Source organism: Sorghum bicolor, chromosome 9 (genome assembly GCF_000003195.3).
Source record: "Sorghum bicolor cultivar BTx623 chromosome 9, Sorghum_bicolor_NCBIv3, whole genome shotgun sequence".
NCBI lineage: Eukaryota > Viridiplantae > Streptophyta > Magnoliopsida > Poales > Poaceae > Sorghum > Sorghum bicolor.
In genome coordinates this window covers 53,471,922-53,576,838 of record NC_012878.2, presented here as the reverse complement: position 1 = coordinate 53,576,838, position 104,917 = coordinate 53,471,922, and the positions used below count along the sequence as shown (strand labels likewise).

The 104,917-nt window shown below is 45.0% G+C and overlaps 12 protein-coding genes, 1 long non-coding RNA gene and 1 pseudogene across 15 annotated transcripts; 6 read left to right on the top strand and 8 right to left on the bottom strand.

Annotated features, from left to right (window-relative positions):
- LOC8077042 (cytochrome P450 98A1) lies at positions 5,746 to 10,021 on the bottom strand. Its single transcript, XM_002439956.2, has 3 exons — positions 9,465 to 10,021; positions 7,153 to 7,547; positions 5,746 to 6,713 (listed from the first exon to the last, which is right to left on the bottom strand). Exons 1-3 carry the CDS (start codon positions 9,958 to 9,960, stop codon positions 6,066 to 6,068), a joined length of 1,539 nt encoding a protein of 512 aa, XP_002440001.1. The 5' UTR covers positions 9,961 to 10,021; the 3' UTR covers positions 5,746 to 6,065.
- LOC8064180 (WAT1-related protein At5g07050) lies at positions 16,795 to 18,995 on the bottom strand. Its single transcript, XM_021447947.1, has 4 exons — positions 18,656 to 18,995; positions 18,474 to 18,536; positions 17,760 to 18,300; positions 16,795 to 17,682 (listed from the first exon to the last, which is right to left on the bottom strand). Exons 1-4 carry the CDS (start codon positions 18,850 to 18,852, stop codon positions 17,296 to 17,298), a joined length of 1,188 nt encoding a protein of 395 aa, XP_021303622.1. The 5' UTR covers positions 18,853 to 18,995; the 3' UTR covers positions 16,795 to 17,295.
- LOC8077041 (UDP-glycosyltransferase 87A2) lies at positions 24,760 to 27,188 on the top strand. Of its 2 annotated transcripts, none has more exons than XM_021447096.1 (2): positions 24,760 to 25,343; positions 25,429 to 27,188. In XM_021447096.1, the coding sequence occupies exons 1-2, from the start codon at positions 24,833 to 24,835 to the stop codon at positions 26,313 to 26,315; spliced, it is 1,398 nt and encodes a 465-aa protein (XP_021302771.1). In that variant the 5' UTR covers positions 24,760 to 24,832; the 3' UTR covers positions 26,316 to 27,188. The 2 variants fall into 2 exon arrangements, with proteins under 2 accessions (XP_021302771.1, XP_002441308.1); XM_002441263.2 differs by having other exon boundaries at positions 24,760 to 25,328; positions 25,429 to 27,181.
- On the bottom strand, positions 27,591 to 30,477 carry LOC8077040 (cyclin-B1-5). The gene is made up of 9 exons (XM_002439954.2): positions 30,198 to 30,477; positions 29,726 to 29,840; positions 29,548 to 29,632; positions 29,199 to 29,462; positions 28,915 to 29,040; positions 28,572 to 28,820; positions 28,330 to 28,491; positions 28,041 to 28,219; positions 27,591 to 27,937 (listed from the first exon to the last, which is right to left on the bottom strand). Exons 1-9 carry the CDS (start codon positions 30,259 to 30,261, stop codon positions 27,799 to 27,801), a joined length of 1,383 nt encoding a protein of 460 aa, XP_002439999.1. The 5' UTR covers positions 30,262 to 30,477; the 3' UTR covers positions 27,591 to 27,798.
- Positions 33,663 to 41,145, bottom strand: LOC8064179 (homeobox protein cut-like 1). Its single transcript, XM_002439953.2, has 2 exons — positions 40,437 to 41,145; positions 33,663 to 33,897 (listed from the first exon to the last, which is right to left on the bottom strand). Exons 1-2 carry the CDS (start codon positions 40,907 to 40,909, stop codon positions 33,819 to 33,821), a joined length of 552 nt encoding a protein of 183 aa, XP_002439998.2. The 5' UTR covers positions 40,910 to 41,145; the 3' UTR covers positions 33,663 to 33,818.
- On the bottom strand, positions 34,208 to 40,430 carry LOC110430049. The gene is made up of 2 exons (XR_002447242.1): positions 40,101 to 40,430; positions 34,208 to 34,421 (listed from the first exon to the last, which is right to left on the bottom strand). It is a non-coding gene; the product is annotated as an uncharacterized LOC110430049 (long non-coding RNA).
- LOC8077039 (cysteine-rich receptor-like protein kinase 25) lies at positions 48,631 to 54,838 on the top strand. Its single transcript, XM_021447173.1, has 7 exons — positions 48,631 to 49,517; positions 52,817 to 52,960; positions 53,045 to 53,178; positions 53,273 to 53,483; positions 53,584 to 53,821; positions 53,929 to 54,079; positions 54,226 to 54,838. Exons 1-7 carry the CDS (start codon positions 48,659 to 48,661, stop codon positions 54,580 to 54,582), a joined length of 2,094 nt encoding a protein of 697 aa, XP_021302848.1. The 5' UTR covers positions 48,631 to 48,658; the 3' UTR covers positions 54,583 to 54,838.
- On the bottom strand, positions 55,765 to 59,216 carry LOC8064177 (putative receptor-like protein kinase At4g00960). The gene is made up of 7 exons (XM_002439952.2): positions 58,305 to 59,216; positions 57,567 to 57,704; positions 57,338 to 57,468; positions 57,010 to 57,220; positions 56,722 to 56,959; positions 56,466 to 56,616; positions 55,765 to 56,327 (listed from the first exon to the last, which is right to left on the bottom strand). Exons 1-7 carry the CDS (start codon positions 59,131 to 59,133, stop codon positions 55,968 to 55,970), a joined length of 2,058 nt encoding a protein of 685 aa, XP_002439997.1. The 5' UTR covers positions 59,134 to 59,216; the 3' UTR covers positions 55,765 to 55,967.
- Positions 69,416 to 71,004, top strand: LOC8077038. The gene is made up of 2 exons (XM_002441260.2): positions 69,416 to 69,959; positions 70,099 to 71,004. Exons 1-2 carry the CDS (start codon positions 69,800 to 69,802, stop codon positions 70,788 to 70,790), a joined length of 852 nt encoding a protein of 283 aa, XP_002441305.1. The 5' UTR covers positions 69,416 to 69,799; the 3' UTR covers positions 70,791 to 71,004.
- Positions 74,068 to 77,484, bottom strand: LOC8077037 (putative disease resistance protein RGA3). The gene has a single exon (XM_002439951.2). It carries the CDS (start codon positions 77,395 to 77,397, stop codon positions 74,068 to 74,070), a length of 3,330 nt encoding a protein of 1,109 aa, XP_002439996.2. The 5' UTR covers positions 77,398 to 77,484.
- LOC110430175 (glutamate-1-semialdehyde 2,1-aminomutase, chloroplastic) lies at positions 79,399 to 82,288 on the top strand. Its single transcript, XM_021447313.1, has 3 exons — positions 79,399 to 79,664; positions 80,378 to 80,551; positions 81,002 to 82,288. Exons 1-3 carry the CDS (start codon positions 79,485 to 79,487, stop codon positions 82,067 to 82,069), a joined length of 1,422 nt encoding a protein of 473 aa, XP_021302988.1. The 5' UTR covers positions 79,399 to 79,484; the 3' UTR covers positions 82,070 to 82,288.
- Positions 82,536 to 85,104, bottom strand: LOC8064176 (transcription factor TGAL1). 2 transcript variants are annotated; one of them, XM_021447314.1, is made up of 9 exons: positions 85,012 to 85,104; positions 84,479 to 84,668; positions 84,105 to 84,179; positions 83,962 to 84,021; positions 83,793 to 83,870; positions 83,641 to 83,692; positions 83,289 to 83,560; positions 82,955 to 83,203; positions 82,536 to 82,826 (listed from the first exon to the last, which is right to left on the bottom strand). In XM_021447314.1, the coding sequence occupies exons 2-9, from the start codon at positions 84,542 to 84,544 to the stop codon at positions 82,680 to 82,682; spliced, it is 999 nt and encodes a 332-aa protein (XP_021302989.1). In that variant the 5' UTR covers positions 84,545 to 84,668; positions 85,012 to 85,104; the 3' UTR covers positions 82,536 to 82,679. The 2 variants fall into 2 exon arrangements, with proteins under 2 accessions (XP_021302989.1, XP_021302990.1); XM_021447315.1 differs by having other exon boundaries at positions 84,479 to 84,660.
- Positions 85,787 to 88,383, top strand: LOC8064175 (calcium-dependent protein kinase 14). The gene is made up of 5 exons (XM_002441259.2): positions 85,787 to 87,015; positions 87,113 to 87,396; positions 87,502 to 87,629; positions 87,729 to 87,828; positions 87,938 to 88,383. The coding sequence occupies exons 1-5, from the start codon at positions 86,040 to 86,042 to the stop codon at positions 88,031 to 88,033; spliced, it is 1,584 nt and encodes a 527-aa protein (XP_002441304.1). The 5' UTR covers positions 85,787 to 86,039; the 3' UTR covers positions 88,034 to 88,383.
- On the top strand, positions 99,180 to 103,502 carry LOC110430476 (annotated as a pseudogene).

Here is a 104,917-nt window from a genome sequence, read left to right as displayed (position 1 = left end):
ACAATTAGCTATTAGCTAGTTTTTTTCTAGCTAAAACATTTAATAGTTAGTTGGATGGATGCAGAGAGAGTCTTCATACTATAAATGTTAGTATTTTTAGGTTTGACCAATTTTAATTTGTTTCTCTTAAAAAAGAGAATTGTTCTTTTCTTTAGAACAGATTAGCAGCTAAAAATTAGACAAACTCATGTTTGAATCCCGACTAATAAGTTAGCTAATGCCTTACCTACCACCTAGCTAGCTATTTTTTCCAACTAACACATGTAATAATTAGTTAGGTAGATGCAAACATAGCCTCGATACCATAATGATACTATTTAAAAGAAAAGTTGACTAATCTCTAAATTATTTGACTCTTTAGAAGTAAGAATTGTTCTATTAGAATCGATGGGATATCTTTGTATATCTTAGTCTCTTTACCTCAAACTTCTATCACACCCTTGACATTCTTTATTTCCTATTCTGCTGCACTACTTTAGCACAATGTTTTCTTCTCATAGCATTTCAGCATAAACATCATCATAAGCCAAAATTCAGTGAAACGGGACTACTCGTGTTCCTCGTCAACAAAAGATGTGTATAGAAAGTTGTTGATAAAATCTCTACTTGTCCAAATATGTTAGACTAAATTATTAAGTTAACTAGTTTTATGTACTTCTAAATTATAAGTCGTTTTAATTTTTAGATACATATATAGTAGAAAGTACATATCTATACATTGCATATATCTAGATAGGTAGTAAAAGATATGTACCTATAAAAGCAAAACAATTTATAATTTAAAATAGAGAATTACCTAATGACAACGAATCTAGTGCAAACTCATCTCCCGTGCAAACTATGCAAACTCTAATATGGACCGCAGGATGTTGATCCAAGGGAGCGCATGAGAGAGGTGGAAGGAGGGATTTGTAAAAGTGTGATTAAGAGCGTGCGGTTAAGTGCAAAATTACCCAATCTCTCCGCGCCCCTTGGATCAACATCCTGTGATCCAGATTAGAGTTTGCACAGTTTGTACGGGAGATAAGTTTGCACTAGATCCGTTGCCTTAGCTAATAGACACATATAACTAGTACTATTATTTGAAAAGGACCTTGGCCTAGCTTTCACCTACGATATTATTACTAGTCCCAACCTATGATCTCCATAGAACTGGAAGCATGAGAGAGCAATAAATGTAGATATAAACTAACCTTCCTAACTCATGGTAGTTTGTTGTAGAAAAATAATAACTAAACCTTACGCATCATGCATCAAAAAGGGAGTTGATCAAGTATGGTAAGTAACAAAGTAGCTCGCGTGTGACATATCTTCTCAAATATACATCTCAGCTTCAAATAATTCTTACTTCTTATTCAAGTATATAGTAGTTCTTACGTTAAGATAATTCAACAACAATGCCATGAGAATATATAGTAAAATATTAACTCAAGTACAAAATAGTTTATACTCAAGTAGCGTACTTGATAACAAAATTAAACAACCCAAATTCATACACAATATAATAAAGCTTGAATTAGATGGCTAGAGATATGGAATACATAGTAAAATGTAACGGTCATCGTCATTCCATCATCTTGATGGGCATCAACTTCAGGAACAATAACATCTTCGTAGGTACAAAAAAAATCTAAGGGAGTCTAAACACATCACCTACACTGCAAAAATGATGAATAGTGAGTTTTCAAATAAATAATAATAGAACATTTCTATATAACAATACTCTAAATATATAACATGGATGGGCATATGTCACAATGAAAACATTGGCACTAGTTTCTCATAAAATTGATATATTTACTTAATTAATTTAAGTTCATAGACTTATGCTAAATATTCTCAATCAAGTCTAACTGAAGTTGCTTATAAGCAGCATGAATTCATGACCATGAATTTGTGCATTTCTTGCTATTACTTTTGTCATCTTTAAGTTATCTCTAAGAGTAATTGTAGTTGCTTTGAATTGTTGAGGTGCTGACTTCCTCATTCAGACCATTAGGACTCGGCTCTCTGTCTTTATTATCCTCAATTATCATATTGTGAAGGATGCTGCAAGCTTTCACGTCATTCTCAAGATCTTCTTGTTCATATAGACGTGTTGGTCGACGCGAAATATAAAAATGAGACTACAAAAATCTGAAGGGTCGAGATGGCGGACTAGAGGGGAGGTGAATAGTCCTTTCTAAAACTTAATACGCCGGCTAACCGAAATAAGTGCGGAATTAAAACTATCGGTCTAGCTAAGACTATACCCCTCTATCTAAGTTCTCTAGCACCTTGTAAAAGATCCTAAACAAGCAAACAAGGTGCTACCTTAACAAGAGCTCACCTAACCAATTCTAGAAGCAAGGTCACACAAACCTATGTCACTAGTACTTTGCAAACCCGGGAGCTCCTACACAACTAGTAAGCAAAAGCACAAAGCTCTTAAGCTCACTAGCAAAGCTCAATAAAAAGACAACCAATGCCAAATTAGAGAGCGTAAAATACTTAGCTACACAAACTAAGCAATGTGACTAACAAGGTTACACAAACCAAATTAGCCACGCAAGGGAATCTACTTCTAGCTACACAAGCAAGAGGATAACTAGCAAGCTACACAAGGTAACTAATTACAAGAGCAACTACACAAGCACAAGTATATGAAGTAAATATAAGCTTGGGTTAGGGACTTGCAAACCAAGGGGAAGAACAATGTTGACACGATGATTTTCTCCCGAGGTTCACTTGGTTGCCACCAAGCTACGTCCCCGTTGTGTCGACCAACACTTGGTGGTTCGGCGGCTAAGAGGTGTTACACGAACCTCGTCCTCACTAGGACACCGCAAGAACCTACCCACAAGTGAGGTAGCTCAATGACACGCACAATCCAATAGAGTTGCTCTTCGCGATCCCCGCGGGGTGAGCACCGTACCCCTCACAAATCCTCCTCCGAAGCACCACACAATCTTCTTGCGTGCTTCAAACGGAGTCACAATCCACCAAACCGTCTAGGTGATGGCAATCACCAAGAGTAACAAGAAATCCCCAATCACAAAGATTTCCTAGTGCCACCAAATGCAAATCACGAATGCACACACTAGGCTCTCACTCCCTCACTCAAAATAGCACCAAGCATGAGAGGAAGAGGAAGGGGGAAAGGTGGATCTTCAACCTCTCATCCACACCCACAAAGGGCTCTCAATCTCTCTAAGAAATTTCAGCTAAAATCCATGGGAGAGAGAGAGGAGAGGAGGAACCCTAACTTGCTTGCTCTCCTAAAGTGAGAAAATAGGGAGAGAAGTGAGGAGGAAGAGGGCAGCAGCAGCCCCAAATACCTCAGCTCGCGCTCCCAACGGTCAGATTCAGCCTCGCAGGAAATTCCAGTGCGGGTAGGAAATAATTCCAGACAAACACACTTTTGACCGTTGGCGTGGGTTAGATCTGAGCTCAACCGGAATTTCCAGGTAGGGCCATGAAAATATCCGGGTAGAGCAAGAAAAATTCCGATCGACCCCTCTCTGTCGCAAGCACATATATTAGAATATCCAGGTAGGGCAGTGAATAATTCCGATCGACCCCTTGCTGTTTGGGCATGCCTACTAGCTCGGTTTTCCAACTCAAAACCCCTTTTTAAGGTGCTAACTTTCCCACGAAGTACCAAAAACAATTGAGCACTTAAGTTAGCATTTTAACAAATAATTTTTAGGGCTTTCTCAAGTATTCTCACCACGTCACTAAGCGCTAGTTATATACAAATGAGACTCACACTTAGTGGCACTAGATAACCTTTGCAATTAAAGATTTCCCCTCTTTATAGTACGGCTATCTATCCTAAATCCGGTCAAGCACTTCTCTACTCAACTTAGACCGGTGAAATGAAATGCCCTATAGGTTATACCTTTGCCTTGCGTATTTCATTCCATCTCCTTCGATGTTGATGCAACACATGCACCAACCAATCACAAATGATATGATCCACTTCATATCATCACATGACCGTATTGGTTCATCGATCTTGACCTCACTTGCTCTTCACCATTGCCTTGGTCCATCGGTGCCAAGTCTTACTCAAGCTTCACCGTCACACGCGGTCCCTCGCTTCAAAGCCTCTGACTTGCCCTTCACACTTGCAACTAGTCCATCGAGCCAAGCCTCATCTTGATCTTCTCCACCTTGGTCACATGACTCCATGTCATGTCTCATATGCAATGAGTTCCTTTATCATCACATATCCACATGTGGACTAATCTCCTGTATATCTCAAATAAATACTATTAGTCCACCTAAGTTGTCACTCAATTACCAAAACCAAACAATGACCTTTCAAAATCCTAAATGCACATTCAACTTCCTTGTCCTTCTTGATGTTTGCAAACAATTTATGCTTATCAAATTATGGACTATGTATTAAATTTACAAAAATACCCACTCTAGGTATATATCGTTGTTAGGCAATAATTTTAGCTACATTTTCTTCCATTGATATAATATTGTACCACCAATTATGTATCTCATTCCCACTCAAATAAGCAATTCCCTAACTTTTCTCCGTCTCTAATTAAAACCCGAGCGGGGACACCAGCCAGCTACACATATCACAACTACCTCAAGGTAAACGGGAACAACAACCGCATCGACTCAATGCAAAGGCAATTCACAAGTCTTATTTACTTTTAGATATCGTGTTTAACCATCCATCTTATTCAAAAATTTTATATAATTTATAAAATATAAATCATTAGTAATGTATCTTTAATAATAAAATAAGTCTTAATAAAATATATAATATTTACGTAAAAAATTTGAATAATACAAATGATCAGATAAGGTGTCTGAATTCTAAATTGACATTCTTTTTTGAGACGGAGCGAGTACGTCATACGTGCGCCGTTGCCAAACTGATGCCCAGGAAATAAAAATATTCTCTTACCCCTTGAACTCACAAAACAGTTCAAATTACCTCCCTAACTTTGTTTGGAGTGGTTTTGCCCTCCTTGTTTTGTTTAATGTTGAACACGAGAAAATATTCATGCCTCTGTGTTTTTGTGTGAAATTGAATTCATTCTTGTGAAATTCTAGTGTTTTAAATAGGTCTTTTAAAAATGATAAATACTTGACAAGGTTTTAAACCATACAAAATATTCGTATTCTTTTAATTCTATGGATAGACATAAAAATGACAAATTAAGATAAAATTTTAGAGCTCATAAAAAATAGGTTTAGATTTAGAAAAGTGGAAATAGTATCCACAAATATCTAGAAAAGTCTCAAAATATTCTGATTGATTCGTAAACGTGTTTTGAAAGCTTTGTGCAATAAAAACATAATAAACAACACAAATGTATAACATGAATGCATTCAACATTAATATTTGTTGCATTCATGCTAATCACATATCATATTTTCGGCATAAAAAGTTTAAAAATTGTTTTGCTAATTTTCTAGATTTTTATGGATAGTTTTCCCATTTTCATAGAGCTAAACCTTTTTTAAAAAGTTTCTAAAGGTGTTTTATTGAGCTCTGAATTTTTTATTTGAATTTTTTTGTATCTCTAGATTTTTTCTTTAGAATTTTAAAACTTATTAGAGACATTTTCTATTTAAAACCACTCCAAATTAGGGAAGGAGCTAATTTGAGTGGTTTTAAGAGTTCGGGAGATAATCATATCCTACAACAATAGTCAGGGAGGTATGGACTTTTCCTTCAATAGTCACAGCTTTACCGGATTTTATGGTCTGCCGAATAAGGCCCACAATGCAGAATTTTGCTTTTGGGCCTTTTGCTTCCTTTATTTATATAAGCTCTGACCAGTGTGTGTAAACACAGTCCGAATTTCAGTTCAAAGCAGAATTGTTCTACCGTGTTATACTGTTATACAAATTACAAAATTACAAAGACACATTGTGTAAGACTATGACGAACTGTATGTGGCAATTTTATGAGATTCGAAATGCATCTAGCACCCCACATTTTACAACGCGAACAAATCTGTCCAACAGCTTAGCTGAAAGCAGCAGCAGCGAGAAAAGCCCAAATCCAGCAGTGAATTCAACGCGGCAGCAGGCAGTCACAGTCAGGCACCTCACATCTCAACGGGGACCCTATTGTACAGCTCCTCCTTCTCCAGGCGCGGCTTGGCGACAGCTTGTAGTGGTGTGCCCATGAACGTGACGAGCCCGGGGGACTCCATCATGTTGACGTCCTCCGGTCTGGTGCCTTCCGGCAGGGACCACTCGAAGTGGTGCAGAAGGTGCCCGATCATGGAGGCCACGAGGTTGATGCCGAGCTGCGCACCAGGGCAGACACGCCGGCCGGCACCAAACGGCAACACCCTGAAGTCGCTGCCCTTGATGTCGATGTTCTCCTCCAGGAAGCGCTCCGGCCTGTACTCCAGCGGGTTGCTCCAGACCTTGGGATCGCGTGCCACTGCCCACACGTTCACCATCACGTTGGCGCCCTTGGGGATGTCGTAGCCACCGATCTTGACATTCGTGCTGGCCTTGTGGGGGAGCATGAGTGGCGTCGGCGGGTGCAGCCGGAGCGACTCCTTGACGACGGCCTGTAGGTACGGGAGGTTCTGGAAGTCGGTCTCTAACATGACGCGGTCACGGCCAACCACACGGTCGAGCTCCTCTTGCAGCTTCTTCTGCACCCTGGGGTTCCTGACCAGCTCTGCCATTGCCCACTCAACGGAGATGACTGTTGTGTCCATTCCAGCAGTGATCATGTCCTGAACATGAACAAATCAAGGAAGATTAGTACTCACAGAACCAACAAGGATTACCAGGATCGATTGTTTTACAAATCAAATGGCAGTCACCTAGTGGAATAGTAGCTAACTGGCCTAACCCTTGCACATTCTTCGTGCCGGTAGTAGGTAAAATGAAAAGTACACACGTTTCCAACTACAAAGTAAACATAGACAGTTTCCAAACCCCACCACCTTGCACCTACCTTAAGACAGTGATGTCTCGCTCTGACCCACACTACAAATTGATACTGAGCCTTTATCCAGTAACCTCTATAAATCAGCCACCGTATTCAAAGGGTATGCAGGCATGCAGCATGTGTGCATTATAGAAAAAAAAAGATCTGCATTGGGATCCTGTCTAGTAAAAAGAACATCCAACTACCAATGAGTAATCTGTGAGAAAAGCGGTCCAACATACCCATAGAAGTCCAATAACTGTGTCTTCACTAAGGTCGTACTGTTGTTTGAGGGTGAAGAGTGCATCCACAAAGTGCTGCTTGGCACCACTCTCCTTGAGAGACTTTGCGTGCTCCTCAATGATCTTCATTGTCAAGCGGTCCCTTCTCTCATTGTGAGTTTTGTAAAGCTCCTCATTAAGTGGACACAACCATCTCAAATACCAAATAAACTCAGCAACAGAGAGAGATGCACCAATCTTGATCCCGTTGTTCACAATAGTCTTAAACTCACGCCCTTGTTCGTCAATGTCACCGTTTGCATTCATGAACCGCTTCCCAAATGCCAGTCTTGTTATGTTGTTGAAGGCCACCATAGAAAGGTGGTTCCTCACTACCATTGGCTTTCCTTCATTACCTGAATACAACATAAGATTAAGTAATAGTTTTAAGCTATATACTATGATGAAGTGCCTGACTAGTTTTAAGCTGACTGTTTCACTAATGTCATCCATACAAATATGTCGCAATTCCATTTCTGTAGACCATTCGATGAAATACATTAATGTAACAATGAATGTTTGCTATATAAAATGCTATCGTGGGTGATGTGTTTTGCAAACTAATATTACAAAACAGGAAGGAAAATTAAGATAGTGGGTGCCTAATCAATTACATCAATAGCCACTAGAACAATCAATATTGTACTAAATAAAGTCAAATATCAGCAAGTGGTTTGTTTTGCAGCTACCATATCAACAGAGAATATGACTACTAATACTTTCTCGTGAATACCAGAAAAGAAAACCTAACACTAGTGCCGATCATCCATTTGGAATAATACCATGGCCAGAAACATGGTTCCCATGCAATTTGCTACCTGAACTCCCCCTTTTTGGATAATGCTGCAGCAATCAGTTTAAATCCACTCACTGATTGCTCTGAAACAACAATATATATTGGTTGTTCAATAATTAAATAACAATATTGTATTGAAGTCTGATTAAGGATTAAAAGAAGTATGCATTCAAGTCCAAAAAAAACTAGTCCGCATTCAAGTCCAAAAAAAAAAAAGACTGCATTTTGACGGAGCTCAAAGTCACATTTGAACCTATTAACAATCTGGTCAGCAAGTTTCCTTCGTTTAGAACTCTATTGGTATTAACATAGTCTGAACTTCAGAATCTCAGATAAGTCCAAGTAACATTTTTGCAAAATGCCACAAGGCAAGCTGCTCACACATCCAGATCATAAAAATTGCTCTCAGATTGCACAAGAGAACTACATACTTCCACATTAATGCACACCTGAATTTTGTACATTTGCAAGTTGTCACCACATTTATACTCTCCCATGTGTTGATCCCTAATATGATTTATATGGGATACAACCGATGACAAATCAAATTAAGGTTGCAGGTTTTGGGTCAAGCTGGTATAATATCCAACAGAGAATGCATGGCACACCAATAAGTTGGGCTCATTACCACAAAGAATGGTTGTCATACAATTAATAAGATGCTAAATTTGCATGCCATTCTCACAGTTACATGATAGACTGTTTACCAGCATTCAGCTACAGTAAGTTTCTAATCTCTGACTATTAGCTGTATGAAAAGTTCTTTAACAGGGCATAATGTGGAAACCACCAAATTAGATGAAACGCAACCAAACACTTACACGACACCTAGATCAAGAAGAACAGGTCCATGTTGCCATGAATACTATTATACTAAAGCTCATGGAAATCCCATCCTAATTGTTTAACTTCGTGATCTGGTTATGGCTAATAAAATAAACTCCAAAGCTTGTCAGCTCAATGCAGCTGAACAGTTATCAGTACTGCTGGTGCCTTTGTGCAGACTAATCTCTATTCGTTTACTTCACTAAAACGTGCTTACCATGTGGCCACCTTCACAGTACGAGGCAGTTCTATTCGTTTACTTCACTGGATTGTGATAAGCTGTTGCTGTGTTTGACATTTCCCCTTCGGTCTTATGACAAAATTGTCACAAGATCTACGAAACTACCGACCGAGGTTTGGCATTTTGCTCAAAGATAGGCGCCGCGCAAGCTTGCCACCAAGCGGCCCAGAAAGCAATTAGACACAGTAAACCTCAGCGTCGTTTGAAGTCAACACGAGACAGCAGCTGGTCACCAATCCACCAGCACAGCGACACCGGCAAAATTGGGTGGGGTCGCCCAACCAACGAATCTTCGCACCAAAGAATCCTCCGTCTTTTTACCAAACACCCCCAATTTCGTACAAATTGCGCATACCTAACATTGTCCGAGATCGAGAGAGAGGAGCAGTAATGAGATCTCAGCTTACTCACCGGGGGCAGTGGCGGCGCGGTAAACGGACTCGACCATGGCGGTGACCTCGTCCTCGCGGATGGGGCGCAGCGCCTCGAGCCTCTTGGGCGTGAAGAGCTCGAGGTTGCAGAGCTTGCGCACCTTGATGTAGTGCGGGCCGTAGTCGGCCCAGATCAGGTCCTGCCCGTTGCGGCTGAACCGCTGGGTGGAGCGGTTCCGCGGCCGGTCCGCGAGCTGCTGGTCATTCTCCTTGAGCACCTCCTTGGCGAGCTCGGAGGTGGAGACGACCACGGTGAGCCCCGACCCGAACCAGACGGAGATGACGGGCCCGTACCGCTCCGCCCACTCCTGGAAGCAGCGGCACCGGATCGGCTTGATCTGGCGCAGGTTGCCCAGGACGGGCCACGGCCGCGGGCCCGGCGGCAGGCGGCCGAGGCGGAGCCGGTTGAGGAGCGCGAGCGAGAGCGGGATCAGCACCACCGCGAGCGCGACGGAGAGGAGGAGGGAGGCGTCCATGGCTGGGCTACTCGGCGGGCGCCGGGGTTGGTGGAAAATGGTGGTGCGGTGTTCGCCGAATTTATACGGCGGGAAACGGGAGTGGAGAAGAAGAGGGAGATCTCGGGGGCGGTTGGCGGTAGGTGAGTGGGGCTGGGGCCCGCTGACTTGCCCCTTTACTCGTCTTTCCACTTTCTTTCAGCTCAGTGTATTTTATTTTTATAAATAATTGTTAGATATAAAAATTGAGTGTTTTTCACGCCGCTAAAAAGGTTTTTTCCTTTAATATAATTCAGGCATTATTTAGTTTCCAAATTTTTGATTTTGGATACCGTAACATTTTTGTTTTTATTTATCAATTATTGTCAAATCATGAACTAACTAGACTCAAAAGATTTATCCCACGATTTACAGTCAAACTGTGTAATTAGTTTTTATTTTCGACTATATATAATGTTTCATGCATGTGCCGTAAGATTCGATGTGACGAAAAATCTTAAAAAGTTTTTTGTTTTTAGATTAAACTAAACAAGGCCTCTGGAATAAGATGCCTAGGCATCTTTCAGTAAGAAAAAAAAAAGTTAATGGTGATTGGTTTGAGCTTACTTGTGTGCTCTTCGGGAGCACAGGCACTTGCCCAAAAATTTGAGGGTCAGTGTTCACCACACCAACCCCCTGGAGGGAGGATACCAGGTGCTCCTGCTGATTTAAAGGCTTGTTGACAACTTTGGAGTGGATCATATTGTTGACCGATCCCTTGTATTTTCCAAGCCTTGTCACTAGTACACAAGAGCACATGACTAGCTAGAATGTGATCCAACACAAGCCCCATTCGGCATTCAAAACGATGGAAACTTGTGGGACAGAGAGAGAGAGAGAGAGCAGATAAGACTTTCTTTTGTTTTTGGTTGTCGTCGGATAGAAATGACCCCGAGAGATACTACTACTACTACTACTATTTTTTATATAGATTTTGTTTTGTAACTTGAAGTCTTGAAATCTCCACTGCTTCAATTGTCTGCTGGTGCCGGTGGCTGCCTCATCGATGTTTGGTGAGATGGAGAAGAAACATGGTCGTTGGGTTCCTGTGGGCCTGATTCCTGTGGGACGATCGGCCTTCGGGCGGTTTCGTATAGTGAAGCCAGCTCGAAGTCTTTTCGGGTCCACCTGGAAACAAATGACACCCGCTCGCCCACGTGCAACATCGCTTCGACTCAACGACAAGTCGACAATCGAACGAAGTCAGGGCAGCAGAGTCGTGGTAGAGAGTTTGCGGGTAGAGAGGCCCAAGTGCCAAGTCCAAGAAGTGTGGTTCTGCTCTGCTACAATTTGGCCCGGCCACGCGGTGGTGCTTCTTGCGCTGTTCGGTGGCCTCTCCAACGGGCCAGTGTCCTAGCAGCCCATGCCTGGGAATTACTGGCCTAATTCTGTATCCTTGATCGAATCCACGGCCCATTAGTATCTATAGAGAGTCCGTACTTTCAGCCATGACTTTAAATAGAAGTCTGTGGCTCAATTTTAATGAAAATATAAAATATAAACTATGCACCACGAATAAAATCTTCTGAATGATAGTAGAACAATCAAAATATAACATGGAACATCTAATGAACATTATTTGAGTAGTAAAAATACAACATGGAAAATCCAATGGCTAATGAAAACAGTGAGATGTACACCATGAAGCATCTCATGAATAATATGATAATGATAAAAAGGACACCATCGAACATCTAAGAAATATTATAGGAACCATGGGATGTGCCATACATAATACATGAGTCGTAGATAAACACCACAAAATATCTCATGAGTACTATCAAAACAATAATACACCATGAAGTAAACAGAAATAATAAAATTAGGATATTAATTCACCATGAGTTGTCATAATTTGTTGTCTTATCTCATGTACTATAGATAGCAAATTGTGCCCACTCACTTTGTATGAGTACCAATATTATGGAGAACTATGGATCATATACAATCTATGTCTCCCACACAAACATTTAAAAAATCCCAAGGTATCGATAAGAAGGAATTTATATCCTTTATATTATGACATGGGAATTTTAGCCTTTGAACCATTCTTGTTAGTTGAAGGAGGCTTTGTTTGAGCCCTAATACAAATACTCAATCAACCGTTTGTAATCAAAGTTAGAAATATGTCCTAAAACAAATTTAGATAACCTTACATTTATGATAAGAGGAAGTAGTAGAATAATTGCAAGTTATACCAATGTCCTTATGGGTGGCTATATAAATTGAAGTATTAGTTGATTGTAAGAGCATCTCCGAAGAGTCTTTCTAAAATTTACTCTTTGAGCTATTATTTGGAGAGTCATTTGAGTTACAATTGTTTTTATATATTGTTGTACCCTCCAACTGTTTTTTTGTATCTTGTGCGCACTCTAGAGAGTCATCCTCGCTCTCTATCTTTAACTAGGGAGAATTTTGGAATAGAGCATGTCTATATTGGGGGATCCAATTAAAGATGATATTGGGAAGTACTTTTGTCACCAAAATCTCTATTCCTATAAACTAGAAAGAATATGAAGAGTCTCTTGGAGTTGCTCTAACATTGCTTATTAAGTCTCCATGTTAAATCTCAAGGCCTAAAATAAAATTTTAAAACATCTACATACTAATAACTAACCACCATTGTCATTGCAAAAATTTAACCTAGAAATACCCTTGTATCTATTCCTGCCTATGGTACTATAAAATAGCTTCTTCACGTTAGTTATAAGTGCTTGAATATTTGTCTTATATTAAAAGGAGTTTTAAAATTTGTAATTGTATTAAATATTATAGAAAAATTACAGCTCAAGTCGAGAGGTCAAATAATAAGCATATAGAAAAAGGTACGAAAGAAAAGACCATATGACAATGAAAAAGAACAATGATAGAACTATAAGAACACATAAACTACTAGAATCGAGAGCCATGGAGTTATTCGCATTGCATGGATGATCCTTCATTTGCTGTTTTGAACTTTAGTTCTAAACCTGTAACAAATTTTAATTATGAGTGTGCTACTGTAATAAGTTTGGACCGATGCTGCTTCTTATTATTATTAGAAGAAGGCTGAAGCTAACAATTTTCCATTATCTGAAAAAAAAACATAAATGGCTGTACAATATGAAGCAAGCTAGCTTGCCTATATATAGATCAAGGTCGTTACATTACCAACTAATAAAGAAAGATATAGCGTACATATAGAGTTTAATTAGACAAGGTGATGGGAGTCAAACGGGTGAGAAAAGTACAATAGAAATTGCACAAAAATAGTAGAACACTACACTAGCACGCAAAACTAGATAGGTGTGTGGTTCTGATAAAAAGCTATAGCAAATTAAAGATTACCGAACTCCCCGACCAACTCGGTAGCCCCTTCACCACAAACGGAGCCGCCAAACTGATTTTTCGAGTTTTGGTGATGTGCAAAAACAAAATTCTCTCTCAAGTTTACGATCGACGCGCACTTGATATATTCACTGCGTCGAATCAACGATCAAGAGATGCAACTAAGGCCTGTTTGGTACTCATTTCCAAAACAGCTTCATGGGTGAAGCTATTTTTCCCTCCCTCTCACAAAGACATAAGTTGGATGAAGCTGGAAAAAATAGCTTATTGCAGCTTCTCCCTCATTTCTCTCTCTCAACTATGCATGAAGTAGTTGGTGAAGCTATTTTGTCAAACACTTTCTTCAAAACAGCTCAGCTTCATCTAGAAAGTCACTCATGAAGCTATTTTCTTAAAAAACAGCTTTACTAGTGAAGTTAAGCTATGCCAAACAAGCCCTGGCCGCACACATGGCGGACCGATAAGGACGACTTGGGAGTAAGACGTGTGTGTGGAGATGCAACCACGCAGGAAGACAACAGTAACAGCAAGAGCTTAGTTCCCAAATCAACACTTCATATCTTCACCTTTGCCTTTTCGAAGGCTGCATGCATGAGCATGACACTAGCTACTAGAATCACCGAGACACCAACCTTTTCGAAGGCTGCATGCATGAGCATGACACTAGCTACTAGAATCACCAAGCTCCATCTCGGTCATCTCCACGATCCCTAGCCGCCATTGGCCAGCCTCCATCCCTATCATGCCCTAGCTTAGCCTTTTCCCCATTGCTTCATCGCGAGATTCCAAGACGTCAATGCCACCATTGCCAAACTGCATCTCTGTCACTCACTCATATGCCAAAGCTTGCAGGGGCTGGCCGGCGAATCAATCTGGCGCCTTGTTGTGCCGGCATCTCATTCCCATCCCACGAACTCAGCTTACTTTAGGCAAAAAGGCGTGCAGGTAGTAGAGGTAGTGACGAACTGACGACCATCAGTGCTGTCTGAGTAGTGAGACCTGAATAAGCAGCAACTTGCCGCCGTCGTACGTACGTCGGCGTCGACGTCGAGCAATGGTGCCCCTGGGCGAAAGCTCTTCTTTTCCAGGACACAATTGCTCGGTAATGGAGTTCATTATTCGCGTGCATGCTGCGCCTGGGCCTGGCTGGCCGCTGGCATATACGAAAGCGACCTTCTTGTTCTAATCTTGACACACACACCTAGACCACCTCCCATAGTCCCATCCGGTTTGAGCTCCATCATCTATCGATTCAGGGACCCCTCCATCTGATCTGCTGGGTTGTTGTTGTTGCAGATAGTAACTGGAGAGTCGTACTGGTAGTTAGGCTGCCAATGTAAAGCACTGTTGCAAAGTTGCTGCAACTGCAAGTGCCGTGTGAGAGTGGATTCGACGTGTAAAGGAGTTTGAGCCCTGCTGCGAACGAACGAAAAGAAGATCGATCGGCAGACGACGGATCGATGTGGGATCTGCACTTGGACGGTTTATGCGGAGAAATGCTCGCGCACGCCGCACGAATCTAGCAGGGTGAAGGTTTCTCCCCTCTTGATTCAGCATCCAGCAATGGCAATGATGAGTGGACAAGTGGATTTCTTTGCCATGCGAGTCCATTCCTGATTGGGTTTTGTTTATCATATCAGCAGCAGGCCGTGATAATTTATCAGCTAGATAGGCCTAGAGCTTCTGATCTATCCTCCACAAGATCGCGCTGATCAACTTCCTGATGATCTCTTCTCATCATGCGAGTAGTTGCGTATTTTGTTTCTCCACTTTTGAAAGTTTAAACGAACATGAGTTACTAATAACGGGTTTTTCAGGGAAATTTCAGAGCAACGTAAAATTCTCATGTGGATTAGGATATCCCCCACACCTACAAATAAAGTGGATCATCAGAAAGCTAAGTGGACTTCTGATGATACATCATGTAACCAATGAAGATCTGATAGATGCGTGCTGTAGAGAAGTAGCCAAGGGATAATGGCATGAAAAGGTCGTATTCTAGGCCTTGTTTAGTTCATCTCAAAAACCAAAAACTTTTCAAGATTCTCCGTCACATCGAATCTTACGGCACATGCATAGAGTATTAAATATAGACGAAAACAAAAACTAATTGCACAATTTATCTGTCACAAGAAGAATCTTTTGAGCCTAGTTAGTACCTCCAACCAAATAAAAATAAAAATGTTACAGTACCCCCAACCAAAAAATTTTGGGAACTAAACAAGGCCTAAAGGTACTGAAACCTGGCATAGCAGAGGTGAAGACTATATGTTGATTTTTACCATTTTTAGTTGCTAATATAAGAACAAAACTAATTAAGCTTGTATGCTCTCTTACAAATTTATTTGTCCAAACTCACCCATCTTTGGGATTACTAGTGAGGAACTTAAACTGATTGATCGATCACTTAATGCTACAACAAACTATTGTTTAAAGAAACATTGTTCATGTTTATCAGTCTAGTTGCAAACAAATAAATGTTATCACCTATATCATGTCAATAGGCATCTTATTCGTAGTTCACCCTTTCAAAGGTCGATTGATTATATCTTCACGTATTTTAGATTGGACCATACAAATGGAAACTATTAAGAGTCTGTTCGCTGAGTTTATATGTCGAATTTGTTAGCCATTTAACAGTATTTTTCTCTTATAATAAATCACAAACAGTACTTTCACTTTTCAGCCAAACGAACAGGTCTTAACTTCCATAAAATTACAATCTACTATATGTTTCAGGAATGTCCTATACATAAGTCCATATTCTATTATAAAGATTTTTGTTGATGTTCTGAGCAAAACTCATTTATGACGCGACTCTAATAACCATTTTCTATTTATTGCTTAAGCTTTGCAATCTGCAAAATGATCCCTAGACTAAATATTGGAAAAATACAGAAGGCAAAAAAGTGGTGGCATTTCTAATTATCAGTGGAGCATGTATCTATGTCCACCAAGAGGTTAAAGAAAAATTCAGGGTTACGTCATACATGCATCTGAACTAGCTATGCACTGTATTAATGCTAGTTGCGAGAAAGTAATAGTGTAGTTATATTTGGTTCTCACGAGAGACACTTTCTACTCGGTCCGTTCCAAATTCTGAGTCATTTTGATATTGCTATGCACCTAAATAAAAAAAATCTAAGATATATAATAAAAAAATGTCTAGAAAAGTCAAAACTGTTTATAATTTTAAAATAAGGAAGTTTTATCTAGAAATAATATATCTAGAAAAGTCAAATTGGTTTATACTAAAAACAATATATCTAGCTCGGGTGAATGATTTTTTTTATTTTTTTATTTTTTTTTATTTTTTGCCAATGTACTTGTAAAGCGCAGCACTCGAGTTCGCCACACCATGACATTCCCATGTATCCAGTTGGTTGCAACAAGGATTCCACCAAGGCACCAGCTGATGTATGCACGCATTTCAGACGCGACAAAAGTTTGGACCAGTGAAACACCTGGAAAAAGTTACTCCGTATTTTGTAACTTTTTTTTTGAGGAAAAAGTATTTTATAACTTGATAGTGTGATACACACAACCTCTCATTTATCATACAAGCGAATAAGCGATTACAACTTGGGATGCTAAGATATGTAGAAATACTAATTCAGAATCACAAATCAAATATGACAATTAAAAGCAAAACTGCCACGCTTTCAGTTTCAGTTGTAGAGTTCGGTTTTGCGTGCGCCCTTTTGGTGATGAAACCGGCGTGTTTGGAATTGGAACGCATATGCAGGAGAGCTTTGCTAGCGATCGAACTGCAGAATTCTTCCCAAAGTTCGTGCCAAATTCTCCATTCCAATTTCCAAACAGCTGCTGCTGCACTATCTCTACTAGTAGAATTACCACCATTTTCCCTAATGAATACTGTGCTCGTCGTAGCTAGACGAACAGAGAGTTCAGCACTCGATGAGACGACGACGACGTCGACATCGCCGTCGATCCTCCGGAGGCAAATTATTGGGAGTCTGATGAGGCCAATCAAACTGCACCACCAGCAGCAGCAGCTCCACGTACACCGGAGGATGATGACGACCTCACGCCATTGTTCCCGATGTTGCACCCGGCGGCGGCGTCTTGCATGGAGGATGCCGCCGGCAGTACTGCCATCATCGGCAGCGCCGTCTTGGCGTCGGCCTCCTTCTCCTGCGTCTCCTTGTGCTTGCCCCAGAGGACGGAGTAGAGGCCGGCCACGATGAGCACGGCGCCGAGGACGCCCCCGAGGTAGATCTTCTCGGAGAGGATGAAGGATCCCATGACGGCGACGATGATCATCATGAGCGGGCTGAACGCCGACGCGAACACCGGCCCGGTCTTCTGGATCACCAGACCTTGCACGTAGTACGCGATGCTCGACGTCACGATGCCCTGCAAGGAGGTCGGTCGTCAGAATCATGGCTAATCAATCAGCTCGTACATCGTTGGATGATCGTCGTCGTCCTTACGGCGTAGGCGGCGGCGAGAAGGTTCATGTCGAAGCCGATGGTCCAGACGGAGGTGCGGCGCTCCATGACGAAGGTGACGACGATGGCCTGCAGGGTGCCGATGAAGCAGACGAGCGTGGTGAGCGACAGCTGCGCCGAGTACTGCTTGATGGTGTGCGTCTGCAGGACGAAGAGGGAGGCCCAGGCGAGGGTGGCCACGATGACGAACACCGAGCCGAGGAACCAGTCCCTGCCGCTGATCTCCGCGCCGGCGGCGGGGGCCTCGGCGGCCGACGACGACGCGTGCACGTGCCTGGTGGTGGTCCACGGCAGCTGCATCAGCGGGCCCTTGTAGAGCGTCATCAGCATCGCGCCGGCCACGGTCACCACCGTCCCGAGCACCTTGGCCTGGCACCTCACCTTCTTCATCTGCAGCTTCTCCATCCTGAAGATCACTGCCAGGACGAAGGTCATGGCCGGCAGGATGTTGCTCATGGCGCAGGCGAACGTTGGGCCGGTGAACTTGAGCCCTGCGTAGTAGAAGTTCTGGTCGATCACCGGCCTGCACCAAAAACGACAACACGCCGGTCATTCTCACTCGAATATACACATGCCATCACTATCTGTCAGGTTACTACTGTTATCAACCCACACGAGATGCATGCATGCATATCAGCAAATATATGCATCAACAAAATTAAACAAGCATGAAGATCGAGCAGAGCAGATACTAACCCAAGCATAGCCAGGACGAAGATTTGCCAGAAGATTGGCCAAGTCATCTTGGGCCTCACTTTCCTGCAGCCATTAATTTTCCATAGTCGCATCGTGATCAGTGTTAACTACTCGTCAGAGAGAATGCTGATGAGCTGCTAGGTAGCATGCAAACCGGCGGACTGAACTGAAGGGTATGGTACCTCTCGAGGACGAGGGCGAAGGGGGCGATGGAGAGCGTGGCGAAGGCATGGCGGTAGACGACGAGCACGTAGTGGCTCATGCCATTGTTCAGCGACACCTTGGTGAGCACGTTCATGCCGGCGTACCCGAACTGCAGCGAGATCATGGCGATGTAGGGCTTCGCCTTCTCCACGAACCCGCCGCACCCCGCCGCCATGGCGATCCTCCTAATTAAGCCTCTTCTCGATCGCTTCTCAACAGAGTCCGGCCGGGCTCGATCACGTACTCCCTCACAGGAGCTGAGGAGGATGGCAATGGCGATGGCAGGTGATGGTATGGTGTAGAGCTCAGAGACCAGGTGACCTTCTTGGAGCTGGGACGGGCAGCGGCAATGGCTGGGTTTTATAGAGCACGGATCGATCTGAGGAAGGTGGATGGTGTCGTCTGTGAGTGACATGTGAGTAAGGTGGGGCCCGCGCGCCAGGGCGGGCAGTGCTTTGCTGGATTCTTGTAGCCGTGTATTCCGAAAACGTAGGCGTGTCCGGGTAGTGGCTCGTGAGTAGAATTCCGGCACGGCCGGGTTTTTAGCCGAAGGCATGGGGTCAGTTAGCTGCTAAATGGGTTTCTGCGTGGAGCATCAGAGGCTCTGAGCGATGGAATGGAATCGGAACGTGATGGCAAACCTGCCACCTACCCACTCGCTGAAGCAAAGCTGACGGGTATGTTTTTTTTTTCGAATGACAATTTTCAAGAAAAAAAAAAGAAATTTTGTCGATTTTTTTCTTGTTGAATAGTGCCAAGTCAAATAAAAAATATCTAAGAAGTCAAAAGTAAAAAGGAAATAAATTGGTTAACAGAGAAAAATGAAAGGGGGTTCACACTTGATTTCGTCGCGCAAGTGAATCACTTACAGAATGACTCCGTTAGGAAGTTTAATCATTTTTTTTTCGAAATTGACGGTACCATCAACTTTGGACTATACAAGGATCATTATATGTTGGTAGGACCATAACGCCCGATTAGGGAAATAAGCAGTGTGAATGAATGAACTCATCTTCTGATGCAAACATAAAAACTTGTTCAAGATGTGTATTTTGGTCACTCGGAAAAAAGATTAAAATGATGCACACACACATATAGTGCAACTGTAAATGAGTGTAATTACAAACTCATCTAATACAAATTTAAATGAAAATGACAAATTTTCTAAGCTTTGTTGAAGACCTTTATGGCAAGCTCAACACTGTTATTGGGGGAAAGCTCGGTGACCATAAGCTTATCTTCATGGAGCTATAACATGGAATAAGGATTTTGTTTTGGCAACCATTTTATTATGGGATATATCCTCATCTCCAGGAGTTTTTCATCTCTTGAATTGTTTTTTTATTTACCGCATTTAAGCTCATGCATTGTGCTTGTTTGTACGGTATTTAATTTTTCTAAATTAGTATAGGGTAGTTCTTATGATTAGGTTGCAAAACTCTTTATGGGTTTGTATATGTAGAGCACACTAGAAAACATAAGGTGGACCTCATGCTAGATTAGTTTATTGTTTTCTAGTGTAGATCAAGAAAAGCCTAAAGCTAAGCTTTTACATACCCAATTTACCCCTTAGTCCCTCCCCCTATCGGCTCTCGGCCTAGCTAGGACTAGAGGTTTCCTGTACAAGGCACTCACCAAGCTCCAACTCTGGCCCTTCTCATCTCCTTTTGTGCTAGCAAATAAAACATCATTGCCTAGGTCCTTGTCATCAATAGAGTCTAGCTCACTGCATTGAAGCACTAATTTTGCTTTCAGTGATTAATGAACAAGGTTTTGTGGTTAACGTGTATTTTGCAGGAATTAGTCATGTTGGTTAGTTGCATTCTTGGCCACATGGTACTGTTGGCATTAGATTTTGGATTCCATGCGTGAATGCAAAGGATATTCGTGAAGGCAAAGGATTTTACAGATTCTAAGTGCGACCTGGTGTCGATATGCATTTAGAAGCAGAACAAATATTTGTTTTCCTTTGGTTGTACTATTAACGGAGGCGGAGATTAGTATATTGACCTAGTTTTGAGGCTAGAGTGATAAAGAGACGCACATATGAAAGATCTACCTAGGTAGCTTATGAGTGGCCTTGGAAGGATACAAAAGTTGTTGAGGAACTCAAAGAAGTTGGATTGGATCAGAGTTCAAATAGTTGTTTTTTTGAAAAATCAAGTTTAGGGATCTCCAGATCATTTGATCAAGACCGGTGGATCATTCGTTGACACTATACAAGATTGTGCTTTTGGTACTTGCACATATGATTTGGTTATGGGGAGTTGGAGCTCGTGTATGGTCGATCTCGTGACACTGTTGAAGACTTCAACTTGAAGATAGACAAGGTACCGGTGTGTCAATTTATGATTTGGTAATGCATATATATTTTGAAAATGACAGACTGTCTAGTAAATCTTGCTAAATACATGTTGCTAGTGTGATCTTGTTTTGACTAGTGTGCTGGTCTTAGGATTGTTTACTTTTTACTTGAGAAGTCCCCAAACAATGTTATGGGTTTAGTTATGTAAGAGGTGGTGAAAATTGAGTTGTATGAGGTTAAGGTTTGTTTAATATTTTAGAGCCCAATTTACCCTTCGCGGTTGGACCATTTGATCACCTGATCCCACATGACCCATGCCTCCTTTTTGTTAAGTATAGGATGGGTTGGGTTGATTTTGGAAATAAAATACCACATTTACATGTGTGTTTAGGTCTATAACGAGAGAGAGAGAGAGAGAGACCTTAAGGTATCCGGATCAAAATAACATCAAGGCAAAATCAACTTCTGCTTGGCAAAATTGTGCTCCAAAAAAGGGACCCCCAGATTATCTCTGTGTCTTTGAGTGTAACGCGGCAAAGGACAACAAAAGGGAGGGAAACAACAAAAAAGAACCTAAATTAACAACTGTACACTATTGTTCTTGAACTCTCCATATGAAATGTAATAAACTAGTACTATGCAAAGGCCTTGTAATTGAAGTGTATAGAATGTAGACAAGACTTTCGGCTCAGAATCCCAAACATTTTCCAAAACCGCTCTGCTATCTGCGTCAGTCACGCACTCACGCCAGCATGCATCTTCCTTGCTCCCAAGTGAAACTACACTTATTGGCTAGCTTGATCATCCATGAATATAATAGACCGTTTCCCGGATCATTCTACTTTTTCTTTCTGCCGATCTCCTCCAGTATTGAGTACGTACGTATCAACAACTTCTCCAAGTCAAGTCAAGCCATCCTATGCTATGCCTCTGAAGGAGATAGCTAGTACGTATCGCGTTGCGCTGGTGCAGAAAGCTGTATCGGAATCGCCATGTTAATTAGGCAGCAAACAAGCTACACGAGAAAGAGGAGAGCATTTCGCGTGCGTCACGCGAGTCGGGGATCCAGCAAATGGGGGCTTTGATTTCATTTCAGCTAGTGATGATTCGCCGGCGACGACGACGACGCCAGCGCGAGCGCGGCCGGCGCCGGCCGGGTGGCTGATTAAAAAACACGGCTCTGCGATCTGCATGCGTTCGGTTTGCTGCTGCAGCAGATAGGCACGCACAACGGGGAGTGCACGGTGACTGGCTCTCTGATTCGGATTTTAGGTGGGGGAGAATGATATGATGCGCAACACGGCGACGGCGAGCTAGTTCGGCAACTTTTTTCTGGCCATATACTACGTACGTACGCTGCCTTTTTCACAAGTGCCCAGTGGTGCATGCCGTGCGTGAGACATTAGGGCCTGAATTATTATTTGCGTCATATAAATATCGTGCTGGAGATGCATGCGTCGTCATATATCGGTACGATAAAAACAAACCATCCTATTACTTACACGAACTTTGTTCTTGCTTCCGTTGCTGAATTCGAGATCGACTATTTCCATTCTTTCAAAACTGTCAAACGCTAACACAACTGAATTACGCATGCTGAAAGCATTTTGGAAGAACCAATTAACTCAAAGGTGACACCGCTTCCTGTGCCAATTTTCTATACCACAGGTGAAAGAATTTTAAGGGATAGATACTATTTGCTATTCACAGAAGAGAACGGCGTCCCGAATGCCATATCACCTTGATAGAGATTCAGCCTCCTTTTAAAACATGGAGGTTTTCTTAAATCTTGTGTTTTTTCCTCAAAATTTAAACTGGTTCTTATAAAATTTCTCTTGTTTTTCATGAAAATCTGGCGTTTCGAAGAGGCCCAAAGTGACCCACATGTCTAACCACATGAGATATTTACCGCTCATAAGCCGCCACCAACCAAGCAACTACCACCACATCCACAGTGATCCACCACACAAAGGTTTGCAAAGCGGCTTCACATGTCACCTATACAACTGTTTTTTCCCCACTTGACCATTTACGTGCCAATGTTTTTTTGGGTTGTCATTACCATCACAACTCACAACATCACTCCATTTTGGATCAGGAATAGCCAGAGGCGGACTTAGCGATTTTGATTAAGGGAGACCGGACCAATATGATCATAATTTTTAGTTTTATAAAATATATGAAGAACTTTTCAAAAAAAGCTACACTATTTCTTACCAAAATCATCATATTTTAACAATAAATGAGTGAAATTGATCCCATGAAATCGAAGAGTCACGAGGGAGGTAAATTGGACTTTTATGATAGTTCATGGAGGTTGATCAGACTATAAAAAATATTTAATATAAAAATATAGATTTTTTTCCAAAAAAAATATCAAAATATTTCTTTGAGAATAAATATGCATTTTAAAATATAAAATCTGATTTGATATTAGAAAATTTGTAACTAAAAAATGTGAAACCGGTTCCATATCTATAACTCTTATAAAGTTAAACCCTAATAGATGAATTCTCTCTTCATGCAAGCTGTCCATATCATTCCCCACTAAGTGATCCACTAAATATTTTATCTCTTCATGCAAGATGTCCACATCATTCCCCACTAAGTCCATATCATTCCGTATTAATTATAAAAATAACCATGTCATCTATATCATATGAAATACTTTAAATCTTTAATATATTCACATACAAGTCATGTACATACATTATTTGTTTCATCACCAATTAATTCCTCTATAATGTAACCAAATATTAGTTTTTGTTTTATTAATTTAGCAATTTTTTACTAGATCTAATACAATAAAATATATGCAAGTCAAATTTATATTGGTACAAACATAATAGACTAAATATATATAGTAATATTATGCATATAAAAAATTATTTTAAAAAAAATTCCGCAGCAACGCGCGGGGAATTCACCTAGTTTTCTATAAAGTCATGCTCTATGTATTTTTGAGCTAAACACCACAAATACAGACCATGATTTTAGGAAATGCATGAAGTCTAGTATCCCAACCATGTCTAAATTTCCATGCTGCTCGATCATGTGCCCCTGGTGCGTACACATACCTTCGACGACAGTGATAAATGAGGAAGTCGTCGCGTCAGTTTGGGTGTTGTCGACCAAGTCAGAAACATCTGTTCTGAGAAATCATAGGCCGCTGCCACTAATGGTCCAATGCTTCATCGACATGATACCCCCTGAAGAAGATGATAACACTGATACAAAATCAAACCATGTGATAGATGTTCTTAATGTGCAATCAGAGCTTATATATATATATATATATATATATATATATATATATATATATATATATATAAGTTGACAGAGTCTAAAATTGTGGTTTTTTATTTGACAGAGACAAATGGTACACATAAAAATTTTGTTTTTTTATTTTATTTGAGTGACACAAATCGAACTCATAATAATGTAGTTGAGAGAAAGGTCAGATGGACTTATTTTCCAGGGTCCAAGGATATCAGGCCTCAACGAGCCCAAATTGAGCTGCTGGCCCATGGCCTTCTTCAGGCAGGCGCAGGCCCTCTCTCTTCTTGCGCCAATCTTGGAGACTCGATTGCAAAGCCTGCGCCAATAGGATTCTGAACTGAGTTCATCAGAAAACTAATGGAAGGTGTCAGAAATGGCGTGCAGCCATCATCGCCATTCGCCAGAGCCCGGAGGATATCGAGGCACCACCAACCCCGCAGCTTGACTCAGCTATAATACTGCGTCCCCAATGGCGGATCTCATCACGGTTCACAAGGCCACCTCAAGGTTTTTCGTGTGAGTGCGTGCGTGCAACTTGCAAGCGTACCCAGGTAGTAGAGCAGGTGGAGCAATGGGCTCCACGGCGGCGCCGCCGTGCCACCTCGTGGCCGTGCCGTACCCTGGCCGCGGCCACGTCAACGCGATGCTGAACCTGTGCCGCCTCCTGGCAGCTCGAGACGGCGTCACCATCACGGTCGTCGTCACCGAGGAGTGGCTCGGCCTCCTGGGCGCCCCGGCGGCGCTGCCGGACCTGGGCCCGCGCGTCCGCTTCGAGGCCATCCCAAACGTGATCCCCTCGGAGCACGGCCGCGCCAACGACATGGTCGGCTTCCTGGAGGCCGTGTACACCAAGATGGCGGCGCCGTTCGAGCAGCTTCTCGACAGGCTTCCGCCGCCGGCGCCCGTCGCCATCGTGGCCGACGTGTTCGTGCCGTGGACCGTGGGCGTCGGGGCACGGAGGGGCATGCCTGTTTGCCTCATGTGCCCGATTAGCGCCACCATGTTCGCGGTGCAGTACAGCTTCCACCTGCTGCCACCCGCGGCGGCCGGCGGCGGCGCGTCTCCGGGTACTACAAACAGTTGTGCGACTCGTATACTAACATTGTTCTTCGTTGGCATCTCAACATTTCTGCAAATCAATCTCGTGGTCTTATCTTATATATGCAGATGCCACTGATCATTGTCTGATTGAAAACTACATTCCCGGCACGAAATCAATCAGGTTCGCTGATCTTGCACCCACACACACCAACGCGATACTCCTGGACAGAATCTTTGAAGCCCACTCCTATGTAAAGAAAGCACAATGCATCATCTTCACCACCTTCCAAGAGCTCGAGAGCGACGCCATGGACGCACTGAGGCAAAACCTTCCATGCCCAGTGTACGCGGTCGGCCCCTGCATCCCCTTCATGGCACTGCAAGAGCACAACGATGCCAGTCCAGACGGTGACGGCTACATGGCGTGGCTGGACGCACAGCGCGCGGGCTCGGTGCTGTACGTCTCGCTCGGCAGCTTCCTCTCGGTGTCCGCCGCCCAGTTCGACGAGATCGCCGCTGGCCTGGCCGAGAGCAAGGCCAGGTTCCTGTGGGTGCTCCGCGACGCCGGCGCGTGCTCCCGCGCGCGAGCCCTGATCCGCGATCCCGACGCCGGACGCATCGTGCCGTGGACGGACCAGCTGAGGGTGCTGTGCCACCCTTCGGTCGGGGGGTTCTTCACCCACTGCGGCATGAACTCGACGCTCGAGGCGGTGTACGCCGGCGTGCCCATGCTCACCCTGCCCATCGCGTTCGACCAGCCAGCCAACAGCCGGCTCGTCGCCGAGGTGTGGAAGACCGGGGTTGGCCTCAGGGACATGGCCCGGGCCGACGGCGTCGTCGGTAGAGAGGAGATCGCCGCGGCCGTGGAGAGGCTGATGCGTCCTGACACGGCCGAGGCCGAGGACATGAGGAAGCGAGCGGCGCTGTTGAAGGACGCGGCTCGGGCTGCATCTGAAGAGGGTGGATCCTCGTGGAAAGATCTGACGTCTTTCGTCAACTTCGTTTCACATTGAGATCTCCGAATGTCAAACGGAGTCACTTCAGCAGTAGAAAGACACAAACTGCAGGTGCTGACTGCTGTGAATTGTGATTGATTCTCAGGGAGTCAATGTGATCTCTAAGTGTTAGCAGAATCTTCAGTTAGGTGCAACAATAAACATGCTGCATTGCTGCTGCATCCAGTTGACAGCAGCTCTTTTAATTGTTCAGATCAAAGTTCAGAAGATTTGAAAACCTCACAAGTAGCATTTTTAAAACTCAATTCGGGAAATCATTTGAAAGAAAGAAATGTTCAGTCAATCACAAATTAACCAAGCATTTTGTGAAGTGTATAATTGGTTTCAGTGAGTCGCTGGGATCATTGAACAATTGTTGCCCTTTCCTTTCAAACAAGTGTGGAAGTGTTTCAGGAATCATTTCAATCTGTAATTCTGAATGTCTTACAAAACTCTGAATTTTTTTTGGAGACAAAATTCCAGGAGGGAGTCAGTGTGATCTCTGAATGTTTGCAGAATCTTCAGTTAGGCGCAACAATAAACATGTTGCTTCATGCAGTTGACCTCAGAAGTAGCATTTTTAAAATTCACTTGGTGAAATGTCAGTTAATCACAAATTAACAAAGCATTTTCAATTAATCAGAAATCTCAAAGTGATTAACAAAGCATTTTGTTAATTTAATCAGAAATCGTATGTTTGAATAATCACTGCTGCTTCAATGCTCTTTCAGACAGGTGCGCAATCACAAAGTGTTTCAGGAGTCATTTACAAAACTGAAAAAAAAACTTGAGATAAAATTCCCAGAGTTAGTGTGATCTTGGCAGAGTTTAAAATTTATTTTGTGAAATCATTTGAAAGAAAGAAATATTCAGTCAATCACAAATTAACCAAGTATTTTGTGAACTGTTGCCAAGTGTTTCAGGAATCATTTCAATCTGCTGAATTTTTTTTGAAGGAGACAAAATTCCAGGAGGGAGTCAGTGTGAATGTGTGATCTCTGAATGTCAGAAGTATCATTTTTAAAATTCACTTCGTGAAATGTCACAGTTAATCAGAAATTTTCAAAGCATTTTTCAATTAATCAGAAATCTTTAAACAGGCGTGCTCAATCTCGAAGTGTTTCAGGTGTCATTTACAGAAATGTGAAAAAATCTTGAGATAAAATTCCCAGAGTTAGCGTGATCTTGGCAGAATTTTCAGTTAGGCGCAACAGTAAACATGCTGCTTCATGCAGTCGATAACAGCTTGTTCAGATCAACCAGAGTTCACAACTACCATTTGAAACAAGTTCAGAATCAGAAAATAACAAATCATTCTGTATAATCAATCACAAATTTTCAATGTGATTATTCATATAATTATGAATAGTTATGACCAAACAGACCCTATAATATACTCCTGAGAATAGAGTATGAGATGAAAAAATAACTCTCAAACTTTTATCATCCAAAGCAAACTGAACCAAATCCCCCTTCCATTGTCTGTGACCTAGTAAAAATTCTAGACAAGGTCGGGAAGAGCAGCCGGTGGGTGCAGAGCAACACGCCCAAACTGCTCCGCGGAGTACTTCTCGTAGACGGCATTCAGGTTCGCATCAGGAGCAGCAGCATGGGACCTGAGCAACATCCTTGTGCCTTCCCTGATGATCAAATGTACAGAAAGAACTTTATGAGCACAAGAAAGTTTCAAAATCTTAAGGATTCATGATCAAATGTGCGGCAGGGGAGGAGGAGAGCACTTACCTGAGCTGCTGCTCGTGGAGGCCAGTGTGGTGCTTCAAGGTTTCTGTCCAGAGAGGACTCTTCCTCAACGTGAGGCGAGCAGCATACACAGCGCAAGCAGCAACCGTGGAAGGATATGTCGTCACCATACCGTAGGCCATCAAAGCGAGCTCTCCGAAGAAATAAATCATATTCTGAAGCTGCACCCGTACGAGCAGAAGTGTCAGCACTCAGCAGTTAAGCACAAAACAGGAACAGAACACACATGATGTGACGCAACAGAGGGCAACCGGAGCAGCTCTTTCTTTACCTGTTCATCAGCACTACCGGCAGCCTTGGCGAATCGCAGCAGGAAGTGGTACGGAGTGGGGACAGTAAGGTTCCACTGCATGCTGTTCAGAATAGCCTTCTCCGCGACAAGAATCTGCTGCCGGCTGAATGCGCAATCTGCTATTTGGATGAAGTCATTTACCTGCAACAGAAAAGAAATTCAGGTTTCGAGCATCCAGATCCATAACAAATGGCAAGATACGAATGGAGCTTTGGCCTTACCTGCGGTGCCCAAATCTCCTCGTATTTGCAGGCGATCAGCATCGCTGCCATGCCAACGAGCTGGAGCTCCGCCCTCGGCACGGGCTGCAGCGACAGGTACCGGTCTACAATGTATATTGTGAGGTAGAGCGTTTCTGGCATGAGGTGGAATCTTTGGTGAGACTCGATGAGCCATTCCGTGAGCATGGCGCGCATTTTGTAGGTGATCGCGGGCTGATTGCCCATGTAGTCAATGGGACGGCTCTCATGCTGCAAAACACAAACATGGTGTGTATGGTGAAGACAGATTCAGAACAAGCAGCTTGCTTGAGAACAGATTTGCTAAAGATGAACCCACAGTTACCTGGGCAGTCTTGTAGAATGTGTAGATGTCCTCAACGTAATCCACCAGAGCAAACTGGTTGTCGCCATCCGACTTGTCAATATCCTCAATGAGCGGCTTTGGCTTCTCGGTAAGGCCACAGGCAGCCTGACATCGACGAGAACAAAGCAACAGGTTTATACACAATGCTGAACCAATCAACAACGATGCAAGAGCAGCACAAGTGTTGGATGCAAGAGCAGCACAAGTGTTGGATGCAAGAGCAGCACAAGTGTTGGATGCAAGAGCAGTACAAAGTGCTGAACCTTAGAACGCGCAGAAAGGACGGTTGAAAGCGTGCACACGAGCTTCTTCCTCCCATTCTTGGCACCCTCAGATGGCTTCCTGTTCCCCTCGGGATTTTTGGCGGCACCCTCCAATGGCTTCCTGTTCCCCTCGGGATTTTTGGCGGCACCCTCCGATGGCTTCCTGTTCTCCTGCTCAGGACGAGGGATGTTCTTCGCAGGCACTTTCCTGGCTGGCTTCGTAACGGCGCGCGCCGCTACAGGCTGAGCAGGAGCTACGGCGTTCTGCAGAACCAACCAAATCAGATGCTTGGGATGCAAGAATCTGCAGGATCAAATCCAATGCAGTGCTAGTGGCTCATCCGCTTACCTTGTTCGCCAAAGCGGCCTTTAAGAGCTGGGCGCCGAAGCTCCTGGTGATGGGGCGATGGATCCCCTCCGGCAGCTTGATCCCCCTGTAACGGCGAGGCAAGCAAGTTTCAGAGACAACAATATGAAAGAAAGAGAACGGATGCATCAGAAGACCGTGACGATTTCTAGTGTCTTACCCGTCGAGGACATCGGAGAGAGCGACGTTGCCAATGTCACCGAGGGCTGGGCGTGTGGCGTTAGGTCTGCCGGCGGCCGCCGCGTCTTTCTGTTTCCCCGCGATCCTCGCGGCACCTGACCATCATCGCCGAAGAGGAACGGCAATTCCATCAGAATTTGCACGGAATGAAATTCGTGTGAAATCAAAGCAAAGCTCGCCCAATCGTAAAGAAATAGTAACAAAGGTTGGACTGTTTGAAACTGAAACGTTGCTTCACGTGAGAGATTCAGGACAAGATCGATAAAGAAATCAAATCAAACAAGCCCATCGCGACCAAATCTTGACGCACGAGTCCAATAACCGAGCTAGGAAAGATCAAGACCCAGTATCCAAGAAGCCGGGACACATTGAAATCAAATCGTGGCAGGCGAACAACAGATCAAGAACTGGAACTAAGCGCAGCGAAAGGGCCCAAGATTGCGACCGCTCACCTCGGTTCGCCGGCTGCGGAGCGGCAGCGGCAGCGGCAGCAGCGCGGTGGTTCCTCGTCGCCATTGCTGAGTCTCCCACCCCGAGAACGCCGACGCCAACAAATGGGGCGACCGCTTAAAAGACGTGAAGCAAAGAGAAGCTCGAATGCCTCCTCCTCCTCCTCCTCGTTGCTCTCGTCTACGGCTTTCTGGGTTCTGTGGATCGGAAAGGTAGGGAGGGAGGGGGAAGGCTTGTGCCTTTGGGTGTTGGCGGAGGAAGGAAGAAGACGGCGGTGGGGCTGCAGCTTTATTCGGATCGGGGGTGGCTCCAACGGTCGGGACTCGGGAGAGGGCGAGCGGTGAGGAAGGCCGCAGCGTCTAGGCGGGCGGGATCGGACGGCTGAGATCGACCGGCCTGGAGTGGTTCGGGGGAACTAGCCGTTAAGGGGCTAGGCTTTGGGTTGCCTCGCCAGTGCGGCTACCGCCGCCGCCGCGGCGCCGACTCGTGTTTCTGACCAGTTCAACCGTGATACGGACAGGTAATTCACTCGTATAAAAGGCGATTGTATACGAATACGAGACGGTAAAAAAGGGAAATGACTGGATGGACAAGCCCACCACCACGGGCCTTTTTTATAAAAAAAAAACGAAAAGAAAAGAAGTGATGGAAAACGTCTCTTTGCATTACGAAGATGGTTGTAGTGGTGCATTTTGTTTTTTCCTTCTGTTTTCTTCTATGCTACATTTTGATTTCTCCCTCCTGCCCCTCCAGCTTTAGAAACTTGTTTCCTCTTGAGATTCCTAATTGTTTTCAGGGTAGGAAATTTACATGGAAATAATTTAAATAATCATTAAGTTCTTTACGGAGGGTTTTTCATTGTGTCTTCCCCTTGAGAATTCTGGAGAACTAGCCGCTAAGGGTCTAAGCTTTGGGTTCCGTTAAGAATTCGCCAATGCGGCGAGCACCGCCTACTTGTGTGTTTTGACCAGTTCAACCGTGATATGGACAGGTAATTCGCTCATGTAGTCATATATCCTATAAAAAAACACTCCTCCCATATAAATGTGATCGAAGGCGGCTTGCAGTAGGAAAATGGTGGAACAGTGTATTGCGGTATTGGCGTTGCTCATCTTTTATGCATGTCGCCATGGCCATGTAACTTGCCTTATACTAGGTTTTTTTGTTCCTATTTTCATGTAGAAGGTCTTACATCAACCATTAACACATTTTATCGTGCCTCCAGAGGCTACGAGCATAAATATTTAGTGATTCACCTATATTCCTTGGTACGCCTCATGTGAGAATAAAGTTTGAATTCTAAAAGGAGAGAAACATTGAGAGAGAGAAAATAGGATGCTCGAATCGAATATAAGAATTGCTAAAGGAGATGATTTGCATACCATACGATAATTATAACTACTAAATGGTTAATATGCTTGTGAGCGTGACACTAAGACTTCTACTTTCTTCATATTGAGTAGACCATCAATACATGTTTAGTCCAACAACCTTGATTTGGACACAGGGACAGAGCCACACCATTTTGTTAGGGTCAGCTAACCCTGGTGATTTTCTGAAAACTTAGTGGAAAATCACTATTACTGGTTGTGTAGCTTTACCCAACATATTTTGCTGGATTTGCTCCTATTAGGTATAATTGAAGGGAAAGAAGAAAAGACTTGCATAGTTGTGGCTGGGGCACGGTATTAGGAGTGGTGCATTGCCGATAGCTATAGTATTGGCTTCTGAAATTGAACCCCTAATTTGAGATTCACTCTCGGCCACTACTGGCTATGCTTTAACAAGTGCACGGCCATGCTGAATATACGACGCAAGAATCGGAACTAGAACCAGTGTACGACCGTGCCGTTCGTGCCAGCCGTGTACTGGAAACTGGTTCCTGAGCAGAAGATCTAGAGGACGCCTAGTGGGCTGTTGGGCTTCGTCATGACTGGGCTCATAGCCTTCCACGAAACCTGTGGCCCAGAAAGAATGACATCATATCCGTGTTATTTTTTTTAAAAAAAAGGAAAAGAAACGAATTTCCCAAGCACTTTTCTTTCTTTTCTTTGATAAAAGACATTCAGTTATTTAGCGACAAGTTGCCGCTAACAGCCAGCACTTTTCTGTTATCGATAGGGAAAAAAAAAAACTCGCGTCGGGCGCGCGTTCGTCAGTACTCTAGTCTAGTGCCTTGGTCAGAAGCGGTGCCGTACTGCCGTGGCTCTCAAACAAATTCAGGCCTTCAGTTTGGCAAAATTTTAGAATTTTGGGTACCGTAGCATTTTTGTTTATATTTGATAAATACTATCTAATTATGAACTAACTAGGTTTAAAAGATCCGTCTCACAAATTACAGATAAACCGTGTAATTAGTTTTTGTTTTAATATTTCATACATATGCCGCAAGATTTGATGTGATAGGAAATTTAAATTTTTTGGCAATTTTTTTTTGGAAACTAAATAAGGCCTCAATGGTTGCTCATGCTTCATCTTTAGGCCTTGTTTAGATTAAAAAGTTTTTGGATTTTAACACTGTAGCGCTTTCATTTTTATTTGACAAACATTGTCCAATTATGGAGTAACCAGACTTAAAAGATTCATCTCGCGATTTACAGATAAACTGTGCAGTTAGTTTTGTTTTTATCTATATTTAATGCTCCATGCATATGCCGCAAGATTCGATGTGATGGGAAATGTTGAAAAGTTTTTGTTTTGAGGATGAACTAAAACAATGCCTTAGTTCGTGTTGGTGAAGCGCCATTGGCAGCCAGATTTTCAATCTTTCCAAGCATCGGACTGGACGTGACGTGACACTGGTAGAGTCAAGACTCAAATAAACCCCAGAGTACGTACGGGACACGGTAATCTCTCTGGTGAGACTGCCGATCTCAGGTCGCCACCAGAACGGACGCGCCTCTCCCCGGAAACCGGCCACATCTCGGGGGCTAGTAGAAGCCAGTAGCGTACGCCACGGTACAGCGATGGCGTTGGCGCGCTCGCTCGTCATCTCGTAGTCCCCCATCGCTGGCATACAGATCAATCGTTTCACGATGCTCGATCAGCCACGCTCAGCTGGTCAGCTCCCGACTCCGAGCGCAGATGCGTCGTGTGCGGTGAGGCGTCGCCAACACTCTCCACAGCTGGGAAACACACAGTACAGTTACAGTAACAAGTAGGAAGGCGACTGACAGGCACGAGTCTCGCACGAACAAAAGCAAAGACTTGGTTTTTTTCCCCCGATGCCTTCATTGCACCTCCTTTGATTTGCCAGCAGCAGCGGGTGCACGGCACGGCACCCGTCCCGTTAGCTACCCACTGGCCACTGGCCACTCGTTCAGATTCAGGTTCAGGTTGTTCTGTTTGCTTTCTGAACTCTCGTGCAATGCGGCAGCTGAAACGTGAGGCCCGCCGGGCTCAAAGCGAGGCGGCGATGGTTCAGACGTCAAGAATTGCGACAGAGATCGCTGTGACACACCAGAAAGGGAGAGGGCAAGGACGGCAACGGACGGCATTTTTTACAGGTGCAAGAAGCATGGTCACATCTCGCTTGTTAGTTGCAGAGCAAAAACGAAGGCACATGAAAGAAGCTAGCTACTCTACTCCGGTTGGTGGCCGGCGCCGGTGATCGTCTCTCAGCTTCAGCTGCAGACCTTGGCCGGGCCGCGGCCGCGTCCCCACAGCGCCGGAAAGCAGCCGATGCCCAGTGCCCTCTGTGTCCTGAAAGATTGGGTGTCGGTTTTGTTAGCTTGGTGCAGATAATATATCCCAAACGAATCTGAAGCAAGCAGGAGCTGTAATCTGAAAGTCTGAAAAACAATCGAACTGTTTCTGAAAAGGTGTACTGTATCAAAGAAGAAGCTTCTCAAGAGTAAAGGTACACTGATCCTGTGTACTTTGGTCAGATTACGATCCTTGTTTTTTTTTTTATTTTCATGGTCATAAGTTGTTCCATTGTTGACTCCACAAAGGCACAAAGCTAAGGTCAAAAGGATGTAAGAACCGTTTGGTCCAAAAGATACCAGTCCCAGGAAAAAAAAGGAAGCGTCCATCGATTATAACTTTCAGCGGCGTGTGGTTGAAAACAAGACTAAAAGAGTGTTTTTTTTCCAGATACAGACCAAGCCTTCATGATGACCAAACCAAACAATGGGGTTGTGCAGTGACTAACGAGGACATCTAATGATATCATGCAGTTGCACTAGTACAGACTACAGTTGCAGTAGTATAACGCAATAATTGTACTACCCTGTCACTGGTAACACTCCAGCGACTGAAGCTGAAGACGTACTTCCGCAAGACGTCTCCCATCCAGAGGAAACGGAAGGCAAGAGGAAGGCGCGGGCGAAGAAGGCAAACTCACGCGTCTCCGGCCCACAGTGGATCAATTAGGCCCAGAACGAACGGCACTGCGTGGCCCATATCGGAGGCGGCTCCCTGCCCCTTCTTGTAACCGTTGGGAGAGGAGAACAGGAGTGGGTGAGATCGAACCGAGCCTAGTTGGCTGCGGCGGCGGCGGGCATCGGCATCTCGCCGGTGTTCCGAATTTGTATCAAGCACTTAGCCACTCGTTCGTTATTAAGTTTATCCAGTATCCAATTACATCGTTCGGTTACATCTGGTATCGGATTCGGTTCGATCCTGTTTCGTCGATCTCTGTATTCCATCGATCGGTTCGCAAACGCTTCAGGTTGGATCGAGATTCTCGATCGGTAGTGAGCTGCTACCGCCGAGGATTTCTCTGTAATTCCTAAGCACGCAAATCGATTTGTGGTGTAGATCGCGATTCTGGCATCCCACCAATACTTCACTCGTCGTCAGATGGCCATGACGACCCCGGAAGAACAACTCGGCAAGATCCTCGCTCTCCTGGGCGAGAACTCCAAGGGAATCAAAGAGCTGAAGGCCTCCATGACGGAGATGCGGGATCTCAAGACGGAGCTCTACAATTGGAAGCCGGTGGTTGACCAACGCGTCCACGATCTCGAGCACACCGTTCTGGATCTCAGCGAGCGCATCGACCAAGTGCTGGACGTCATCAACCCCTCATCCCCACGGCAAGAGTACACAGCGCCGATCACAACTTCAATCCGGGAGGACCACTTCGCCTCGCCGTCCAAGCAGGTGCTGAACTCCGCTCGTCTGGAGTTTTCCCCATCAAGGGCGGCACCAGGGTCGTTAGACCACAGCAAGCTGGGTTACGGGGTGGTGTTGACCACTGCCCCAACCCAACCCTCTGGTACAGGTGCGAAATCTCTCCATACTAAAGTTTCCCCACTTCATACTGAGTATCCTGAGCAGCCTGATCCATATTATTACCACTATCCCATGTATTCCACTGCCACACCCTTTCCTGAAGTAGAGTTCCATAAGTTTGATGGCACAAATCCTAAACTCTGGATCAAACGTTGTGAAACTTACTTCGATGTGTACCAGACCGATCCTAGTTTATGGGTTCGCTTAGCTTCTATGAGAATGACTGGTTCTGCTGCTCTTTGGTTTCAAACCCTGCCAAACCCAACTACCACCATGACATGGGAAACTTTTGTTCTAGCTATTTGCAATCGTTTTGATAAGGATGAACACAACCATCTTCTTAGACATTTTTTCCACTCCAAGCAAACAACCACTGTCACAGAATATGTAGAAGAATTCAGTGACATTGTTCATCATTTACTAGCGCATGATCCATCTTTCTCACCTGCTATCATTACCAACCGTTTTATTGATGGTTTAAAGAAAGATATTAGAGCAGTTGTGGTTATGCATAGGCCACAAGACCTCGATACTGCTAGTTCTTTGGCCCTTTTGCAGGAGGACGCCACCCAAGAGGTTCCTGTCAAGCGGTTTGAACCCAGTTCCACTTCTCGGAAATCCTCCGGTGATGGGATGAAGCATATTTCTGACACTGGAAAACCAAGCTTCAAACACAGTGATGAGAAGAAGCCAACTTCCACACCACAATCTAAGTCCACTGATGACAATGTCACTGCTCTGAAGAACTACCGAAGAGCCAAGGGCCTCTGTTTCAAGTGTGGTGAAAAATGGTCTCCTCAGCACAAGTGTCCTGCTACTGTGTCCCTGCATGCTATGGAACAGTTATGGAAATGTATCACTACTGGTGAGGACTTGGAGTTTCTTCCACAGTCTAATTCTGATTCAGAAGAAGACTTGATGGCTATATCTATACAAGCACTCAGTGGTACTGAAGGACCTAAAACCATTCGTTTGAGAGGCCATTTGAATGGTAGAGAGGTGTACATGCTAGTGGATTCTGGTAGTACTCACAGTTTCATCAGTGCTCACCTCCTTCAGAATTTAGATTCTGGACAAAAGTTGAATCAATCTGTCACAGTCAAGGTAGCCAATGGAGAACTGCTTCACTGCACTCATCAGCTGCCAAATCAGTTGTGGGCCATTCAAGGACACTCATTCTATACAACTTTTAAGATCATACCATTGTCCAGTTATGATGTAGTTCTGGGTATGGACTGGTTGGAATTAAACAGTCCAATGGAAATACACTGGGGTGAGAAGTGGTTGAAATTCAAACACCACCACCAACAGATTCAGTTGTTGGGTATCTCTACTTCCACTCAAATGGGCACACCAATCTCACAGTCTCAGTTGCAAGCACTGGAGAGGACAGATTCTATTCTGTACATGGTACAGTTACAGTCTAAAGAGGAGTCCAGCTCACAATCTTCACACATACCTCCTGACTTGCAACAATTACTGCAGCAGTTTGAACCAGTTTTTGCTCCTCCCACAACCTTACCACCTGAACGTTCTGGGGACCACCAGATTCCTCTACTGGAAGGGACTTCTCCTTTCTGTTTGAGACCCTACAGATACAATCCTGCCCAGAAAACAGAGATTGAAAACCAAATTGCAGATATGCTCCAAAAAGGGTGGATACAAGTCAGTTCCAGTCCTTTCTCTTCTCCTGCCTTACTAGTCAAGAAGAAAACAGGTGACTGGAGGTTGTGTGTTGATTATCGAAGGTTAAATGCTATTACTACCAAAAACAAGTACCCCCTACCGCTTATCGAAGATCTCCTTGATGAATTACATGGAGCTCACTGGTTCTCTTCCTTGGATTTATGCTCCGGATTTCACCAAATCAGGATGGCCAAAGGAGAAGAATACAAAACTGCATTCCAGACACATCATGGGCATTTTGAATACTGTGTGATGCCTTATGGAGTCACAGGAGGACCAGCTACCTTCCAGGCTGTTATGAACATCATTTTAGCTTCTCTCTTAAGGAAATGTGTTGTGGTCTTCATAGATGATATACTTATATACAGCAAAACTTGGGAGGAACATCTCCAACATTTGTCATCAGTTCTGGAAATCTTACAGAAGCACCAGTTTCATGTCAAGCTCACTAAATGTTCCTTTGCCAAACAACAACTCACTTACCTTGGACATGTTGTCAGCCCCCAAGGTGTGGCTACTGATCCTAACAAAATTGACACCATAAGGAAATGGCCACAACCTCAAAATGTTAAAGATCTGAGAAGTTTCCTTGGTATGGTGGGTTACTACAGGAAATTTGTTGCTCAATTTGGCCTCATTAGTAAACCCTTGACAGAACTTCTTAAGAAAGGTACTATATTCATGTGGACACCTACTGCAGAAGCATCTTTTCAGGCCCTTAAACAGGCTCTTATCACTGCTCCAGTTCTAGCTATGCCGAACTTCTCCTTACCATTCACTATTGAGACAGATGCTTCAGCTCGAGGTATTGGAGCAGTACTTCAGCAGCAAGGTCATCCCATAGCCTTTGTCAGCAAGGCACTAGGACCCAAAGCACAAGGGTTATCTACTTATGAAAAAGAATATCTAGCTATCATTATGGCTGTAGATCATTGGCGCCATTACCTTCAGTCATCTCCATTTGTCATTCTCACTGACCAGAAGAGCTTAACACACCTAGAGGATCAAAGGCTTTCCACACCCTGGCAACACAAGGCTCTGACCAAACTCATGGGTCTCTCCTACAAGATTATCTACAAGAAAGGCACAGAGAACAAAGTGGCTGATGCTCTGTCCAGAACCAATCACTCTGACACTTTTGACATTCATTCCATGTCAGTGGTTAAACCTGTATGGTTACAAGATATTCAAGATGGCTATCAACAGGATCCTCATGCCTTACAGCTTCTCACTGAATTGTCTGTACAACCCACTGTTGGACATTATAATCTGCAGGATGGTCTCATCAGATACAAAGGCAGGGTATGGATTGGCTCTAACTCTTCTCTGCAAACTAAAATACTACATTCCTTACATACTAGTGCCATAGGTGGTCATTCTGGAGTTGAAGCCACTTACCACCGAGTCAAAACAATTTTTGCCTGGCCCAAACTTCAACTTTCTGTCAAAAACTATGTAGCCCAATGTTCTATTTGCCAGCAAGCCAAAACAGAAAGAGTTGCCTACCCTGGCCTTCTGGCCCCCCTGCCTATTCCAGAGGGAGCTTGGCAAGTAGTAACTATAGATTTCATTGAGGGACTACCTAAATCTGCAGGCTACAATTGCATTCTAGTGGTTGTTGATAAATTTTCCAAATACTCCCACTTTTTGGCCTTGTCCCATCCTTTCACTGCAATTCAAGTTGCTCAACTGTTTTTGAACAATATCTTCAAACTTCATGGCTTACCCAATGCTATAGTTTCTGACAGAGATAAAATCTTTACTAGTCAGCTTTGGCAAGAGCTGTTTAAGCTTCTACACATTGACCTTCGCATGAGCAGTGCCTACCACCCACAAACAGATGGCCAAACTGAACGTGTTAATCAATGTCTAGAAACCTACCTTCGCTGTTTTGTCAGTACATGCCCTACCAAATGGTTTCATTGGTTAGCACTTGCTGAATATTGGTACAATACCTCATTTCATTCCTCATTGGGCAAAACACCTTTTGTTGTATTATACGGCCATGAACCCAAACATTTTGGAATTGACATCTCCCAATCCTGCCAAGTTGCCGATCTGAACAATTGGCTTCATGAACGCGAGTTGATGCAACATATTGTCAGGCAACACCTTGTCAGAGCTCAGAACAAGATGAAAGCACAGGCTGACAAACATCGATCTGACAGAAACTTTGAGCTTGGTGATCTGGTTTATCTCAAGGCTCAACCTTATATACAAACTTCTTTGGCCACTCGATCATCTAACAAGCTGTCTTTCAGATTCTTTGGTCCTTACAAAATACTGGAGAAGATTGGATCCTCAGCTTACAAGCTCTTGCTACCTGATGGTTGTCTTATACATCCGGTTTTTCACGTATCTCAACTGAAAAAGGCAGTAACACCGCCAACTGTGGTGAGCTCTGCACTTCCTGATCACACTAACCAGTTGCAGGTACCTCAGTTGATTCTGGACCGTCGTCTACGCCGCCAAAACGACGTCACAATCCCACAAGTTCTGGTTCAGTGGTCCTTTCTGCCACCGGAATTGTCTACCTGGGAAGATGAAGATGACCTGCGCCAGCAGTTCCCCCGTGCACCAGCTTGGGGACAAGCTGGAACTCAAGGACGGGGGGGTGTCACTGGTAACACTCCAGCGACTGAAGCTGAAGACGTACTTCCGCAAGACGTCTCCCATCCAGAGGAAACGGAAGGCAAGAGGAAGGCGCGGGCGAAGAAGGCAAACTCACGCGTCTCCGGCCCACAGTGGATCAATTAGGCCCAGAACGAACGGCACTGCGTGGCCCATATCGGAGGCGGCTCCCTGCCCCTTCTTGTAACCGTTGGGAGAGGAGAACAGGAGTGGGTGAGATCGAACCGAGCCTAGTTGGCTGCGGCGGCGGCGGGCATCGGCATCTCGCCGGTGTTCCGAATTTGTATCAAGCACTTAGCCACTCGTTCGTTATTAAGTTTATCCAGTATCCAATTACATCGTTCGGTTACATACCCTGTGTGGAAATCTTTCAAAATAAACTATGGGATCCATGGGTTTCAAACTTAATCCATATCGTTACCAGTATTTTTTTCCAATCCTATATAGAATATCAGTAATACTTGTCATCTAAGTCTGCAACTAGTCAAATGCCAGTGTCAATTGCAGTGACAAACAGCCTCTTAATTGCAGATGTTGATATTTTTTTAAGAAAATGAATTCACATGTATGCATGATTAGTTGAGTTCTGCTGATACTGAGAGGCAGGAAATGCAACAGCGATTAACCATGGAAATTTTAGCTGTAGTAAAACAGCATGATCGTTGGTGTGGCACCGACGGACTGACCTGCTGGCTTTTCCGGCGGCAGGTTTCGCCGGCGCGCCCTGGACGGCCCCGGGCGACAGCGGCCCGCGGCTGTGCCTTGGCGTGGTCATGCTCCTGGTGAGAAGCCCCGGCACGTAGAAGTTGAGCAGCACGCCGTCGCCGCCTCCGCCGTAGCTCCCCCTACTGCCGCCGCTCCGCCGCGCCTTCAACCTCGCCGCCTGCTGCCGCTGCTGCTTCGACGCCGCAGCTGCCGCCGCCTCGTGCCCCGCAGTCGCGCGATCCTCCCGCGGCGCTGCCGCCGGGGCGCCAAGGTCCGCGTCCGCGCTCGGCGGCCTGGCGCCGGCCTCGACGAGGTCGGAGAAGGAGAGCTCACGGTCGGAGCCGCCGCCGCCGCCGCCGCCGTCGGGGAAGACCGCGAGGAGGGCCAGTATCTCCTCCTCCCGCGCAGACAGCCGCTTTCCGCCGCCCGCGAGCGCAACGAGTGCCTCCTTCATGGATCGCCTCTCTGATTCTCCACCTCGATCGCGCCGCGACGACGGCAGGAAGCGGGCAGCGCGTATGGTTTTCGGTGGCTGCGCGCGCTTGCTCGTGAGGTTCTGGGATAGGTCCCTCGACTCGACTGGAGGCTGATGGTGTGCCCGCCGTCGCTTTTGTAGATAGATAGGGGAGGAAGAAGAAGAAGAAGACGACGTGTTGGCGGGTGGGTAACTTGGCTGGCGTTCGCTTGGCCGGGTTAAGGAAAGCAAAGACACGGACGTCTAGAAGGACGGCACGGGAACGGGAGTGGCAACTGGATTGTGAAGATACGCAGCCGCGGAGCCGCAGGCCGCAGCCCTTGCCCGGTCTCCCTTTTCAGTTTCAGAAGCTTCTTCTTTTTTGGCTTTTAAAAAGGTTTGCTGTGTGCTGATAATCGAATCTGTTTTGTTCGTTTGGCTGTCATGATAGAAAGTACTATTAGCTGATAAATTATGATAAAAAATATTGTTGGTTGATTTGTTGTGAGAAAAAAATACTGCTGAATGTCTGACAAATTCGGCTGATAAACTCAAAGCAGATTCGGCTGATCGATGCGGCTGTATCATAACTTTGATTGTGCGTACGGTTACTGATTATGCATCTTTTGTACAGTTTTTGTCATTTTTTGTTATACTATTGTATTGTATACCTGTGGGCTGTGGCTTGTATTCACATTCGCATTCCGTTTAATATTGCCACTGAAAAAAAATCTAGATGAGCTCTTTAATTAATCGTTGCTTTTTACGTGGGTGTGGTCCAGGGCCGGCGGCGTTCGAGAGGAGCGTTCGCACCACAGCCACAGACAGCAGAGGGCCCCAAATCATATACGGACTAACGATTATCATGAACTGCTAGGTACTAGATAGTTAAGCACGCTTCGCTGCGCCGTTTTTAGCCTCAGTTGTTCTCGTTGCTGTTTTTGTTGGAGAACAAAATAATAGGCTGAGAAAGCTTATTGATTACTGTTGGTTCTTAGAGGACGTAGTTGTTAGTGACACCGTAAGAGCAAGTTTAATAATACAGTCCACTTGCTGGCTGTAAGGTTCTTTACAGTCTTCTTGCAGCCCACCCATACAATAGTTAACTATTCACTATTAATACATGGCTCACTTATCTCTCTCACAAAGATTCTTGGTTTTTGTGCTGGCTGTAAGCTTACAGCCTGCTTCTCTTCTCTTTCATCCCTTCTCTCCTCCACATCAGCATTTAGCCAGCTTAGCCCACCATAATTGCTCTTAGAGCAGCAGCCAGAACGCGCGCGGTTGGCTGCCTGCCAGCACAGACGGAAGCCACATCCCGCTGCAAATGCGCTGCGACGACGCCGCCAATCTTTGCTTCTGTCATTGTTTGGAGGAAAGCATGTAGGGAAATTGCTCATATTGCTTCTGTCATTACTTGCGCATTTCAACTTGCAGTGATCGGCCTGTTCCCCTGTCTGAAATTTCAGTTCGTGCACAATGCAGTCATCAGGATGCTACCTATAAATGTTTCTGAATATCGTGCAATGAGCAATTGATGAACTAGTATGAGCGGGGTTTTTTTTGTTGACAAGCGTGAGTTAATAAATACTGGTCTACTCACTCGATACCTAGGCCTTGTTTAGTTCCGAAAAGTGAAAAGTTTTCGGTACCGTAGCACTTTCGTTTGTTTGTGACAAATATTATCCAATCATGGAATAACTAGGATCAAAAGATTCGTCTTGTGATTTACAGCTAAACTGTGTAATTAGTTTTTATTTTCGTCTATATTTAATGTTTCATGCATGTGCCACAAGATTTGATGTGACGCAGAATCTTGAAAACTTTTTGGTTTTCAGGGTGAACTAAACAAGGCCCTATAAAGGAGCAAGAACAATAACATCACCCGCTAGCCGGCGAAATAAAGTCTGACATGGCTTTCAATTAATACGGAAGTAGCAGGCATAACAATGCATGAGCATATGCAACTAATGAGGACCAAGCAAGGCAGGAGATCAGCGAATGGGGGTGAGCATCACGTATATCGCCCGCTTTATACCGACGTTTGGTGAGACGTCCGCTAGGCACTCTCTTCCCTTTTCTCTCTCTGCCAACAGGGATCCAGCCCGCTCCTAGCCACCCATAATACTTGCTCTTAGGATAACGACACGGTCTTCAAAATCTTACTTTGACTCTTTGTTTTTATAAAAATATTATCAAAAAGTGGTATATGTATATTTTTATGAAAGTATTTTTCAAGACAAATCTATTCATATGGTTTTTACATTTTCAAATTCAACAACTTAAAAGTTATTCATGATTTATATTCTCAATGTTTGACCCAAATCTTGTCCAAAACGATTTTCTTTATAGGTATGGAGGGAGTATGTGATTAGGTAGCCATAAAATGGTAATATATATGAATCATATTTATATACTTGATCATAGATGTATAGAAGTATTAAATAGCTTGTTAAACAGACAACCCATTAATTGTATGATCTGTTTAACTGTCTGTGTGTCGGATTTCAAGAACTTGCACACAATCCTCTGTCTGTGGGCTCTATATCCTCTTAATTTAAGGCCATAAATTGGACTAGATCACGGGATCAATGAGTCCCAACAGCTTATATCGTCCATATCGTCCGACGTGGCGGTGGTGATCGATGTACACTTTGCCGGCAACTAGTCCAAGCAGGTTCTTTTTCATCAAACTTAGAATAGTTTGATTTGAAGCAATACACGCAATACGTACTTAGAATAGTTTGTCCTATACTAGCTTTTTGACGACGATGTACGGATGAGAAAGACAGAGCTCTGATGCTAACATGCCAACTAACCGTGCACTGCTGTCGTCTCTCGTCTGTGCATGTCAGATGGGACCTATGTTACACGGATACTCAAGGAGAGTGACGTATCCGTATCCGATACTCGTCGGATACGCGGATACGGATACTCGGATACACCATTTTAGTGGATTTTCTTTTGAGAAAGTGTGTATCCGCGTATCCGATACTCGTACCCGTACTCGTGTAATGTAGGATGGGACTTGGCACGGTGGCGCATCAGAGTTCCAGTCCAGAGACGACAAGGTACACGGTTTCTAGACAAAGGTGACCAAACTCATCGGAATCAACCGAACGCTGAACGTCGTCCAGCCGATGTGGCCAACGGATGTGCTTGGAGAGGGACGTCTCTGAATAACTGAACGCTGAACGCCAGGAGTCGTTGGATTCTTGACGTGTTTGCGTATACCGGGATCGCTAACAGCCGACTGCATCAACAAAGTATTTCTTAATGCTGAGGCGGCACGAGACGAGAATACAGTAGAAAACAACAAGCTTTCTAGAAGGCCCTGCATGTATATTTTTTTGTGGTCACCGGGGATGCCCAGCTGAATTTTTGTATTGATTGAATGGTGCCTTTGGCCGGCACTAAGTTACAGAAATGTTAACATCATTTGATACTCAAGTGATCATTTTTCTTACATTGCAGCTGTCCTTCCTAGGTAGTCTAAGCTTCCATAGATTGGCGTCAGGATACAGGCTGAAAACGTCTGTTGGAGACTAGTTGTTTCAGACCTGAAGACAACTCCATTTCGAAGCTTCCAAAGCTGCCAACAGCATAGGGCAACAAATGTGTTTAAATGTTTCCGAGGAAGGTTAGCTATAGGCAACAAATGTTGTGGATATCGCCCAACCTGCTAGCAGAGGAGAGAATGGGAGTAGAAAAGCCGATTGCTCGGCAAGGTGACCCTTTGTCTCCATACCTTTTCATTCTAGCAATTGATACTCTGCAGCGGCTCTTAGATGTAGCAACTTTAAATGGGACTCTCTCCCCACTCAGAGGAAGAACTGCAAGACTGCGCCTCTCCCTTTATGCTGATGATGCAGTAATTTTTGTCAATCCTATACAAGCTGAAGTCCACGCCCTTTTTTCAATTCTGGAAGATTTTGGAGCAGCCACGGGTTTAAGGCTAAACTTGGAAAAATGCACAGTAGCTCCTATAAGATGTTCAGAGTTAAATTTGGACATTATCCTGAGTTCCTTTGTGGGCAAGAGAGTGGGCTTCCCAGTGACCTACCTGGGGTTACCATTGACCCTTGGAAGACTAAAGGTGGTACATGTCCAAGGATATGTGGACAAAGCTAGATCAAAATTAGCTGAATGGCAAGGAAAATTGCTCAACCAGGCCGGTAGAAGACAACTTGTCAGATCAGTGATCAGTGCAATACCTGTTTACTTGATGACAGCAATGAAACCTCCAAAACAGCTTTATGAAGACCTGGACAAGATGCGGCGACGGTTTCTCTAGACGGGGGATAAAGAGATTAGTGGGGGAAAATTCAAGGTTGCTTGAGTCTTGGTGACTAGGCCTATTGAATTTGGCGGCCTCGGAATCCTGGACCTGGAAAAATTCAGCAGGGCACTACGCTTACGGTGGCTATGGTTTTCATGGACCAACCCTGAACGTCCATGTAATGGCACGAAACTACCGATCGATGTAGTGGATGCAACACTTTTTGCAGCTGCGACAAGAGTCACTGTCTGCAATGGGAGAAAGGCTTCCTTCTGGCTCTCTAGTTGGTTAGATGGGCAGGCTCCACCTATCATGTGCCCCCTGTTTTACAATCATAGCAAGCGAAAAAATCGATCAGTAAGAGAAGCATTGGTTGATGGAGCCTGGGTTTCTGACATAGCTTTTGACCTAACACCAGAACTGCTGCATGAATACTTCAAGCTTTGGAGAGCAATTGAAGCAGAGGACATTTACCTTGCAGACTCAGATGAAGAAGACGACAAGATTATCTGGACCTTAGAAAGCTCTGGTGAATACACTGCTCGGACAGCCTACCTGATCCAGTTTGAAGGGCAAACAAGGTCAAACTTCCCAAACCTGATTTGGAAGGCCTGGGCAAATTTTTCATCTGCCTGCTTCTGCAAGACAGACTTTGGACATCGCAACGTTTACAGCTAAGAGGTTGGATCAACAACTATTTTTGTGCGTTGTGTGAGAGAAACCTAGAGACTGCGCACCATCTTTTCTTTGAATGCCCAGTAGCAAGAAAGGTCTGGTCTCTGGTTGCTGCATGGAGTGGATGTCAGATGCTGCACCCACAATCTTGGCATGAAAATAATGATTTGAAAGGTTGCTTCTCGCAACTAGTAGAGAATGGTAACAAAATGGGTCACTCCTTGGCAATTCTAACTCTTTGGACCTTATGGAATTAAAGAAATACAATTATTTTCAGAAATAGCAGGAGGAATGAGCGGGGCATTTTCTTCAAGATAAAAGAGGATTGTTACCTCTGGTCGATTTAAGGCGGGCATGCCCTTAAACCTTTGTCAGTTGCTACTGTTCCTTTTATGTAATAGTCCATTGTTGGGTACCAAATGAAACCTCCATGGCCTAGGCCATGGCTGGTCGCGCCCCTCGCACATGTAATCTACTGTTGTGCTGACTCTTTCTTATGATAATACAAAGCCGGATTTCTGGATCATTAAAAAAAAAGCCGATTGCAGACTAGAAATCATTTGCAAAAGGGCACCCCATGACCATACTTTCTGCCGTACTATGTTTTCTCTGCAAGGTTAACGTTGTCTACACAATTGTCATTTTGTCAAAGCTGCATAGCCGTCGACGACCCGCACGCGGAATTCCAGCAGAACGCTAACGCCGAGAAGAGAATTCCGGCACAACGCGGACGCTGGGAACATGGAGCCGGGACAGGGGCCAACGATGAGCAACTGACCACAGCGACGAAATTCTTGTCAATTGTTAGAGCAACTTTAGGATGAAGCTAACTTTTTATAAAGATAAATATAGCTAACATCTCCAACAGATTATGCAAATATCTCTCCAAATTTACTAGCTCTCCAACTCGGAAACTTTCGTTGTGCTACTTAATTGGTAAAGTTGGATATACCCAGGATTGGATTATATTCCTGCTGGTTGTATTTCCAACCCGGAACTGTTGGTTTGGTATACAGAATGATGATGTGAATATCTTTGCTGGTTGTATTTCGAAGACTGAAGCATTGGATTATCTTTTGGCAAAAAGGAAAGAAGCGGTGCAGATGAGTTGAAGAAACACGAGAGGTGCAAGAAAGGCTTTGCATTGCAGGGGGGCTAGTAGTTAGACCTGTTTTTTAAAAGGAGTTAATTAGCCCTGATTTTTTAATGTAAAAAAATACAATGCTTAAATGTGGGTTATCAAGAGCTATTGAGCTAATGTGGTTTGAGTCTATTAGCCCATATTTAACTCATTTTTATAACGTACTAAGTTTTACTCTGTGACGCGCCTGAGTTGTTGATTTGCTGCTCGCGCGAGGTGGTCCAAGCGGTATGCACGCCTGCTGATATCCATGACGCGTCTTCTAGAATTGCAGCGGATATATGACGCCGGAGTACGCCCAGCACGGCATTTTCTCGGCCAAATCGGACATTTCCAACCACGGATGGGTACTGGATGAGGAGTCGGACAGGTAGGAGATGCTGAGGTGCATCCACAGCCTCTGCGTCTCTAGGATCTGCAGCTCCTGCCCCGCATGGCATCCGTCCTCCTCATGTTCAGAAAACGCCTCGTCGCAATGTCATCACCAAGGCGCCAACCAAGCCGGCCGTCGTAGTCCCCGTAGAGAGGCTGGTGGAGCCAGAAGGAGAGGAGCAGTCGATCAACAAAGTTTGAGTCTCTGACTTGGAGTCGCGTTAATGATTACAGGATTATCGTAGAAGAGGATGACGTGGACCATTCAGTTGTGCTCTTTCCATAGAAATTTCAGGACTTTTATTCTTTTTTCCCCCTCAAATTCAAAAGCAAACACGTAGAGATGTGTTACAGTGTTTGAGAGGAATATTTTTTTTCAGCTGTTGATCTTGAAAAGGATTACTTAATTGTAATTGTGGATAGATTAGAAATTTTGGTCCAGTCAATTTTTTTTGAGTGAAGCACTGTCTTATTCATTCAATGAAACATACTTATAAATGCCATTGGGGGGCTCCTAAAACCAAACATGGCGTGATTTAGTTTCCAATGAGTCTAGTTAGTCCATGAATGAACAATAATTATCAAATAAAGATGAATGTGCTACAGTAGGCAAAGCTAAAAATTTTCGCGAACTAAATAAGACCAATGTCTATCTAGTGATAAGTATATAGAACTTCGAGCTATAAAATGAGCATCAATATTTAAACTTTGCCCTTCGAATACGAGGTCAATCCTTGCAAATTCTCCATTCTAGACTTTATTTCTAGAACGTACAATAACGTCATACCTGCCCATCTCACCTTTGTGTCAATGTTTCCTTCCACTACTAGGGAAATTGTCTCTCGTCACGCGCCATGACACTCGATGCCAAATATCCCGAATTCACGTTAATCTTGGCTAAACCAGCCGGTGGTCTGGTCTAGCGAGGAGACCGCGCTCCCTACGCCAACCAGGCGAATGCTCATAGTCATAGGCCCCAAATTCGAACTCGACTCCTGGGCTACGCCATTTCGTGTAAGCCCATCAAAAGGAATTGGTGAGCTGTCGAGCCCAACGGGCTGAACGTGCCCAGCTACTACTCCTATGGCCTACGGAAGTCTATCGGGCCATACCATGCTTAACTTGAAGGAATTGTATCACTGCAATTTTTTTTCTCTTGGGGTTTTTGCAAAAAAAAAAACTTGGGGAATTTCGTTAAACTTGATACAAGAACTGGCCAGCGATAGACTGTCAGTCAGACCACGCAGAAGCGAAGCGAGCCAGCAACCTGCAGTGTACTAGCATGCAGTCACCATCCTCCGGATCGGGAGCCATGTGGAACCTCCTCCCCCTCCTCTTCATCAGCTCGTCCCTGCTCGTCGCCACGGCCAACGCCGACGACCCATGGTACACCGACTGCCCGAGCAACACCAACTACACGCGCGGCAGCGCGTTCCAGGCCAACCTCGACGCACTCCTCTCCTCCCTCCCCGCCGCCGCGGCCGCGTCGTCCGGGTTCGCCGACAACGTCACCGGCGGGGCGCCCGGCCAGCAGCAGGCGTACGGCCTCGCGCAGTGCCGCGGCGACGTCAACGCGTCGGCGTGCCTCGCCTGCCTCGACGGCTCGGCGCGCCACATGGCCGGCACCTGCCCTGGCCAGAAGGAACGCATGCTCATCTACGACGAGTGCCTGCTGCGGCACTCCAACGAGAGCTTCTTCGGCGTCGCCGACTCGTCGGTGAGGCTCTGGGCGTGGAACGCGCAGAACGCGACGCGGCCGGAGGAGTTCACGTCGCGGCTCGGCGCGCTGATGGGCAACCTCACGGCGACGGCGGCGTTCGCGTCCCCGCGGATGTTCGCGGCCGGGGAGACCGCCGTCACGCCGTTCGTGAACATCTTCGGCATGGCGCAGTGCACGCGGGACCTCGCCGCCGATGACTGCAACCGCTGCCTCGTCAACGCCGTCGCGTTCATCCCGAACTGCTGCGACGGAAAGCAGGGCGGCCGGGTCATCGGGCGGAGCTGCTCCATCCGGTTCGAGGTGTACCCGTTCTACAACGTCCAGGCTGCCCAGGAGGCCATGGCCATGTCGCCGGCCGCCGCCCCGGTTCCCGGAGGTGGGCCGATCAACGGCAGCAACCACTCCGTGCCCGGAAACACCGGTGAGTCAACGGCCAACGTCTTCGGTCTCTTGTCCTGTCATGTGTGCCGTAGTCCATAAGATTAAAATATTTACTATCAGATAAAATTGGAACACTGTGAGACCAGTCCATAGAGGAGTCCATAGCAAAAGATACCCATAAGCTTATGGACTACCCATGGAATAAAAAAAAATTACTTTTTCTCACTCCAGAGCATCTCCAAGAGATTAGCCAAATTATTTTCTAAAGCTACATTTTGCTATTGTTGAAGAAAAAACATCTCCAACAGACTCTGTAAATGACTCTTCAAATTTAGAAACTCTCCATCCCACCTTATTCGCTCTCTACTTTTGGATAGCCTACCTCACTAGTCATCTTTTATAGAGTCTGTTGGAGTACTCTAATATCTTTTTGTCAAATCTAGTTTAGAGAGTAGCTAAATCAGTAAATTTGACTAGTCTTTTTGGCTAATCTCTTGGAGATGCTCTTACTCTCTTTCTTAGCTTTGCACAGGATTGTAAAGAGAAATAATTTTTTATCTTATATGAGACCCACTTTATGGACTAGTTGTTGACTGAAACATTGTGGAGACAGTAATAGCTATTGTCCACTGACACAAAAGCTGCTCATAAGTAGTCCATATGCTACTATTGCCGCGTTAACGTGTCCACTATCCGTAGCACACACTCCACTAGTGTCGAGGGACCACCGGACCACTTACTAGTTTATTGTTTTTGGACATTTTTTACTTTTCGTTTCAATCTTTGCGTCTTGACTGGACAGAAATGGCAACCTAGTTGAAAGTTGACTCCACCGGCCACTTCTTTTCCAAAACATGGGATCTGTTTCTCATTACGCTGTATAGAAAAACAAAAAATGTATGTCTCCTATGGTGCACTTAAATTTGAGTAGTGTGGGAATTTCTAGAAACGTAGCCTTATGTCCTGTTTGATTCTCATAAATTAATAAGATTGAAAAGTGCTCTAATACTAAAATAAAAAAAATATATTGTAGATATCAGTTTTGATTTATGGGATCTAAACAAGTCCTACTCACCTGTCCCAAAATAAGCGATATTTTTGTTTCTCAGTTTTTTTTCTTTAACTATATATATATATAAGAAAATATTAATATGTATAGTATATAGTTAGTTTCATTAGATAGGAAATTGTTCAATCTATAAATTTATTAAGAGATACAGATATTGTTAATATTTTAATAAATCTAGTCAAACTAGCTATACTTATTTTGGGGCGGGCAGTAGACACAAATGACTGCTCCCGGTAGGATTTCCACGGTGACAAACGTTGAATGGTTCTAGCCCGAAGCCCCGAAGTAATCGCATCGCAGTCCGTAGTCCTGTCACTTTCCTTGTGGTCTTACTGGCTTTACGCGTTTGATGTTATGATAGTTGACGCTGTGGTTATAAACTCGGCTGCTGCCGCGGCGCACTAACGTGTCCATCACCCATGTTCCATGCCGCGAGACGGTGCTGCTGTGTCTTTTGGACTTGCTGGTGTCTTGACTAGGCTAAATAAGCAAAGAGTCTTTTTTTTACAACAGCAAATTATATATATATTAAGCAACCGTTTTACAACTAGGTCCTCTGCAGAGATCGAATTACAACAAGGTCCTATGACCGGATAAGAATAGCAACAACAACGGTGACGTTGACGCCGATGAGTTTGACGACGAGGGGCCGCAGGGGCGCCGATGGCGCATACACCCAGATGGAGAGACCACGCGTTGCGACGGTTGAAGTTGGGCCGACGGAGCCGCGATGAAGAAGTACTTTCCAAACGACCGAAGAGTAATTTTGTTGTCGTCGCCAGAGGTTGAGGATGAAGCTCGGTGTCAAATCCCAGGGGATGACGAAGATGTCGGCCCAACATCGGTTGAAGAGCTGCCAAGGAGTTTGGATCGACCGGATTGATGGCTGCAAGATAAAGGTGGGGGCGGAGGCGAGCTGCAGTGGATGCGAGTCGGAGCTCGGATCTGGCGAAGTGGAGGTAGAGGATGGAGGATCTGAGCCACGGTGGGGGAAGGCGACGGGATGATGGAGCGATTTTATTTTATTTTCGCTTACCTGGGTTGCGATTTCGACGACGACGACGACGACGAAGCCGATGAACACGGCAACAACGACGGCGGCGCTTCGGGGACAGCGGTTTCCACAAGGGGCTAACGCCATGAAGGCACTCTGAAGAAGCTACATAAGCTAACACTACTACAACTAGCTACGGAAGGTTGAGGCCCCGCTCCCGACGCTCTCTGGCGAGCCTGCCGGAGGCGGACGGGAGAGGGCCTGGTGTGGGCGTCGGAGAGACCTAGAAGAAGGAAGTCAAGTTGGCTTTCCCTTCGTACTAAAGAAAGTCCCCCCTAGAGTCTGTTGGATTGTTTCTTTCTAAGGGGTAGAATGAAAAATAGGCTCGACCTTTTAGTTTTAGGCCTTGTTTAGGCATTGTTTACTTCCAAATTTTTTTGCAAAATATGAATAGTGACATGTTCGTTTGTATTTGACAAATATTGTCCAATCATAGACTAACTAGGGTCAAAAGATTCGTCTCGTCAATTTCGACCAAACTGTGCAATTAGTTTTTATTTTCGTCTATATTTAATACTCCATGCATGCGTCTAAAGATTCGATGTGACGGAGAATCTGAAAAATTTTGCAAAATTTTCTGGGAAGTAAACAAGGCCTTACTTCCACCCTTAAAACCTGAAATTTTTTAAGATTCTCCGTCACATCGAATCTTTAAACGCATGCATGGAGTATTAAATATAGACAAAAATAAAAACTAATTGCACAGTTTAGTTGAAATGTACGAGACAAATCTTTTTAGTCTAGTTAGTCTATGGTTGAACAATAATTATCACAAACAAACGAAAATGCTATAATGTCACGGAATTTTTTCTCCTCAAAAATTTTTCATCCATCCCATCGAATCTTTGGACAAATGCATGGAACATTAAATGTAGATAAAAAAATAAACTAATTACACAGTTTGGTTGAAAATCACGGGACGAATTTTTTAAGCCTAAGTACTTCATGATTAGCCTTAAGTGCTACAGTAACCCACATATGCTAATGATAGATTAATTATACTTAATAAATTTGTCTTGCAGTTTCCTGACGAGCTATGTAATTTGTTTTTTTATTAGTTTCTAAAAACCTTTCCCGATATTGTTCCGACACATCCGATGTGACACCCAAAATTTTTTTCCTCCACCATCTAAACAGGACCTAAACACGGCCTTATAGGACTTGAACAAAAACTTTGAAATAGCTTATGCTGTGAAATTTGTACGGGTCTGCGCAGGGGGCAATCACACGGTCAGGAACAGGACAGCTCTTCTTGTGTCAATTCCTGCTGCTGTCACGCTGCTGGTGCTGTTGCTAGTCGCTCTCTATCTCTGCAAGAGGAACAGAAAGCCACGCAGGGATGTGCAGGTTGCAAGCGTCAGTAAGTGCCAGAACAAGACTACCTTCTCTGACGAAGATCGTGCTACAATCTACATGAATGACCGGCTTTGCTGCTTTCTCACAGGAAATGAAGAAGAAGCAGATGGCATGGCAAGTTCAGAATCTCTCCTATATAATTTGAGCACCCTACGAGCTGCCACCGACAACTTTTCAGTGGAAAACAAGCTTGGGGAAGGCGGGTTTGGACCAGTTTACAAAGTAACTCTAAACATGCAGGAACATTGAAATTGATCTGACTAACCAGCTCTAAAGTGCCTGATTTTGATCTGATTTCACTGCTCTGCTTGTCTAGGGCACACTGCAAGACGGCCAGGAGATTGCAGTGAAGAGGCTGTCAGCAACTTCGCAGCAGGGACAGGTGGAGATGAAGAACGAGGTGGTCCTTTTGGCGAAGCTCCAGCATAGGAACTTGGTGCGCCTGCTCGGGTGCTGCATCGAGGAACACGAGAGGCTCCTCGTCTACGAGTTCCTCACCAACAACAGCCTCGACAAAATCCTCTTTGGTGCTGCATTTTCAGACAACCATGATCCTAACTGTATCATTTCACTCCAGATCACTATGACACTCCGTTCGCTAATAATTTGAGTAAATTCAACACGCAGATCCTGTACGGCAGGAGGAGCTAGGCTGGGGACTGAGGCATAAGATCATCGAGGGGATTAGCCGAGGTCTCCTTTACCTCCATGAGGACTCGAGGCTTACCATCATCCACCGCGATCTCAAGGCCAGCAACATCTTGCTGGACGCGAACATGAACCCCAAGATCTCCGACTTCGGCCTGGCCAAGCTATTCAGCATCGACTCCAGTGTAGGAAACACCAGCCGCATTGCTGGAACATAGTAAGTGAACAGTGCTTTGGTATCTCCAATCTCCAAAATGCATCTCGGGTTGAATTCAAGTCGAACGCCTGAACTTTTCTGATGTGTCGTGTGTTTCCGAGATACAGCGGGTACATGTCGCCGGAGTACGCCCTGCATGGCATCTTCTCGGCCAAATCGGACGTATTCAGCTACGGTGTCCTTATCCTCGAGATCGTCACCGGACGACGCAACGCGTACACGCATGCTTCCGGACCCTCTGAAGATCTTCTTACCTATGTACGGATCCCTGATCTTGTTAATGTCATGATCGAAGCATCAACTAGAACCTTTATTTATTTTTAATTTTTGTTTTTTTGGGTATCCTAACTCCGTGTAAAGGCTAATATACTTGTTATGCATGCATGACATGGCCGCATGGGCAGGTTTGGAAGCAGTGGAGCCGCGGGAGCGTGCAGCCGCTGCTGGAGGGGTGCCCCGACGAGGGGCGCCGGCCGCAGGAGATGCTGAGGTGCATCCACATCGGTTTGCTCTGCGTCCAGGAGGACCCGCACCTCCGCCCCAGCATGGCATCAGTCGTCGTCATGCTCAATAGCCGATCCATCACGCTGCCGGCGCCCGCCGCGCCAGCCTTCGTGGTGCCAGGCCATGGTCTCACGGTGACCGCGGACGGGGTGCCTGTGACGGGGACGGATCTCAACGGTGCGAGGGCGGTGCCAGCAGCTCGGGGACCATCCATGTCTATCAATGAAGCCTCCTATACTCACTTGGAGCCACGTTGAGGGCATGTGAAACCCATAGACATGTATCGTCGTCTGTAAGAGTCTCAAATCTAGCATGCAGATAGCTATAAAGATAGGTCATACACTTGAGAGATTATTTCACTGTTTGTAAACTGTTCAATGTTTTCTACGTAGCCAGGGTCAATCATGAATACTATTTTGTATATCATTGTATTGCTATTTGATATAAAACAAATCAAGCATACATGATTACAATGTTTGTTTTAAACCATCAAATTAAATCATATAGTTTATAAGTGTTACATTTTTTGTCTAATTGGAAAGGGAACAGTCTGTAACTGGCACACGACCATACAGGGTAGACATGCAGAGTTTTTTTTTATATTTTAATCTTTTTTAATAAATATTTTAATATTAATCCTTTCAACATAGTCTCTTTGATCACGTTAATTCCGCTGGCACGACCAAATAACATAATCGTGCCACATGCGTGCCAAGATACAACATATTTGACGACGTTTTTTACGTAGAAAAGTTTGTTGCCACATTGGGAATGACGTGACAAGATCAAATTTTCGAAAAATTAGAACTCTTAGATACGACGTCGGATGAATATGGTTTTTATATGAAAATTGTAGATCTCGACCAGATCTACAACTTTCTAGTTTTGATTTTTTTTTCATTTATTGAAGTTAAAATGCTCCAAAAATATATAAAATTTCAGCATTATAATAATCATGTACTTTCGCTTGTTGCATTAGAAATTAATATCTTTTTTATATGTTGTCAAATAAATGCATCCTTTATACTAAAATTATAGTACTCAAACAGATCTACATGTTTGTAGTTGAGTTTTTACATTTAAAGTTGTTACCATATTTGAAAAAATATATAAAGTATCAACAACTTAATATGTTGCTGATACTTTATACTATTCTCCTTGACATCGTAACAACTAAGTAGGTTGATTCTTTATACTATTCAAATTTTTGAAAACTAAGCATCATTGTTGTCCATTGACTTGATCTGTGTGCCGGCATCCATGTTGATTCTTGCTGACTCGGTATAGCATCAACGGGATTGCAACTTAGACGCGGAACAATCTGTTCGTTTGAGCTTATCAACCGATTTCTCAGAACAAATCAGCCAATAGTACTTTCTGGCTCATTCACGCGGTGGGTTCACTGCACATATGAGACAAAATTTGTTGCTCAAATCCTCCTTACTTTTGAATTTTGATACGGAATAAAGACATCCAAATCAGACATATTTAAAAAGTTAATATTCATGTATTTCAGAACCAAACTCCCCACCACCACCACCAAAAAAAAAAGCAATGAAAGAAACCCAAAAAAACATTAAACAGAAACATACAAGATCATTGATCAATCGACGTCGTTCATAATAATGTTGCTGATGATCCATCAACGCGGCTCCAGGTCAGTAAAGGAGGCTCCATTGATGGACATGGACTGTCCCCGAGCTGCTGCTGGCACCGCCCGCGCACCCTGGCGATCCGTTCCCGTCACAGGCACCCCGTCCGCGGTCACCGTGAGACCATGGCCTGGCATCACGAAGGCTGGCGCGGCGGGCGCCGGCAGCGTGATGGATCGGCTATTGAGCATGACGACGACTGATGCCATGCTGGGGCGGAGGTGCGGGTCCTCCTGGACACAGAGCAAACCGATGTGGATGCACCTCAGCATCTCCTGCGGCCGGCGCCCCTCGTCGGGGCACCCCTCCACCAGCGGCTGCACGCTCCCGCGGCTCCACTGCTTCCAAACCTGCCCATGCGGCCATGCCATGCATAACAAGTATATTAGCCTTTACACGGAGTTAGGATACCCAAAAAAACAAAAATTAAAAATAAATAAAGGGTCTAGTTGATGCTTCATGACATTAACAAGATCAGGGATCCATACATAGGTAAGAAGATCTTCAGAGGGTCCGGAAGCATGCGTGTACGTGTTGCGTCGTCCGGTGACGATCTCGAGGATAAGGACACCGTAGCTAAAGACGTCCGATTTGGCCGAGAAGATGCCGTGCAGGGCGTACTCCGGCGACATGTACCCGCTGTATCTCGGAAACACACGACACATCAGAAAAGTTCAGGCGTTCGACTTGAATTCGACCCGATGCATTTTGGTGATTGGAGATGCCAAAGCACTGTTCACTTACTATGTTCCAGCAATGCGGCTGGTGTTTCCTACACTGGAGTCGATGCTGAATAGCTTGGCCAGGCCGAAGTCGGAGATCTTGGGGTTCATGTTCGCGTCCAGCAAGATGTTGCTGGCCTTGAGATCCCGGTGGATGATGGTAAGCCTCGAGTCCTCATGGAGGTAGAGGAGACCTCGGCTGATCCCCTCGATGATCTTGTGCCTCAGTCCCCAGCCTAGCTCCTCCTGCCGTGCAGGATCTGGAGTGAAATGATTCTGTTAGGATCATGGTTGTCTGAAAATGCAGCACCAAAGAGGATCTTGTCGAGGCTGTTGTTGGTGAGGAACTCGTAGACGAGGAGCCTCTCGTGTTCCTCGATGCAGCACCCGAGAAGGCGCACCAAGTTCTTGTGCTGGAGCTTCGCCAGCAGAAAGACCTCGTTCTTCATCTCCACCTGTCCTTGCTGCGATGTTGCAGACAACCTCTTCACTGCAATCTCCTGTCCATTTTGTAGCGTGCCCTGAAGAACAATGGACCACAGACCAACAATTAATCTGTCGTGCGAAAGCAGATCAGCTGCGTAGATCAGGGTTTGTTGATTAGGTTTCAGGTTGCAGGTTTAAAGTTAGTTTCGTACTTTGTATACTGGCCCAAACCCGCCTTCGCCGAGCTTGTTTTCTTCTGAGAAGTTGTCAGTGGCAGCTCGTAGGGTGCTCAAATCATACAGGAGAGACTCTGAGCTTCTCATTTCTTCTTCATCTTCATGTCCTGTTTATAACAGAGCACGAAAAACGTCAGGCCTAAACATAGCACCACACTACTCGTCAAATATAATGTACTGTGGCCGGCATTGTTTCACCACTTACTGATGCTTGCAATCTGAACATGCTTGTGTGGTTTTCTGTTCCTGTTGCAGAGATAGGCAACAACTAGCAGCAGCACGAGCAGCGCAACAGCGACAGGGATGGACACGAGAAGAGCTGTCCTGACCGTGTGATTACTCCCTGCACAGAGTTCACACGGGTGCACGGTAATTCAGAATAGAAGACATTTCAGACTTTGCCAAGATTAGTCACCGTCCAAACTCTGGAATTCAACTCTGCTACTAAAAAGCAAAACGTTTTTCAAAGCCTTTATAAAGACGTCACGACTCTCTCAAAATGGTATAGCATCTCATGTGGTCATGTTTGGAGAAGATGGAGAAATCCCATCGTCAAATTTGGCCTTGTTTAGTTCCGAAAACTTTTTGATTTTTAGTATTATAGCATTTTTGTTTTTATTTGACAAACATTGTCTAATTATAGAGTAACTAGCTAGGCTTATAAGATTTATCGTGTGATTTACAAGCAAACTGTGTAATTAGTTTTTATTTTTATCTATATTTAATACTCTATACATATGCCACAAGATTCGATATGACGAGGAATCTTGAAAAGGTTTTGATTTTGGTTTTTGTTTGAACTAAACAAGGCCTTTGCCGAGTCAAGATGTGAGCTAAGTGTCAACTACGACGGCGACAACATATGGAAAGTGACGGGACGACAGAAGATCCTAACTTCCTAAGTGTCAACTATCAAACGCGTCAGGAAAGTGACGGGACTCACCGTCGTTGCTTCCTGTGCCGGAGTGGTCGCTTCCGTTGACGAGCCCGCCTCCCGGGGCCGGCGCCGGCGACATCGCCGCCTCAGCGGCCTGGATGCTGTAGAACGGCTCCACCTCGAACCGGATGGAGCAGCTGGTGTAGATGAGCTGGCCACCCTTCTTCCCGCTGCAGCAGCTCGGGATCGACGAGACGGCGTTCACGAGACAGCGGTTGCAGTCGTCGGCGGTGAGGTCGCGGGTGCACTGCGCCATCCCGTAGATGTTCACGAAGGGCGTCACCGCGGCTGAGCCGACGGCGAACATCCGCGGGGACTCGAGCGCCGCCTTCCTCGTGATGTTGTTCATCAGCGCGCCGAGCTGCGTCGCGAACTGCTCCGGCTGCGTCGCGTTCTGCGTGTTCAACAGGTAATTCACCACTGACATGTCGACGGCGCCGAAGAACCTCTCGTCGGAGAGCCGCAGCAGGCAGTTGTCGTAGACGAGCACGGCCTTCTTCTGGCCTGCGCACTTGCCGGCGGCCACGTCCTGCGCCGTGCCATTGAGGCACGTGCTGCAGCTCGACGTGCCGATGACGTCGGCGCGGCACTGCGCGAGGCCGTACGCCGCCTGGTCGTCGGTCGAGGTTCCGGTGCTGTTCGTGGCAAACCCTGTGGACGCGGCGGCGGCGGTCGCGGGGAGTGATGAGAGGAGGGCGTCGAGGTTGGCCTGGAACGCGCTGCCGCGCGTGTAGTTCGTGTCGCTCGGGCAGGATTCCGCGGTTGGACTGCCGGCGGTGGGTGTGGTTGCGAGGAGAGACGAGCAGAGGAGGAGGATGGGGAGAAGGCCGTGCATGGCTGATGGCTCCTGGCGAAGGCGCTACGCTGCTGGGTGCTGGCCCTGCTGCTGCTTTCTGGGCCTTCGCTATTTTGACAAGGCTGATGGCGAATGCAGCAGTGTGCATGGCACGCGGGGCAGATTTTGACAAGTACTCCTTATACTGCAGAAAATTTTGACGAAATCAAGTCTGATTAGAGAATCCCTTCTAGCAAAATCAAGACTGGACACAAATCAGTAGCGCAAGCTATTCCAACATTCTCTGTGTCTTGCTTCAAGCTGCCCCGCGGATTGTGCCAACATTTAGAGCAACTCCAGCCCAGCATATAAATGGGTCTCTACTTTTTTCCATTTACATGTTGGACTGCAAAAAATAGAGACCTAAAGATCCATTGCAACTCCAGCCCAACACCTAAAATCCGCGCAGCCTGCTCCAGCGCCCCGCCCGCCGCGCCGTCTGCTCCGGAGCGCCTCACGCGTGCCGCCGGCCGCCCTGGCTGCATGCAGGTGCTGCTGGAGACGCGAAACCTCCGGGTGAAACGCGGAGCCTCTAGACGAGGTCTACACTCCTATGGGCACAACGATGTGTAGTGGCAGGCGTGGCTGCGCGTGATGTAGTGCACCCACCAATGCGCGCGCAGGGCGACCTCAGCGGTGGCGCAGTCGGCGACGGTGTAGTCGACGCGGAGCTCGACCTCACGCATCTAGAGCGGGATGAGCGCGGGCGGGTCGAGGCGGCGTACACATGCGGCTGGTAGCTGGGCATGTTGGGGCTGTCGACGACGCCCGGGTCGACGACGACCGCGTAGGCCATGGGCGCCGCGGGCATGAGCTGCAGCAGCACCACGGCGGGGTCCAGGTGCGGGCGCGGCAGCGGCAGCCAACCCCCGTTGGGCAGGACTAGGCACTTGGTGAGCTTGAGGCCATCCTCTACCACGCGCGCGAAGGCCTCGTCCATGGCTGTCCGCCCGGAAGAGGAGCAACGGCTGGGGAGCGAAGGCAGGAGGGTGAGGAAGCGGTGGGAATGGCGGCCAGCAGGGGCGGATCAGTGGGAGGAGCACTGCATCACGCGGAGCCTCCGTGCGGTGGCGGGGTTTGGAAAGGATAGGGTCCTCTTGTTGCTGGGACCTAAAACTAAAATTTAGGAGTAGGACCCTAAATAAGAGTCCTATGAGAGTGATTTTTTTTTCAAGTCTTTAAATTTAGAATAGAAACCTAGTAGAGACTTAGGGCTGGAGTTGCTCCTAGACGGCCAGATTTGACGATCTGGTCCTTCGTCATTTTAGACTACCGTATGACAATACAGGAGTTATCAGGAGCATCCGGGAAGAGAGCATGGGCTCTTATGGACATATAGTTCAGGAAATTAGAGGTAGATTACGCGAGTTCAACTTTTTTGATTTTGTTCATGAAGGGACGCATCAACATGTGTCCATCACACGCAGTGGCGTAGCCACAGGGTATGCCACGTATGCACTGGCATACCCTGCAGCACCGGCAACTAGAGTGTTATATATACGTATAACAGTATAAACATCTGTATTGTAAAGTGTAAAAAGAAAAAAACATATGTAGAATTCTGGTCATCACGCCACCACGAAAGGCCCATGTGGTAGCCCACGCGGCAAGTTAGGAAGATAGTATAATCTAAGACATTTATATCCCTTCAAAAGCATCAAATAAAATAGTCAGAAAATAGCAACTAAGTCTCTGATTCTCTTCTATGGTTATATTTCAATTATGGATGGTTTAGTTTAAACCATGAATTTAAGTTTTATCATGTTACTTAGTGCATATATACCAAATCACATTGTTAATTTTAACGAATTGCTAAAATAAATTTAGCAAATTGTATATGAAATTTTTTGGATGGCATACCCTATACTGAAATCCTAGATTCGCCACTGATCACACGGATGGCGTTTGATGACCATGTCTTAGCTAGAAGTGGTGTGTCCGATGGACTTGGTAGGCATGTTGACGATGTTTGTATACGCTCAAATGCTCAATAAGATTCAAAACCTTTTGGATTTAGATATTGTAGCACTTTCGTTTATGTTTGACAATTGTTATTCAATTATAGACTAATTAGATTTAAAAAATTCGTATCGTAGATTATAGGTAAATTGTTCAATTAGTTATTATTTTATGTATATTTAATATTTTATGCATGTGTCTTAAGATTCAATATAATAAGAAATTTTAAAATGTTTTTGGATTAAACAAGGGCTAAAGGTTTCGCTTCTCATAAAAGAAAAAGCAAAGAAGCAGTGCATGCGGGGCGGATTGTTAAAGTAGCCCATCAATCTGCCTTGCAAAATCAACGTTCGCGGTCCAGCGGCAAGTCCGCCAAGTCCAGTGGACAACACAAGAAAGAAGCCTGTTAAGAACCCGCAAGAACTGTCACGGACGTTCTTGATTCCCCTGGGTGGCGAACCCCTTGTTGCAGTAGAAATGTAATAGGAACGGTAGAATGTAAAGTGAACAGTTGTCTTTATTGATGAACAGTGAATATATATATATACAAGCCCCCGATGGGGCAGTTCCCAGAGTGGAGACCCGCTCCCACGATCCCCATATCCGTGCCAGGAAGAGTAGGAGCGTGAGAGAGGAAACCGTCATTAGCAGTTGCTAATTGTCCACTAATTGATCACTTAGAATATTAAGAATATTCTTAACACTCCCCCTGATCAATTATCTTCTTTATTTGTTCATCATAATTGTCACCATCATTTATCCTTCGAAAAACCCTGTGGGAAAAAACTTAGGAATGCTTTGATATATCAGGATAAAACTCCTCAAAACCCAATGGGAAAATAAAGGAGAAACACCGTGATAATCATTATAACAATGTCTTAAAATATCATCTCCAAAAAAAACCTTTAATGGGAAAAACTGGATGATATGACATATATATAATGCTGATATTGCCTCGTTAAAAACTTTATATGAGAAAACTTTAAAGTAAAACTCATACAAAGAAAAGAGCGCAATATAATACAAATGAATCATTTATCAAGAGATACTCCCCCTGATTTCTGCAAGTCCCTAAGCCTTTTCATACCAATTCCTTCAACATATTTGTGAAACATAGAATATGGTAGAGACTTGGTGAACAAATCTGCTAGATTATCACATGACTTAGTCTGCAGAATCTCAATTTCCCCATTCTTTTGTAACTCATGGGGATAAAATAATTTTGGAGTAATATGCTTTGTTATGTTGCTCTTGATATACCCTGATTCCATTTGTACAACACAAGCAGCATTATCCTCAAAGATAATTGTTGGTGTATCAAGTGCACCAATTCCACATGATTTTAATATGTGGTCTACCATTCTGCGAAGCCATACACACTCTCGTGATGCTTCATATAATGCTATAATTTCAGAATGGTTGGTGGAAGTAGACACTAATGTCTGCTTGGATGATTTCCAAGAAATTGCTGTTCCACCATTTAAAAATACAAAACCAGTTTGGGATTTACCATTATGGGGATCTGATAAATATCCAGCATCTGTATAACCCAATAAATTTTGATCTTGATTTTTGCTGTAAAATAATCCAAGATCCCTTGTACCATTGAGATACCTAAATATGGTCTTAACTCCAACCCAGTGACGCTTGGTAGGAGTTGCACTGTGTCTTGCTAATAGGTTAACTGCAAAAGCAATATCCGGCCGGGTACTATTAGCAAGATACATAAGTGCTCCGATAGCACTTAGATATGGGACTTCTGGTCCCAAAATCTTTTCACCTTCCTCCCTAGGTCTGAAAGGATCTTTCTCTATGTCTAAAGACCTTACAACCATGGGGGTTTTACATGGGTATGCTTTATCCATATTGAATTTCTCCAACATTTTCTGGATATAGGCAGCTTGGTAAATAAAAATCCCAGATGAAAAATGCTCAAGTTGTAAACCTAAGCAAAATTTGGTTTGACCCAAATCTTTCATTTCGAACTCCGCTTTCAAATGATGACGTGCTTCATTAATATCATGCTCATTGCCAATGATGTTTATATCATCAACATATACAGATATAATGCAAAAACCCTTTTGGGATTTCTTAATGAAGACACATGGACAGTCATCATTATTTGTGTATCCTTTATGTGTAAGGAATTCACTTAACCGATTGTACCACATTCGGCCTGATTGTTTTAAGCCATATAATGACTTCTGCAATTTGACACAAAACATGTTGCGATTTGCCTCAGAATTTGGTATACTAATTCCATCAGGAACTTTCATGTATATCTCAGAATCCAATGACCCATATAAATATGCGGTCACTACGTCCATCAACTGCATAGATAGACGATTTTGCACTGCCAAGGATATTAAATATCGAAATGTTATGCCACTCATAACTGGAGAATATGTTTCATTGAAATCAACACCAGGTCTTTGCGTAAAACCTTGTGCTACAAGCCTTGCTTTGTATCTCACCACTTCATTGTTCTCATTCCGTTTCCGGACAAAAACCCATTTATATCCAACAGGATGGATACCAGGAGGTGTTGGCAATACAGCCGAAAACACTTCCCTTTTTGAAAGCGAGGCTATCTCTGTTTCTATTGCATCCTTCCACTTGTTCCAGTCCGAGCGTTTCTTACACTCTACCATGGATTTTGGATCTGGATCATTTTGAAGGATTTCAGCAATTTGTTCAGAGAAATAAATGTCGACAATTGTAGCTTTACGATCATAGGACTCTCCAGTCTCTATATAATTAATGGCAATTTCATCTACCCTTGATGGATCATCATTATTTCCCAAAATGATTGATCTAGGATTTCTTGATGTCCCAACTTTAGTGTTTACACACATAAGTGGATCAGGTAACATATCAAATCTTTCCAAAAGATATTGATTAGTCACTAGGTGTATATCAACAGAAAGTTGATCTTCGTTTACTACTTTCTTTTGTTTCTTATCTTGCACCTTGGAATTGCCTCTCCCCCTCTTGTTTCCAAGAGGGATTACATGAGTGGTTTTATTTGGTACCTCCACTCTTTCTGGCACATTCCTTGCAGGATAGAAAGATTTAACAACACCTTTATAGTTAGTAAACGCATCTGGCAGATTATTTGCAATATTTTGCAAATCAATAAGTCTTTGAACCTGAAGTTCAGTTTCCATAGTACGTGGATCAGATGATGAAATGCCTTCCGCATTCCAATTAATTTCTCGGCATTCATTTTGGTACATTTCTCCCCCTAATGCCGGGAAATGATCCTCATTAAAAATACAATCAGCGAACCGGGCCGTAAATAGATCCCCTGTGAGAGGTTCTAAATACTTAATGATTGACAGAGATTTAAATCCCACATAGATCCCCAATTTTCTATGTGGTCCCATGGCTGTTCGCTGAGGTGGTGAGATGGGCACATAAACTGCGCACCCAAATTTACGCAAATGGGAAATATTTGGAGGATCACCACGTACTAATTGTAAAGGGGAATTATCATGATATGCAGTTGGTCGTAGTTGGATTAATTCAGCAGCATGCAGTACTGCGTGACCCCAACATGAAGTAGGCAACTTGCAATTCATCAACATTGGTCTTGCAATGAGTTTAATTCTCTTTATTAAAGATTCAGCCAAACCATTTTGAGTGTGGACATAGGGTACAGAATGCTGAACCTGAATTCCCATTGCCATACAATAATCATTGAAAGCATGAGATGAAAATTCAGCAGCATTGTCCATTCGAATTGTTTGAATTCGATGTTCAGGATAATGTGACTTCAACTGTATTAGTTGAGACATTATTTTAGCAAAAGCATGGTTTCGTGTCGATAAAAGACACACATGAGACCATCTTGTAGATGCATCTATTAATACCATGAAATACCTGAACGGTCCACATACAGGTTGAATCGGTCCACAAATATCCCCTTGAATTCGTTCAAGGAATTTTAGTGGTTCAGTTTTGATTTTAAGAGTTGATGGTCTTAAAATCAATTTCCCTGTAGCACATGCAGTGCATACAAAATCCGAAGATTGTGGGAATTTTGCTTTATGCAAATTGTGACCAAATGAATTGCCTATAATTTTTCTCATCATTCCAATTCCTGGATGACCAAGTCTATCATGCCATGTTTGGAATAAATCAACATTTTGAAAAATTATCTTGTATGCAACATGAGATATTGGTTTTATGTATGTATAGTACAATCCAGATTGGAGGGATGGAATTTTCTCACAAACTTGTTTGCCAAATCCAGTAAGTTTAGTAAAGAGAATAAATTCTTCTTTATTATCTACATGTGTTTCCACATGGAGACCATTCTTACGGATATCTCTATAGCTTAAAAGGGTACGGGTTGATTCAGGAAACAATAATGCATCCTCTATCATTAATTGTGTACCCATAGGGAGAACAATAGTGGCTCTACCTGAACCAACTATCAGAGCATCACTTCCAGCGATGGTCATAACATTTCCTTCTCTTTTCTTAAGAGTCTGGAAATATTTCATCTCCCTAAGGATAGTGTTTGTGGTTCCACTATCTACAAGACATAATTCCTCCATTGGATTGACATCAGATGACATCTATAGTGAAATAAGAATGCAATTAAAATTCTTATAAAACATATAGAAATACATACACAACTTAATTTATTACAATACCAACATAAGAGTATGACATTACAATACATATAGTTCCACAATTCTCATCTCACAAACAAGTTTGTACAACTCAAGGCACATAGAGTTTGTACAACTTAATTTATTACAACACACTTGCATCTCTAATAAAATAATTAGATAGATATCAATTCTGGATCGAGACTTTAATTGAAATCTCCAAACATGTCATTGGAAGTGAACTCCATGATCATGTCATCCCTTCATGGAAGGTTCTCAATTTGGTGAGCATTGTTGTTCTTTGCTTCCACAATAGCCTTGCTTGAACAACCCACTTCCTTTGTGGCCTCAGAAGCAAGATTGAAGTGTGCTTCAATTCCTGGTTCTTTTGCTTTGCCTTGCTTTGCTTCCTTTAAGGACTTTTGGTAAAGTGCAACCAAGTGCTTAGGAGTACGACAATCCTTAGCAAAATGAGAGTAAGTCCCACACCTATGACATTTATTGTCATTCTTGGACTTGCCCTCACTTTTTTGCTTATTTTTACCATTTGGCTTTTGCTTTTTGTTGAATTTTCGCTTCTCGGGCTTGTTCTTAGGACCTCCAGAAGTAGATCCTTTGAACTTTTTATTCTTAACATTATTCTGAACATTATGGACCTCAGGCAGAGGTGTTGCCCCAACTGGACGCTTATGGTGATTCTTCATAAGAAGCTCATCATGTTTCTCAGCCTGGGTTAATGTATGAATAAGTTGAGAATAAATAGTGTAGTTACTAGCCCGATACTGCTGTTGTAAGACTCGGTCAGCGGGTAGCATGGTAGATAGAGTTTTCTCTATCTTATCAGCATCCGTTGGCTCTTTCTCACAAAATTTCAACTTAGAGCAAATTTTATGAACAGCATGATTGTAATCAGCAACGGACTTAAAGTCCTGCAGACGTAAATGATTCCACTCATGATTGGCCTCAGGCCATATGAGTTCCTTTTGCTGATCATAACGCTCTTTAAGAGCAAGCCATAATGTGCGAGGATTTTCCTCCATAAGGTACTCTTGTTTGAGATCCTTATGAATATAGAACCTTAATAACATTAAGGCCCCGTACTTCTTTTGTTCATCTAGCACTACCCCTTCAATAGGTTCATTTATGTGTGCCAAAAGTCCACGGGATGCAAAGTTAATTTTGATATCCGATGCCCAAGTAGGATAATTGTGACCATCTAAAGCAAGTTCATCGAACTCTTTAGCCATGGCCATAGCCTACAAAGTAATACCATTTGATTTAATAAATTTACTCAAAGTAAATTACAATCATGATGGTAAGCAAAATGTTGTAATAAAATGCAAATTAATTTAACTAGCATAGCTCATCCTGATTTAAGATATCAATAGGTAGACAAAGATCATATAATATTCAGGGCAACTCTCAAAAATTTGTATATATATATGGTTAGATAATCTCAAATGTCATAAGACATAGAGTAGATCTTAATAGTAGGCAAATAATTTGCTGTCTTAGCACGGTCTCTGGGCCGAATAATCCAATTATTGAATTAAACGCAGCCAATGCTAAGAACTCTACTACACCATATATAAACAAATTAATGATTAAAACATGGTAATCACTGCAATAGTGTAAGCCATAAATGATCTTGGTCTAATCTTTTATTTTGGGGTATATATTCAGTAGGTAATCATCTAGTCAAAAGGACTTGATTTAGACCTTTGAAAATGTGTGAATAAACTCACTATCTTAGGCACTGTTTTTAGATTAAATAATCAACAGAAAATTTGAATCATAGCCAATGCCTTGAATATTTCAAAAAATTCTCCCCAAAATAAATAATTAAGCTATGCATAAATTAATAGCTGTAATTCATCAGTAATAAACTAATGAATAAACTAACAGAGAGATAGAATATGTGATATAATTATTGTAATGACACAACAAGTATGAGAGTGATCATGAAATAACACAAACATACTAGCATTCTTATATTAGAATCCGAATTTGCATAAGTACAAATAAACAAACACATTTGTACCAGTCCACAATCACATCAGTGTTCTAAACTTTCAAGAATAAAACACTAATACTGATAACTTTGCAGAAATTAGCATAGTCTAATTAAAGATTAAGAACTAATACTGCTGGAATTCACAAATTCGAAATAAAACAGAAAATTAAGATAAACGGCTTCTGGCCCAGAGCACACCGGCCGGCCCGCGAGCAGCCAGCAGGGGGGAGCAGGCCGCAACCTGGGCCTGGGCTGCCAATTCGGCCCAGGCGCGCGCCCCCCCCCACTACCTCCCCTGGCCCGTATAAAAGGGCGGCGGTTAGGGTTGAAACCCTAACCGCCACCACTTCCACCACGGCCAGGCAGGCCGCCGCCGCCGCCTGGGCGCCGCCGTCGCCGGGCGCCGCCGCCTCCGGGTCATGCCGCCGCGTAGGGCGCCGCCGTGCGCTGCCGTAGGCGCCTGCTGCCGACGCCGACGCCGTTGCCCACCAGCTGCCGCGAGCGCCCGAAGCCGCAGGCCGCCACCACCCGTCGCCTTGCCGTCCGCCGTCGCGCCCATGCGTCCAGTGGCTAGCACTGGCGCGGACTGGGAAGGGCGCAACCTCCAGCCCCGGGACCCGGCCGCAATGGACCAGGCCGGTGGCCAGGGGCTCCCCTTCCCTCTCGGGGGCGACTTCAAGCAGAAGGAGGAGCGCGCCCCTCCGGAGAGGAAGAGGCGCCACCACCGACGTGCATTCCCGGGCTGGCGTGCCCGTTCTCGAGTGCCCGGACACGGCCGTTCGCGCGAGGGCTTGCCTGCGCGCGCGCGGACGGGCCGTGCGGCACCGAGATCCACGTACGACGGATGGTTGGGCTCCCGGCCGCGTCAGCGATGTTGACGGCCGGAGGGGTGGTTGGTTGCGGTGGTGGCGGGGCCTGCAGTGCCGGATCGACGACGTCGCCGGCATCCCTGGAGAAGAGGCAGAGCGGAGGTGCGGCCCGGCGCGCTGCGATGGTCGCGAGCGGCCGAGGAGTCGCCGATCCGTTCGGCAGCGGGGTCGACGGGGAACCGGCTGCAGTAGCCGCCTCGTTCGCGGAAGGCGCCGCAGCCGAAGTCGATGGTCCTGCCCTGGTGTCGGTGAAGCCAGGCGGTACGGCCGAAGACGATGGACCGGCCTCCGGGTTCATGGCGGCGAGTGCCACGGGCACCCAGGAGGACGGTCCCGGCGCCCAGGAGGACGGTCCCGGCGCCGTTCCCTGGAACGGGCACCAGGGGAGGTGCTGGACGGAGGCCTCCCCCTGTCGAGGACTCCAGTTCGCCGGTAAACCCATCACTGGGTTAACCGGTGCCACTGGAGCGGAAGCACGGCGACCGCGTCGACGACGACGACGTACGCCCTCCACCGGAGCACCAGCGCCGCGGCTCTCTCCGAGGAGATTCCGCAGTGCGTTGAGGAGGGAGTCCCGGATGTGCTCGTTGTCAAACGGCACTCCGGTGCGGCAGGCGCGGTAGTAGATCATGAAGACGAGGCGAAGAACGAGTTGTGCAGATGGTACGTACGGCCGTGGAGGCATTGTACCTTGGTTTCGCTTTCCAACTCCGGTGATCGCCGGAATCACGAACGGCTCCGGCGCCTGCGCCTGAGGAACTGCTCCCGGCCTTCTCTTCTCAGTGTAGAGCGCTGATAACGTGTTGCAGTAGAAATGTAATAGGAACAGTAGAATGTAAAGTGAACAGTTGTCTTTATTGATGAACAGTGAATATATATATATACAAGCCCCCGATGGGGCAGTTCCCAGAGTGGAGACCCGCTCCCACGATCCCCATATCCGTGCCAGGAAGAGTAGGAGCGTGAGAGAGGAAACCGTCATTAGCAGTTGCTAATTGTCCACTAATTGATCACTTAGAATATTAAGAATATTCTTAACACCCCTACTGCCATCGCACTCGCATCTCTCGTTCTCGTCCCGTCACGCGCATCGGAAGAGTCACGGGCACGGCTGGCCGCCGTTAAACATCTTGCATCCACCGATCCAGCACATCTCTCTCACCCTGCGCGCGAGAAGAGCAGGGCTGGGCGCATCCACCGCCGCAATGCCGTTCTTGAGCCCCCTGGGTGGCGAAGACGCGGACGACTTCTACTTCGGCTACGACGCCGGGTACCACCGCAGCGGCGGCGCAGGCAAGAGCGCCAAGAAGGAGGAGAAGAAGGAGAAGGGCTTCCTCTCCTGCCTCCCCTGCTTCATCCCCTGCTGTACGTAATCCTTCTTATTGCTTGGCTTCAACCACTGCGTTCTTGGTGTTCTTAATTTCCCACCGATTCTTGGCCTCAAACCAATCCCCGTGGTCTTGTTGTTTGATTCTCTACCATCTTGCTTTCCCATGGTTGTCAGCCCCCGGCGCTTCCGACCCCATGGCGCACCGCCGCCTCCTGTCGTCGGACTCAAGCGACAGCGACAACGCGGCCGCCATGGACATCACCGCCGACCTCTCCCGCCTCCGCGAGCGCTACTCCCGCCTGGCCGCCGGCCCGCCCGTCCGCCCCCGCGACGTCCCCGGCCTGGTGGCGCGCCCCGACGACCCGCCGCTCGCCGTGTCCGCGCTCTCCTGGCTCGGCGGGGACCTCCGCCCGTCCTGCATGCTCCTGGCCCTGCTGCCCGCGCTGTTCCCGTCCCTCCCCGCGCACGCTCGCCACGCGCTCTCCGCCGCGGCCCGCCGCCTGAGCGCCCGCGAGGCCGCGCTGGACGGCGAGGTGGCCGAGTACCAGTCCACCTACGCCATGAAGCTGGCGTGCGAGAAGACCAAGGACCGCGTCGCCGAGACGGCCGCCGAGGAGATGTGCAAGATGGCGCGCGCCGCGCGCAGGGCCGACAAGCTGCGGTGGCGCGCCGTGGAGGCCGCCGCCAGGGAGGTGCTCGCGCCGGCGCAGGCGAAGGAGTTCCTCAAGGCCGTCGAGGACGTGTCGGGCAAGGTGGCGCGGCACGGCGCCCGGTGGCACGCGCGCGCCGGGACGCTCACGGTGCCCGTCGAGGCGTTCGAGCGCTTGCGCACCAACGCCAGAGCGGCTGCGGACGATGCCTGGTGAGGTGAGCTCTCTTCTGGCGATGCCAGATTGAGCCATCTTCTTCTGCAGAATTCACCCTGTTCTGGTCATGGCTTGGTACGGCTTACTATGACTTGGATTGCGTCAGAATTAGATGGAACGATCGAATGTACCTTGGTATGGTAACTGCGAGGTTAATTGGATATACTCTAACCTGAAATATGCAATGAAATACTATCGAAATTCACTTTGCCAATATGGTTGATATATATTGTGCGCAGGATGGTTGCGATGAGATGCTTTAGTTGCTCAAGATATGTTCAGCCATTTGCTTCTGTAAACTGGGTTTGTGTTTTTCCATTTACTAGATGATACATCGTGTGGTGCTGTGGAAATTTGTGGAGAAATTGAGGGTAAATTTCAGATAAACAAATGTGAAATAAACTAACAGGGGGAGAGTTTGAGGGAAATTTCAGGTGAACAATAGAGGGAATAGCAATCTGAAATAAAAATGATAGAATAAATTATGTTAGGCCTTGTTTAGATCAAAGTTTTTTTGGATTTTGATACTTTGTTTGTATTTGATAATTATTGTCAAATCATAAAATAATTAGGCTTAAAAGATTTGTTTCACAGATTAGTAAACTGTCCAATTAGTTATTTTTTCAGACATTTTTGTGTTTGTTTTCTGAACATTTACGGACACAGGTGTCGCAAATGACCCATTAAAATAAACTATTTGGCAGTATCGGTAAATAAAAATAGTAGTCCCTAGAAATGCCCTTTTATTTGTCTAACTTGTGGTCTTTATTAAATAATCTATAGCTACTGTTAAAACAGAAAGAATTCTATCATCTGTTAAATTTTACTTCCTACAATACTCTCACGCCACCTCTCCTCTCTACTATCTATGACCAAAGGCGACGATTAAAATGAGAAAGAGTTTGGCGACGATCAAAACCAAATGCATTTTTTTTTTTCTTTAGCTCTACTTTGTGCCGCATTATGAGCATATAAACACTAGAAAATGATACCATTCCCAAGTGATTAGAGTTTAGATAAAATAGGAAATAAAAACTAAACACCTTTATTTTTTTTGGAACAATTATACACCTTTAATTTAATAGAGTTTATTAGAGAATGTGATGTCTGATTTTGAAGTTCAAACTACAACGAAGGAGGCCACGGCCCACTAGCCAGCCCATTCTGTATGTCCTGGATTCCTAATGGGCACACGTATCTTGAGCAGACGGAGAACGAGGGGGCTCAATCAAATGGGATTCGGCCCTATTTCTGCAATCTGGAGATTGCGTGTCAACTGTCACCCGAATCACCCCGAGGGCCGAGGCTCACCGGCGGGGGGCGGCGGCGCTGCGCTGCCTGAGCACCAGCCACCAAACCACCACCTTTCCTAGAGAAGACCAACCACAACCCCGCGGTGCGGCGATGCCCAGCGCAACTACGCCATACCATAGTCGCCGCCGCCATAAATTGGAGCCCGGGGAGGATGAGAAAGGAAGAAGTGCGGGCGAGTCTGCAATGCTCCATTTGCTTCGGAGACGGTGAGCTTGTTGGCTTTTTTTCGCTTATTATCGCGGATTCGCCGCATGTGGATTCGTAAGGAGACCAGCAATCTCCATGGCATTCCTCCACCCATGATGCATTACATTTTGTCGCTATTGAGTGCTCTCTGTCGTTCTCGAAGGCTGCGTGCTTACTAGCATTTGTTGCATCAGGGATGATGACGATTAGTCGACCATCTTTGTTTTCTCTCTCTCTCCGGATTCTAGGTGAAATTTTACAATCCCATGGGAGTTAATTAGAATAGTTATTAAAAAAAAAATCTTTGTACTACAAATTTTACAATTAGATGTGTCCATTCCCATCACGGGAGGTAAAATGGATTTGTATCCGAAAAAAATGTCTGTTTAGCTCCTGAAAGTTGCAATGACACATTTGAGTACCAAGAGGATATACTTTGTGAAATGATAGTGTTCACGGGGTAGAAGAAGAGAAAGTACTAGATAGTAATTTGAGGATGTATACCTTCCACCCTGAACTTCTGCTTTTGCCTCCAAATTTGCTCTCAGTTTTGCAATACAAATGTTCAGGCTAGCCTTACAAGCACCATAAAATTCCTTAAAAAAGAAAAGAAAAGAAAACTAGGTCCTCCGTGATATAACATTTTGACACGGTGGTACTATAAGAGGCACAGGTTCCTGATGAATAGAATGTGGTTTCACAGAAGAAAGAAACTGACATGACTACTTGCCAGTATTCTTGTTTTCATGTTGTCTAGTGAAAATACCTTATTTCTTGAGAAGTATCGAGTGAACCATCTAGCTGTAGGTTCATACATTTGGATACGGCAATCTGATGGTGGATGGAACCTATAAGGTATAATGCTCTTGAAACAACATTCATAATTCAAATGAAGATCTGTACATGAAGAAAAGAAGTATATAAATGAGAATTCCAAATCATTGTTTATGCAGGACAGAATTGCAGATCTTACATATTCAACAGCGAGCTACCCTAAATTAAATAATGAAGTATGAGATATTGTTATCAACATTTTGATAAATATGTTATTACCCTGGATACTTTATGTTGTAAACTTGTTTCTATGCATGCATGCATGGGAAACTTGCTCGTAACATAGTTAAAACCTCTAGTTTTTGCCTGAGAAGATATGACTTGGCCATGGTTGGTGATCTGAAGTAAACTGTTGCCGACAGGCTTTTTGAAAACATTAAACATTAGGTTTTCACGATAGTAAAGGTAAATTGTGTTATCTTTGTTTTCTTTTCAATTTTAGTTTGCTTGTTGTACTGTAAATGGCTATCTCTAGTTGCACTATTCTAAGATATACTGCTACTTGACAAACACAAAGGTTGAAATCTTGCATGTACTACATTGCAACCAATTTTTGTGCAGGTTTGTATATTGGTTCTTTATGATTACTGCTTGGCATATAAAGTGCACTCAAGCATAAGTATGTGCAGAGTACAGAAATGATGAAAAAAATGAGTATACAGCCATTTGCCAAGAATATTAAGTATTCATATCCATGATACACTGTTATGTGTGAAACAGTAGCTGAAGATTCATTGAGTTCGTACCTCTGTTGTGTTGCTATGATGCATTTAGAATAATCTTCTTCTTATGATCCAGTCGGTCATGATACTATCATCTTTCAAGGAGAATATAATTGGTGGAATATTTGATATATTGCATTGGGCCTCATGGGCTGATTATATAGGGTACATAGGACTAACACCTTATGTGGATACACAATGTGGTACTATTCCTATTTACTCTAACAATCTTCAATCTCTATGGTTGGTACATGAGCAATTTTAGGCCAATCTTCACCATCATTTTCTTTGCACCTCTTTGTTAGCAGTGGGCATTCTTTGATGTACAATTCTTTCAGTGATTGTGGGAGGCCCTGTTCTGGCAATCTTGGTATAAGAGGACAGTTCAAAATGGTCATAGCTGCCAAACAAGATGCTGCTTCTATGCCAGGAGGCAAGCATCTTAGGTTGCTACAATGGAAGATCTCCAACTTTTTCAGAGTGGCAGGAAGCTTTACTGGAAAATAGTGAAGGCCGGCACAATCAGTTATGGCAAGATTTATCATTGAGGATATCTCATCGATCTCTCGAAGAAGAGGATTGATTAGATTGGAGCACGAGCTGATGCGTAGATCTTCAAGCATGGAGGGCAGCAAACTATGTTCTTGGGATGGTTCCAGCTTCGGACAATCATGGATATGAATACTCTTAAGAGCAGTCAGGGCACTGAATCCTTCAACTGGCAGGTGAGTTAATTCTGGGCAGCCTGTGATGGTTAATTGTTGCAGTGTTGATAATTTTTGGCAAAACAGTCCTTGCTCTAATGATGTAAGATTTGGGCATTGTTGAATCTGCAGGCATACCAATGATGATGAAACTTGAGAGCTTGGAGTATGTATTTCTGGAAGAATAGCGAACCCAGTTTCAGAAATTTTGAGCTTCACTACTGATGATGGGAAAGAAGGGAATTCTTCTAGTAATGGGCAGTCAATCACTGCAAGTTCTGTGAGCAATGGAAGCAACTGACCATCTTGTACAGAAGCCCAACCTTTTAGGTTAGACATGTCTTCAAATATGAGTTCCTTCAGTGATGGAAACCCCTTAACTTCACTGGTTCCTGAAAACTCTTGGTTGATGTGAACAATGGCATGGAGACCCCCAATATCTAAAAACGTGAGTAGGGGAAGTACTCCAAGCACTGGTAGAACTGAACAGTTTGTACAGTCAGACAGGTGGATGGTTTGCAATTGAGTTAGATTACTTAACCAATTTGGAAAGTATGAGCCTGCAAAGGCCTTGACTGTCAGCTCACTGAGTTCATGATGTGGTTGAAGGTGTTCAAGTATCTTTATGTCTTTATCTACTGTTTCTGAAGTCAAGTGCCTCTTTTCAGACCATATAAGGTGTAAATTGTTGATGTTTGTCTTATTCATTAGCAAAGCTTCGTTAGCCTCTTCCACACTAGCCACACTCTCAAGATTCTTAATGCAGATATGTCCTGTGATCCCCTTCATTGCCTTCAATTCATTGATCTTGTATCCTTTGTCCTTACGGACAACAAATTCCTCCAGCTGTTGAAGGCAAGTCAAGTTCCCTATTCCAGCTATGCCAGTGATCAATTCCATTCTTGCTTCTAGCCATCGAAGATTTACAAGATTGGTTATGGTCTTTGGGAGGTAATCTAATGCATGGCAGTTTTGCAACTTCAGTGTTTGCAGGCTGAACAGCTTACCAATTGATGAAGGCAACATTGCTATTCCAGTGCCTGAAAGATTCAAATATCGAAGCAATTTTAAGTTACCAATAGAATCAGGCAGCTCAGTAATGTCTCGTCGGTTCAGATCAAGCACATGAAGGTACTTCAACTTGAGGAACAGATCACCGGGTATAGAGCTTGTTATCGATTTGTATCCATTTAGTAGTAAAAGTGTGCGAGCTCTCTTAAATCCAAGGAAAGCTTCAAATTGGGTCGAGCTTCTGTTGTCACAAGAGAATGATAGATGCCTGGCACTTCTTTCAAGGCTGCTGCTGTGCGGGGGATCATCCAATCTTTGAAATTCATCAATTGAGACAGACTGTGCTAGGTCATGCATGGCATCATGCATTACATATCCACTTTTGTGATATTGGAAGAAGGATCTGCTTTGTAATTCATCAAAATAGCCACTCCCAGTTTCTTCCATCTTTCCCCTTCCTTGAGGCTGAATGAATCCAAGGGCCATCCAGATTTGAACCAACCTTCTTTTCTCAAAGACATAATCTTTGGGAAACACTGAACAAAACGCAAAACATCGCTTCAGTGTGGCTGGCAAATGGCTGTAACTCAATCTCAGAGCTGGCAATATGTTGTCTGATGGCAATTCCCATATTTCACTCTTTAATATGTTCTTCCAATCTTCCTCTGCATCCCTGGTACATAGTAAACTGCCTACTGCTTTTGCAGCTAGTGGCAGACCTTTCAACTTCTTCACGATGTCCTTGCCTATTATTTCCAGTTCCGGGTGTGAACTGGAGTCACCATCTACAAATGCGTGTTTCTTGAACAACTGCCAGCAATCATTGTTTGATAGCTGCTTTAGATGGTAAGGTGTCATCCCGCCCATTAGTATCCCCACATTCTTATTTCGTGTGGTAATTATGATCTTGCTTCCCTTTCCCCCGCTAACTAGAGCACAGCGATATCTGTCCCATTTTTCAGGATCCTCATTCCATACATCATCAAGGACTAGAAGAAATCTTTTACCTTGCAGCTTTCTTGAGAGGTCTTCTTGAAGCAGGTTCATGTTTGTTGTGGCTGATGAGAACCCACTAGCAACTGATTCAATTGTTTCCTTGGTAAGCTTCATCTCATCAAAAATTTCAGAAACACATAACCACACCCTTAACTGGAAATGCTCCTTTACTCTTTCATCATTGTAGATGAGCTGTGTTAGAGTCGTTTTTCCTAGTCCCCCCATGCCCACTATGGGAATAATAGAAAGGTTGGCATAGCCCGAGTTATTGGGGGCCAGCAATATCTTCATAATGGTTTCTTTATCTTCTTCTCTTCCAAACACACTTGAGTCATCGATCAGTGAACTTGTTTTGGGCCTCTCCTTTATCTCCTGCCTGTCGGTCCCACTGTTCATGTTTGGACCAATAATCTGTCTTTCTTTGATAAGCCTATCGAGTTTCCCCTCAATCTTCCTTATTTGCTGGACAATCTTATGGTTAAATAAACAATTGTTCAACCAAAAACAGCAGAAACAGCTCCTAACCTTCTTCAGATGGTCATGGTTGGATGGACCTTCTAGTTTGGATCGCAGAGTCTCAGCTGCATACTCATCAAGTAAGTCATCCATCTCATCCGCAACACCCTTGAGCTTTGCAAGCCAGCTGCGTGCAACCTTATCCTTCAATTGCCGCTCCTCCGCATCTTCGACATGAGATTGAATTATTGACAGGATGCTCGACAAGCTCTGCAGTTCTTCAGTGACATCTCGAGGGAATTTCAGCTCTCCGATAGTAGCAGCAAGCACTTTCTCAAAGAGTGCCTGCATGAAGGCAGACAGTACAACCTCTCCAATCGGCATAGTGTTTTTCTCCTTTTGGTTGTCTATTGTCTCCCTCCTAGCAGTGCAATTGAGGAATGCGACGAGGTGGTTGAGGCCTGAGGGCACACTGAGTTATCACACTGAGTTATTTCTGCACCATTGACCCTGAAGTCGTTGCTCTTGGTACTTGTAGAATTTAATAACATATTTTTTCTCAAGAAATAAGTCCCTCTCTTTTTTGTCGTGCCATTGCAAGTTCGGCCAAATAGGTTCTGAAAGAACTGTTATCTGATTGGTGACATCTGTATTATGGTCATTTGGATCACGACGTCCAGGCAAAGTTTATTTCATAAAAATAAATCATCCATGTATTACATATGTTTCTTGAAAACAGTTTGTATATTTGTATAGTTCATCCGAATTATCTACTGAAATTGTTTATTGAGCATGGCAATCCTGATGTCTTCTGCAGTGCAGGCAAGGGGGATAAGTTGCCAATTCCTTGCTGTCACTATAACCGTGCTTCTGGAAACAAAGTGAAGGAATCAATCCTGGCAACTTCCTGGAAAGGCGAATGAAAGGCACATATTGGACTATATTTCCTTCCATTGCCTCTCTAGTCAACGATGTTTGGCCGATGCTGGATAGAAAATCTTGAAAAGGAGCTCCGTGTACAGGTGCACACCATTTAGCGTCATTGACTGGATAATCAGGTGCGCACATGTCTCAGCTCATTAGATTAACATATCTGCTAGATACTGTGGTAAGGTCCGTGCTTCGTTATGCTTGCTTGACGTGCTTCATGTTTCACACCAGCAAGTCCCCTAAGCTTTTTGCGAAATGTCAAAGCACAGAAGGCAGGTCGCTGTTTCTGCTTTTCGTTAAGTTTATTTAAGTTAGTCTGTCGTTTTTGACATGTTTCTTCTTCGTTTGTTCTCCGAGCTTTCAAACAAGTAACAACTGACGAGCTCAGGCACTTTTTTTTTTACGATAATATGCAGCTGCTCCTTTATTAACCACAGTGGATTTAGTGCAACTAATTTGGTGCTGTAAATGTTGCTACTTTGTTCAATCAACTTTGAAAAATTCTAAAACCTATAATAATAAGCATTAAAAACTTCCAAGTCTTAAGCTGTTTGTTCATGTTTTCGATCTTGTAAGAAATTTCTTCATATTTTGTCGAATGCTTGTCCACCACACCTGGCTCGGTCCTTGGCTGGATAGCACTCCAGGATTGGGTTGTGATCCGTGTTTCTGGAACCTGTCTCTTCTTGACACCGCTCCGATGGATTTTGGATTTTTATTTTTATTTTTTTTATAAAAAGGGGAGATGTGTACTCCATCCCCGAAGTTGTTCTAGATAAGATTTGGGTCAAAATATTAAAAATATAAATCATGAATAATTTTAAAGTTGTTGAGTTTGAAAATATGAAAACTATATAAATAGATTTGTCTTGGAAAGTATTTTTGTAAAAGTATACATATATCATTTTTTGATAATATTTTTTATAAAAACAAGAAGTTAACGTTAAGCTTTGAATACCGTGTCGTTGTCTTAAACGATTTTCTTTATAGGTATAGAGGGAGTATAAACAACTGTCAAAAGTGCAAGTTTCAACAAAAATATTTTTGCAACTGTCAACATAGCAGTGTAAGTTTCAACAAAAATATTTTTTTTAAATTATACATCCATACATCTCGGATCTTTTACATGGAAGGGTATAAGTACAGACTACAGTACATCAATGTACATAGGCCTGTACTATAACTTAACCTAGCGGGCTTAAGGCCCGCACCTCCGCCTAGTGCGGAGGCGAAGCAGCAGCCCACAGGCCACCTTTTAAACTCATCTCCCAGTGCTAGGCAAACGATGTGGTACAAAACTTTCGGCCCAGGGCATGCAGGCTAAAACGCGGAAGCGCCACCAGCTTCGCTTACAGGGTGGGGTAAACAAACAAACAAACAAAAAGAAAAAAACATTACTGAGAAGACCCAATCGTGCTTAGGTGGGCCCGGCCTAGCTATTAAGACCCAATCGCACCAAACCCCTCCGGAATTTCTTATCTCCCCCCTCATCTGCTCCACCTCCGACCACCTCGCGCGAGACGAGCAAGCCCAACACAGGCATGGCCGGAGCAGCAGCCGCCGCCGTGGCGTCCGGGATCTCGGCCCGGCCGGCCGCGCCGAGGAGGGCCTCGACGGGGCGCCGCGCTCGGCTGTCGGTGGCGCGGGCCGCGATATCCCTCGAGAAGGGCGAGAAGGCGTACACGGTGCAGAAGTCCGAGGAGATCTTCAACGCCGCCAAGGTACCGTCCTCTATCTGATTCCTTCGCTCTGCAGCTCCTCGATGCCGTCCTCCAGGGTTCCCCTTCGTTTCGGAGAGCCTCGTGGCTTTTGAGGTGTGAATTCGGAAGAAGAGACGTGGCTTGCGGCCAGCTGGGGAATGCCTTGTTTGTGGTTGCCGTGCAAACTGTGGCAAATCGGTTCGCTTTTCTTTTTTTTTTCTGTATTTCCGCCAATGGGTTGGTGGTAACGCAATAAGAGGGTGGATTGTCAAAGATGGCTTGGAACATGGAAACCGGGGGCTGGACCGGAGAGGGTCTGGAATGGGGCCGACATTGTGAGCTAGTACGGTCAACTACGCTCTTGGACCCAAATTGACACACGAGACAGCCATGCAAATGAAAGCAATCCTCTCTGTAAGCAATCCTACTGAGATCGGATTACCTAGGTGCAGCACGTGTTAATTTTCATGTAACAAAGCGGTCAGAAAACCATACTTTTATGCAGTTAGTAGCCATTTCTTTGCGAGTCATGCTTTAGTCCTGTATCTGTAGCTGTAACCTGCATAAAATGTGACTTGTGAGTACAACCCTGATTGTATATCATGAAATGGTGGGGACTATCATCACCATAACAAGTGTTAGGATCTTTCACCATTTGAGATCTCAGTCAGTTTGTCATCTTCTTTGCCCATGGTTCTGGATGTTTTATAACTGATTGTTTCACTGTTTCTCAGGAGCTGATGCCTGGAGGTGTTAATTCGCCAGTCCGTGCCTTCAAATCTGTTGGTGGGCAGCCTATAGTGTTCGACTCTGTAAAGGGTTCGCGTATGTGGGATGTTGATGGGAATGAGTACATCGATTATGTTGGTTCCTGGGGTCCTGCAATCATCGGTCATGCAGATGATGAGGTACAGAATTGATTATGTTGGTTCCTGGCCAATATGCGTTATCTGAATGTGAAGTATTTCATCAAATAATCTCTGGGTTTGCTTCCGTGTTTCTTATCCCATGGTGTTCTTTTATGATAGTTGATAGTGTAGCTTACTTCTATTTCTTATAATACTTAACTCGATTAATTGGACTTATCTCCATCCCATTTGTGAATCTACTAAAATTTCTGAACATCTGTATGCACCATAAAATTTTCTTGGTCTGATTTTGTAAATTAAACTGGTGAAATCCATGATGGCTTTACTTCACCTTCAAATATCTGTCAACTTATAGCGTGATTTTTGAACCACTATTGAATATTGGAAAAAAGTATACTATATGTGATTCGCAACATTTAGTTTATAAAGCTGTCCTGAGAATTGACAAAGCTAAATTAAATCACTGTACTTATATCTTGTTTGATTCAGGTGAATGCTGCATTGATTGAAACTCTAAAGAAAGGAACTAGCTTTGGTGCTCCATGTTTGCTGGAGAATGTATTGGCTGAGATGGTCATCTCTGCTGTACCAAGTATCGAAATGGTCCGCTTTGTCAATTCAGGGACAGAAGCCTGCATGGGAGCACTCCGCCTTGTGCGTGCATTCACTGGGCGGGAGAAGATTGTCAAGTTTGAAGGCTGCTACCATGGCCATGCTGATTCCTTCCTTGTCAAAGCTGGTAGTGGTGTTGCCACCCTGGGCCTCCCAGACTCTCCTGGTGTTCCCAAGGGAGCCACCTATGAGACTCTAACAGCACCCTACAATGATGCTGAGGCAGTGAAGAAATTGTTTGAGGAGAACAAAGGGGAGATTGCTGCTGTCTTCCTCGAGGCAGTTGTTGGCAATGCTGGTTTTATTCCCCCACAACCTGGCTTCCTCAATGCCCTCCGTGACTTGACCAAACACGATGGTGCACTCCTGGTCTTTGATGAAGTGATGACCGGTTTCCGCCTGGCATACGGTGGAGCTCAAGAGTACTTCGGGATCACCCCAGACGTGACAACCTTGGGTAAGATTATTGGGGGTGGGCTCCCTGTTGGTGCCTACGGTGGGAGAAGGGATATCATGGAGATGGTTGCCCCAGCAGGACCAATGTACCAGGCAGGAACTCTCAGTGGAAACCCTCTAGCCATGACTGCTGGAATTCACACGCTCAAGCGTCTAACAGAGCCCGGCACCTATGAGTACTTGGACAAGATCACTGGTGAACTCGTTCGTGGGATATTGGATGTGGGTGCGAAAACGGGGCACGAGATGTGTGGAGGACACATCAGAGGAATGTTTGGCTTTTTCTTCACTGGTGGACCTGTCCACAACTTTGGGGACGCTAAGAAGAGCGACACTGAGAAGTTTGGAAGGTTCTACCGTGGCATGCTGGAAGAAGGTGTATACCTGGCTCCCTCGCAGTTCGAGGCGGGTTTCACCAGCTTGGCGCACACCTCCCAGGACATCGAGAAGACCATCGAGGCTGCTGAGAAGGTTCTGAAGCGGATATAGGGGTTCTGCTACGGCTATGCAGAGAGCATTTCCTTCTCTTTACCTTCTTGTACTCTTAGTTCTATATGTCACTGAGGTTTTGTATTGTGCAGCAGCAGGACAGCTTTTGTAGCTCCTCTTTCTGAATTAGTGCGTCTTGTTTTTTTGCAGTGCTAATAAATCTCTGGTCCACGATTACGGTTGTTATACTGATGTTCAGATATACGATTGTTTCATTCTTGTGCTCAGCTGTTCTGTTGGGTGGGGTATAAGCAAAGCAGAGCGAGCATGTCGTTTAGATTTCTTCAGGACTTGAATCTCCCAGTCTACCTGCCCCCAAATACAAGCGGAAGTGCCTCGACACGACCTGATGTTTGATGATATCACTTAAGCCTCAATCCATGTGTATTCAGGCACAGAACAACCACAACTGTGCCCACCTAAGACATCTCCAACGCATGGAACTCCTTCATTAGACCTATTTTCATTTTAATACAAACTACTGTCCACAAAGATCTCATTTTACATTCTTGGTACACGAGAGCAAGAAATGAGTAAAATTTCTGTTCACAAACACAAATTTATTGACCCACCCACCACCGGCGATGAACAATTGGTGAGCCAACTGAATTCATTCCCGTGGTCGTGCAATCCAGAGAGAACTCAGAGCGCGTAGCCGGGAAAGGTAGTCACTGATTGCAAGCAGTGCTCGTGCAGATTGGCGGGTGGTCAGTATGTGCTGCATCTGTTCAAGAATCCGCCTTCGCAGATCGTCAGCCTGCAAATCCAAGATCTTTTTAAAAAAAACAGAAAAAAAGAGATTTGGTTCTGCAAATGTATACCAATTACAAGACATCAAACAACGAGAAACAACATATAACCAAGGGGCAAGTTCCATGGGTGTACCTCCTGCAGGAAGCTTTCTAGAGTCCCAAGCTTCCCAACTGCCACTGCCATCTGCCCCGAGCAATCTGCAGCGTTACCAGAAGAACCAGCAGGACACAGGGATCCTGATGCAAGGGTTTCTGCGACAGACTGTTGCAGTGCTCTCACCCCCTGTGAAAGGTCCTCTTCAGCTTGTTCCGAGGACTGTTGCAGGCTGTATATACTTGCAAGCTGCTGTTCAGTAAGGGGTTCCAGATGACTTGCAAGTAACTGCGTAAAAAGAAACAGGAGAAATCTTTCAGCTTTGACAGAAGTACACTGATGCAATAGGAGCAAGGGAGGAGAGACCATAAACCTTTAGAATCTCTGACGGTCGAAGTCCACCAAACCACATAAAACACCTCTCGACAGGGGTCTTCCACATTCCTGACAGCACGTGGAAAGCATCTGCCTTGGCTGCTACTCTCTTGAGCCTGAAAGCTTCGCTGTAATATGCCATGATGCTGTCGATCATATGCCGAAGATCATCGTCACTGGCATGTGCATTGAGTGCAGCCCTCAGTTCATTTATCTGCTTATTGTGATCATCTTGCCATCGAGCATAGTCCATGTCAAATGCCAAAGCACCTACAAATACGGGTAACAGCTTAATTCAAGATCTTGTACAGTGTGATCTAAACATTTGGCACAAAAAAAAAACAGTTTACCATTTTCAGTAGTTGAATTAGGCTGGTCTCCTGGAGTAGGAATAAAAATGCCCTGAACAAGTAGCAAAATGTTGAAAAGAACAGTTTGTTCAACAAGAACGGCTGATCTTGTCGAATCCAAAGATCACAAGATGAGTACATGACGACCATACCTGTTGGCGAGCACGCTGGAGCTCCTGCTCCAATTGACTAAGTTTCAGCCTGCTGTTCTCAAGTTGCTCGACATATGCCTAAGGATGAAGAAATGGGTAAATATTATAATTTCAGAGCTGTCTTTATGCACAAGGAAAATACTATCTACCATCAGGTAGATGAAACTACCTTCTTTCTTAGACGGCTTTTCCTAGCAGCTTCACGGTTTTGTGCCAGACGGCGGAGTGCCTACCATTAAGTCAGTAACAAGAGAAGTCTGTAACAACAGAATCATCAGGTAATCGCTCAGTGAATGTGTAGAATTTTAATACCTTTTGACCTAGCTTATCTTTTGATTTGTTGCCAGAATCAGAAGCTGTAAGGGATACAAGCTGCCCTAGTTCCAACTGATAAGTAAACAAGCTCAGTTTATATATATCAAGAATACAAGTAACGTTACTTGAAAGCAAACCAATTGTTTGTGTTGATATGGAAGTTTCATCAGAATGGACAAACAACCATATGGTGTTTTTTCTTATAAAAAAAGATTGATACATTAAATTTAAAAAGGCATAATTAGCACAATACTTTCGAGTTCTACTCATGTCAAAGTTATGGTATGTCTTGATTTTATTTTTTAAAGAAATAACATACACACTAGTGATGCACTGGCCATCTACAAACCAAAATTAAAAAAAGTAAGTACCATTTGATTCTTCTCGTCAGTATCTAGATCTGTTGACGTATCAGTCCCCGGGCTCGCATAAGCCATCTCAGACTCTTTCCCAGTTCTCAGTGTCTCCTGTTGTTCAGAACTTAAGCTACCAGATTTGGTTGTGCTTCTCTTAGCTGTACTTCTGACGGAAGTCTAACTTTAGGTGCTGCAGCCTGCAATACTTCCAAACAACAAAGCATAGAATGAAATAATGAATGTGAGACAGATCTGTGAATTAATTTGAACCATATAAAATCTTATGAAACAGTCACCGACTCAACAGATATGATCAGAATACAACAGGCACACCTTACTCTAACTAGCAAGCTGAAGGGGATTAGTTTTGCTGGATTCAATGCAACAAGGACTCTAAAGAGAACATAACGCTAACCAAGCTGCACATTTCAGCTTCAGCAAAGGAACAGATAAATAACGAATGGGCACAGCCAAAACTGAAGCTACTTGTTCAGCAAAATTGTTGAAAAACCAGGTTGCATGAGCAATCCGAGAATTTAGCAGCATACCTGTGGTTGGGGTGGTGATGTCTCCCAAGCGAATCTCACAGACTACTCAATGCCAGAAACCCGAGCGAGTTGGATGCTTTTGGCATGTGTGCAGTGCAGCTGAAACTTGTAACTTCTGAAGCCTCTGTACATATGGTATATATGTGCAGCATTGTAGAACAGAACATACATTCTAATATTCCCCACTCCATCCCCAGTCATATCTCTAGCTAGGTTTGCCATACGTGTCCTACATCCACCATGCATTCAGTAACCCACCATGAATGCGATCTATCACAGAAATGTGTAGACGGTGGCAAAGCTTCTTTCCTCTCCACAAGGAGCTCGTTGCAGGCTTCAGTGAACAAGTGTGTCCACACCAATAGCGTAGTGGCGTAGCTGCATGTGCCTCTGAACTTTTCATCCTACTTATTAGTCATTAATTGGGGCTAGACTGAATTGAGTGGATTGGGCAGCAACCAAACCAGAGCATATAGCTTGATGCTGGATCTGATGCAAACTGAGAATCTTGAGAAATCTGTCCACGAAAGTTTGCAAAGGCTGCAGCCTGATTGAGAAAGTGTTGACGCTTGCAAAGTCCACGTCCATTGCACACGCCAAACTCGACTAGTACTCAAAGCTATCAAGATTCAAGCACCAGGCAGCATTGGCACTGGCACTGGCATTGGCAATGGACGGTGCTCGCGGCCTCAGTCAGGTCCAGCTGGTCGGGGGTTGGTTTGTTTGTTTTGAAAACGAACAAGGCAGTGTTGTGTGCGTGATCTCGGCACACGGAAGCTTCTGTTGTTTTTCTGTGTTGGGCAAAAAGAAGGCCACCGAAGGCAGAGCAAGCAGCCGTTAGCTTCCCGCCATTCCCTCCCAGCCTCCCCTTTGATGGCCAGCCCTTCCACCCCTCCGAGAAAGGTTCCCCCGCGCACCCCGTCGCCCACCCGGACATCTCCCCGACCCCGGTTTGCTGCGCCTGCGCGTCCGCGTCGTCCCCGGCGCGCGAGGCCCCCCGTGTCGCCGTCGTCCCCCTCGCCGACGACATGGGAAACTGCTGCTGCTCGGGGTCGTCGTCCGCGGAGCCCGCGCTGCCGCCGGACTCCTCCGCCGGCTCGTCGTCGCGGCCCGGGGGCAGCGCCACCGTGCCGCCGCCGACGTCGGTGTCGTCGTCGGCGACCACGGCGCCCACGCAAAACAAGCCCCCGGCCGCCATCGGCCCCGTGCTGGGCCGCCCGATGGAGGACGTCAAGAGCACCTACACCATGGGCAAGGAGCTCGGGCGCGGGCAGTTCGGCGTCACGTCGCTGTGCACGCACAAGGCCACGGGCCAGAAGTTCGCGTGCAAGACCATCAGCAAGCGGAAGCTGTCCACCAAGGAGGACATCGAGGACGTGCGGCGCGAGGTGCAGATCATGTACCACCTCTCCGGCCAACCCGGCGTCGTGGAGCTCAAGGGCGCCTACGAGGACAAGAGCTCGGTGCACCTCGTCATGGAGCTCTGCGCCGGCGGGGAGCTCTTCGACCGGATCATCGCCAAGGGCCACTACACCGAGCGCGCCGCCGCCTCGCTCCTCCGCACCATCGTCGAGATCGTCCACACCTGCCACTCCATGGGCGTCATCCACCGCGACCTCAAGCCCGAGAACTTCCTCCTCCTCAGCAAGGACGAGAACGCGCCGCTCAAGGCCACCGACTTTGGGCTCTCCGTCTTCTTCAAAGAAGGGGAGGTGTTCAGGGACATCGTCGGCAGCGCCTACTACATCGCGCCGGAGGTGCTGAAGCGGAGCTACGGGCCCGAGGCCGACATATGGAGCGTCGGCGTCATCGTCTACATCCTGCTCTCCGGCGTTCCGCCATTCTGGGCAGAATCGGAGCACGGCATCTTCAATGCCATCCTGAGAGGGCAGGTCGACTTCACCAGCGACCCATGGCCGCGCATCTCGCAGAGCGCCAAGGACCTCGTCAGGAAGATGCTCATTCCTGACCCCAAGCATCGGATTTCTGCATACGACGTCCTCAGTAAGTGTCTTACATTACATCGCCTTTGCTTATTTATCCTGAACATCAAAAACACTAGTGTCTGATGAAATGGTGCCTGTATGTGGTGTTCGTTCAGATCACCCGTGGATCAAAGAAGACGGCGAGGCGCCTGACACGCCGCTGGACAACGCCGTTCTCGGCCGGCTCAAGCAGTTCAGAGCTATGAACCAGTTCAAGAAGGCTGCTCTGAGGGTTATCGCCGGATGCCTGTCGGAGGAGGAGATCAAGGGGCTCAAGGAGATGTTCAAGAGCATGGACTCCGACAACAGCGGCACGATAACCGTCGACGAGCTGCGGCGAGGGCTGGCCAAGAAGGGCACCAAGCTCAGCGAGGCTGAAGTCCAGCAGCTCATGGAAGCTGTAAGATCAAACTAACTAAAGCAGCCTGGATAAAAAAAAACCAAATGCACCGTGAAATATATTCAGTATCTGATCCGGACCGCCTGAAAAATAAAACAATCGCAGGCCGACGCCGACGGGAACGGGACGATCGACTACGAGGAGTTCATCACGGCGACGATGCACATGAACAGAATGGACCGGGACGAGCACCTCTACACCGCGTTCCAGTACTTCGACAAGGACAACAGCGGGTAACAAACACTGCCTTTTTGGGGTTTCTGAATCCTGATCTGATGCAGATGCAGCGCCCCAGTTCATGCTGACATCTCCTGTGTGTGCCACACATGCAGGTACATCACGATGGAAGAGCTGGAGCAAGCCCTGAGGGAGAAGGGGCTGCTCGACGGCCGAGACATCAAGGACATCGTAGCAGAAGTCGACGCCGACAACGTAACTACACGCTGCCGATCGATCGATACGCGTGTTCCTGTGCAGCAATGTCGCACGGCCTAGAATAGATGACATTTTTGTTCATCAATTAATCGAATGTGCGATGCAGGACGGGCGGATCAACTACACCGAGTTCGCGGCGATGATGAGGAAAGGAGACCCGGAGCCATCCAACATCAAGAAACGGCGCGACGTCGTCCTGTAGAGGCCGGAGCTAGCTAGTGCGCTGCGCACGGCGGCGTGGAGCTCTCAGGAACAGATCGATCGCACGGCTAGCTGCTGGCAGGAATATTCATGGTGGCCCGCTGCACGGAGAGACAAACGCGTACGTGCGTTCTATCTCTCTCTGCACAGATGTATGTATAGCGCGAATGCCCGCGATGGGAAGGGGGGGGGGGGGGGGGGGGGGAGTCAACGAGCATTATTGTGAAAAAATGCCAATCGGGTGTCGATTGTTCTTGAGACTTGAGTGCATGTTGTTACTCGGATGTATAATAGACAGTTCATATTGTGTATCTGACGTCTCGCGGTATGGATGGTTCTTTTTAGGAAAAAGTCCTATTTTTCTTCCACCAACTTTTACAAAAGTCCGTTTTTTCTTCATCAACACTAAAATTAGACAAACCATCTCCCCTTTAACTTTTCAAACCGTACATTTTAACTTCTTAGAGCGGTTTTGTTTTTTTCTTTTTAATTATTTCAGCTAACTTTTTAAAAAATTATATTAAATCACAGAATAATCATAAAATAGAAAATCTAAATTTTATGAACTCCACATAAGTAGATCTATTTTAGAACAAAGTCATTGTCCCGGTGCCAGTACGGTGACGAGATTTGTCTTCGCTTTCATTCATCCCTCGCCTCTTGTTGCTCTAAGTTTCAGCTCTAGCATATTCTGTACAGCATGGCAACTTCCATCAGTTTGGCGAACATGGTGACAATTCTACTGTACATCCCAACCGATCGCGTATTGAATACAGAGAACTGGGAGGCAGACGTGTACATTTACTTCTATCCAAAAACCTAAAAATTCCAAGATTCTACATCACATCGAATATACGTATGTATAGAGTATTAAATATAGACGAAAATAAAAACTAATTACACAGTTTAGTCGAAATTTACGAGACGAATCTTTTGAGCCTAGTTCGTCTATGGTTGAACAATAATTACCACAAACAAACAAAAATGTCAGAGTGTCTCGAATTTTTTCGGTTCAGAACTAAACACGCCACAAGAGAGCGGACGCAAAACTGGAAGCAGCATCGCCAAGCCAGACGCCGAATCGATCAGGCGGATTCAGCATGTCAGCGAATGGCCCCCCGACCTTCTGTACAGCCATCAGTATACAAAACTGCTGCTGCTCTGCATTGCTGGGCCATACCTATCCACGCACTGTGCAAGGTCTTGTTTAGATGCGAAATTTTTTTAGATTTCGCTACTTTAGCACTTTCGTTTGTTTGCGACAAAATATTATCCAATCATAAACTAATTAGGATCAAAAAATTTATCTCGTAATTTACAGGCAAACTGTATAATTAGTTTTTATTTTTGTCTATATTTAATGTTTCATACATGTGCCGTAATATTTGATGTGACGGAAAATCTTGAAATTTTTTTGGTTTTCCGGGCTAAACAAGGCTCAAGTCAAAATGCGAGCCCGCGCCGCGATCGACAGCTTCTGAGTGGTTAATTACATGGAGTAGGAGTATATATGGACGTATATGTGCACGTTGAAAAGTAGGCCTTGTTTAGTTCGCGAAAAATTTCGTTTTTGACTATCGTAGTATTTTCGTTTTTATTTGACAAACATTGTCCAATCACGGAGTAATTAGGCTCAAAAAATTCATCCCGCAAATTACAGGTAAATTGTGCAATTAGTTTTTATTTTTATCTATATTTAATACTCCATGCATGTGACCAAAGATTCAATGTTCCATGCATGTGACCAAAGATTCAATATGACGGGAAATTTTGAAAATTTTTGCGAACTAAACAATGGCGTAGTATTTGTTTAAAAGAAGAATGCATGGGCACCGGAAGTGTCAGTTTTATGTTTGGTTTGCGTTATTAAAGTTTAACAGGTATTGTAATATTTTTATTTTATTTGACAATTAGTATCCAATCATGAACTATCAACAGATTCGTTTCGCAGATTACTCTTTAGACATGTTTTTAGTAACATAATAAGACTTAAATTTAATGATTAGCTAAAAACTATAACAAATTATGATGTAAAGAAAAGAAATACAAATAATTTAAAATAATAGCCATAAAAGAGACTTACAACAAGATGAGATGAAAAATAGCAAAATAAAGGATGGAATATGTTATTTATATTTATAATATCTAGAACGGATAAAAAATAAAAATAAAGACACATAAAGTCTCATGAGACACAACAAGAGGGGATAAAAAGAATAGAAAAACTAATCCATACTTAATTTTAAAAAGGACAAGAGAAAATAGAAAATTAAAATGTCATTGTAGGTAGCTATTGATAAGTGATAGTGAAACGATGCTGAAGTTATATTACTTTTATTTATCATTTCATTTCATGACGTGTCTTATGGGAAACAACAACTTAGGATAAATAAAACTAGAAAGTAAAGGAAAAAATATATTATATATAGTTATTTATATCGAGAGGCGATAAAAGATAAAAAATTAGAAACTATTCACAGTGAGGTTCTATGAAACACAATAAGATGGGATAAATATAAAAACTAAAGAAAGAAATAGATTATATATAGTTAATTTTAAAGGGGAAAATAGAAAATAAAGAAATGCAAAACCAAAAGCCAAAAGAAATGAGGGACTATTATTATTATTAATAACATTTACAATACCAAATGTCCAAAATCAGTCTCGCTACCATAGCTGCCCTCTCCGACGAGGAAGTCTGGAACTCCACTGCCCGTCTGCCCCTAACAGCCTCAACGTCAGGCTTTGGCCATTCATTCTCCTAACTACGCTCCGGAGACTGTGGGACGCGAGAAATGGTGAGATTTTTAGAAATGTGCTCTCTAAGATCCAAACTATAATCTTCAAGGTTTGTGATGATCTTCTTGTATGGTGTAAATGCCCGAAGGGTGATCTTGTTAGCAGTCTTAATGACTGGCGTGCTTACCTTCTCACTTGTGATGCTAATGACCCTCTAGTAATATAATTTGGTGGGGAACCTCTTCCCTCCCTTTGAGTTTAAAAAAAAAAAAACTTCAGTTTTGCACTATCAAGAATGGTGGATTTATAAAAATTGTTTTGATATTTGTTATTTTTTCTTATAAATTTAGTTAAAATTGGAAACGTTTGATTGAAGGACGAAAGGCTCAAACAACGTATTTAGTGCGGTAGTACTACACATCATCGAAAAAAAAAGAAATAATGTTGTAGATCAGTTTCGGAAAAAGAAAAGGATAAATTGATTGTCAATTAATCATGTGTCTCCCTGTCAGGACCATTGCAAGAGCTCCTATCCACCCTTTAGACCACTGCTAGCTGTGAAAAGCGAAACACTGTCACAAAAAAGAGCAGCATCCAGGACCAGGAGGAGGGAGGAAGGGCCGATATTTCAATTTCGGACACTACGCTTATTTTGTGGCACTCCCCAAAAATATATAAACATGTTTTTTAAATAGCAATATAGCATGCACAGAGTTGCGGCACTCCCCAATATAGAAAAAAACATAAATTCTGAAAACAAAATTGTTTTGGAAATTACACTTAAGCCTTGTTTAGTTCTGAAAACTTTTTGGTTTTCTAGCATTTTCATTTTTATTTGGTAATTATTGTCGAATTATGGACTAATTAGACTTAACAGATTCATCTCGTGATTTGCAAGTAAACGGTGCAATTAGTTTTTTATTTTCGTCTATATTTAATGCTTCATGCATATGCCGCAAGATTCGATACGACGGGAAATCTTGAAAAGTTTTTAGTTTTTAGGGTGAACTAAACAAGGCCTTAGTCAACATTTGAACACTGTCGACGAAAGCTGGTCGGCAGTCTACCTTGGGGTATACCACGGTAGTAGTTTATCGGTAGACGGTGCGCAAACTACGAACTCGATGGTGACGCAAGACACGGGCAAGCTTTTTATCCAGGTTCGGCCGCCGAGTTGGCGTAATACCTACGTCCTGCGTCTGGTTGTATTGATTTGTGTTGAGAGAATATGATGTCCTAGGAGGGTCCCTTACCTCTCCTTATATAGTCTGAAGGGCAGGGTTACAGATCTGGAAACTAATCCTAGTCGGTTACAATTGTCATAGATAGCTCGATATCAATTCCTATTCTAACCGACTAGAATCCTGCTTGATCTCCACATCTTGCTTCCTTGCGCGAAACTCCAGGCTGTCGGATCAAGCCTTGAACTCGTCTCGTAATGGGCCAAGCCTCCTGGCCCAAGTCTAGCCGTAAGGGTATAGGGGTCTATTCCTCCACAGCTAGTCCCCGAGCACCATGTATTGTGATGTAACACGCCGTCTTGAGCTTCTTCGATCAGTGAGGCTTGACGTCTTCAATAAGCAGGAAAGTCGTCCAAACAGTTGCAACAGTATTTTGACCAACTCAAAAAACAGTTGATCAACATTGACATCGAAGAAGCAGGTTGTTTGAAGAATGCATGGTGCTCTAAATTAAAAAAGTTTTCTTTCTTGGTGAAGTGTGCCCACTTTACTTTTCTGAAAAGCATGGACCTAAAAAAAAGCAAGAATATTCACCGCAAGGTGAAGTGTGCCCACTTAGTCCCCGAGCCTGGTAGTAGGTGACGTAGGCACGTGGTGCCAGGGTCAAAAGAAAAGTCCTCAAAGAAATTCTGAGACTGAGATGCATCGCAAGATGCATCGTACCGATGTAGTCCCCGAGCTTGCTGGAAGGCGAAGTATGAGCCTTGTAGCAAGGTCTAAAAAGTTGAATTTACCATTCTGACTGCAATTGAATAGATTAATCGACCAGTCCCCGAGCATATAACGCTCGGTGGTCGGTACAGTCCCCTAGCATGTAGTGCTCGGTAGTCGGCACAGTCCCCGAGCACGGTGTAGGTTCCGTTGGACAAGTCCCCAAGCGCGGTTGAGAACGTAAATAATAGTATGACGACCAGTACCCAGGCGTCAAGTGCGCTGCTTAGTATTCTGCGTTGCTATACTGTACGACCAGTCCCCGAGCATCGAGTGCTCGGTGGTCAGTGTAGTCTTTGAAGTTCCGAGCTGATGGACTGGGCGACCAGTCCCCGAGCATCAATTGCTCGGTGGTCGGTGCAGTCTTTGAAGTTCCGAGCTGATGGACTGGGCGACCAGTCCCCGAGCATCAAGTGCTCGGTGGTCGGTACAGTCCCCGGATTGTTGACTCTCTGGCATATTTGTCTTCTTTTTATTGAAACGATCTTTTCAGTTAAAGTTGACATGACGAGACCTCCTGATGGGTTGTCAGATGGACGCATGAAAAGTTGCGCCTGGCAACTGTGCAGCCGCCCTTTGCGTGGTTTGAGGAAAAGGAAACCATCAATTGGTACGAAAACTCCGCCGCATTAATTGTCTATAATCATTGTAAACCGAAACGCCGCATCCGCCGCATGGCCCGCCCACTTCCCGAGAATACAGGAAATGGGAGAGGTGGAGTTGCGGGTTATAAGAGCCTGACAGTTCCGCCTGTACTCCTTACCCTGCCATTGCCCTCAAGCCTTCCATTCTCGCCTCTTTCAATCACCTGCATCTTCGTAACCCAAATCCACTTCTCACCTCCAATGGCGAAGAGCGACTCCAAGAAGAGGGCCGAACTGATGGCCAAGGAGTGGAAGAAGTCCCGCAGCACCACCAAATCCCTCGGTGACCTCGTCGACATGGGACTCCTGCACAGCTCGGAGCTTGGCGGCTGGAGAGCGCCGGAAGGAGAAAGCTTCCCCGACCCTCGTGCCGGTGAGATCGTCGTGTTCGAAGATTTCGTTAAGAGGGGATTTGGGGTTCCGGTTCATCCTTTTCTCCAAGGTCTTCTTTTGTATTATGAGATCGGGATTTGCAATCTGCACCCGAACTCAATTCTCCTTATCTCCACGTTTATTCATCTGTGCGAGGCCTATGTTGGCATAGAGCCGCACTTCGATCTTTTTCGTTACCTTTTCTGCTTGAGGAAGAAGGGAGCAGTTGGAGGCTCCAAGGTTGCAGGTGGAGTATACCTCAACCTTCGTGATGGAATGAAGAATCACTACCTACACTGTCCATGGAACACTTCCTTGACCGAATGGTATAGGAAGTGGTTCTACGTCAGGGAGGAACCGGGCAGCTCCACGTTCTGCGACGTGGGGTACATTCCCGAGAAGAGGGTGAGCTGGACCGACCGCCCGGAGTACGACGGTCAAGTGGCGGATCTGATGAAGCTGATCGACTGGTCGCGCCTGGATGGGCTTGGCGTGGTCGGCAACTTTATTTGTCGTCGGGTGATGCCCTGCCAGAAGAGGGTGCACTCGGCGTACGAGTATGCCGGAAGCGTGGACCCGACCAGGATGCGACCGGAGATCTTGGAGAAGGCGGAGGTACAACGGCTGTTGAACGAGCTGTTCAACTTCGCGGACGGAGGCTTCATCCGTGGCAGTGATCGGGTGCAAGCCTTCAAGTTAGGCCGACCAGCACCAAAGGTATGTTGCAGATTATTTTGTTTTAGTATTCGTATATCGTATGTGGCTGGCTCATCTTTGTTGCTTTTTGCAGATCGGCGATGTCGACCGGTGCACAGTGTATGTATCACTGGCACCGGGGATGGAGAATCCTGCGGGAGAAGACCCGCTAGAGGAGGACGCTGCTCGGTGTGCTCATTACACCAGCAGTGAGGAGGAACAAGCCCGCCCCGTCCCAACCACCGAGGAAAGGGTGTCAGGGAAAAGGCCAATGCCTGTGGATCTGTCGCCGATGCCGACACTGCCGGCGGAGAGCAGCCGAGCGCCGAAGCGGCGTCGGTTCGTTCGGATCGACGAGGAGGAGGAGGAGGAGGAGGCCGTTCCGTCGTTGGTCCGGAGGCCTCCTAGCCGTCCGGACGGCGGGGCGACCACTGCCGACCGTGTGGCCGTCGATCCACCTGCGCCTCGCGCTGGGGAGTCGGGAGCACAGGTGCCGACTGGTCGGACGAGAAGGAGGTTTACCGCGACCCACCGCCGCTCAAACCTGTAAGTGTTCAACTTACGTATTTCACCGATGTTTTTTTTATTGTAGTTTTGTTCCTTTAGCGCGGCGTCGGATGTTAACCCTGGCCATGCCGCTGGCCAGGGAACGAGTGAGCCGGTTTGCGCTGCTGAAGACGCGGCCCCGCAAACCGCAGAGCAGCCTACGGCTGCAGCCGTGCCTGAGAGCGCCGAGGAGTCCCCGGCCGCGGCACCGGCTACGTTGAGCAGCCCGACCAGGGTTGAGGAGGCTATGGGGACGCCTCCCCCAGCCAGCACCACGGAAAGGGAGGGAAGGGCCCCGACCCCTCCTCCCGCCGGGGAGGTTGAAGTCTCCACACCGCCCCGAGCAGGGGCCGCTTCGACTGCAGGCTCCCCAGGTCTGGTCCGGGGACCAGTAATGCTTGGGACCGCTACCGGAAGCAACGCAGCGCGGGAGGAGGAAGCTCAGGCGGCCTCCGAGGACGAGGTGGAGGAGATTGAGGGTCGTCCCCGTGATGGCCGCCAACACGTGTATGTGTGGCGCCAACGCGGGGATCACTTTATCGGGCATGAAGAGCTCGCCGAGACCGAGGAGGCCGCCAGGGTGGAGCGCGCGGCCAAGCGCCTCGTCGACGAAGTCAAGGGAAGCGACTTTTTGTACTGCTGTACATTCTATGCCTTGTCTTGCATGGTCGTTATATGTTCGCTTTGTAGGGCGCAATGAAAACGGCAAAGTACCGGAAACGGTGCTTTGACCAGATAGAAGGCGTCGTGGCCGAGAACAAGGCCCTGGCCGCGGAGGTAGACCGGCTGCGGTCGGAAGTCGGGGAGAAGGTGGCCAAGATGAGCGCCCAAGAGGAGCGTCGTCTCGACCTCACTCGTCGCTTGGCCGACCAGTACCGGCAGCGAGAAGGTTAGTCACACGCTCCGAGCAGCTTTGCGTACTTGTGTAGTTTGCTCTACTGTAGGTCGTACTGTATCCCAGGATGTACTCTATGTACATACTCCCTCCGTTCCAAAATAAGTGTCGTTTTCGCTTCCCGAGAAATAACTTAACTAAATATATAATAAAAGATATTAATATTTATAATACATAATTAATATCAGTGGAAAGATCTTTAAGTCTAGTTTTTTAACAAATTTATTTAGAGATATAAATATTGCACGTATTTTCTACAAATCAAGTTAAACTTATGGCACGAAAACCCAAAACGACACTTTTTTTTAGGACTGAGTATACATACAATACGTATTTTCTACAAATCAAGTTAGGCCTTGTTTAGTTCCGAAAAGTGAAAACTTTTCGGAACTGTAGCACTTTCGTTTGTTTGTGACAAATATTATCCAATCATAGACTAACTAGGATCAAAAGATTCGTCTCGTGATTTCCAGCTAAACTGTGTAATAAGTTTTTGTTTTCGTCTATATTTAATGTTTCATGCATATGCCACAAGATTCGATGTGATGGGGAATCTTGAAAACTTTTTGGTTTTCAGAGTGAACAAAACAAGGCCTTAAACTTATTTGCGCTTCTGATTTGTGTACCACAGCCACAGATATGGAGTCGGCTGTCCTCTCCTGTCGCACCCCACATGCGGGCCCGAGCAAAATCCCGTCTGCTCGTCGCATCCGCATCCGGCGCTTTTCCGCGCGCCACGTGGGAGGCCGGCCCCGCCTCTCAGGCGGAGGGGAGGTCGAGTACAGCGCCGCGGGTAAGCCATGGCGGGCGGTGAGAAAAGGAGCGGGCGCGGGATTGGTTGCAGTCCAGCGTCAGCGCGGGCCCCCCTAGCTGACGGCACGAGCTCCCAGCCAATGGCGTCGCTCCGCGTCCCCGACGGGTGCACAGTGCTTTCATTGCAAATGCCGGGGGTACCGCCTTGGTTCCCGTCTCGATGCCATCCGCAGCAGATTCCTCTCGTACACGTCTCGATTTGCTAGGCTCACTATCGCCAACGCACACGGCTGTCTTGATGTGTTCTCATCCAAGAAAACAAGAAGAATTGTGATCACTTCTTTACAGCACTTGCTACCTCCTCCACATAGGCTACCTTGTAGATGTATAAATTTGAATCATAGTCATAGTAAACTTTAACCCTATTTACTAATATTCAAAATTTTTGTGGGTGCATCCGCATCCACGACCTTACACATAGTTTCGCCACTGGTTGTTCGCTATAATAATTTTGATCTTACTGACGCTAGACGTCAAAAAGGTCCATATTATACCGTTCAAATTTTCACAGTTTTAAATTTCTAAACATGAATTGTGAAGTTGCTGCCTACTTTACAATCTAGATGACTCGTCAACTGGAAATATGTTGTTTGGATGTGCTGTAGTTAATGATGCAGTGTTATCTTACTATTTTCTTTTCATTTTTTTGCATTGATGACTAGATTTCTGGTCCATTGTATTTTTAACACCATTTGGAGTAAGAGAAAGGGTGAAATAGACTAGTGGCCTTTAAATTTATCTAAACATATCATCTAGACCCCGCATACCATTACTCTCTCTGTCTATGAATAAGATTCATATATAGCTGGAGAATTTATCTACAATAAATCAATCTCTAGGAGGTTGAATGTTCCACCAGTCTATTTTTTTTCAAGTCTCCTCTCGTTTACTATACCCCCTACCAATCTAGTATTGAGTTTCTGCAGTTGGATGTGTGTAGTAAATATTATAATTAATGTGTTATTGAAATAACTACCAACCAGTGTGCAACTACTCTATCCTAAACTTGCTAAATATCTATTTATTTAGTGACAGAGGAAGTTGTCTATAATTTGTTCTCCCTAAACTTATACTAGGTATATATATCCCTTTGCATTGTATTCTTCCATGTTCTCTCTTGATCTAGTCGAGGTCCCGTTGGCAACGTATTCAAGGGTTAAATTTTGATTTTCAACATTTGTAAACCACTTAAAGTAAGTTAACGGATGCAAAACCACAAATTAATAATTTGGAAAGTCTATGGATTAGGATCCCCAAAAGTGTGTCTCTTATGGTTTTGTGTAGTTAAGACATTTTAAAATTTAACTAGATTTATAGAAAAAATATTAGTAACATTTGTATCTCTAAATAAGTTTATTGTATTTAATGATTAATCTAACACCACAAATACTAATAATTTAATGTATAACTTTTGTCAAAGTTTAATTTTTTGACTTTTTGGAAAATCAGAGTAGCACTCTTTGTGGGACCGAGAGTACACGTCTATAGACAAGTTTAAGGATCATTAGTGTATTATAGCCTAAGAGAAAATTGTATGTTTCCAGAGTTAAGGGGCAAAATATGAGCTGAAGATTGCAAGGCGTACAATTGCAATGTCCATCATGTGAATGTATAATTACGGCTAGAATAATTCATAGATATGGAGATACGACCTTGGGTGATGAACCGGACCGCTAGTAGCCTACTCACCTAGATTCAAGTCCTCTATTAAGCATGAGACTTGCAATTTATTTCAGGCCTTGTTTACTTCCTGGACGAAATTTTTTCAGGATACTGTAGCACTTTCGTTTGTTTGTGGTAATTATTGTCCAATCATGGACTAACTAGGATCAAAAGATTCGTCTCGTAAATTTCGACCAAACTGTGCAATTAGTTTTAAATTTCGTTTATATTTAATTCTCCATGCATGTGTCTAAAGATTCGATGTGACAGGGAATCTTGAAAAGTTTTTGGATTTTGGGTGGAAGTAAACAAAGCCTCAACAAGAATCGACACTATTTGTCCGTGGGTGTCTGTGGTCAGTAGTGACTTTACCAATCAGCAGTTATCGAAGGTGCTAGGGCCAGGTAGATGTGCATATATGTGTTTATAGAAGTGAGTGGATATGTACATTTATTTGAGCATGCATGTTGTGTTTTCAGAAAATTAAAGAAATGCAAGAGCCTGGGTGGGCTTGGCCAATTTCCCAATTCTCCTCCTCATCCCCGAGTTCCCCAACCCCACATGGCTAGTTCCACTTGGCTCTCAAATCAGAGCCACAGTTTGTAAATACTCTGTACCACGATAGGTGCACTAATTCCTTCTTACGTCGTGCCCGCTGTCCTTTCATGGCTCCTAAATCGGGAAACTCATCCACTATCTTATACACTCCCCATCCTCTCCCAGCGTCGCCACTACTCCCTCCACTCCACCACCATCCCCTGTGCACCATTAGCCCCTTCGATCATCAGCTCGCGGTTCTCTGATCCGAGATCGATCGGCCGGCCGGCTATGGACGCGCCAGGGATTCGCAGGAAGCAGTACGGTTTCAAGAGCAATGCTCACCAAGGCGCGGTGAGTAGCATCAGCTCGGGCAAGCGCAAGGGGAAGGCTTCTGCCGCCGCCGGCGGCGGCGCGAAGAAGCAGCCGATCAAGGTGGTGTTCATCGGCAACCCCGTGCGGGTGACGACCAGCGAGGCGGGCTTCCGCGCGCTGGTGCAGGAGCTCACCGGCCGCCACGCCGATCCCTACAAGTACAGCGGCGGCGGCAGCAGCGGTGGTGCCGCATCAATCGACGCCGACGACAGCAGCGGGGGCAGCCCGGTGGATACGCATCATCAGGCGGGCGCGGTGCTGCTGCCCAGCCCTGTCAGCACCCCGTCATCGGACGTATAGTTTTCCAAGTGGGCCAGGCCCGCTGGGCCGGCACAGGCACGGCCCGAGAAAGCATGGCCCAAGAACGGCACGGCCCGGTAGCCTGCGTGCCCGTGCCTGGCACGGCCCACCCCCGTGCCCGTGCCTGGGCTGCCAATTCGGCCCATGGGCCAGCCCGGGCACGGCACGGTAAAGTGGCCTGGCCCGCTATCGGCACGGCATCTGGCAGTCGTTCGATTCCCCTCGATGGATTGTGGCCGTCCGATCCAGGGCATCCGCGACTCGCCGGGTATATAAGCCAGCCAGGCTGGGCACGGAACGGTTCACTGAACCCTAATTCATTTCATCCTCCTCTCGCCTCTCGGTCTCTCTGGCTCCTGGTCTCCCACTCTCGGTCTCTTGGCTCTCGCCCTCTTCGCCGACGACCGACGGTGGCGAAGGGCAAAGACAACTCCAAAGGGCGACGGTGAGTCGCCGTCGTCTCCGCGGCCGCGGACCCCGCCTCATGTTCTCGTCCTCCGGCAGGCGCAGCTCTGGAGCTCCGACGAAGCAGGTATATTTGCCATCCCCTTCTGCTCTTCTTCTTCTTTCTCTAACTAAGTCGCACTGAGTCACTACCTCTTCTGCAGATCCGCGGATCCGCTACTCCTAGGAGCTCTGGCTCCGCCGTCTTCATCGCCGGTGACGTCTAGGTAAGAAAGACAAACCCTAGATCCGTAGTCTAACCCTAACCCTAGCTCTGATATGCTCTGTTTTTTATTTTTTTTCTTTCATCTTGATTTCTTAACTGCTGTTCTTGACTTGTTCTAGTCTAACCGTAACCCTAGCTCTGATATGCTCTGTTTTTGATTTTTTTACCTTTCATTTTGAGTTCTTAACTGCTATTCTTGACTTGTTCTAGTGTAACCCTAAGCATAGCTCTGATATGCTCTATTTTTTTCTTTCATCTTGAGTCGATTGAGGCCAGGGCAAGTGACGATGCCGGCCCGGCCTCCCTCCGTCTCTGAGGACACGGTGGAGGCTAGTGCCACTGCCATGGCCGAAGAGATGGAGAGGGTTCGCGACCTCCCTGGTGACGACGACGACATGGGTGAAGAAGAGTTAGAAGAGCTCTTCGGCCGTGGAGTTGTAGCTGGTGGAGATGGCGCACATGACCCCATCGACCTTGACGGTGATGAAGACCGTGAGAACGCCGACGACGACGAGGACCAGGTATCACGCCCCTCTACCTCTGATGTCTGGCAAGATTTCAAGAAGCTATTCAAGATGGGTCCTAAAGGTAAGAAGATCAGGTATGGTGCTGTCTGCATCCATTGCAAAAAGGAGTACTCTGGTAGATCTTCCATTGGCACTGGCCACCTACGTCGTCATAGGGATAAATGTGCTAAGAGGCGAGAGAAAACTAGGGGGTTTAGTCAGTCTCAGATTTCTTTTAATCCTGATGGTTCTATGCGTAATTGGGAGTATTGTCCTATGCGTGCTCGTACTGAACTTTGTAGGTTGCTTGCTAGGGTAGATGTTCCTATCAGCTTTGGTGAATGTCCTGCTTTTCAGGAATATATTAATAATGCTCATAATCCTAAGTTCCAAGCTGTCTCTACACAAACCACCACAAGAGACTTAACCAAAATGTTTTCTGATAGAAAGAGTAAGCTTGTTGAGGTTTTGTCTGCTGATTCTGTTAATTGTGTGTGCCTTACCTCTGATATATGGTCTGGCAAAGCTAAAGAGGATTACCTTAGTGTTGTTGCTCATTACATAAACCCTGATTGGCAATTAGAGAAGAGGGTTCTTGGTCTTGTGCTTATTGATTGTTCCCATAATGGACAAAACATTGCTGATAGAGTTGCATCTGTTCTTGGTGAATATGGTGTGCTTGAAAAGGTGTTTGCTGTTACTTTGGACAATGCTTCGTCTAATGTTTCTGCCATGCGTATGCTTAGACCTATTTTGTCTAAATATCTTGGTCTTGATGTCCCTTCAGAGGATCCAAGACATCCTGAATCTGCTGTTACTACTATGTTCTTGCATCAGCGTTGTGCATGCCATATAATAAACTTGATTGTTAAGGAGGCACTTGATTATCTTAAACCTTTGCTTGAAGTTTTTAGAACTGCAATATCATTTCTAAACTCATCTAACCAGAGAATTGCAGCATATAAGAACTACTGCATTGCAGCTAGTTATAGGCCTAGAAAATTTCAGCTGGACATGGATGTAAGGTGGAACTCTACATATCTCATGCTTAAGACTTTGTTTCCTCACAAGGATCCTTTCACTACTTTTATACATGCCAACTATCCTAGAGGTGAGGAAGGTGAGTTGTTGCTAACTGAAGAACATTGGGCTGTGGCTGAAAAAGTACTTAGGTTTCTTGAACTCTTCTATGATGCTACTGTTGCCTTGTCTGGTGTTTACTATCCTACTTCTCCACTTATGCTTCATTATCTGGTTAAGATATCTATACACCTGAAAAATTATGCTAATGACATTCATCTGAGAAATGTGGTTCAACCTATGGTAGATAAATATAATAAATATTGGAGGGATATACCTTTGCTGTATTCTTTTGCATTCATCTTAGATCCTAGAGCTAAAATGAAGGGTTTTTCAAAAGTGTTGAGAAAATTGATGGACCTTACCAGTACAGATTACAATGCTTATCAAGTTGGCACTAGAGCAAGGCTTACTGATGTTTACAATAAGTATGAGGAGAAATATGGAGCTGTTAGGTTGAGGAGGACTGTCCCTCAAAACCTGTCTGGTAAGAAAAGATCTGCCTGGGATGAAATATATGATGATGATTGTAGTTCTTCTGGTGGGGGTACTTCACTCCTGCATTCTACTCTTAATTTATCTAGAGATACATCTGCTACTGCTTTGCTGCATGCTGCTACTTCTACAGCTTCTAATGCTTCTGAACTTGTCTCATACTTAGACTGTGACACTGTTAGCCAGTTGGATGATTCATTTGACATCTTGAGATGGTGGCATGAGCACAAACTAACATATCCAGTGTTATCCATCATGGCTAAAGATGTTTTAACTGTACCTGTGTCTACAATATCTTCAGAATCTACGTTTAGTATGACTGGCAGGATCATCGAGGAGCGGCGGAGGAGGCTGAAGCCGGAGACAGTGGAGTGGCTCACCTGCATCAAGGACTGGGAGTTGGCGGAGGCAAGGTTGCAACACAGTGTTGAGGACAAGGAGCTTGAAGAAGAATTTGAAGAACTCTATCTTGATTAGTGCTCCTGGACTTCATGTTTAATCTTTATTTTTGCTTGAACTTGGGTTTGTAATATGAGAACTTGGACAATGTAAGAACATTGAACTTTTATGGAGCTAGGCTGTACTCTTTTTCCTGACTAGGGTTTCTCACAAGGGTGAGTTTTACCTAGCAGGTTTTAATGAGGCAGCCATTGCACATGCTCCCAATATATTTCTATTTTCTTAGCTTGTGTGTTTCCTTTGGACTTTGGTTTTCTTTCTCTGGTTCTTTTCTGGCAATTTAGATTTCATAAACTGCTTGTTGACTTAATTCTGATTCTGATAAAGTATTTTTGTGAAACATGTGGCCGTGCCTGGGCTGGCACGGGCACTGCAGTGCCATCGGGCCTGTTGGCACGGCACGGCACGGATTCTGCTTGATAGTGCCGTGCCTGGGCCATCACTACGGCACGCTGGCACTATCAGGCACGGCACGACGTGCCGCCGTGCCTATCGTGCCCGTGCCTAGCCGTGCCGTGCCATGTCGTGCCCGTGCCTGTGCCGTGCCGGGCGGCCCGTTTGGAAAACTATAATCGGACGGCGCCGCCTCCGCTGCCGGCGCTGCCCAGGTCTCAGTGCCGGCTTACGATTACGACGACGACAGCTTCGCGCCGCAGCTGATCGACAACAGCTACTCCGTGTTCTCGCCGCCGACGTTCCTCTAGCTACGGCCCGCACGGCGAGCTGTGATTCCAATCCTACTAGCTAGCTCGCATGAGCATGATGTGTATCGTATGTGCATGCGCACTTGCGCAGGCTCCATCGTAGACGAGTATAATAAACTAGAATATTGAGCAATCTCTGTCATGCTGCCACCGGCAAAGTAGTGATACACTACTGTAGCTCCAAATTAATTGGTGGTGCTTGTGGTGTGTGGGAGCCACATAATCTTTGCTTGGAAGCCAATTGTACAATGATGAAATGGTAATGGGATTGGTCAAGTGTTTTGAGTTAACAGTTTGCTTTCATGCTAGCTAGCTATTGGTTCCTCTTGTAGACGAAACAAATTAATTAAATATATGAAACAGTCGATCACGAGACGGCCCCGAGAGAATCGGATTCCTCTTCTGCTCTTTTTAGGAACTGCTTTCTCATTTTTGATTCGTACTCCCTCGGTATAAAATTTAGAAGTCATTTTGGGTAAGATTTTGATCAAATATTGAGAATATAAATCATCAATAATTTTTAAATTGTTGAGTTTATAAATGTGAAAATTATATGAATAAATTTATCTTGAAAAATACTTTCATAAAAATATTTTTATAAAAATAAGAGGTCAAAGTTGTGTTTTGAAGACTGCGTAGATATGCTAAACGATTTCCAAATCCTATACAAAGAGAGTATTTGATACATATATACATGCTCTGGTCTATTTTATCTGGCGTGAGTTATATACAGTCTTCTAGATTATACTTTGACCATTAATTTGTTTTATATTATATCATTTATGCTTTATAAACTTAGGGGGTGTTTGGTACGGCTCCTCGCGAGGGGCTTCTCTAGAGGAGCCAGAGCCGTTTTAGAGAAGCCATAATTTATGGCTTCGCTAAAACAGCTTCGGCTTCTCTGCTTTTTACTTAAAAGTGTTTTCTCTAGAAAAACATTTGTTAGGCCTCCTCTTGAAGAGCCAGAGCTAGAGCTGGAGAAGAGCCCTGCAGACAGGCCATTATAATCATTAGATAGTATAATTCCTTACAAATCTAATTACTCCCTCCGTATAGGATTTAGAAGTCGTTTTGGACAAGATTTGGGTCAAATATTAGGAATATAAAATGGATCGGAGGGAGTATATTAGGAGATGTTTGGTTGGGGGTGTTAAAGTTTAACATGTACTGTAGCATTTTCGTCTTATTTGGTAATTATTAGTATCAAATCAGGGACTAAATTAGGTTCATCGAATGTTTGAATATATGCATGGAGTACTAAATATAGACTATTTACGAAACTAAAAACACAGCTAGAGAGTAATTTGCGTGATGAATCTTTTGAAACTAATTCATCCATAATTAGACATTAATTGCCAAATAAAATAAATATTACCTATTAAACTTTAATACAACCAGACACGCCCTTAGACTAGTTTCGTCACTGGAAACTGAAGGAAT

Excerpts from the sequence above, each read along its gene's own strand:
- LOC8077042 (XM_002439956.2), bottom strand. The coding sequence starts at position 9,960 with ATGGACGCCTCCCTCCTCCTCTCCGTCGCGCTCGCGGTGGTGCTGATC. Across the intron at positions 7,548-9,464 it reads CCGCGCCGCCACTGCCCCCG|GTAATGAAGGAAAGCCAATG; the intron begins GTGAGTAAGCTG and ends TGTTGTATTCAG. Across the intron at positions 6,714-7,152 it reads CAGTTATTGGACTTCTATGG|GACATGATCACTGCTGGAAT; the intron begins GTATGTTGGACC and ends GTTCATGTTCAG.
- LOC8064180 (XM_021447947.1), bottom strand. The coding sequence starts at position 18,852 with ATGGCGGCGGGGTGCGGCGGGTTCGTGGAGAAGGCGAAGCCCTACATC. Across the intron at positions 18,301-18,473 it reads TTCGTCCTGGCTATGCTTGG|GCCGGTGATCGACCAGAACT; the intron begins GTTAGTATCTGC and ends TTTTTGGTGCAG. Across the intron at positions 17,683-17,759 it reads TTCTCGCCGCCGCCTACGCC|GGCATCGTGACGTCGAGCAT; the intron begins GTAAGGACGACG and ends ACCTCCTTGCAG.
- LOC8077041 (XM_021447096.1), top strand. The coding sequence starts at position 24,833 with ATGGGCTCCACGGCGGCGCCGCCGTGCCACCTCGTGGCCGTGCCGTAC. Across the intron at positions 25,344-25,428 it reads TCCGGGTACTACAAACAGTT|ATGCCACTGATCATTGTCTG; the intron begins GTGCGACTCGTA and ends TTATATATGCAG.
- LOC8077040 (XM_002439954.2), bottom strand. The coding sequence starts at position 30,261 with ATGGCGACGAGGAACCACCGCGCTGCTGCCGCTGCCGCTGCCGCTCCG. Across the intron at positions 29,041-29,198 it reads TCCTTTCTGCGCGTTCTAAG|GCTGCCTGTGGCCTTACCGA; the intron begins GTTCAGCACTTT and ends CGTCGATGTCAG. Across the intron at positions 27,938-28,040 it reads CTCCACGAGCAGCAGCTCAG|GGAAGGCACAAGGATGTTGC; the intron begins GTAAGTGCTCTC and ends TTTGATCATCAG.
- LOC8064179 (XM_002439953.2), bottom strand. The coding sequence starts at position 40,909 with ATGAAGGAGGCACTCGTTGCGCTCGCGGGCGGCGGAAAGCGGCTGTCT. Across the intron at positions 33,898-40,436 it reads GCCGCCGGAAAAGCCAGCAG|GACACAGAGGGCACTGGGCA; the intron begins GTCAGTCCGTCG and ends CCAATCTTTCAG.
- LOC8077039 (XM_021447173.1), top strand. The coding sequence starts at position 48,659 with ATGCAGTCACCATCCTCCGGATCGGGAGCCATGTGGAACCTCCTCCCC. Across the intron at positions 53,179-53,272 it reads GGTTTGGACCAGTTTACAAA|GGCACACTGCAAGACGGCCA; the intron begins GTAACTCTAAAC and ends CTGCTTGTCTAG. Across the intron at positions 53,822-53,928 it reads AGCCGCATTGCTGGAACATA|CGGGTACATGTCGCCGGAGT; the intron begins GTAAGTGAACAG and ends TCCGAGATACAG.
- LOC8064177 (XM_002439952.2), bottom strand. The coding sequence starts at position 59,133 with ATGCACGGCCTTCTCCCCATCCTCCTCCTCTGCTCGTCTCTCCTCGCA. Across the intron at positions 57,221-57,337 it reads GGTTTGGGCCAGTATACAAA|GGCACGCTACAAAATGGACA; the intron begins GTACGAAACTAA and ends ATTGTTCTTCAG. Across the intron at positions 56,960-57,009 it reads CCTCGACAAGATCCTCTTTG|ATCCTGCACGGCAGGAGGAG; the intron begins GTGCTGCATTTT and ends ATTTCACTCCAG.
- LOC8077038 (XM_002441260.2), top strand. The coding sequence starts at position 69,800 with ATGCCGTTCTTGAGCCCCCTGGGTGGCGAAGACGCGGACGACTTCTAC. Across the intron at positions 69,960-70,098 it reads CCCCTGCTTCATCCCCTGCT|CCCCCGGCGCTTCCGACCCC; the intron begins GTACGTAATCCT and ends CATGGTTGTCAG.
- LOC8077037 (XM_002439951.2), bottom strand. The coding sequence starts at position 77,397 with ATGCCGATTGGAGAGGTTGTACTGTCTGCCTTCATGCAGGCACTCTTT.
- LOC110430175 (XM_021447313.1), top strand. The coding sequence starts at position 79,485 with ATGGCCGGAGCAGCAGCCGCCGCCGTGGCGTCCGGGATCTCGGCCCGG. Across the intron at positions 79,665-80,377 it reads AGATCTTCAACGCCGCCAAG|GAGCTGATGCCTGGAGGTGT; the intron begins GTACCGTCCTCT and ends ACTGTTTCTCAG. Across the intron at positions 80,552-81,001 it reads TCGGTCATGCAGATGATGAG|GTGAATGCTGCATTGATTGA; the intron begins GTACAGAATTGA and ends TGTTTGATTCAG.
- LOC8064176 (XM_021447314.1), bottom strand. The coding sequence starts at position 84,544 with ATGGCTTATGCGAGCCCGGGGACTGATACGTCAACAGATCTAGATACT. Across the intron at positions 84,022-84,104 it reads AAGATAAGCTAGGTCAAAAG|GCACTCCGCCGTCTGGCACA; the intron begins GTATTAAAATTC and ends ACTTAATGGTAG. Across the intron at positions 83,693-83,792 it reads TCCAGCGTGCTCGCCAACAG|GGCATTTTTATTCCTACTCC; the intron begins GTATGGTCGTCA and ends CTACTTGTTCAG.
- LOC8064175 (XM_002441259.2), top strand. The coding sequence starts at position 86,040 with ATGGGAAACTGCTGCTGCTCGGGGTCGTCGTCCGCGGAGCCCGCGCTG. Across the intron at positions 87,397-87,501 it reads TCCAGCAGCTCATGGAAGCT|GCCGACGCCGACGGGAACGG; the intron begins GTAAGATCAAAC and ends AAACAATCGCAG. Across the intron at positions 87,630-87,728 it reads TTCGACAAGGACAACAGCGG|GTACATCACGATGGAAGAGC; the intron begins GTAACAAACACT and ends CCACACATGCAG.